General features: G+C 42.0%; 2 protein-coding genes across 10 annotated transcripts; one reads left to right on the top strand and one right to left on the bottom strand.

The window, feature by feature from the left end:
• Window positions 1–37,557: 37,557 nt before the first annotated feature.
• LOC143267142 (uncharacterized) lies at window positions 37,558–39,075 on the top strand. The gene is made up of 2 exons (XM_076544049.1): window positions 37,558–38,749; window positions 38,852–39,075. Exons 1-2 carry the CDS (start codon window positions 38,410–38,412, stop codon window positions 38,938–38,940), a joined length of 429 nt encoding a protein of 142 aa, XP_076400164.1. The 5' UTR covers window positions 37,558–38,409; the 3' UTR covers window positions 38,941–39,075.
• A 16,761-nt stretch (window positions 39,076–55,836) lies between these two features.
• Window positions 55,837–125,287, bottom strand: Wapl (WAPL cohesin release factor). 9 transcript variants are annotated; one of them, XM_076544413.1, is made up of 20 exons: window positions 125,238–125,287; window positions 121,343–121,851; window positions 100,543–101,586; window positions 97,061–97,179; window positions 83,982–84,077; window positions 82,176–82,328; window positions 81,781–81,917; window positions 80,823–80,934; window positions 77,998–78,225; window positions 73,621–73,732; window positions 72,896–72,993; window positions 70,153–70,229; window positions 67,241–67,416; window positions 66,694–66,809; window positions 65,646–65,810; window positions 64,410–64,617; window positions 61,855–61,943; window positions 58,598–58,693; window positions 58,090–58,175; window positions 55,837–55,967 (listed from the first exon to the last, which is right to left on the bottom strand). In XM_076544413.1, exons 2-19 carry the CDS (start codon window positions 121,827–121,829, stop codon window positions 58,110–58,112), a joined length of 3,579 nt encoding a protein of 1,192 aa, XP_076400528.1. In that variant the 5' UTR covers window positions 121,830–121,851; window positions 125,238–125,287; the 3' UTR covers window positions 55,837–55,967; window positions 58,090–58,109. The 9 variants fall into 9 exon arrangements, with proteins under 9 accessions (XP_076400528.1, XP_076400531.1, XP_076400530.1 ...); XM_076544416.1 differs by having other exon boundaries at window positions 97,061–97,161; window positions 125,238–125,280; XM_076544415.1 differs by lacking the exon at window positions 125,238–125,287 and adding an exon at window positions 124,828–124,960 and having other exon boundaries at window positions 97,061–97,161.
• Window positions 125,288–144,179: the final 18,892 nt, after the last annotated feature.

Here is a 144,179-nt window from a genome sequence, read left to right as displayed (position 1 = left end):
AGGCCCAGACCATGAGCAGCTTAGTGTGGCCCACAGGGCCCAAGCCTGGGGACAAACTCTAGCTCCCTGGAAGACTCAATCCCACATCAGTCCAGGCTGCAGATGCCCCAAGCATCAGCCACCTGAGCACTTTTATGGAGACCAGAAAATAGATCTCAAAGCAGGGAGCATCTCTCAGTGAGGAGCCCCCATTGGACAGACCTACACCACTTCCCCTTAGCCTAGGGGGAGGGCCACAAGAAGAAGGGAGACAGGAGCCAGCAGGAGAAACCCCTGGGCCTAGCCACCAGGTGACCGGTGTGTCTGAGACCAGCTGCGGAACATTTGCCCTGCTTCCCATATCCATGTGTCAAGCCACCCCACCCTATTTCTCTCAAGACATAAAACCCTGATTGTTTTCTGTTCAGAAAAGCCTGTTTCCATGTTGGCTTTAGTTTGGTGCATGTAGAAAAGAACATCCCTATAGACTATAACACCATAGCCATGACTGTCCTTCCTCCAGGGGTGGCCCTGTGAGTCTTTCTGAGCCATGACATGTTGGCCAAAGCTCAGTCCATGAAGAATAAAAGGTGGGCACTTAGGCCGGGCGGTGGTGGTGCACACCTTTAATCCCAGCACTCGGGAGGCAGAGTCAGGCGGATCTCTGTGAGTTTGAGGCCAGCCTGGGCTACCAAGTGAGTCCCAGGAAAGTCGCAAGGCTACACTGAGAAACCCTGTCTCGAAAAACCAAAAAAAAAAAAAAAAAAAAAAAGGTGGGCACTTGAGGGACGGATGTCTGTACCCTGAGAAACCCTGTCTCGAAAAACCAAAAAAAAAAAAAAAAAAGGTGGGCACTTGAGGGACGGATGTCTGTACCCTGACTTCTCTCTTCTCCCTGCCTGGAACAAGACAGGCAATGGTCATGTCAGGGCCTTAAGGGGCCACACATGAAGGATCCTGAGCTAGCCCAGCAGCTTGCTGCCTCATGAGTCCCAGCTCCAGGGCCAGCTGATGTAGTGGGTAGCCATTCCAGCTTGGATCTGGAAGTTCCAACCCCCATTGAGACTCTGGCAACTGTCACGCCTAGGAGGCGGGGCGAGGGGAGGCGCTGGAAACCCGAGAGCTGGATGGGCCAGCACGCTCTCTGTGCGCGCTCTCTGTGCCTGGACCCTGGACGGTGAAGGTTGACCGAGCAGAGCTCCAGAGAACACTGCTGGATTGCGATATACCTTCCCCAGACCCCCGCAACCTATTCCTCCATTTGTAAGTCATCCACTAAATAAATCTTCCTTTTAACTACGTGGAGTGGCCTTTATAATTTCCCCAATAAGCTGAACCTCCTTGGGCATCAGTGATCATGCCTATATATACCTATATATGCATTTCAGTTGTAAGAGACCACTGACCTTCACTGATGCCACCAACTGGTGACTTGGTGATTCTTCTAGCTTGATTGTGTTGTAGTTGTTGCTGTTTCACTGAGGGTTTGGGGGTTGGTTGGGGTTTGGGGTTTTGTTTTTTTGTTTGTTTATGGAGGTTTTTTGTTTGTTTGTGGAGATTTGGGTTTTGTTTGTTTGTTTGTTTGTTTGAGTCATTATGTAGCCCAAGTTGGCTTCAAACTCAGGATCCTCCTGCTTCAGCCTCCCAAGTACTGGGCTTACAGGACTTTCCCACCATGGTGAGTGACCTGTCCCTTTTTGTGTTCATGGACAGAAACAAATTGAAGTGTCACTTACCGAATTTCAGGTTGTTTGATTTTTTTCACTTTTTTTCAATTGCATGACTCCCAATTCATAGCCAATCCAGTGGCAGAGCACTTGCCTAGCATGCACAAGACCCAGCACCACAACACCCAGTAAACCAGACAAAGGGGTTTACTTACCCTTTATTCCTAGTACCTAGAACAATAGTACTACCACATTCAGGGACTTTGACTCATGTTAATCAATTAACATTTTAATAAAGCTGTCCTGAAAATATGATTTTTAATAGCTGATCACATTGTGTCCCATGGGAACAAGCATACTTGATCTAACTGGTCACTTGTCACTGAACATTTTCTCACAATTTTCAACATTATAAACAACACTACTGTTAGATACCTATATACGCATTTTCTGCTCTTGTGCAATTGTTTTCTTAGGATAAATGCCCAGAACTGGAATTACTAAGTCCTTATAAATATAATTATTAAATATTTATTATGAAATAGTTAAGTGTTTTAACATATAATTCCCAAAGCGTCCTCCAAAACTGTTTTTTAAGCCGATATACACTTCCATGCACAATTAATGAAAGCTTCGTCTCTACACTGTCCCCAAGCCTGGGCATTATTCTTTTCCTTTTTGCATTCTGATTAAGTGAACTTGTATGTCTTGGAACTGTGGCGAAGCCTAGGACAAGAATCCTGGGAGTCCAGAAGATTTCAGGACCCTAATCACTAATGAAGACATCCTTCAGTGAGGCTGCGCCATTCCCCTGGTCACCTTAACAGTCATACTGAGTGGGACAGACGCACATCCTGGTGTTAGGGCCAGAGCTTAGGGGCGGAGTGACCTTGGGTAGGTACGGAAAGAGGACTCTTGTTGGAAGCAGGCAGGGTGGAGGGCAGCTGATGCCAGGTTCTAAGAGATCTACAAGATTATGATAGACTTCTGGGATGCCCCAGCGTGGATGAATAAAAAAGTCAGGAAAGACTTCCAGAAGAAAGACACCACATAAGCATAGACTGTGCCCCGTCGAGATGAGTTGTTCTTTAGGACTGCAAGCCAGACTTGACCTCAAATGGAAATGAGCGTCCTTAGAGGACAGTCTTAGCAGGGAGACTCGGTAGCCCGTGGGAGAGGCGGTGGCGGAGCACCAGGCACAGAAAAAGCCCCAGCCAGGATGGAGACAGCGGTGTCGGGCTTCTGACCTACTAGGCTCTCCACGACCTCAGTGGACAGTACAGGGAACCTACCGATGCAGTCGCCTGCTCACAGCAGTCGCCTGCTCGCGTCCCCAAACTGAACTAACTGGGCTGCCCAGAGGCAGCCGTGGTGCAATGCTGCTCTCTGCTGTCCATTGCTGGAAATACAGGGCTTTGAGGTACAAGAGGAAGAAACTCATCCTGGCGACCTTGGAACCTTGATCTTAATAAAAATAACGCCGCCACTCGCCACTTGGCTGTAAAGCCTGAGGACTACAGCAGGGACAGGCAGCCACGATAACCCCAATGATGAAACTGTGGCACTATAACCATCAACTGTAGTTGAACTTAAGGTCCACTCAATAGGAAGAAACTCATGCCTGGTACTGTGAACGTAGCCAAGTATCCATAGGTGAAGAAGTCATAGACTCTAGAGGAAAATCTACTGCCATTTTCCTAAATTAATACAGCATTTAACTGTATTCCAAATATTTATCCTTACACCCACAGATAAGTGTAGCTCTCCTGGTCAAAAAAGCTTCTTTCTGCAGCAGATGGAGCCTAGCACAGAGATCCCCAACTTGTCAAAATTCAGAAAACAAGCCAGGGTGGAGTACAATTGTGTCATTTGTATAGCTACAGTACCATTCGTGGCTGTGAATTACCTAAGATGAGCTGGGCCTGTTGGCAGATGTCTAACCCAAGCACTCAGGAGGCTGAGGCAGAAGGATCATGAGTTCAAGGATGGTCCATAAATTAAAACTATGCTGCATTTGGTGCCTGTGCTTCAGACTAGAGGTCAGACTCTTCAGTGTGAGCTCAAAGGTCTTCTCACCTTTGCATTCCCGTAACCCAACCTATCTCCAGAGACCCATTAACTGTGGCCCTGGAACTCTTGGTCAGTGGGAAATTCAAAACTGGACACACCAGAGTGAAACAGATGAAAACCACAGACTTGAAGAAATAGCACAAAAGCAGACGAAGAAGGAAGGGTGCCTTGGACAGACAGCTGACGTCTGCAGCACACAGAGGCAGGAGACAGAAGGATGGCAGCTTCAGTGAACCAAGAGAACTCCAGATGGAGGGGAAAATAGCTTCCAAGACAGAAGAAGAAACAGCGATTTTTTTTTTCAGGTAAACAAAAGCTTGGAGAGTTCATTTAGAAGTAAATATTCACTAAAGGAAATATTAACGGAGATATTTCAAGCAGAAAGAATGTGATCCCAGGTGAAGGGACCAACGCACACCAGTAGAGAAAAAATTCAGGATTGAAAAACAAGGTAATACTTTGCTGGCAATATGGGGAGAATACTGATTAACTGCAGAGGCTGGGAAATTGGGCGTGTAAAGGTTTGTTGGGGGAGAGGGGTTAAAATAGGGTCTTGAAGCCAGGCAGTGGTGGCCTACGCCTTTAATCCCAGCACTCTGGAGACGGAGGCAGGCCAATCTCTGTGAGTTCGAGGCCAGCCTGGTCTACAAATGGAGTTCCAGGACAGACTCCAAAGCTACACAGAGAAACCCTGTCTCAGGGAGGGGGGGGGTCTTGCTATGTAGCCCAAGCTGGCCTCAAACTTGACATCATCCTGTCCCATCTGTTGCGTATGGCCACAGACCCCCATGTCTGGCTAGTATACAGATCCTAACTTTAAGGGAATTAGAGGCCAATACAGAGAATGGCAGAGTAGCTTCCAAGAGAGATTGAATAATAAAATACTATATAGTTAAACCCAAGGAATTGAGACCAAAAGAGACCAGACCAGACTGGCAAATGGACAAACAAAAATAGTATTCTTTTTTTTTTCAACACCAGTGTGTGGTTAGGGCTGGAGAAATGACTCCACAGTTAAGGGCACTTGCTGCTCTTGCAAAGGACCCATGTTTCCCAGGTCCCACATGGTGGCTCACAATCTTCTGAAACCCTGGTCCCAGTGACTCTGATGCCCTCTTCTGGCCTCCAGGGACAGCAGACACACATGTGGTACACATCCATCAAGGAAGACAAAACACTAGTACACATACAGTAAGGAGCTGGAGAGATGACTCAGTGGTTAAGAGTACTTACTGATCTCACAGAGGACCTAGGTTTAGATCCCAGCACTCACATGGTGGCTCCCAACGGCCTATAACTCCAGTTCCAAGATATCTGATGCCCTCTTCTGACTTCCACGGGCTCCTGCACACATGTGGTGCATATACACACACTCAGATGCATACACACATATACATAAAGTAAATAAATAAATATTTAAAGTCAATAAATCTAAAAAAGTTTTAAAACACCAATGCATGAGCAAGCATATGAAATAGCAGAGAAGTAAATGCCTTAGTTAAATGACGAGTAACAGTGAATACAATGATTTCTTAATACAACTATGTGTTGCTTGCAAAACCAAATCTTAAATAAAGACAAAGATGGAGAGTAAACTGATCAAGAGGCCCTTTCTGCTTCCTGACTGCAGCCCGCCTCAGACTCCCCCTGCCATGCCTCCAACACCACAGTAGACTATAATCCCCTCAAACTATAAATATTTCTTCCCATCAGGTGCTTCTTGTGAAGTTTTTGTTCATAATGACAAGTTAAGCCACTAAAACATAGGAAAGGTACTGAGAAGTGGTGTCCTTCTGACGTCCTGGCCATGTGGCTCATGGCCCTTAAAGGCAACTCACACCAGGAATGTAGAAGAATTGGAAGCTTCATTTAGAAACATCCTTAAGATGCCACAAGCTGGGTGGGCGGTTTGGTGGAGCTTGGAAGACCAGAATGCTGACAAAACTGTACAACAAAGACCATGATTGTGAGGTTCAGGGGGGAAGAAGACTTTATTTGGAACACACTGGGGTCCATCCACGCTAATCTAGCTGCATTCTGCTCATGCCCTGAGGAACTGAGTGAGACTGAATATTTTTAATTTTTTTTAATTGTATATATGTATTCATATCTGAATGTGGGTCCATTCCTGCAGAGACCAGACATCAGATCCTTTGGAGCTAAAATTAGCCACCCAACATGGGTCCTCTACAAGAGTAGTCCATACTTTTAACTGCAGAACCCATCTCTCTAGCCCCAAATTCTAAAGTAATGGACTCATTTGATGAAAAAAAATTTCAAGGCAGAATAACATTCATGTTGTGGTGTGGCTATCATTATTGTTATCATGTTATTGTTTATCATGTGTGATTATTGTTCACTGTATTTACCCGGACTTACAGTAAGAGAGAACAGAAAGGAAGGCAAAAAAGTGTGAGAATTTCAACTTGCTTATACACTTGAGGCTTTAAAATGACCATGGGCCCTGAGGAGCAGCATGGAATATTATGGTTGGCAACCTACAGAATGGGAAAATATCTTCACCAACCCCCACATCTGACAGATGGCTGATCTCCCAAATAAAGAACTCGAGAAACTAGACATCAAAATACCTAATAATCCAATTAAAAATGGGGTACAGATCTAATCAGAGAATTCTCAACAAAAGAATCTCAAATGGCCAAAAGACATTTAAAGAATTGCTCAGCATCCTTAGTCATCAGGGAAATGCAAATTAAAATGACTCTGAGATACCGTCTTACACCTGTCAGAATGGCTAAGATCAAAACCACTGACAACTTATGTTGGAGAGGATGTGGAGCAAGGGGAACACTCCTCCACTGCTGGTGGGAATGTAAGCTTGCACAGCTACTTTGGAAATCAATATGATTGTTTCTCAGAAATTTGGGAATCAGTTTACCTCAAGACCCAACAATACCACTCTTGGGCATATAACCAAAGGATGCTCAATCAAACCAAAAGGACACTTGCTCAACTATGTTTATTGCAGCTTTATTCACAATAGCCAGAAACTGGAGACAACCTAGATGTCCCTCAACCAAAAAGGTGGATAAAGAAAATGTGCTACATTTACACAATGGAGTATTAATCAGCTGTTTTTTTTTTTAATGGCAGGAAATTCACTGGCAAATGAATTCAACTAGAAAAGCTCATTCTGGCCGGGCGATGGTGGCGCACGCCTTTAATCCCAGCACTCGGGAGGCAGAGCCAGGCGGATCTCTGTGAGTTCGAGGCCAGCCTGGGCTACCAAGTGAGCTCCAGGAAAGGCGCAAAGCTACACAGAGAAACCCTGTCTCAAAAAAAAAAACAAAAAACAAAAAACAAAAAACAAAAAAAAAAAAAAAAAAAAAAAAAAGAAAAGCTCATTCTGAGTGAAGTAATGTAGCAGGAATCTTAAACGTTCTTATTAATAAAATCAAACCCGAGGCCAGTTATTGGGGTCAATGCTGGTAGATCAGAGAGACAGAACAAGCCACAGCTATCTCACCTTGCCAGTTCCTCAGCTGGTCCTATTTCCTCAGACTGGAAGCTTCTATGTCCTCATCCCAATGGCTCTCAGCTGAACTGCTGCTAGAAGCCTGAATGCTTAACCAGCCAAAATCTTCTAGTTTCTGGTCCTCACGCCTTATATATCTTTTTGGTTTCTACCACCACTCCCTGGGATTAAAGGCTGGCTTTCTGGGATTAAAGGTGTGTGTCACCATGCTTGGCTATTTCCAATGTGGCCTTGAACTCACAGAGATCCAGAGGGATTTCTGTCTCTGGAATGCTAGGATTAAAGGCGTGTGCTATCACTGACTAACTAGTGGCTTGTCTGTTCTCTGACCCCAGGTAAGTTTATTAAGGTACACAATATTTTGGTGACACAATACCACCACATCTCCTCTCTTTTTGTCTAAAATTTAAAAAGCTTATAACTAATACAAGAAAAACTAATAAGTATATACAATATATACAGCCAAAATTACATTAATGATGTCTAGTCCATTAACATTTTTCAGATAAAAACTCCATTATATATATTAACAATGTCCAGTCCAGTAACATCTGATAAACTCAGACCAAAAAATTTTCATTACTTATCTTATTTAAAACAAGTAGTTCCTTTTTAAAAGTAGATTCCGTAATCTCCCTTTTTATCTTATCATATCCATATTTTCTCTTTTTTCTTTTCATAATAGATTCAGTAGTCTACCTTTTGTCATTTTTGTATCTTCCCCTTTTCTTCAGTGTAGATTCAATGATCTACCTATTTATCCTATTATTTCTTTATCTTTTTTCTCAGAGTAGATTCAATGATCTATCTCATATCTATATTCTCTTTTTCTTTTTGCTTTCTAGGGGTGAAGATATCTTTAGGGAATCTTGAAAAGAAAATTTTGGGGTTAATCATCAAGTCCTGTATCGTTTGTCTACTCTCTGGATAACAGGAAAGTTCAGGGCTTGTTTCAAGTCCTTGTTTGAGTAGTCTGTCAGGCTGGATCATCTCAACTAGTCCTCTCGAAATTGTTGGGACCAGTTTATAGTCCAAAGTCGATTTTTCCATGGTGTTAATCGGTTTAATGGCTTTATCATAGTCCATGTGGAATCATCATTGTAGGATCCTGTCATCTTTTTGAAGATTTCAAAGTCACTGTTAGGCATGGTCATGGTTTCCTGCAGCCTCTTTTTTTTTTTTTTTTTTTTTTTTTTTTGCCTCCTCTGTGGTTTGGAGCAATCACAGTCTGATAAATATCTGTCTCTCGGAACCATGAACATTCTTCCCTAGAACATAAAATCTTCACAACAATTTCTCCCCACCATTTGTCTTGCCAAACTTTTCCAAACTGACCTTTGCCGATGCTTTCTTGTAACATGATGGTCCTGGCAATTCTTCTTTGAACCAGCAGCAGTAAACCTTTCGTCCCAGGTAGCAGCATCACCGCAGTCACCAACACGATGAGAAGGAGCTGGCAACGTGGAGCAGTAGCCACTGTTTCCATGGTCCCACCACTGTTTGTGGTTCAGTCCGGGCCAAAGCTTCTCCCAAGCCTCCTAGGCTGGCCTCAAACTCGGGATCCTACTGCCTCTGTCTCCTTCAGCAAATCCTACCAGCGTGTGCCACCACAACGGGCTGAGTGTAGCTTGGGCCTGAGCTGGGGCTCACAAGGCCACAGGCCAACAGCTTTTTCATGGATTCGTAACACGAACGTTGGGCGCCAGATGTAGCATGAATTCTTAAAAGTTCTTATTAATTAAATCAAACCCGAGGCCAGTTATTGGGGTCAATGCTGGTAGATCAGAGAGACAGAACAAGCCACAGCTATCTCACCTTGCCAGTTCCTCAGCTGGTCCTATTTCCTCAGACTGGAAGCTTCTATGTCCTCATCCCAATGGCTCTCAGCTGAACTGCTGCTAGAAGCCTGAATGCTTAACCAGCCAAAATCTTCTAGTTTCTGGTCCTCACGCCTTATATATCTTTTTGGTTTCTACCACCACTCCCTGGGATTAAAGGCTGGCTTTCTGGGATTAAAGGTGTGTGTCACCATGCTTGGCTATTTCCAATGTGGCCTTGAACTCACAGAGATTCAGAGGGATTTCTGTCTCTGGAATGCTAGGATTAAAGGCGTGTGCTATCACTGACTAACTAGTGGCTTGTCTGTTCTCTGACCCCAGGTAAGTTTATTAAGGTACACAATATTTTGGTGACACAATACCACCACAAAGTAACCTAGACCCAGAAAGACAAATACATATATATTCACTTCTAAGTGGACATTAGCTGTTAAGTAAATGATAATCAAGCTACAATCCACAGACCCTGAGAGTTAGGTCAAAAGGAGTGCTCTTGGGGTAATGCATGGATTGCCCTGAGAAGGGGAATTAGAACAGATTTTTCAGGTAGACTGTGGTCAGGTGGGGACAGGAATGATCAGGTGTGGGACAGAAGAATGGAGGGAAAGAGTGAGTGGAGAGATGGCTCAAATTGGGAGGCACTAGAGGGAGTGTGGAAACCTAGTGCAGTAGAGACTTCCTGGAATCTATGAGCGTGACCCTAGTAAGGACTCCTAGTAATGGAGAATATGGAGTCTGCACTGGCCACCTTTTGTAACCAGGCAAGTCTTCCAGTGATGGGACTGGGTTGCACTCAGATGAGTTGTTGGCCAAGGACATCCCATGGAGATCCCCAAACAACCCAGGCTGAATGACAGAGAGTCATTCTCCAAAAATTGACAGTGGGGCCCCATTGCTGAGGACAATATCCACACAGCTCATTGAACATACAGAAGTCAAGCAGGTGCCAGCATGGAGCTTTCACCCCTACTTTCTAGTGTCTATGGTGTGGGAAGGTGCTCTGCAGGCCACCAAAGGAGAAATGTGGACGCCAACCCAACCACAAAACCCTTGACCTAAAGTCTGTCCTGCCCACAAGATGTGTGTGGGCAATGGTGGCACAGAACTTGTGGGGGTGGCCAACCAATACTGTTTTTAATTGAGGCCCGCTCCACAAGAGGTGTCCCGTGCCCTGCACTGGCTGCCTGGCCAGGAACCAGAGACTGGACAGCCCAGAGACCCAGGGTAGAACCAAACACAACTGGCAAAAAAAAATTCAATAAAATTATTCCTAATGATATTCTGCTATACGCATAGGAATTATTAGGAATAATTTTACTGATGTCTAGTTGGCATCAGAGAGGCCTCCTCTGGCAGCAGATAAGAGCAGGTCAGAGACCCACAGCCAGACACTATGACAGAGAAAGAGTCTAAATTGAAGGTCTCCATTGCGTCCCTCCCTTCAGAGATCTGGGAACCCTGAAGAAGAGAGGGAGGAAAGATTGTAGAGTCAGAGGGGATGGAGGGCACCAGGAGAACATGGCCCACTGAATCAACTAAGCAGGGCTCACAGAGATTGAAGGGGAAAAGCATGGGGCCTGCATGGGTCTGCATCAGGTCCTCTGCATATACGTTACGGTTGTTAGCTTGGTGTTTTTGTGGAACTCCTAACAATGGAAGCAGGTCTATCTCTGACTCTTTTGCCTGATCTTGGGACTCTTCCTCTGATTGGGTTGGCTTGCCAAATCTCGATATAAGAGCTTTCTCATTGTCTTATTGTATCTTATTTTGTCCTGTTTGGCTGTCATCTCTTGGAGGCCTGCTTTTTTCTGAAGGGAAACAGAGGGGGAGTAGATCTGGGGGAAAGGGGAGGTGGGGGGACGGGGAAAGCTGGAAGAAGTGGAGGGAGGGAAAACTGGTCGGGGCGTACTGCATGAGAGAATAATCCAGTTCAATTTTTACAAAAGTGATGTGTTTGGGGATTGCAACGGTGTAGTGGTTCAAATGAGAGGTGTTCCCTATGCGCTCACGTTTCTGAACACTTGGGGCTCTGTTGTAGGCACTATCTGGGTGGTGATGGACCATTTAAGGCTTGCAGGAGGACGTTTGTCTTTGAGGGCCACATCCTTGATCCACTTCCAGTTTGCTGTCTCTGATTCCTAGACGCACTTGAAGATGTATTCTCTCGGCTTCCTGGTTGGCACAGTGGAAGACTATGCAGCCAGGAAGTGAACAAGCTAAACTGAAGGAAACAGCGTTGAAAGCAGAGAGAAGACAAAACATAGAATGGGGCTCAAATGAAAGTAAGTTACTTTTTTTTCTCTGCGCCAGGGCTGGATTGAACCCATGGTTTGGAGCATGCTAGGTACAAGTAGAGACTGAGCTATACCTCCAGCCCTCGGGTGCAGTTAAACAATAGCCCGAACAGCTTAGGAATGGGTTTAGGTGGTAACACTGTGTACGGTAGGTTTTGTTGTTGTTGTTTGATTTTTCTTTTTTAAACAGTCTCAAAAAAAAAAAACAAATCAGAGCCAACTGGTGGTAGCAGAGGCAGGTGGATCTCTGAGTTCGAGGCCAGCCTGGTCTACAAATTGAGTTCCACAGTAGCCAAGACTACATAGAAAGACCCTGTCTCCAAGAAAACACAAAAGAAAAGAGAACTAGTTGCACTCTGTGCCCCAAACTGGTCTTGAATCATCAATCCCATGTTCTGGGGACTCTAGGGATGTGCCTCCATGCTAGTCTCTTTATAAAATTTGGATGAGTTTTATGCTGAGTGTGATGGTGGAGTTTTGTTTTGTTTTGTTTTGTTTTGTTTTGTTTTGTTTTGTTTTGTTTTGTTTTGTTTTGTTTTGTTTTGTTTTATGAGATAGTCTTGCTATGTGACCCAGGCTATCCTTGGACGTTTTATATAGCCAAGGCTGGCCTCAGATTTGAAAATCTATTGTAGCCTCCCAAGTACTGAAATCATAAGCACACACCACATCCTAGAGGCTAAAACTGCTTTTTTCAATGTTATCAGAAGAGTCAGAATGCAGACCCAGCTCAGGTGGGTAGGAAGGATTGGGACTGAAGAGGGTGCTGGGCAGAGTCTCGCGATGCTCTTTGATGCTGGCCTCTTTGAGAGGGAACCTGGGTGACGGCTGCATAATTACCTATTGTATCATAAAATTGTACGTGTGCTTCCCATGGTTTTTGACAAATGCGTGACAGTTCAACAAGCTTAAGGGAAGGAAGCCTTTCTCTTAGCTCCTCTCTCGCTGCACCTGCATGCCCACAGCCTGCCTCTGCGCTTGTTCCATGCCCATGTTCCTGGAAAGTCACACTCCTCCCCCATTGGACCCTCTTCCTGCAGCTCTCTGCATCTGTATCACCTGAATCTGTACCCCCACTGCCTCCAACTACTCCACACCCTCTCTCTCCAGCAGGTACGTCCAACCTGAGCCCACGCGCCCTAGGACCCTATGAATGCGGTCCAACGCAACATTTGTAAACTTTCTTAAGATATTATATACGTGCTTTTTTTTTTTCAATCAGTTGTACAGTATTCAAGTGTGACTTCTGTGGAGAACAAAGCTGTGTCACAGAATCAAAAGGTTAGACGTGCCTGCAAATGTCCAGCAGCTAAAGGTTTGTTCAGACCTACTATGTACAGACATTCCCTCTCTATGAGGAATTCACGCCACCCTTCACTGCTCTGTCAGGGTCCCCAACAACCTCCACATGACTAAATCTAAGGCGATCTGTCGACCCTCCCCTTACCCTAGCAGCCAATGGAGGGCAGCTGGCTACCCACTCCTCTCTGTTAATAGTGCAGTCCCATGATGCAGGCCCTAAGAAGGCAGAGGCAGGGGGATCGCAGTGGAATACAGCCTGGACTACCCTACCTCAAAAAAAAACAAACCCCCCCCCCCGTGGTTGACTTTGGGAACTCCACACCTGACTCCCTGACTGCCCAGGCTCAGTCCCCACCACAGACACTTCCCTGAACCCCCTCCTCTACCAGCTTCTCTCTTGCAATTCTGACACAGTTAAGACGCCATCACAACCTCCATGACCCTCCAATTCTAATGTCCAGCCTCGGCCTCGGCCAACTTTGGTCTCCTCTGTCTAATCAATGTCTACCCAGCACCACCAACCTGGAGGTCAGCCCATTACAAACCCGCTTCTCTGCCTTCTCCAGCTGAGGCAACTCCGTCCTTTCTGGGGTGTTAAACACCTGAGAGCTGCACTGTCTGGTGGTGCATGCCTGTATCCTAGCAACATGTGTGTTCAGGATGGTGCCTGTGAGTGCAGGCTAGCCTGGTGGGTTTTAGGCTACCTTCTGTGACTGTGGTTGTCTGTGACTGAGGTCCCGTGTGACTGAAGTCCCGTGTGACTGAGGTCCCGTGTGACGACTGAGGTCCCATGTGACTGAGGTCCCGTGTGACTGAGGTCCCGTGTGACTGTGGTCCCGTGTGACTGGGGTCCTGTGTGACTGAAGTCCTCTCTTACTGAGGTCCTGTGTGACTGAGGTCCTGCTTCCTTACACAATAAAAACTAAGAGACATCTTTGATCCTTTCTTTCCTCAAATATCACATCCAACCCAAGAGAAAGCCCAGCTCTCTATATTCAGCCCAGCCCCAAGACCCAGCCCCTCCTCACTCCTCACCCTCCCCCGTACTATGTGCAATACTCCTAACTGGTCACAGGGTCCCACCCCTGCCCCCCGACTCTGACTGCACCAGCCTCTAGAGGAACTTGCTGTAGAGGCTCCTCCCCCCACCCCATGCATCTCCATGGGTCTTTGGTTTTTTCAGTGCTGGGGCTGGAACCCAGCACCTCACTTATGCTAGGAAAGCTCTCCACCATGGAGACACACCCCCAGCCTCTATGATCTTTCCTTAGGCTACTTATTAACTCCTCCAACCAGACTTCAAGCTTCTACGACTTTCCCTTCACCAGGGCATTGGAATCATGCTCAGCCATGGAAAGGGTCAGCCACAATGGCAAGGCCAGGGGCCTTTGCAGGGCCTCTTCTCTCCGGGTCTGGACCACCCCAGGCTTCTGCAGGTCCTCTAGTAGGACCAGAAGCCACGATGGCTTCAACTGCTGAGGCCAGGAGGTAACAGAGCCTTGGACAGAGCCTGGGAGCCAAAGCCCAGAATGCCTGAGCGCTCCCCTGCCCTAAACTCTTTCCCCTAGGTAACACAAAGGCCCCTGAGGCTGCAAGCACAGGGCTGTCAGCATGTGTGACCCGAGACCCAGGTGGACCTGCAGCCTCAGGGTGGAGGGACCTTGGACTTTTGACTGTGGATCGCCATCCAGGCAAAGACTGAAAAGATTCCCGGCTGCAGTGTGGGAGGCCGAACTGAAGGCGTGGAACTTTCCGCAAAGTGCTGATATTTTTGCTTGTCAGCAAAGCAGCAAGGTCCTGTTTGTCTTTTAAGCACCTTCCTCTTGGACAACGAGCTTGAACCTGGAACAGCCGGAAGGCACTGTGTTCTAGAAGAGGGCGGGGTGGAGATGAGTGAGTATTTTCAGGGGTTAGACTTGGTAAGGTGTGAGCATTAATTCACTGGCTGCCCTGGAGGAGGGCTGCTACCTCGGAAAGATGGGGTGAGGGGGAACGACACGACATTCTTAGTTACCTGTGAGAGGAGCTCCAGCCTGATTTGATGCTTACAGAAGAATTGCCAAGGGATGTTGCCACTAGCAGATCTTACTCCCGTGGCGTGGTGACAGATGACCCTCTCTGCTGGTGCTGGGCCTGGATAAAATGTCCCTGCCAGCCTCCATCCTACCGCAGATATTAAAGGCACCTGGAGCTGGGTGCGGCGGCACACCCAGGGATCTCCCAGAGGTCCGTCTGGTCTACACATAAGTTCCAGGCCAGCCAGGACGACATAGGGAGACCCTGTCTCAGCTGCAGATAAGACTGTCCAATGTGTCTACCCCCGTCCCTGTTTGCAGTGTACACACTCAGAGGAGAGGCCCCTGCCTGTCGCTGTCCCCTGTGAAAGCAGCAGGCCTGGCTGCAGCTGGCACTGTGGTTGGTTGGGTCTCCAGGGTCCAGTTTGTACTCTCAGCTCCACCGCTAGATATAGCCACTTTATACACACTTCCTCTTCTGTAAAATGGGAATCCTACTACGGAGCCGTATGCCTATGATAAGGCCCTCACCCATCTTGAGTGACTCGGGATATGGTTAGGGAAAGCTGCAAGCCGTCAGCCGCCGCGGTTTATTTCATAAGCTAGTTTTTGTTTATGTTGTTGACTTTTTTAGGTGCTAAGCACTGACGCTTGGGTATGCTAGGCAAATGCTCTCCCACTGAGCTACAGAGCCAGCCCTCGGATTTTCGAGACCATTCTGTAACCCAGGCTGGTCTCCCCTTAGGATCCTCCTCCCCCTTCGCCTGCCCCTTGAGCCGCCCTAGTGCCTTTTAGAGCAGCTCCCTTTTCTCACGCCAGGTGGAGCTGTCGCACTGGCCGCAGAAGCGCATCCCTGCGGGAGGGAGATGCTCCTTTCTGACAGGTGAAGTCCTCGCTCTGAGGTCCGGCTCTGCCTTCAGGTCGACTAAAACCACCTGGAGCTTTGAGACCCTACTATTGAGGCCGTCCCTCCCCGGTCGCAGGACCTGATGGGCCTCTGCATCAGCATTTCCAGCTTCTTTAATGATTCCGGCTACAAGTGTTTAGACTTTCTGGACCGGGAGAGAGGCGGGCAAGAGCTCGGCCATGGGGAGAAGGATGGGGTTGCAGTTTTAGAGGCCAGGCTCAGGAAGAGGAGGGCACTGAAACCGACAGCGCCCCCCCCCCTCCCGACACCTCATTGGAGCAAAACGCTAAGCGGGTCCCAGGCTGTCGGAGAAGAGACCGGGTGAAACGGCCAAGTCGGGGTCTGGGGTGCCTACTCCGGTCCCAGCCGGCCTCAGCACACTGGATGCCTGGCGGAGAAGGACACAGAATCTACACCAGCTAGATTAGAAGGGGAGCGAGTGTAGACAACTACAGCGGGTGGCTTAGGCAGGAGGCGGTTTAGAGAGAAGCGAAGTTCGATTTCATCTCCTTCGCGGGGACTGCGCTTCATGGACATGTTGGAATCCGGGGAAGCGTGGAGGAGAGGGAAAGGAGAGGCCCTGAGGACCAGAGGATACCCTGAGCAGGAAGTAGAAGAGGCTCCCAGTAGCCTTGTGCCCTCCTTATACCAGTGTGGAAAGCAGGAGTCAGGGCGTCAGGGCCTCAAAGATTGCCATCACCTGGGAGGGGGGAAATAAACGCATCAAAGGAACAGACTCCACTGTCCGTGGGCCAAGCTTGGGGACAGAGGAAATGGCAGCTGAGGGCTGCAGAGGGGGACCAGACCCGTGCCAGAGAATCAGCAGGGAGTGAATGAGCCCGGCCCATCTCTCTACTTCTCTCTCCAACAGAAGACTTAGGGAACAGCATATCAAACCTGGTATGTGAAAGGAATGAGGGATTTTGTCTTAAAGCCTCTTTACCTGGGGCTGGAGAGATGGCTTTGCGGTTAAGAGCACTTGCCTGTTCTTCCAGAGGACCCAGATTCAATTCCTAACACCCACGGGGCAGCTCACAACTGTCCCTAACTCCAGTTCCAGGGAATCTGATGCCCTCCTCTGGCCCCCATGGACACTACTCACACATGGTATGCAGAAATACATGAAGGCAAAACACCATCAAATAAAAATACACATAACAGGAAATTAAATAATCTCTACCCGAGCTTTACAAGAGAAGAGGCTGGTTGCTGAACTGACCTTTAGTAATCCAGAACAGCACCCACGTTCATAAACGCCTGTTATCGCCCTTACCACATGTTGCTTTTAACATTTATCATAGGTGATAAGTGACTTTCAACTTAGCTGTTTTCAGTACACACACACACACACACACACACACACACACACACACACACACCACATCCCACATGCACATACACCCCACATGCATACACACCCCACACATACACATCACACATACACATACACACACATCACACATACACTCACACCCCACATGTGTGTGCGCGCACACTCACCGCACATGCACAATGCATACACACCATATTTGCACGCACACCTGACACTCACATTATTCTGGATTAGGAATATGAAAAGGTCATGATGGAGAAGTAGAACTGTTTAAAATCATAACTATAATTCCTCTTAGATTGTCAAAAAGTTGACTACATGGGGAATCCAAGGCATAATAAGATTGATTACTTTGTTTTCTTAAAGGCAAGTTAAATTTAAACAGCTGAGAACCCGGTGTGTAAACAGAGTGGTACATGGTTTTAAGTGATCTCAAAGCATAGAATTAACTTGGTTTATAAGCTCGGGTAAAAGTTCAGTCTGTGAAGGCGGGTTACAAGAGGTACTCACCAGAAATCATTCCTACACAGTTCTTGATATTTCCCTATTAAATATTTTACAGCTTTGCTTCCCATCTAGAAATTACTCTTTAATCTTTCTGAAAACCTCCCCAGAGCCACAGCTTGGGCCACATGCTAAGGGCTTTGAGTTACAGCATTACCCTCAAGTTTAGCTTTATGTGCTTTCTGATACCCACTGTGGTTTCTTCTGTGATGCCTATGTTAATTTGAAATATGCTTTTTAGTTCTTATTAACAGTTGCATGGTGCCATGCTACCAACCCTTTGGGTGGGATGTGTTGACCCTTGGTGGACTAGAATGTGATGAATCTTTGTGTTTCATGTGACTTACAAATCACATTTGTATTTTGTAACCCACACTTAAATTTTTAATATGCTCACTTAGCAAGATTGAAATTTTCACCAGGATTTGTTCCTGCCACACGGTACAAACAGTGAAGAGAAACTTAGCTTTAGTCCTCTCGGTCGTCTCCCACATTTCATGCTGGCGCTCATTCGCTACACACACACACACACACACACACACACACACACACACACACACACACACGTCTATGGTTGTCATTTGCTCTTATCGATGGCAACAAAAGGATTGTTTGGACTCATCGGCATGCTTGCTCATTTCCCTCCAACTCACTTCTCCTTTCTGGATTTAACTGGCTTCTTCCTTGAGTCTACCCTTCTGTGTTCTCAGGGAGAACCTTGGAGGAGCAAACTCTCAGCCATCATTCCTGACGTGATGATATATTCACTTTATTCTTACCCCCAGCAGTGGTTTAGGATGAAATTAATCCGGGTCATTTCTGGGTTTAAACCTAGGTGCTCTGAAGACACTGCTCCACGTGTCCTGATACTTGCTCTTCTCTGTCTGTCTCCTCATCATGTAGCACAGGATGGTTTCTAACTCTTCTTATATTTGTTTGCTTGCTTGTTTGTGACAGAGCCTCAAGTAACCAGGCTGACCTCTGCTGTAGGATAATGCTCTTATATATTAGTTTAATAAAACATTGATTGGCCAGTAACCAGGCAGAAAGTATAGACAGGGCAAGCAGACCAGGGGAATTCTGAGAAAAGGAAGGGCGGAATCAGGAGTCACCAGACAGACACAGAGGAAGCAAGATGACAAGGTAGAACTGAGAAAAGATACCAAGCCATGTGGCTAAACATGAATAAGAAGTATGGGTTAATTTAAGTGTAAGAGCTAGTCAGTAATAAGCCTGAGCTAATGGCCGGGCAGTTATAATATAAGCTTCTGGGTGATTATTTTATAAGCAGGTTGTAGGACCATGGGGCCTGGCAGGACTGGAGAAAACTTCCAACTATGGATCTTGAACTCCTTAACCTTGAACTCCTGATCCTCCTGCCTCCACCTTCTAGCTTCTGGGATTGCAGGTCTGCACTGCCACACCCAGTCAGCCTCCAGCCAGTGATCCTGTTGCCTCAACTCAGGTATTGAGATGACAAAACACACATCACCTCCTTGGAATGTCGTCTTCTGTTTATGTGAATCATGTGGCTTTCTGTCCCCACCTCCACCCCGTTCTGGTCAGATTTCCATTTGTCTTTAGCATTCTGAAGTGCACCCCTATGCTCAGTGCCATGGTTTGGGTTTGGTATGTCAGCCACATGTCCACATGTGGGGAGCTTGCTCTTTGTACAGCAGTGAGGTCTAGAACCTTTGAAGTACAGGGCCTGTGGAAGGCCATGAAGCCTGTCCTGAGAGGCTCTTGTTGGTCACATGACTTGGTGCTCCAGAGACAGTGAGTGGTCAAAAGGCCAGGCTTGCTGCTGAATGCTCCCTGCTTCCTGCCTCACATAACCTCTTCTTCATATACTGCTACTGTAACACCGTCTGCCATGAGACCTTCACTGGAACCAAGCAGAATGTAGCAGGATGTAGTAGACTGTAGCAGAATGCAGCTGTAGTGATGTATTGTGTCTCCCAATATACTATGTCTCCCAATAAAATTTACCTGAGGATCAGAGGAAAAAGCCAGCCACTGTATAAAAGTCAGGCAATGGTAACACATGCCTTTAATCCTATCACTTGGGAGGCAGAGATCTGTCTGAATCTCTGTGAGTTCAAGGCCACACTGGGGACAGAGCCAGGCATGGTGGCACATGCCTTAAATTCCAACACTAGTTAACCATGGAGGTCCGGATGTCTGTACAGATAGACAGCAAGTGATGTAGCTGAATGGAGAGAGGAAGTGATGTAGCTGGACAGAGAGAGCACTTTAGATGGCAGAACTGCAAGGCATATGGGCACGGGCAGAGAGGAAGTAGCTTGCTTTTGGAAGCTGCGGAGTTGGTGAGGTGAGGTTAGCTGTGGCTTTTCCTATTCCTCTGATCTGTCTCAGGCTTTAACCCCAATTTCTGGCTCCGAGTTTGTTATTTAATAAGACCGTTAAGCAATTTGTCTACATGTAGCAAACTGTAGCGGCTACCTCTTGAACCTCCAGAACAGTGAACTAAGCAAATGCCTTCTCTTTATATATCACTCAGCTTGGGGTATTTTGTTCCAGTTACACAAACTGGACCAAGTCAAGGTCGGAGTTTATCTTTGTGATCCCTGTGCCACTGAATGTCCACATGGGAACCACTTTTAAAGATTGCCTCGTGACTATTACTTCCATTTTCTCATTTTACATTTTCAATATATATTAGAAGCTTTTCCTGTCCTACACACTTCTTCTTGATTGTATTCGATTTCTTATTTTCCGTCACTCTCTAGAGGATCTGATTCACGAATGTTCTCCTTCCTTGTGGGTAGGGCAGAGTGAGGTTTAAGACAGGGTCTCTCTCTGTAACCTTAATTGGCCTAGAACTGCTGTGTTGAACAGGCTGGCCTGGAACTCCCAGAGATCTGCCTCCCAAGTGCTGGCATTGCAGGTTTGTGCTACCGTACCTGGCTTTAAAAAATTTACTATATTAATCTACTCTTTAATCACATGTTGAAGTTCTAATTTCAATGGCATGATATTTTAGTTCCACTATTTTTATCCTTTTGGTTTGTTTTTCTAATTTTCCTGGTTTTGTTTTTGTTTTTGAGAGAGTCTTATATATCCAAGGCTGGCCTCAAACTTGATATATAACCAAAATGACCTTACACTCCTGATCCATCTGCCTCTACCTCCTGGGTGCTAAGGTTACAGGCCTGGGCCACTCAGCTGGGTTTATTTGGTGCTGTTGCTAGGTAATTCCACCAGAGAACACACGGACACTCTTAAAGCCAAGTAGAAGGTCTGTATTGCCAGCCAGCAGCTGTAAGGGAGCTTGTCCAAATCAAGCAGCCTCAAGCCTCACTATTTTTTGTCTTTTATGTACAAAAACCGTATCCTGGTTGGCACACTTCAGTCAGCAAGAGCAGTTAATGAGAGGCAAAACTTCACAAGCCAAAAGTCAAGGTTAGTGCCTTTAGGGACCTTCCTGGATCCTGGAGCTATGAGTTGGGTCTTTGATGGATTGGATCTGTTTCCATTTGGCTGATGTTGGGATCTAAGGTCAGAACCGTGCCTCTTACATGATGTCGGTTGTGCTAAGGTCTCAGGTCTGGTTGCACCCCCCCCCCCACTGGTTCAATGGGCATGAGTCCAATCATGAACTCATCTTGGGGCAAGGAGTTATAGTGTCCTCTCAGCGCTGATCCCTTAGCAGAATTTATTTTTTGTTTTACATAATTAAGTACACAATTGAGCAAGCAGAGTCCTATAGTGAGGGCTGGGAGCAAAAGATTAATGGCCCAGCCAAGGCTGTAAGTAGAGTAATTAACCAGGGAGAGCAGGACAAGGATCGGTACCAGTTATCAGATTTTTATGCCCCCCCAAGGTTATTTTTGGTTAAACTTTCTCTAATTATCCCTGACTGGTTGTCACAGAAGCAACAAGTTTCTCCCATTCAGAGACCTCCTTGTTTCATGAAGAGGTCCAGAGCTCTTTGGTTCTGAAGAGCAACCTCTGCTAACAAGTATACCTGGGCTTCCAGATGGACAGAATTTTTTTTAGATAGCCTAGGTTTACTTGAGCACTGAGGGGTTTGTTGTTGTTGTTGTTGTTGTTGTTGTTGTTGTTGTTTGAAGCTTTTAGTCTCCCACAATTAGGGCTGAAGTCACAACTGTAGCAGAGCCCACAATGCCTGCCCCCACCAATGGGCAGCTCTCCTCACACAGGGAAGCCCAGAACCTAGATTTAGGTGTGCCTGTCCTTTTTTTTTCTATTATAGAGGAACACCGTGGTATAACATGCAAGTAAGTGGGGTCTCCTTTAGGGCGAACGATCAGAAGATGGACATTTGATTAAGCCAATAGTACAAGCAAGTCACACAGTCTCTAGGGCCTGGAAATACACCTGAACGCCATTCCTGGGGTTAACCTCCTGTGTATGGCTACAGGAATCTGCATGGGGAACTCTCTAGGGAGTATCTGGGTGACATTAAGCAGAAACTCTACCCTTGGAGGCCCCCCAGAGTGAGCTTAGGTTAGTCTCATCATTTATAGCTGTTAAGGTTGGAAGTGGAGCAAATTGCTTGATTAGTTCCAATCTCAATATAATATGGGTGTTTGGGGTCCAGGCACAGGCAGCTGTCCTGACCTGTGCTGGACCAAGTGTGGTTCAGGAACTGATGAACTCCTTCCAGCATCCTGAACACTGAGGGGCTGGTTTCTGCCGCCCCCTTGACTTTCATCCCCTTAGTAACCAAAATAATTCTTGGAAAAATTGGAGTCTGGGGGCTTTCCACCTCTAGGGGCCTCATATTTTGAGGGTACCAAGATGGGCCAGTTTGGGCCACTGTGCCAGATGACCCTAGGTGGGGGGTGGGAGTATGGGGGGTTGGGAAGTTGGGTGGGGGTGGGGAATAGTTAATAAGCTGTCTGGGTCTGGACTGTTCACATGTAACTTGACCCTCCAGGTTTTGTCAGTTTCCCAATAATGACCTTCAGTTTCCTGGCAGGCCCTAACCTTTATAGATAGGGGATTGCATCGCCCGAGATGAGCATAATAACAGGTATATTGTGATGATTTTCTCTCCAGGACTATGAAGGCGTCAGCGTGCCTCCAGGAGGGATCGATTTCGCAACCCCACTGAGCACAGTGGTATTTCCCAGCTCTTGACAGCTGAGAGGCTGTCAGCAGGGCAGATAGAGGACTCGGTAGATAAGAGTTTCTTCACTCGTGGACCCACAATCCCAGGAGCATTCTCCCTTGTGGCCTCTTTTATCTTTAGCCTCTGGGTGTAATATTTTACCGAGTCCACCTGGAAGGTGGGTTGAGTCTCAGTGGATAGATTAGCTATAAGTTCCTCAAGTCATTTTTAATTTGTATACCCAGGGCCTTGGCTCCTGGGGTTTATGGGCCTTTTCTACGGGGAGACAAGGACGGCATGCTGAGGGCCTTCTGTCTTTGTCCTCTGTAGCCTCCTTCAGCTGGATATGGTGGGTCAATGGGGTAACGTAAGTGATCCCCACTGCTGCAGGGGTGCTGAGAACCATAGGGTATGAGCCTTTCCACGCTGGCTCCAGGCCCCAGGTCGGGTTGCCAGGCTGGAACTTGTGGGTGAGCTCAGACACGGGTAAGGGCACGGCCGGCATCTTGAATCCTCTGATGAATAGCCCTCTGGGCTTGTTGCAGGGCCTGTAAGGATTTGAGGGAATGGTTAGTAATTTCTGCCTCGTGAACATCTTTTAGCTTGGGGGGTGGGCTCCCACACATAATTGCAAATGGGGTGAAACCCTCTCAACATGGGGTGTAGCTGGCCCTTAGAAGGGTAAATGGTAGGAGGTTGACCCAATTTTTGCTGGTCTTAAATACACATTTAGTTAATTTCTTAAGGTCTTGTTTATCTGTTCTGAGCTCTGCAACCTAGGCACAATGTACTTTTCAACCAGTGTCTAGGACCTTTGTCAGATTTGGGGAAACTGGTCAAAGGTCAAGCCATTGACAGACCCCAGGGAGAGAGGTAATTCAAATCTGGGAATTAACTCTTGGAGGACTTTCTTGGTGACTACTGAACTGTCTCTGTCTGGATGGGAGAGGCTTCCACCCATCCAGAGATGATCTCTTCTAACAAATCCTTATACCCAAGAACTGTGGGTTTTATCTCCGTAAAGTCCACTTTTCGGTGTTTTCTAGGATGTTTTCTCTGGTGAAGATTCCTCTTAGGGCTTTTTTTTTCCCCTTTGGAGTTTATGTGTGTACAAGTGGTACATCTGGACACATGTTTTTGACAAGATTGTCTAGTTGGGAGATGTAATTTCTGGGCTGAGTAACTCAGCAGTTTTGGGTGTCCCCAGGTGGGTGCTCTGGTAGAGTTTGGGGGCTATTTGTCTTCTGAGAGTAGCAGGGAATATGAGTCTCCCATCTGGCAAGAATCTTCCATTTGTGTCCTGTTCGACATCTTCCTTTTTGTCCATTGGTTTCTTTCTGCATGTAGTTTTGGAGCAGTTCAGGTTTGGGCAGGGTAACCAAGATCTAGAGAGGCCCCATGTTTCCAGGGCTGCCTCCTGGGTGGCCAAGTCAGTGGCCCTCTTTGCTTGGGCCCCTGGGGAATCCCCTTCTGCAATGGACAATGGCCACCTCTTTGGGCAGCCATATGGCCCCTAGCAGTGACAGGATTTATGTTTTGCTTTTTAATCTTCTTTTCCGCTGAGGTGAGGAGCCCCCTCTTCCTGTAGAGGTCCCCATAGATACAGACTGTGGCAAGTGCATACTGACTGTCTGTGTACCTAGTGGTGGCCTTGCCCTTCCCCCAGCAAAGCACCTGGCTTAGCAAGAGAGCGCAGCCCTTCAGGCTGACTTTCATTGGCTGAGAGACTAGGACCACACTGTCCTGCCCAAGGTAACAACTACGGCCCCGGCGTACCTAATTCCATTCTCCACAGAGCACAGTACCTCTCCCACGTCTCGAAGCCAGACATCTGTTAGACCGGGTCTGATGGACTGGACCTCATTAGTCACCTCAGGCAATCGTGGAGAAGCTCTGTCTGCTGGGTTATCACCTGGCAGCCGGATGACTGGGTTCATGGCCAAGTTTTACAAAATCAGATATGGGCTGGTCTAGGAGAAGGGTTTGATAATGGGTTATTTGAGCATTGGACATTTGCCTCTCTGGGGTGCCCCTCGGGAGGGCCTCTACAGAGAGCAGGGTGCCTAGGAACAGTTTTCTGACCCATATCCATTTGCCAGCTTTTCCCCCCAGCATTGCCATAGTGGCAACTGCCCAAAAATAAGCTAGCCAACCAGCAGAAAAAAGACTGAATCTGGGCAAAGACCGCTGTTGTGATACTTCAGGCCTCACTCATGAGTACAAGTGGAGGCATCTGGGAGGGTTAGGGCTGGGGCAGAGATGAAGGCCTTCTTCAAGGCCTCAGAAGCTTTCTGGAGTCAGTCCCCTGTAGCGACTAGGTGTTGCCAGTACTAGTATAACGGCTTAGCCAGCTCCACATACCCAGGTATACATAGGCAGCGATACCCGACTGCCTCTGGGAATTCTGTTCCCGTTTCTTTGTCTTAGGCATGGAGATCCACATGATGGCTGAGATTTGCCTCTGGAACAGTGTTCACTCGTCCTCTTCCAAGTTGTGCGCCGGTAGACGGGCCCAGCAGCAGCCCGCTGAGGTAGACGGGCCCAGCGGCGGCAGCCGGCAGAGACATTCAGGCCCAGCGGCGGCCCACAGAGGTAGACAGGCCCAGCGGCAGAGACAAGCAGACGCAGGTAGGCCTGCGGCGGCGGCCCGCGGAGGTAGACGGGCCCAGCAGCAGCCCGCTGAGGTAGACGGGCCCAGCGGCGGCAGCCGACAGGGATATTCAGACCCAGCAGCAGCCAGCAGAGACATTCAGGCCCAGCGGCGGCCCGCTGAGGTAAACGGGCCCGGCGGCAGCGGCCGACAGGGACATTCAGCCCCGGCGGCAGCCGGCAGAGACATTCAGGCCCAGCGGCGGCCCATAGAGGTAGACAGGCCCGGCGGCAGAGACAAGCAGACGCAGGTAGGCCTGCAGCGGCGGCCCACGGAGGTAGACGTGCCCAGCGGCGACAGCCTACAGGGATATTCAGGCCCGGAGGCAGCCGGCAGAGACATTCAGTCCCAGCGGCGGCCCACAGAGGTAGACAGGCCCGGCGGCAGAGACAAGCAGACGCAGGTAGGCCTGCGGCGGCGGCCTGTGGAGGAAGACGGGCCCAGCGGCAGCCCGCTGAGGTAGACGTGCAGCGGCCGACAGGGACATACAGGCCCGGTGGCGGCCCCCAGAGGCAGACAGGCCCAGGGACGGAGACAAGCAGACACAGCTTGGAACAGGGACGCCCCTAACCCCAACATCTGGGGAAGAAGCTATCTCCGTGGGTCAGAACCAGAACGAATCTGAACACTCCGTCTGAGGACAACCCAGGGCCCAGCTGCTGATCCTGTGAAACCCAACAACTTGGAGGTGTTGGTGAGACTACCCTGCTCAGCTGAAACCCATCTGGGAGAGGATTCAGATGCCTACAGTTTAAAGTCTGAAGAAACAAGATCAGCTGAGGAGTTGACAAATGAACAAAAAGTGACCTGAGAACACAGAAGAAGGCGCTACCCAGACACCAAACCAGATCACCAGAATCATAAGTATATAATTCACCGATCGAAATCAGCTGCCCCTGAAGAAATAGCCCAAAAGCACCAATTTAACCAAGAACCCCTACTAAACCAAGACTAAAAATTAGAACAAGAGAGGCACTCTCAGACACAGACACCACCTGCACCTCACAGAGGAAGAGATGAGTAGGCGCCAGTGCAAAAATACAGGCAACAACATAAAGACCTATATGGCAACATCAGAACCTAGTGATTCTACACCTGCAAGACCTAAACATACCATGACAGAAGAAACAGAAGAAATCAACCCTAAAAATGACATTAAGAAGATGATAGAGGCCCTTAAAGAAGAAATAAAACATTCCCTCAATGAGGAAATAAAAACTTTCCTTAAAGAGGAATTGAAAAACTACCTTAAAGAGGAAATAAAAACTTTCCTTAAAGAGGAATTGAAAAACTACCTTAAAGAGGAAATAAAAACTTTCCTTAAAGAGGAAATAAAAAACTCCCTTAAAGAGGAAATAAAAACTTCCCTTAAAGAGGAAATGAAAAACTCCATTAAAGAGGAAATAAAAAACTCCCTTAAAGAAATGGAAGGAAAAACGAACAAAAAATGGGAAGAAATTAAAGAAAGCCAAGAAAAAGCAATTAAACAGATGAAAGAAACATTCCAAGATCTGAAAAATGAATTTGAGACAATAAAGAAAACACATGCTGAGGGAATGCTGGAAATAGAAATCCTGACAAAACGAACAGGAACTACAGAAACAAGCATAACCAACTGATTGCAAGAGATGGAACAGAGAATCTCTGACACTGAAGACACGATAGAGAAAATAGATTCGTCAGTCAAAGAAAACAATAAAGACAAAAAAGTCCTAACACAAAACGTCCAGGAAATTTGGGACACCATGAAAAGACCAAACCTAAGAATAATAGGGATAGAAGAAGGAGAAGAATACCAACTCAAAGGCACAGAAAATATATTCAACAAAATCATAGAAGAAAACTTTCCTAACCTAAAGAAAGAAATACCTATGAAGATACAAGAAGCTTACAGAACACCAAATAGGCTGGATCCAAAAAAAAAGTCCCCTCGCCACATAATAATCAAAACACTAAACACACAGAATAAAGAAAAAATATTAAGAGCTGCAAAGGAAAAGGACCAAGTAACATATAAAGGCAAACCCATCAGAATAACACCAGACTACTCAATAGAGACTATGAAAGATAGAAGATCATGGACAAACCTCATGCAGACACTAAGAGACCATGGATGCCAACCCAGACTATTATACCCAGCAAAACTCTTAATCACCATAGGCGGAGTAAACAAAATATTCCAGGATAAAACCAGATTTAATCAATACCTGTCCACAAACCCAGCCCTACAGAAAGCACTAGAAGGGAAAATTCAACCCAAAGAAGCTAAACACATCCATGAAAAAATCAAGCAATAGATAATCCTACACCAACATACACCACAGAAGGACAACACAACACAACCAAAAAAATAACAGGAATTAGCAATCACTGGTCATTAATATCCATCAATATCAATGGTCTCAACTCACCTATAAAAAGACACAGGCTAACAGAATGGATTAGAAAACAGGACCCATCCATATGCTGCATACAAGAAACACACCTTAACTCCAAAGACAGACACTACCTCCGAGTAAAGGGCTGGGAAAAGGTTTTCCAAGCAAATGGACCTAAGAAACAAGCTGGTGTAGCTATCCTAATATCTAATAAAATAGACTTCAAACTAAAATCAATCAAAAGAGACCAGGATGGACATTACATATTCATCACAGGAAAAATCCACCAAGATGAAGTCTCAATTCTAAACATTTATGCTCCAAATACAAAAGCACCCACATTCATAAAAGAAACACTACTAAAGTTTAAAACGCACATCAAACCCCACACATTAGTAGTGGGAGATTTTAACACACCACTCTCACCAAAAGATAGATCTACCAGACTGAAACTTAACAAAGAAATAAAGGACCTAGCAGATGTTATGACTCAAATGGACCTAATAGATATCTACAGAATATTCCATCCTAACACAAAAGAATATACCTTCTTCTCAGCACCCCATGGAACCTTCTCAAAAATTGACCACATGCTTGGACACAAAACAAATCTCAACAGATACAAAAAAATTGGAATAACCTCCTGTATTTTATCAGACCACCATGCCTTAAAGTTAGAACTCAATAACAACAAAAATTATAGAAAACCCACAAACTCATGGAAACTGAATAATACCCACCTGAAACATCAATGGGTCAAGGAAGAAATAAAGACAGAAATTAAAGAGTTCCTAGAATTCAATGAAAATGAAAGTACAACATACCCAAACTTATGGGACACTATGAAAGCAGTGCTAAGAGGAAAATTCATAGCTCTAAATGCACACATAAAGAAGATGGAGCAATCCCATACCAATGAATTAACAGCACAACTGAAAGCTCTAGAACAAAAAGAAACAAACTCACCCAGGAGAAATAGACGCCAGGAAATAATCAAATTGAGGGCTGAAATCAACGAAATAGAAAACAAGAGAACAATACAAAAAATCAATGAAACAAAGAGTTGGTTCTTTGAAAAAATCAACAAGATAGACAAACCACTAGCCAAATTAACCAAAAGGCAAAGAGAGAACACCCAAATTCACAAAATCAGAAATGAAAAGGGAGACATAACAACAGACAATGAGGAAATCCAGAGAATCATCAGATCATACTTCAAAAACCTGTACTCCACAAAAATGGAAAACCAGGAAGAAATGGACAATTTTCTGGATAAATACCAAATACCAAAATTAAATCAAGACCAGATAAACCATTTAAATAGACCAATAACCCCTAAAGAAATAGAAACAGTCATCAAAAGTCTCCCAACTAAAAAAAAGCCCAGGACCGGATGGTTTCAGTGCAGAATTCTACCTGACTTTCAAAGAAGAACTAATACCAATCCTCTTCAAAGTGTTCCACACAATAGAAACAGAAGGAACACTACCAAACTCTTTTTATGAGGCTACAATTACCCTGATACCCAAGCCACACAAAGATGCAACAAAGAAAGAGAACTACAGACCAATCTCCCTCATGAACATTGATGCAAAAATACTCAACAAAATATTGGCAAACCGAATCCAAGAATACATCAAAACAATCATCCATCACGACCAAGTAGGATTCATCCCAGGGATGCAAGGATGGTTCAACATACGGAAATCAGTCAATGTAATACACCATATAAACAAACTGAAAGAAAAAAACCACATGATCATCTCCCTAGATGCTGAAAAAGCCTTTGACAAAATCCAACACCCCTTCATGATAAAGGTCTTAGAAAGAATAGGAATACAAGGAACATTTCTAAACATAATAAAAGCAATTTATAGCAAGCCAACAGCAAACATCAAATTAAATGGAGAGAAACTCAAAGCGATACCACTAAATTCAGGAACAAGACAAGGCTGTCCACTCTCCCCATATTTATTCAATATAGTACTAGAAGTTCTAGCTAGAGCAATAAGACAACAAAAGGAGATCAAAGGGATACAAATTGGCAAGGAAGAAGTCAAACTTTCACTATTTGCAGATGATATGATAGTATACATAAGTGACCCCAAAAACTCTACCAGGGAACTTCTACAGCTGATAAACTCCTTCAGTAAAGTGGCAGGATACAAGATCAACTCAAAAAAATCAGTAGCCCTCCTATACACAAATGATAAAAGGGCTGAGAAAGAAGTCAGAGAAACATCACCCTTTACAATAGCCACAAATAATATAAAATACCTTGGGATAACACTAACTAAACAAGTGAAAGACCTTTTTGATAAGAACTTTAAATCTCTAAAGAAAGAAATTGAAGAAGATATCAGAAAATGGAAGGATCTCCCATGCTCATGGATAGGTAGGATTAACATAGTAAAAATGGCAATCTTACCAAAAGCAATCTACAGATTCAATGCAATCCCCATCAAAATCCCAACACAATTCTTCACAGACTTGGAAAGAAAAATACTCAACTTTATATGGAAAAACAAAAGACCCAGGATAGCTAAAAGAATCCTATACGATAAAGCAACCCTTGGAGGCATCACCATCCCGGACCTCAAACTCTACTATAGAGCTATAGTAATAAAAACAGCTTGGTACTGGTATAAAAACCGACATACGGACCAATGGAATCGAATTGAAGACCCTGACATTAATCCATGCACATATGAACACCTGGTTTTTGACAAAGGAGCCAAAACTATACAATGGAACAAAGAAAGTATCTTCAACAAATGGTGCTGGCATAACTGGATGTCAATATGTAAAAGATTACAAATAGATCCATATCTGTCACCATGCACAAAACTCAAGTCCAAGTGGATCAAAGACCTAAACATAAATCCAGTTACACTAAACTTAATAGAAAAGAAGATAGGAAGCACTCTTGAACGCACTGGCACTGGAGACCATTTCCTAAATAAAACACCGACAGCACAGACCCTGAGCACAACCATTAATAAATGGGACCTCTCAAAACTGAGAAGCTTTTGCAGGGCAAAAGACACAGTCAATAAGACAAAAAGACAGCCAACAGACTGGGAAAAGATCTTCACCAACCCCACATCTGACAGAGGATTGATCTCCACAATATATAAAGAACTCAAGAAACTAGACATCAAAGCACTGAACAGTCCAATTAAAAAATGGGCTAAAGAGCTAAACAGAGAATTCACAAAACAAGAACTACAAATGGCTGAAAGACATTTAAAGAAATGCTCAACATCCTTAATCATCAGAGAAATGCAAATCAAAACGACTCTGAGATACCACCTTACACCTGTTAGAATGGCTAAGATCAAAAACACCAATGACAACCAATGTTGGAGAGGATGTGGAGCAAAGGGAACACTCCTCCACTGTTGGTGGGAATGTAAACTTGTACAACCACTATGGAAATCAGTATGGCGGTTTCTCAGAAAATTAGGAATCGAACTACCTCAAGACCCAGCCATCCCACTCTTGGGCATATACCCAAAGAATGCTGATACATACCATAAAGATACATGCTCAGCTATGTTCATAGCAGCACTATTTGTAATAGCCAGAACCTGGAAACAACCTAGATGCCCATCAACGGAAGAATGGATGAAAAAAATGTGGTGCATATACACAATGGAGTACTACTCAGCAGAGAAAAACAATGAAAGCATGAAATTTGCAGGCAAATGGATGGAACTAGAAAAAATCATCCTGAGTGAGGTAACCCAAACCCAGAAAGACAGTTATGGTATGTACTCACTCATTGGTGGATTCTAGATATAAAATGAACAATCAGACCAAGTTGTGCGCCAGGAAGGTGACACGGGGTACACACAGTTGGGCCTTCTTATACTCCTGTTTCTGAAGCTATAGGAGCTCATCCACATCCTGAAAGAGGGTGCTCTCCAGATACTCTTGCCTCATCAAAGAGTGTGGGAGAGTTTTTGAACCCTTGTAGCAACCTAGTCCCAGTCAGGTGGCCTTTCCTCCCTCAAGATTCTCCATTCAAAGGCAAAATGGGTTGTCGTACAGGTGCCCATGGGAGGCAAACGCGGCATCTTCTAAGTCCAGAAGTGTAAACACTTGTTTCTCTGGTGGCAGGAGGCTCAGGAGGGTGCAGAGGTTAGGCACTATGGGATGAGTAGTAGTTACCCTTTTGTTAACCTCCCTGAGATCCTTCACTGGTTGGTAGTCCGGGGTGCCCAGTTTTTGGACCAGGAACAGGGAGTGCTCCCTGGGGATGGCAAGGGACGAGGATCCCTGCTTCTGGTCCTGTTAATGTGCTGAACGACCCCCGCTTGGCTTCCTGGCTCACAGGGTAGGTACTGTTTGGCCATACTAGGATAGCAGTATTAGTAACTAAATGGCAGCGGGTGCCCAGTGAGTGCCGAGTCCTGGCGGGTTATTCTCAGCCACTGTTGCAAATCCTGCAGGTATCCTGAAGTTCGAGTGTCATTTTCAGGTACTGGACTTGGTTGGAGGAAGTATTCCTTCAACAGGGGGCCGGTCACGGGAATTCTGGGTAGAGACTGAGTAGGATTCAAAGATGGGCAGTGGCCTCCTCAAAGGATATGGTTGCCCATAGTTTTTGTAATAGGTCTCTCCCAGTTACGGGGATAGAGGCAGTCTGGCATGTCTAAGGAGGAGGGGGTCACAGCACCTTGTCCCAAGTCCACCGTCTCGGAGGTCATCCCGAGAAAGAGATCAGTCTGTCCAATAGCCCCTCGGACAGTCATCTGGTGAGACGCACTGATCTGACACAGTCTGTCAGGACTGAGTGGGATCAAGAATTTAGCAAATTTGCCCCCTACTTTTCATGTTACCCTGGGCTCCTGGGGGCTCAGTGGTTTGGAGCCTTGGCCCCGACACTTCTCACCTAAATGAAGGACCGTGTCCTTCACGCCTCTTCCCATTTGGACATTCGTTTTTCCAGTGTCCTTTTTGCTTGCAACAAGCACACCAGTCCTTCTCTGGCCTCTCTGTTTCCCAGCATTCCTGGCTTCTCCCTCTGAGATCTCTCTTAGAAGCTTCCCTGAGCACTGATGCTACTGCCCAGGTCAATCTTTTATTTTGTTTTTTACAGAGTCACAATTATTATAAACTTTTGAGCAGTCTCCAATAATTATTCACACCCTCAAACTATTTTAACTTTTGAGGTTTTTTTCTAATATCTGGGGCCAACTACATAACAAAAGCAATATCAGTTGCTTGCTGGTTTTCTGGTGTGTTTGGGTCTGTGGGGGCCGTGAGGACCCCACAAGCCTCCCAGAGGCACTCCAGGACCCCAGTGGGTGATTCTCAGGGCCTGAAGTAGAAGAAACCACCCCCACCCCCCCAGCACAGTGGTGGGAACTATTCACCCCTCCCCTCCCCAACCATGCTGGGACATGCGGGAGAATGTCAGCTTCCTCCTGCAGGACAAAGAGAACAGACACAAATTTGGATTTCTCTAGGTGAACTGGCCAATCCAAAATAATTCAAGCCCCAGAGAGAGGGCATAGCTCTTAAGCCAAGGGGGTGGGTCTTGCACCACAGAAAGCCACTGGTCAATGTAAAGAAGTTGGTCAAGGTGGCCAGGGTCTCCAATCACTACACTGCAGACGGTCTGAACTGGAGGAACGGAGATTTGTCCCTGAGTCACCCAACCAGGAGGGACAATCTAATTCACAGGGCATCCAGAGTTTCTCCAGAGAGATGGAGACCACACCAGACCTCTTCCACAAAAGCTTCCTTGAAGTTTTTTAACATACACTTCAACGGTGTCTTGTCACCCCCTCACCCATGGCAGCTTCTGATGAACCAGCCCGCCGCCATCATGGGTTTGAAAGCCATCTTATACTAAAGACAGACTAGGTTCATTCCTGTTTATGATTAGGTCTGTTTCTCAATTATGACTAGGTGGGACATGATTGGGCTGTCCCACCTGTAACCTGAACTACAAAGGGTTCTGTACTGCCTGTCAGGAACTGACAACCTTGTTCCAAAAGGTTACTATGACCCCCTAGTGTTACGACCACCATGTTATGACCACCTTGCAACTCAGTCTTTGTTTCACAGAAGGTCATTCTGACCAACTTGTTATGCTGTGCTCAGTTTCTTTAAACCCCCCATTTGAAAGCCCCACCCCTGAGCTACTTTTTATCTTCTCCACAGCCAATGCTGACCTCTTGAACCCTGCCTTAGGGGAGGCAGCCTATGTACATGAATTTTAAAAGCTTGCTTTAATTAATTTGGCCATGACGATTTGGGTCCATGGTCTTTCTCCTCGAATCTTTGGGGTTAACACTCCCTTTCCTCCAACCAGCAGAACCGACAAACACACACAGAGATGCACAGACAGACATCTACACAGCCACCACACAGACCTAAAGCCAGGGGTCCAGGGACTTCTCATCTGGGTCACCATGGCCTCAGGTAGCAGCTCAGGCCGCTCAGATCAGTCCCAGGTGGTGGCCCAGACCACAGACATCCATATGGCCACAGGTGGTAATACTGGCCATGGACATCAACACAGACCCCGGCTGCAGTAGAGCCCTGGGACAGCACAAGCCCGGACATCACATGATCTCAGGGACCGCCCAGGCCCTCACATCAGCCTGCTCCTCACCGCCATCATATCTCCCGTTCTGCTTCCTCCAGTCTCTCCCCCACATACTTGCTCTTTGTAGTGGTGCCCAGCAGCAGGTCAGGCCTGTGGCCTCCGGCTGGCTGTCTTCCTTGTTTTTGTTTTTAATCAGAAAAGAACACTAACTTCTTTTCACATGCATATCCCATAGAGATAATCATACCAAATTCTCTTAAATATAATTTCCGTCATTTTCCCCAAGGTACAAAGACTTCAATTATCACCTTAATTAAAATAAGGTGGCCGATCCCCACCACGCTTCCTCGATTTCATTTTCTTCATCACAATTATCACCATCTGATACTAGTGAGACTTCTTAAGGTTTCTGGTTTGTTTAGTTTTTTTTTTAACTACTGTATCCTTGGTGACTAACACATCTGCCTTCTGTTGCACCAACTCTTCTCTGGAGCCTGGAACAGTGGGAGGGAGAAGGCCATGTTCATGCATGGCAACATGGTTTCTAAGACCCAGAGTTCTGTCTGTGAATTATTTTATGTTGTGAGTGCTAATTGTCAACCGACAGAATCTAGACTCATCTGGGAGATGGACCTCTGGGCATGGCTGTAGGGGCTTGTCTTGCTTGCATTGTTAGTTGAGGAGGGAAGACCCATCCACTGTGGGCGGAAACGCGCTCTGGCTGGATCTCTACAGCCGAGAAAGGGCGCTAAGCAATACGCAAGCCTTTGCTGCACTCTGCTCCTGAACGCCCTGTGACCAGCTCCCTCAGGTGCCGCCACTGTGACTTACCCTCAGTGATAGATTGTAACCTGGAGCTGTAAGTCCAAATAGATCCTTTCTCCCTCAGCTTGCCTGTGTTAGGCATTTTTTAATGTTTTTGGAATTTTTTGTGTATATGGTGTTATTTTCACATCCGTGCACCATATGGGTGCAGTACCTGCAGAGGCCAGAAGAGGGCGTCTAGTTCCTGGAACTAGTAGTGTTACAGAGGACTGCAAACCACTATGTGGGTGCTGGGATAGGACCCGGGTACCCTGCAGGAGCAGCCAGTGCTCTTAAGCGCTGGACCATGTCTCCAGTCCCTTGTTAAGGCATCGAATCATAGTAACAGGAAAAGAAACTAAGACACTCACCCATTCCTCAGAGAGGAAATAGACCTCTCCCTGCAGGATGGCGTTTCTCCGTGTAGTTGGGTTTTGTTTTGTTTGGGGGTGGGGGTTAAGAGTGAGGGAGTGGTTCTTTGTTTGTTCCATTGTTCTGTATAGTTCTTTGTATAGCTTGAACTCTCTCCTTGCACGCACACATCAGGAGGAGGTCAGGAGTCATCTGCATGGGTTCTTTCCAGCTTTTCCCGAAGATCTTGGTTCCACATTTTGGTAGAGAGTGCTGCTTTGCCAGCCTGCAGTTCCAGCACAGCCGGCAACCTCTTTCCCACTGCATGCTCCCTTCCTTTGCCAATCCCCCACCAAGTTCTGCAGTTCAGAGTGCAACCTCCTTCCTCGTTGAGTGAAGAGTAGACGCTATGTGGTTTTGTTAGGAGATCTTGAGATTAGAGAGGGTTAATCTTGTTCCCCCATAAGTCAGGAATACTCCAAAGCCTTATGGGAGCCTACACTGACTCTTGCATGGAGCATTGTCTGTGGGACTCGGCCCACCCAGTTAACAGCAGTACATCAGCACGCGATTTGCTTCTGCGGGCTACTGCAGGAACACCGCCTTAACAGGAGTCTAGGCATTTACTGTAATAAATAATACAGTACAACAGACACTTACTGTAATAAAATGCCTGAGACAATCAACATGAAATGAGAAAAGGTGGCCGGTTGTTGGTGGCGCACGCCTTTAATCCCAGCACTCGGGAGGCAGAGCCAGGCAGATCTTTGTGAGTTCGAGGACAGCCTGGGCTACAGAGTGAGTTCCAGGAAAGGCGCAAAGCTACACAGAGAAACCCTGTCTCGAAAAACCAAAAAAAAAAAAAAAAAAGAGAGAGAGAGAGAGAGAGAGAGAAAAAAAAAAGGTTTATTTTGAGAGGTTTCAGTCTGTGGTCAGCTGGTCCCATTGTTTTTGGCTCTGGGGTGAGATAGTATAAGATGGTGGGTGTGCATGCTGGAGGAAGCTGTCCACCTCATGGTCACAGAAACACTACCTATACTCATCTCAGCTGTTTTAGAACCCAGTCCTTGATCCCAAACTCACCCCTCCCTACAAAACCCAAACAATGAAACTTCTTTGATATTTAATAATAATAATAATAATAATAATAATAATAATAATGTTCTCTAATGCACTTGGGGGGCACTGGATTGCTCAGGCTAGGTAGGCTGTTTATACCAAGCTACAATCCCAGCCCTTTGTAACCCACTTTATACTGAGACACAATCCACCTAGATACCTGCAGAGGTCAGAAGAGGGAGTGGGACCCCCTGGAAATGGAGTTCTGGGTGGCTGTGAGCTACCATGTAGATGCTGGCAACCGAACCCCAGTCCTCCGCAAGAGCATCTAGTGCCCTTAACCACCGAGCCATCTCTCCAGCCCCTGACTCATTGTCTATGAAAATGAAAGGACAACGGGGCAGCATTTGACTCTCTTGAAGAACAACTGTGTGCCCTGCCTTCCCTCTGTGAGCTGCTCCAGCAAACGGCCCCATCACAGGTGAGAGGTGTTGATGTACGAACTCTGTCCGGCTGGTTGAAAGGAAATCATGTCCCTAGAGCACCCCACCTCCTTTCCCCAACAAATGAGTGAATGTAAGCACTGAGCATGGGCTCCCCTAACATCTCTGCTGTGGTCTGTCCGGATGAGCGGTGGCTAGGCTGTGACCCCCTGGACAGCATTAAGAAGCATCAAGGTGTGAGGTGCCTAGAAGCGGATCCTGGGCCTTGTCTTTTTCTCCTTGCTTTTCTGGGACCACAGGTGGGCAGCTTCCTCCAGCATGTGCACCCACTGTCTTATGCACCCACCATCTTGTGAGCCCAGATTCCTCCAACATGTGCACCCCACCATCTTGTGAAAACAGCTTCCTCCAGCATGTGCACCCACCATCTCGTGCACCCAGCTTCCTTCAGCATGCACACCCACCGTCTTATACTATCTCACTCCAGAGCCAAAAACAATGGGACCAGCTGACCACAGACTGAAACTTCTCAAAATAAACCTTTTCTCTTTTCATGTTGATTGTCTCAGGCATTTTACTACAGTAACACAAAACTAACTCTTTCAAAAAATAGAGAAAAGCAAACAAGTGAGGTTACTAATGCAAGAGCATTCCACTTTCTAGGGTGTCACTGAAAACCCTGCACTTGAAGTCTGATGAAGCCAGATCAGGGCCAGCTTGCAGGAAACCCAAAGAAGAAAGGCATGGTTGGACTCAAATGCAGTCAGTGAAATCCAGACTGAAAATCTCACAGGTCAGCTTCTCTCACTGACATATGCTAAGAGAGAGGTGGAGAAGGGATCTACAGACATTCCTAAGGCAGTGACAAAGCAAGACTGGCCTGGCAGCGTCTATAAAGGCACACTTGGTGACAAACACTGAGGAACTCCGGGAGAACACGGCAGGTTTGAGGAGAGGCAGGAGATGGACGATTGCCCGGACTGGGTGGTGCTTACCAGGGGGTTCAGTTTGTAATGCAGTACGTTTTATACATGTGGTTTCCGGGATGTTGGAGACTTACATTTATTTTACTATTTTAAAAAGAAGTCCTGGAGAAGGGGTGTGCACCACAGCGCACATGTGGAGATCGGAACACAGCTTCGTGGAGCTGCTTCTCTCCTTCCAGAGATAGAAGTGGTCAGACTTGGCAACAAGCGCCTGTACCGGTCGAGCCATCTCGCAAACCTTTACATTGCGGAAATGGAATGCAAGCTAAGAACGTCTAACTCCGCCCGGCGGTGGTGGTGCACTCCTTTAATCCCAGCACTCAGGAAGCAGAGACAGGTGGATCTCTGAATTCGAGGCCAGCATGGTTCTACAAAGTGAGTTCCAGGATAGCCAGGGCTACACAGAGAAACCCTGTCTTGAAAGAGAAGGGGGGGGGGGGGTGCGGAAGAGAACTTTTAACTCTTAGACCCAAAGCAAAGCCCAGGGGGCAATCACCTGGGAGGAGGCTGCCTCTGGCTTCTGGCTGGCCGCCTGCGGGTGTCCTCCAGGCACAGAGAGGGCTGGAGTTGGAAAGGCTCGGCTAAGCCCGCACTGGCTGCAAGGCTGGTGCTGCTGCTCCTGGGTTGGCCTCCAAGAAAATCAGGGCGGGGAGTGCTGAGAAGCAGGGCCAGGATGGAGACCGGGGAGGTGGGACTAGGGTGGATGCACTTCCCTGGGCGCACGCGGAGCGTGGTGCATGCTCAGCCCCTCTCACCTTTGCTGACCACTCATCATGGGGAAACTGAGGCTGCCAGAGTAATAGAGCGCCTCCGAACACCCAGTCACAATCCAGCGGGTCACCTAGACACCTGCTCCATCCGGGGTGGGGTAAAGACGTGGGAGCTGTCGCTTGAGCGCCTGGAGGAGGGAGGAGGCGCCAAGTCCGGCGCCCTGCGGCCTGGATCCGCGTGGGTCCAGCAATCCAGCCGTGGAAGACGCGCGGGACCCAGAGTCCGGTGGGCACAGCATCCAGGTGAGCTCAGAGCCCCAGGAAATCCGCAGCTCACCCGCCCCGGGGCCTCCTCCCCTCCTTCCTCAGGACCCTGATCCCCCTCCTGCGTCCTTCTGTTCTCAGACACCTCCCACCACCGCCGCGAGGAGGCGCTGTGTGCGGCCAGCTGGAGGACGAACCTAGTTCCCCAAGGCAACCTTTTAAGGTCCTGATAGAAACTAGCACTTGGCAAGGGCTCTTGAGAACACGGACGGGCAGGGTGACATACCCCGAACGCCTCTGTCACAGGAGGAAAATAAAGGCTTTTCATTGTTTACCCGTTTTTACTTTGAGTATTGTGATCGTAATCATCCTATTGAAAATAATATTTTGAATGAAAATGTATTCCAAAATAAGCAGGCATGAATCATGCGGTGGGAGTAACATAAGACATGAAACATTTTGTAAGAGCAGATGTGTTGGGGTAGACAACTTTAAGTTCCGTACCCTGTCACAAAATAAAAAAGTTGATAAAACTTCCTGTGATCACAAGCCAAAAGACACTCGCTGTGCCAGAGGTGACAGTGGAGGACACTCATCACCTTGTGGACCACTCTCTTGCTTATACGACAGGGTCATTGCGCTCAACTCACAGAAGACATGCACTAGATTGGGCCTGGCCACTGTCCATCATAGATGGTGTGGGCGGGGCTCATGAAGCCTTCCGCCTCTCTAGGAGTTACAGGCAGTTAATGGTTACTGAAGGAAGGAGGTATTTTTAGGTGGTGATGCCGCTAGTAAGGTGCTCATGAGCCTGTAAATAAGTCCCCGCCCATGTTCATGGAAACAATCCGAATTAAACTCATTGAGTAAACAGAAACCGGAAAAAAAAAAAAAGCGGGGGAGTCCTGAAATAGGAGAAAAACTAGTTGGGAAGAGGAGGATCAGGGATGGGAGGGGGACAAAAGAGGGTCCTGGGGGTGAATATAACCAGAATACATTACACACGTGTATGAAAGAACATCAGAGCCGGGCCGTGGTGGCGCCACCTTTAACCCCAGCACCTGGGAGGCAGGTGGATCTCTGTGAGTTCCAGGCAGCTACACACCCAAGGCTACACAAAGAAACCCTATCTCAGGAAGAAAAAAAAGAAAGGAGGGGAGAGAAGGGGGGAGAAAGAAAGGAAATTAGAAATGTTGCTGGCCTGAGAATGGATGGGGATGAACTTCAGAGGTAGAATACTTACTTAGCATGTGCAAGGCCCTGGGTTCATCAATAGCACCACCAAGAGAAAATGAATTGTGTGTGTGTGTGTGTGTGTGTGTGTGTGTGTGTGTGTGTGTGTGTGTGATCAATACACAGCAGAGCAACTGAAAGAGGCAGGGAAAATCCTGGATGGGAATCGCTGAGAAGTGCAAGCACCTTCCAGAGCGTACAGCCTTCTCAGGCAGAGAGAGCATCATCACTCACGGACAAAGATGAAATAGGTGCTTATGTTCAAAAAAGATGGGTAGAGGAGTGTCCATGACATACTTATGCATAATAAATTCAAGCTGGAATCTGCCTAAATGTCACCAACTGGGTAAATAAATTGCGATGTAATAATTATGAAGAATAAATTGGTTGGGCGGTGGTGCATGCCTTTATTCCCAGCACTCCGGAGGCAGAGCCAGGAGGATCTCTGTGAGTTCAAGGCCAGCCTGGGCTACAGAGCGAGATCCAGGACAGGCACCAAAAAAAAAAAAGAGTTCATAGTGCTTTCGTGTTTCGTGGAGGACTAGAGTTCGGTTCCCAGCATCTCTGTCAGGTGAGGGCCAGGGTTCCAACTCCCTTTTCTGGACTCCAGGGGCACTTGTGAGTATGTGCATGAACACACACACACACACACACACACACACACACACGCACACACGCACGCACACACGCACTGAAAACTATAAAAACAAGTCTTTCTTTTTTTTTTTTATTGAAAAGCCCTAATATTCTCTTTTGTCCAGGTTTCCCATCACAGTATGCCTTGAGTAAGAATTCCAAAGGCCTGTGTTATCTACCAGCTTAGTGGGACCCTTTTCCTCTACCCAGACTGCGCATAGGCAAGAGACTCTTCAGGCGCTGGTCTTTGACCCCTGTCCTATCCCTCGGGGTTTCACAGTAGGAAGCAGCAGCAGGCAATGTCCTCTAGAGGTGTGGAGCAGGCCTTGCATCGTGGGATCCCTACTTCTGTGTTCCCGCTCTAGTGTAACACTAGAGTGGGACCCTTAGCCCTTGGCAGAAGCAGGCGTTGCAGGATTCCCAGGCCGCTGACTGGTCACTGTTTATAGCGCCCGGTCCTGGGAAGGCTGAGGTCCTTTGCCCTCTGCGTCTCCTTCTTCCTCAGGATTGTCGGCCACCAGTCCACGAGGGTGGAGGGAACAGAATCGGGGAACGGTGTTTGGACGGCTATGGATACAAAGGAGATAGTCCTCTGGGATATGATGACTTCAGTGAAACAACTCAACTTTGCTCCAGAGTCTATGGAATATATAGGTTTGGGGATGGTAGCGGGGGACCACCTAATTTGCATTAAACAGCAATCTCCTATTATATATAAAGCTTCGTATATGGCAGCAGAGTCCTATAGCAAAGCTCCTAGTACAAGTCTTAGGTACCATTTGGGCAGCAGGGGGAAGCGTCTAGCAGGGAACTATGCCAAGGGTCGAGCTAGAGATTAACCAGGCATCCAGGCCTGGAGATAGTTTCCAGATAAGGTCAGTCCTTCCTCAGGGCCTAGAGACATTCTCCAGACAAGGGCAGGTAGAGAGCAGGAGGTCCTCACTGGGGAGGGAGTCCCTCATGCTTGGAAAAAGCTGCCAGGCCACGGTCGACTGCAACCTCTGACCAGCAGGGCCTCCCAACATTGCCCAAAAGGTTTGAGAGTTCCTCTCAAAGTCCTCCAGGGACCAGGGCCTACGATTTCTCTTTTCTGGCTCTTTACAACCGTCTTTCTTCAGCCTTAGTTCTGAATCCTCTCTCTGCCACCCTAGTGTTCCTGCCCCGTCCATTCTCTTTTTTTTTTTTTTTTTTTTTTTTTGTAGCTGAAGATCAAACCCAGGGCCTTGCACTTGCTAGGCAAGCGCTCTACCACTGAGCTAAATCCCCAACCTCATTTTTTTTGGGGGGGCGGGGGCTTCGAAACAGGGTTTCCCTGTGTAGCTTTGCGCCTTTCCTGGGTCTCGCTCTGTAGCCCAGGCTGGCCTCGAACTCACAGAGATCCACCTGCCTCTGCCTCCCGAGTGCTGGGATTAAAGGCGTGCGCCGCCTACACCACCACCACCCGCCCCCGCCATTCTCTTAAAGCAGACCGCCTGGCTACGGGGCGGCCTGGCTGCGGGGCCGGCCTGGCTGCTCTTGCCCGTGGCCGGCCAACTGCTGAGCTGTTCCTGCTCTTTCACTGCAGCCTCGGCATTGCGGCCACTCTGCTGCGTTTTTCCTGTTACAGGCTCAGCCCACATTCTCCAAGGAAGGGCCACTCAAGAGAAGCCCTTTGTTAGGCCTAAAACTGCACCACCAGGAAAGGCGGCACGGGGACAGAGGGCGCTCCCATCCGAACCACCAAGTGAACTCAACTTCCAGTTTATTTATAGAGCCGGAGAAAGGCTGTTTTCACCCATCAGAACACACTTCACAGCAAACGAAGCTTACGTTTGTACGCCCAGTCAGCACAGCCCCTTCCTTGAGTAGCAGTCTCAGCAGCGCCTCTGCTGGTCTACCCAGGGAAGTACTTCGCCTCTCACGTGCCTTGGGGATGCTTACAGGGCCGTTTAGAGTTCACTGAGGCTTGTCATTGCAAAAAGTTGGTATAAAGGGAATCAGTCGTGGCTGGGGCAGCATCTCCAGGAGCCCAAAGCAATCAGCTGCAACTGCTGTGTATTTTTCTCAAGGGATCTGTGGAGAATTAAGAATGACCATCAGCTTTAGGGTAACTCAGCGGGCTATTAGAGTTCCTTTGCTCAGAGACAGCCAAGGTAACGAGAGAGAACCCAACAGCTGCCAATTAGGGAGCTAAATGAACCCATTCTCCAATGTCCTTGCTTGTTTACGGGAAAATAGACGTCAAGAATGCTTAAAGACGAAGAAATTGCCATTGCCATGGTGACTTGAGCAGATTTTAACAGTGCTTTAAGGGTGCTTCACACACAGAGGTGGGCTCACAGCTTATCTGTCTCACCTTCACATTTTTACCCTGGGAAAAGCCTCTTGACTCACGGTGAACAAACACAGCTTGAAATGACTCACACAGGAAACAAGAAAGCAGCTGGCAGAGTCGGGAAGAATGGATTTTGTGGACGGGCTGGAGATAAGTAAAACCAAAAAACCGGCTGCCTCTTGAGTTCGTTCATTCGTTGACGTGACAACTGCGTTTTGAATGTGTGCCATGTGCAAATGACCCTCCAGCCACAGGCTGACCCTTCTCTTCCTATTGACTCAGTTTCCCACTGCACTTGCCTCAACCCCGCCCCCCCTCTCCTGTGGCCCTCTTCTGACTCAGAGGTGTAGAAAACCACTTAGATTCCATTAATCCTGTTGTCTGCAGATCCTCCTAGCTTGGCATCTGTCTGGCTCAGTTACGGCTGGGTAACAAGGCATAGCAAAACTTGGTGGCTTAAAAACAACAGTCCTTTAGTCACGCATGATTCTGTGGGTCAGCCATCTGAATGGGGCTCAGTGGGCGTGGATTGTCCTACATGTGAGGTCATCTAGACTGGCTCAATCAATAAGGCCTGCTGGATCCAACAGGCCTCCCAGCCTATGGGGACCCATAATGCCTGTTGTCTACCAACTCTACCTCAGCTTTCAGGTGAGAGAAGAGAGAGGAGTCCAACCTGGCATGTGTGTTATATGTGTGTATATATGTACGTGTGTATATGCATATGTGTATGTATGTGTGCATGTTTGTGTGTTTTGTATGTGTGTGTATGAGTATTGTGTGTCTATGTATGTGTGTGTGTACGTGTATGTATAGGTATGTGTTTGCACTGGGGATAAAACCCAGAGTTTGAGCCTGCCAAGCACATGCTCTGGCACTGAGTTACATCTGCAGCAGCCTGCACCCTCATTTGAACAATGCCGCTCATTAGGATTGGTTTAGTTCACTCTTTTTTCATTGAGTGCTTACAGGATTTTAGATGGTGGCTGCCAGGGCTCTTCAAGTAACTCATTTGCTAACAAGGTGCAGGGCTGTGCATCAACATCAGGGTCCTCTTATCTGCAAGAAGTCATCCTTAAGGAAATGCATGGGTATTTTGTCCATTGGTCAGAGGACTAAGTTGATCTAAAAATAGTTTCTTTTTCTTTTTTTCCTGAGACAGGGTTTCTCTGTGTAGCTTTGGAGCCTGTCCTGGATCTCTCTCTGTAGACCAGGCTGGCCTCGAACTCACGGAGGTCCGCCTGCTTCTGCCTCCCAAAAGCTGGGATTAAAGGCGTGCGCCACCACTGCCCAGCTTAGTTTCTTTTTTTCCAGTAAGAAAAACGACTGGGAGTGTAGCTCAGCACTATAAGGTCTCGGGTTCCATCCCTGAAAGGAAGGAAGGGTAGATGAGAGAACAGAAGGGCAGGGTAAGAGGAGGAGAGGGTGTGGAGATCAGGAGACGGGAGATGTGCTTCACTTTGGGAAAACCCAGAGAAGACCGATCAGTTTCTTCTCTTGCCCCATTCTCCCGCTATGCCAGCTCCCTCCTGGATTTCCTGTTTAGTCTTCACCAGTTTTCACCAGTCTGTCTTCACCAGTCTTCAGCAGTCTTCAGTGGTCTTCACCAGTCTTTAGCAGTCTTCACCAGTCTTTAGCAGTCTTCACCAGTCTTCAGCAGTCTTTACCAGTCTTCACCAGTCTTCACCAGTCTGTCTTCAGCAGTCTTCACCATTCTTCACCAGTCTGTCTTCAGCAGTCTTCACCAGTCTAAGACTTCCATGCCAACATGGTGAAGGCAAACGGAGATGAAGGTCAAGGACTGCACTGTAGCACACATCAGTCTCTGCGTTGGCAGGTTGTTTGGGAGATACCCACAATGCCAGAGGGCCAATTCTGTGTGCCTTAGAGTTGGCAGCTGACAGATGCAAGGAGCAAGTATGGTTACAGCCCAGGCTCTGAGAACTGGGGAGGGGAGTGAAGTCTTCTTTAGCTATTGTCTGCTAGCTGTGACCCTTGGCCTCTGCAGGCTTCCACTCCCACAGCTGCAGAAGAGGGGCACAGTCTCAAGTACTGGGCGATATGGGAGTGGCATGGCCCTACAGACAGTCAATCCCATCCCACGCTTCATCAACTGAACCAAGCTCTCCTGGACCGCCCTCTCCCGGAGTTGCCCTTGGGAGACTCTGCACACCTGACATTCACCTGAAACCAATTACATCACTGAAGAGTCATTTTTGCCAGGGGCACAAAGAGGATCAGCATAAATGACATCAGAGTAATCTATTGTGCCTGAAAATCCAGTGTGCTACATTACAAAGAGCTCTAAACTCCACAAAGGCCCATAGTAAACCTGGGTGTGCTTTCGCACTGCATTGCCTTGAAAATTCAGGTAAGAGGTAGCTGGTTCTCACATTATGGGCTCTCAAGTGTAGACCTGGATGCCTAGAAGTGATACTCAAGCTGCTCTTCTGGAAGTACCTAAAAATCACACCCTGTACCAGGCTCACTGGTGCATATCTGTAATCCCAGCACTTGGGATATTCGGGCTGGAGGATCATGACTTCAAAATCAGCTCTCCATAATGAGTTCAGCTCACATAGTGAGGCTAACCTGGGCTGTACCAAGAGACTGTATGTCAAAAAAAAGGAAAAAAGTGAAGGGTGTGCCAGGTACATTACAAGAGCTGATGTAATGTTAGCAATCCACCTGGAACTATCCCTTGAAATGTGGTCCAAGGATGAGAGGCAGCATCATGTAGTAGCGTAGTTAGAAAATGGCCGGGACTTCGGTTGTGTGCTTTGTTCTCTTCCAGTCTGGTTTTTCTTCCGTGGAGTTTCATTGTGTCACTCTAACACCTAAAAATAAATGTCTTTACTATGAATCCGGGTATGCTATTTCTGTCTGGACATGCAGTAGCTCATGCTTGCCATTCAAGTGCTGTTCAGTGAGCCAAAGACTACACGCAGGATGTGGTTTGACCAAGTTGAGTATATATAGCAAGTGACCAGGACAAGTGAGCTATTTTTATGAAAACTGCTTAAGTTTTCATCCCAGATGACAGCAGTGTGAAAGCAGAAGAGGCTGGAGAAGTGGTGTGCACTCCTGCAGCATTCGATTCATGCTGTTGCATTTTCTGCAGGATGCCGAGCAGTTCTCTGCGATACTGTCCGCTGTAGCCTGGCAAGTTTATCTTCTACTGTCTTAGTTTAGCCACCATATACCGTCTGGAGCCTCACATGGCCGGTCATGCACAAGGTCACGCTCCAGTAGTTCAGAAACCTGCTCATGGTCTGAAGGTTCCGCTCAGGATGTGGGTTCCACCCCAAAGCCAGCCTCCACTGACGATAGCAAATGTCTGAACCTAAGTTTCGGAGAGGTGGTGGGGTTTTGTTTGTTTGTTTGTTTTTTAATTGTTGTTCATTTAGGTGGTAGGACGGACCCCAGGGCCTCACACATGTTAGCAAACTTTCTACCACTGACATACAGACCCCTCTACCCTTTTACTTTCTTTATTGCTCTTTCAGTTTTGAGACAAAGTCTTAATAACTTGCCTAGGTTGGCCTTGAACTCACTCTATAGTACAAACAGGCTCTGAGCTTGGCTTGGCCTCCTGGGTAGCTGAGATTACAGTTTCACGTCACCAGGCATGGCTACAAACTTCAGTTTTATGTGGGTCAAAGTAACATATGTGTCAGGGACGGTGACACACATTTATAACGAACCCTAGCACCAGGAGACTAGGGTGGGAAGGTAAGGGTTTTAGGCCAGCATGGACTACATAGCAAGACTCTGTCTCAAAAACAATTATTTTCCTTCAAAAGCCAAAAGTTTTACAATGAAAAGATGGGCCCAGTGATGCACATTTGTAATCCCAGCACTTGGGAAGCAGAGGACAGAGGGTTGGGAGTTCAAGGTTAGCCTCTGCTATGTAGGAGGTTGGTCTAAGCTACCTGAGACCCTCTGTCTATAAAGAAAAGAAAGAAGAAAAAAAAGAAAAAGATTTTCAGTGAAAAGATCCTTAGCAGTGTCCACCTGGTCTTCCAGCTGTTTCTTCTATATTTCTAAACATTATGCTTACCTGATTTTTCTACATTCTTCCACTGACTGTCCACCTCAGAAGATTATTTTAATGGCACCATTGTCCAGCGTTCTCTCTCTCAGCTGTGTAAATATTACCCGCTAAGTCATATCGATTTTCTTGTGCAATTTTTTACCTGTAAGTTAGTCATTTGCTTAGTGTTCTAACTATCTGTAACTCATCATGAAGATCAGCCTGACTTGCAAATTGCTTATCAGTCACTCACACCCTTGGGGTATCCTCTCAGATTTCATTTTTTCTTGACTACAGTCTTCCTAGAGGGTCAATGCTTCAAATTTCTGCTTCCTTAGGACTTCATTTTGTGTAATTATATCCGTCAGTGTTTCACTAATTTGCTCAGTCTGGCCTTGAATTCACAAGCCTCCAGAATCAGCCTCCCAAGTGCCGAGATTCTAGGTCTGCATCATCACACCCAGCTCCCTAGAACCTTCAATGGGTTTTTCCTTGCTAAGACAAACTAGAATTTATTTTAGCATCTGGTCAAATAAAGAAAAAGCTATTTTAAGTTACTCTTGTGGGATGTTGAGTATTGAACATGAACAAAACCAGTTTCCTGCTTTCAATAAACTCTGGATGGGGCAACCCATGACACAACAAGAAGAAATAATACTGTCAGAAGCATACTGGCTTGGGTACTGGAACTTGGCTTGGGCATCAGATAGCTATGGATTTAATCCTGGTTCTTTCTGCCCTTGTATGACTCTAACCGGGCTCACCCAGTCATGAATGCAAAGCTGGTCAGAGCAACCAGAAGAGGAGACTGACCTGCAGCAGCTGAGGACCACATCGGGCTCATTTCCAAGGCAGCATCCCTCCAACAGATGGTGCACAGGACCAGCTTTGGGTGGAGAATTCACATTATAATGATGATAATCATCTAAATTGCCCAAGGCTTCTTAAACTTTCTCCACTCTTGACCCCTTTACATCTGATAAATTATTTTTATTACCTTTATTTATTGTGTATGTGCACATGTATGCACATAGCATGACATGCATGTAGAGGTCCAATGCCATCTTGAGGCTGTCAGTTCTCTCCTCCCACCTTCTGGGTCAGGGACAGAACTCGAGTCATCAAGCTTGGCCACGAGCACTTTGCCCACTGAACACTCTCACCAGCCCAACACAGCTGAGACTCAGTTTTATTTGACCTTCATGTACAGTCATGTTAAAGTAGGTAGGCAAATCATTTGCAGGCAATACCTCACAGTTTTTCTTTTAATTCCATGGTACATGTATAATTTGACCATTTAGTAAAGACAAAAGAAAATGCGTACCCAAATGAGGTGGATGTGCTTGTTTACTTTTACATAAAGAATTAACATTGAGCCAGGCGGTGGTGGCGAACGCCTTTAATCCCAGCACTCAGGAGGCACAGCGAGGCGGATCTCTGTGAGTTCGAGACCAGCCTGGGCTACAGAGTGAGTTCCAGGAAAGGTGCAAAGCTACGCAGAGAAATCCTGTTCCTAAAAAAAAAAAAAAAGAATTAACATTGAAGGATGCGGAGCTTCTACAGACCCCAATTCCTATTTTACAATCATCTGTGTTGATGTTGCTTTGAATAAACACATAGTAATAGTATAAAATGGCAGAAGTGTGTTCACAGCCATTTCAGAAATTATCAGAAATTCTATCCTAATCACAAACCAAACTTCATTGAACCATTGAACAATTTTTGTGTGTGTCTCTGTGTATGTGTGTGTGTGTGTGTGTGTGTGTGTGTGTGTGTGTGTGTGTGGCAGGGGTGGGGGAGTGGTGGTGGTATGGGTGTGCCACAGAGGTGGGTGGGTGGGGTGAAACTTTTAGTAATCAGTTTTCTGCTTCCACCTTTACTTGGGTTCCAGAAATCAAACTCAAGCCATCTTGCTGGTCTCCCATTGAAAATTTTTTTTAACGAAACTCAAATCAGCCACTCAAGCAGTAGGGAGCTTTTTTTGTTGTTTGTTTTGAGACGGGATCTCTTATAACCCAGGCCAACAATGACCTCGAACTTCTGATCCTCCTACCTCTACCTTCCAAACGCTATAGCTAGCTAGGATTATAGGTGTATATCACTGTGCTCAGTTCTATGTGGTGCTGGGGTTGAACCCAGGCCATTTTTTTTTTTTTATTTAATGCTGAATGCTGTTTATTGAAGGAGGGAAAAGGTCTTAAATGCAGGCTTACAGCACAATGGGAGAACCCCAGAGGGCAGAAGTTTGCTTCCGATGTAACTATTGAATTAAATTTATCATGGAACCCAGGCCATTCTTGCTGGGCAAACACTCTCCCAACCCTCACATCCCCAGCCCTCAAACTGCAATTTTTAAAATTAAGCATTCTAGCATATTACAACCCAATTATATACTGATTTGATAATGATGTGCTGAAAATGATGAGAAATAGTAAAAGTATTTGTTATGTAATTAAGTTAGTTTCCATAAGAGCAGAAAATATTACATAACACAACCAGGGCAATTCGTATCTTACAATAGACTCCAATAGGAGCTGGGGTGTTTCAGGCAAGTTTTTGTTTTGTTTCTGAGGGGTTTGTGTTGTTTTTTGTTTGTGTTTGCCAATGCATGCACGAAGCATGGCCTGTGAAAAGTGTGCATGTTGTTTATTCAGAACCAAGACTGCAGTAAAGTCAACAGATACACCTGATCTGACATAGGGTGGCAGGAACTGTCAGGTCCCAGGGACCCAGAGAAACTCCCCTTGAAAGAATGTGTGCTCCCCTTCTGGGCAGGGCAACACCCTACCACTCTCTGTAATTTTTGGTCCTTGTAGAAGAGTTAGGAAGGTTTGGTATAAGCACAGTGAGGAGTCTTTGAAACAATCAGTCGGGGTGGGGGGGGGGAGAATCGCTTATCTACTGCCTTCTGTGTGTGCATGATAGGCGTGCATATGCTTAAAATTATGGAATGTATAACCCAAGCCAGAGCAACCATCCAAAGTTAGGTAGTAATCCAGCTGTCAATCAGGGTAAGAATCTACCAGTTCCTGATCCTAGGGATCAGCTCCACCCCTACACCTAAACTCCTAAGAAACACCCTGGATGTTAGCAGTCATTTAAAATGCTTCTTCCCCCATAAGCACCCCATGAACTCAATCCTGGTGGCAACTAGCAACTTCAAGCAGCATGCCCTCTATCCATCCTTCCAAGATGTTTGCTATAGCAGAAGAGAGCGCAGGCACATTGATGGGCACGTGGTGCCCTCCAAACCCAACAGTTGAGTTCAAGTCGGGCATCTATTCTCTGGGATATTTAGATTCAGAAGCTCACTGTTTCCTATAAGAAACCAGGAAACAACCCAGTGAAGAAAAATTGATTTTTTTCTTTCAGTTTGGTCAAAGTGAGGAGACACAGACTTATGATTCCTCTTCCTCTTCTATAGCAGGGTTACTGTCTCATAGACAGGCTGAAGCAAAGGCCTGGGGGTACACATGCATGTTACGTTGTTAGAACTGTGTGAAGCCTCTTCCCAGGAGGAAAGTCTCTTCTCTGGCGTCTCTGAAGCCAGGGATTTAAACCTTTTTCTTCTAGTATGAGAACTGAACTGAAGTTTCCTGGATGGGAAGGTGGGGTGGAGGACACTATATCTGTGCTAAACATTCTACCTGGCTGATTGATTAGAAGGTCCGTGATTGTGGGGAGTTGGAATGTTATAGGCTGGAGCCAAATTATCTTGAGATATCTTAATTCCCAAAATAGCCATTTAAGTCGTGTGTGTGTGTGTGTGTGTGTGTGTGTGTGTGTGTGTGTGTGTCTCCGAATGTCCTTGTGACCATTAGGCAAATTCTTGTGCAATGTAAGACCCTAGCTTCCACCAACTCAAATAATAAGAATGTCATGATACCTGAGACCTATAGCAAAGACTTGCCCCATTTTGCTGTACCCGCCTACCTGATGTTTCCACCAATATATTTTAACGTGTTTTGATACCAACAAGATGGCTCAGGGAGTAAATCGGCCTGCTGCTCAAGCCTTACATCTGAAGTTTGGTCCCTAGAACCCATGGAAAGGAGTCAGATGCAGTGGCACACATCTGAACCCATGGGAAGGAGTCAGATGCAGTGGCACACATCTGTAGCCCAGCACTCCAGTGAGACGGGAGGCAGAAACTGGAGAATCCCAGGCCAGCTAGCCCAAAGCAGCCAACTGGAGACACAGTTTGAAGTGACCTCATGCTCTAATTTTGAAGTCAAATTTTGTTAGATATTAGAGCATTTGCTTGGAGTCTCTTTTTCTTTTTATACTAAAATTACACATGTCTCTAATGGTCAGGTGCATTTCTTGGGGTTAACAAATAGATGAATCCTATTTAATCCAATCTAGCAGTCTATCTTTTGATATTGTTATTTTTTTTTACCATTCAGTATTTTCCTAAACCTCATTTGCTTAACTATTGTTCCTGCATTTTGTTTTGTTTTGTTTTTCTGTAGCCTCAATGATGAGTTTATCTTTCTCTTCACTCTGAAGGATTACTTCAAGTATCTTCTGTAGTGTTGGCTTAGTGGTTATGAATTTCTTTACCTTACTTTTATCATGAAAAGCTCTTGTCTTCTTCAGCTGATAGTTTTGCTGGGTATAGCAGTGAGTTGACAGTTATGTGTTCTAGAGCTTGAAATACATCATTCCAAGTCTTCCTGGCTTTCAAACTTTCTGTTGAGAGACAGGTGTTATTCCCACGAGTCCATCTTTACATTTGACTTGGTGCTTCTCTAAGCTTCCAATACTTTGTGTATTTAGTGTTTTCACTATGACATGGAAGGATGGTGTTAGAAATGCTTCCTGTACCTGAATGGGCATCTCTTTAGACTTGAAAAAACTTCAACAAAATTATATTACTGAAAATGTTTTCCATGCCATCAGCATGAAATTCTCATTTTTCTAGGTCCAGGATTTGTAGATTTGGACTTTTTATAGCATCTCATCTATCTTAGTGTACTGTATCTTTATCTGAGCATTTCACCTACATTGACTTCTATTCCCAGCACTCAGTCCTGTCTTTGATGATTCTATCGGTGGCTTTCTGAAACCTCTCAACTTACTGCTTTCCATGTGCAGTAGGTTTTCAGTCTTCCTAGCTCTATATATACTTCTTACATAACTCCTATCAACTTATTTCAGTCGGCCAACCATATTCTCTGTTGTTTGTGTACCTTCTTTTGACTTCGTTGAACGTACTTAGAATCACTCCAATTCTTTGTCTAGGATTTCATCTCTCACTGGATGACCTTTCTGTGGGATCAGTAACTTTAGGGTGGTGTTGCCTTGGTTTATCATGTTTGTTTTTGCCTTTATGCTCATGTGCGCGCGCGCACACACACACACACACACACACACACACACCCTTTATTTTTGGACAAGGTGTCATATAGCCATCTTGTTAAACATGACCTCTGACACTGACTCTTCTGCCTCCACCTCCCAAATGCTGTGATTTATACATGTATACCACAAACCATAGCCTCACCTTGCCAGTTTTCTAAAATTCTCAATTAACTTTGAAATTTAAATTTAAAGCTTATTTGTATCTTTGTAACATTATTTTGTTTTAAATATCCATATTCTTTTGAATATCCATAGGCTGTATATTTCATCTTTCATTCCTGATATTGGTAAATTTTTGTTTAGTCCTAAGGGCTTAACTTTAAAAAAATTTGGGGTTTTCAATTTTATTTATTTATTTTTTTATTAAACTGATGTCTGATCTGATTTTTCTTTTTTAAAAACTTACTTTGGGTTTTCTTTCATCTTTTTCATTTTAGGTCTGTATTACATGATATCCTTAATTTTAAGTATTGTTTTTGATGTGGGAAAAATACCTCTGATATGTTGTATTTTTATTGCCAGGAATTAGTTTTTATGATTCACTGACTGCCCCGTATGTCACACTGAAGTATATATTTTTTTGTTGTTGTTTTTTGTTTTTCGAGACAGAGTTTCTCTGTGTAGTTTTGGTGCCTGTCCTGGATCTTGCTCTGTAGATCAGGCTGGTCTCAAACCCAGAGATCCGCCTGGCTCTGCCTAAGTGCTGGGATTAAAAGTGTGCGCCACCACCGCCTGGCAGTATATTGTTTAATATCTGAATATTGTTTATAAAAGTTTGACTGCTGATTTACATGTATATCCTCTGTAAGTCATTTGAAATACATCAGAACCTGTTTTATGAGCCCTCAGATTATCTTGGTGAAATTTTCACGTGCAATAGAAAATCATATTAGATTAAAGCAATTCATCCACTCAGACTTTCTGTAGCTTCATACTTAATTTCATACTTATTGAGACATGTTATAGTCCAAGCAGGCCTCTAACTCCCAGGCTTATGTTACTCTCCTGACATGGCCTGAGTAGCTAGGATTATAGGTTTGTGTCACAGCCACCAGTTTATATTTAAAAACAAACAAAACAAACAAAAACCAAAAATCTGGCTGGAGAGATGGCTTAGAAGTTAAGAGCTCTGGCTGCTCTTCTAGAAGTCCTGAGTTTAATTTCCAGCAATTACATGGTAGCTCACAGCCATCTAAAATGGGGATCTGATACGCTCTTCTAGCATGCAGGCATATATGCAAAAAATATGTAATTGTTTAAAAAATCTATTAATTTAAGCTGTATTAAAATATGAAACTATGGTTGTGACTTCACCTACCTGTATGCTTGTTTTCATTAACACATACTTACAAAACTTCTCTAGTATTAGAAGTACTCTAAAACTACATAGAGGAACCATCCGGAAAAACCAAAAAAAAAAAAAAAAAAAAAAAAAAGGTACATTGTTTTCTCTTGTATAGGACCATGCCTCACGATTACAATATGTTCTTGGAGAAAATAAAACACTTATCTGCCTTAAAGTATGTCTTACAGGGAGGCAGAGGCAGGTGATCTCTGAGAGTTCTAGACCAGCCTGGTCTACAGAGAGTTCCAAGACAGGCTCCAAAACTACAAAGAAACCTTGTCTCAAAAGACAAAATATAAAGTATGTCTTACATCAATACTTAATTAATATTTGCATGGTATATCTTTTTTTTAAAACTTCCATGTTGTATTTAAATTGTCTCTTGGTTGTTCAGTTTTACCATCTCTACCTTTAACTGGAGTTTTTAGTATACCTATAGTTAATGAAGTTAACGATACCACTACATTTAGTGGATATTATTGGCACATTCCTCTTGCATGGAAGAACTACTTGCTATTTCTTTTTCTTTGGTCTTGTATGTCTTGTTTTCATTTACTTGTGAGCCCAAGGACAACTTGCATTGAGTCAATTCACTTCTTCCACCAGGTGGGAGATTGAACCTGTGTTGTAGGGCATGGAGACAAGCACCTTTACCCTCAACTGTCTGATGGTCCTGTTATGTATTTCTTGCTAGTTTTTTGTTACTCTTTTTCCTTCTCTGCTTCCCATGTAGTCCACCTTGATTATACTAGAAACTCCAACTGTATCTGGAGGTTTTGTGCTGGTTGCTCTAAGGATTATGATGTGTGTCTTCACCACAGCATACTCCGTACACTAAATCAACAAATCCTCTAACAGTGCAGTTTCGTTTAGTACCTCACAATCTGCCTTTAACTGAGTGTTTAGTGTGTTTACATTTAATAAAATTATCATTACCACTAGATTTTGTGGACATCTTTGGCATACTCTCTGTAAAAATGATTTTAGTCAAGAAGCAGATTCTTAAGAGAATGTAATATTTGGTAATATGAAAATGTGTTTTCCTATTTCTGTTCCTTAAGCCAGCAATTGGCATTGTGAGTATTCAAACTGTACATATACAGAGGTTAAGACAGAGAAATAGAGGTTTGACCAAAACACTCTGGAGAATTTATTCAAATTCTGTGTTCAAAGACATTCTACATGAACTTACTTAGCTATATATCCATCAGAAAGCCACCAACAGTGAGTCATTCAAACCTCTTTGGATCATTCTAATTTAAGAAAAAATCTGAACCATTTTAGGAAGCCCCAAAGTTTGTTTGATTTCCCTGTGCTTTATGTCACTGAGAAGAGATTAACAAAACCAAGTTTGGGAATAGTAATTTGGAGAGCCTGGCATTAAAAGCCAAAACCACCAATTCCAGTGATGTGAGGAAACAGCATCACAAGTGTCCTTAATTGACACAAATATTCTACTTCATTTTCAGAACATTTTCACTTTGACAGTGAAAATAGTAAAGAGAAAAAAATTGCCACTTACTAACATTAAATTTAGAACAGTATACTAATGTTTCACACACATTTAATCTTCACAACCATGAGGTAGGTACTATCTCCCACTTTTCAATTAAGCAAACCAAGTAAATGATAGTTTAAAGAATTTGCTCAAGTTAGAAGCAAGTGCCAGAGCTGGGAAACAAATTCCATGTGTGATTTAGGTCGTGCCAAGTCTAGAACCTGCATCTTTAGACCACTCTTATATGCTGTCGTGTGTGTGTGTGTGTGTGTGTGTGTGTGTGTGTGTGTGTGTGTGTGTAGAGTGGATGAGAAATCCAGAAATCTACTTTTGTGACTAAATCAATCAAGGGAAGGTTGAGCAATGTGAAAATCTTAAAAGGCTGACAAGAAAAATTTTAAGCTAAAGAGTGGCTATAAAAATCTCAAAAGCAAAGAAATTTGTAGCTATGATTAAAAAGCTAAAAGATTTAAAGCAACGTAGTAAGTATGCTAAGGATTTAACTATACACTCAGAAAACTACCACCCCTAGCCAGCCCAAGGTACTAAGTGTTTACATCCATTCAGACCAGTACTTAGAAGTACATAATAAACTATCTGAGAAAACGAAACACTTATGCTCAACTGACAGTGTTGGCCTTACCAAGTTTCTGCGACTTTTTCTTCCAAAACAGGTCAATAGACTTATGTTAAAGACAACATATGTATTTAAAGTAGCAATTTTATTTGAGTTAAAATTATTTACAAAAACCCAAAGACATACTTCATGAAACTGGTACAAACTATTTTTTTCCTGCCGTTGGCTTTTGCTCCAAAGATCACAGCTGAGAAATACTGTATAAAATAAAAATAGGATTGGATTCAGAAAAGTATCCTACTGTTCTAATATCCAACTGGTAGTATTTACAGAAATATTTACAATGGAAAAAAGGTTACCTTAAAACTTTAGTTAATTTGCAAGTCAGCCTCAAGTACCCTAAATGAGAGTTCTCCGAGGGTTAAAGACACACAAATGCACTGCAGGCGGTCAGGTGTATCTTCCTCACAACCCACCCCACCAGAAACCTGCATCTATCTATCAGTGCTTGACAATTAGTTATTATTTTTAAAACAAAACAAAACAAAAAACTGTTAAACACTGAGGTAAATCAATTATCAAATGATTACCAGTGTAACAGAAAAAATGTAATTCGCCCTGATTGATCTCATCCAACTGTTTACTGTTCCTTGCCATCTGCCACAACCAAAAATCTGTTCCCCAAATCCAATGATTAATAAATATCAATGTATTTTAAAATAATTAAAATATATGTAAATAAATTTGTGGACATTATTTACCAGTATGCTTTAAAAAAAAAAGTTTGCTAAATTAGTTTGGTAGACAGGGCAAATACAATCTCAATCTTTCCCATATTACACTGGCACACTGTGTTCTTAAAAAGTGATGGGGAGGGGCTGGGTGGGTAGAAGGAAGAAAACAATTTGCCTAGAGTCAGTTACTTCCTTATAGATTTCCCAACAATCTGCATTATCAAAAATAGGAAGACAATAGAAGGCAGCCACTGCATTTAAAAACATTACAGCTGGCACTGATACAAGAGCCCCGGTTTGTTACTTTATACAAGGAAATAACAAAGTCTAAAATGAGTCAAAATTAGACTTTTAGCTATTTTCCCAATACACACCAAACTAATATTTTTATGGCTTCAAGTTTTACAAATCCAATGAAGAAACATGATGTAACTATCTGAAAGGTAATTAAAAGTATTAATGAAACATCTCTGGAAAGCCTGTCCTCAGGCCAATCAATTAAAAAGGGGGAAAAAAAACCCAATAAAACATAACCAGTGGTCTGAACCAAACAAACAAAAAAACCTATGAAATTGAACCTATAAACCATGTTCTGTGTGTTCCACAACTGTTTTCTAAACAACTGCTCTATGAACAAAGAATCTGAATAAAAAGGGTCTTCTCTACACCAGCAATTTTAAGGCTTTGCGCTTATGCAATTGATCCTGTCACTCTATAGAAGAATATACACGCTATCTGGAAAAAACGAATTCCACATTGGTGTTTTAGCTTCCTTATATTTACTGTACTGAACATTAGAAAATATATCTAGAGAAGTTCTCTCAAAACTTAACAACGTTTCAAGAGCCTCTCTAGCATTAAGTGTAAACTACCCTGGGTTTGTCTATTTTTGCTTAATCCTTTAACAGGGCACATTATCTTATATAATATAATATTCCCTCAAACTGCTACTTGTTTTCTTGTGCCTATAGCTATGACACGTTATGGTATGATATTGAATATGGTCATGGTCTCAGAAGTGAAAAATAGTTCAACACCCAAACCTAATCAAGAATAAAAAAATATACTATTAATCCCTTGTGTCTTTGGATTCCATCTAATTTTAAATATAGACAGTAGTTCAGGGAACAACAACAAAAAAAATTCACAAAATTATTAAAAGCTTTATTTACGATTGGAATCATTCAACAAAAAGCAAAAGCAAATGAGCCTGAAAAAGGAACTAAGCTGTTGTCTCGAATGTCCTCGAACATTCACTACCTCAGTAGCTAAGCTGCCTTTGCACCTGACTGCCATGACAACAGTGGCTCCACATACACAGCAGTTGCACTAACAGCAGCAAGTTCCCCCTTTCAACCTTGCTAAGAAGAAGCAAGGAACCGAGGGGAGGTATAGACTCTGCCAAGTAAGTGTATTCAAATACTGCATGGGACTGTTAACAGCCTGAACCTTTCCCTCATTTTTGATAGCTGCAGATTGATGTAGTAACTGTCATTTAGCAAATGCAGAATGCATGATGATGAAGAAATCGGGTGGTCATAAAAATCCAAACACGAATGATACTGATGAATGTTCTTGGTATATCTTCAAGGACTTCTTTCATGACTTTTCTTTGTCTAAGGATAGCTCCAGCATTACCAAGCACCTGAAGCAAAGGTAAAGCAGCTAGCAATGTTCCAAATATTCAATCACTCTAGAGATAGACTTCTGGCCTGTTGTTCCAACAGCACACTGAAAGGGAAGGAAGAAGGAAATGATGGTTAGATACTAAAATCAATGTCTACCTTCTAAAGAAGCTACTCAAGTAAAGACTAGAAATCAGAGTACACTGAAATTGTATCACTGCCTTTACAATCTAGCATTTTGTCACAATAATTTGTGTTTATGGGTAATACCACCTCACAGGCTAGAAGCTCAGGTGGAATAAAAGGAGAAAGCAGAAACATAAGCATTCTCTATGGCCATTTTTATTTTAGTGTATTACATTTCAATTTAAAAACACATGCATTAGCCAGGTCCCACTATCCACACCTATTAATTTCAGCGCTTGAAAGGCTGAAGCAAGAAGATTGCCAGCCTGGGCGCCAATGTAAGATTTTGTCTGGATAATAAAAAACTCATATAAACTGCAAAATGCAATAAAAGTTACTTACAGTAAGATTCATGAAGCTTAAGAATTTTTTAAGCATTTCTGTCATTATTGAGAAATCTCCTTCTGGAAGGTATTCCCTCACTGTAGTTACATTGATCTGAGGAAACAGATTAAAAAGTCAGTCATCTGGCAGAAAAAGATACTATAACCCACCCAATGTTGTTGGCCTGCTATGTATCTTACGGTAAACACCTACAAGAAGCCCAGACCTCCTGAGTTACATCCATTCCACATTCACTTAACTATGTGCAGGCACCTTTGGGTCCACTCCCCACTCTACACCATCCTACCCACAGAAAGAAAGGGTAAAGTCAAGCTAGCAAAAGCTACAAAGGACTAACTGTAAAGAGAAAAGGCTGAAATAAACTGCACTGTTGAATGTGTAGACAGAATACTCACAGAGCTGTTTATAAAACAGATCAAAGAAAATTCTCCATGCTATAGAGGTAAATTAGAAGAATTAACTAAATCTTTAAATATATCATTTGTGATAAATTATGGGCCAATCCCAGAGGAGGTGAAGTTTCCCTTGATTATTAGCAAAAAGCAGCATATATATATATATATATATATATATATATATATATATATATATAATTTAATACACACACACACACACACACACACACCCTGGTAAGAGGAAACTATTACATGACCTGATTTAAAATTTCTATTTCATTATGTTTAAAAATGCTTAATTTAACTAGGCAATGGTGGCACACGCCTTTAATCCCAGCACTCAGGAGGCAGAGGCAGGCACATCCCTGAGTTTAAATTCTCAAATAGAGACTACAGAGAAGGCTCAGCAGTGAAGAAACTGGCTGCTTTTTCCAGAGAACCTGGGCTCGATTCCCAGCACCCACCATAGTGACTCCTAACTGTCTGTAACTGTCTGGCCTCCAAGCACCAGGCACATACATGATGCATGACATACATGCATATTGTGCTGGTTAGTTTTCTGTCAACTTTCCACAAACTAGAGTCATCTTGGAAGAGAACAGCAATTGAGGAATTGTGTCCATCAGACTGACCCGTAGACAAGTCTATGGGGCATTTTCTTGAATGATGACTGATGGGGTAGGGCCCAACCCAGAATGGGCAGCACTACCCCTAGGCCTTGAGTTATGTAAGAAAGAAAACTGAACAAGCCAGTCAGCAGCATTCCTTTATGGCTTCTGCTGACTGCCCTTCATGGAGGACTGTGAGCTGTAATGGTGTTTTACAATAATAGAAAAACTACAACACAGGCAAAATATCCACCCACATACTTTTTTTAATTAAAAAAAAAAAAACCCTGCTAAAATAATCATGTGCTACAAAAGTAGTATCAATCATTACATTTAAACAGCCTCCATAACAGTGGACGGGATAATGGCTGTGGTAACTCTGAAGGACTGCTCAATAAAAAAGTATACTTCCAATAATGAATAAATAGCTCCTACGATGTGGATAAAAGGCCTTCATTAGTTCAAATCCTTTATCAACACACTAAAGAACTAAACATTTATAGTGGCTGTAGGAAGGACAGTTACAACATTTATAGTACAGGAAGTACAAAAGGAAAAATATAGCATGGACTATTTGAGAAACTTAATACCTATACAAGAGGGATGCAGGGTTTGGGAACTAAAGAAGCAGGCTTAACTGTGTGATTTTAAACATGTAAGTAAATCCATCATTCACTCCATTGCTGCTGACAAGCCAGAGACAGAGAGGTTAGGTAATTAGCAAGAGCTCTCAAGAAAGCTAGATCTTGTGGCACTGCGCAAGAGTCAAAGAATACAGAGGCCAAGAACCTATGAGGGCAGTGAGGAGACTGACCACTGCAAACTGCCAGGTGCAAACTGGAAGAGTGGGCAACAGAATATGAGACCAGACTTTATTGGGCTTCCTAAGCACAGGGCCACACAGAACACATGCAATTCTGATTGCAGAGCGCTTCTACTTCCACAATGGGAAAGACCATTTATTTTATATTAGTGGTAGCATCTAGTTTTCTAATTATAAGGATCACCAAAGCAACATATACATCACCCTGTGATTCTAAGAATCCACAATATTGTCCACAAATTCAGAACCTTCTTTTTTAGGAACAAGAAAACTACAGACACCCATAATGATGGCCACCTATCAGACTAACAGAACTTCAAGATCTATATTTCAGTACAGTTATACAATACTGTATAACTGTATAAGAAATTAAGGTAACTACTGAGCTTTCACTTTACCCACCTGTGCCACCACATATTTCAAAGGGAGCACTCACGGTGACATAAGATCATATTTGTTTTTCCAATGGCAACAGACTGTCCAATAGCTATAACCTCCACTTTTGTGTGATAGTTTAATTATGTAGACACCTGTATTTCTCATAAGTAATCCCTGATGAACTTAATCTACTAATGGTAATCCCATTTTCCTGGCCTGAAATTGGTTCAGAGGGACTCGGCCAACTGAGCACAGGTTTCACACTAGCCCTTCTTTTACTCCTACTACAGGTAACAGCAGCAGCTCATTCATCCATACCAAGAACTTTCCTGTTATACCTAATGCATTCTTAGTTTAGAATGTATCTTGAAAAGTTCAACAACTATTTGAAAGTCTTTAACATCCCACAAACCTTCCTGGTTTTTGTTGTTGTTGTTTTGTTTTGTTTTTTTGTTTTTTCTTATGACATTAAAAGCATTCCTGTTAGGTTTTGTTTTTGTTTGTTTGTTTGTTCTGAGGCTCTAAGCTCCTGCTTTTATCTCCAAGTCCTGGGATTCCAGGCATACACTGCCATGAGCAGTTTAGGAAGCAGCACTAGGGGCTACACCAGGGCTTCATGTATACCAAGCGAGCACTTTAGTAATGGAGCTACACCATGAATCCACTAGCTTGCTTTTTAATATTTTCAACAGTTTGACTCTCATAGGTATATCAGTTTTTAAAAAAAGCGATGAAAACCAACAATTCACCCCATCTCAAATCTTACTATGAAAGCCTGTATTGGAAAGGAAATAAAGATAGTCAATGTATTAAAGAAACCACTAGAAAGTTAAGACATAGTCTTGACACTTTTTTTCCACAGGAAATTAAATAAAATTGTTTAAATAACCTCATGATTAGTCAAAAGCTCTTCTGAAATAAAAAGTATATATGAATGGGGAAAATTTTTAAAGTAAATAAATACATCAGGTAATGGCATGAAGCTGTTGCACAACAATCTCTTAAAGATACATTTAAATCTCTTAAAACATTTCTGAACTATTTACTTACGGGACTTTCCTGGCAGAGACACCCAAGAAGCAAGGCTGTGTAGGAGGCCACGATGCAATCCTCCATGTGTTTGCCAGCATGTTGAAGGGCTGAGAACAGTTAAATAAAGAGTTTTAACAGTGTATCAACTGATACAAACTCTGCACCTTCAATTATTCTGTTATTACCTTAAAAGCTACTAAATGTAATGCGCTGACAACCCAGTATCCCAAATTAATAAAAACTAACTCAATTGGGACCTAAATATAAGAACTAAACTGTAACATACTTAAAGATTGGTTTTTAAAAAGATACCACTAACAAAGTGGAAGTACACAATCCTTTATCTGATAAGATGTTCAGAATACATAAAGAAGGCTTTCAATTTAATGACAAGATGAATAACCAGATTAAAAAGTAGGCAAGAGATTTGAATACATCATTTCTTCAAAGACACAAAAAGACCATAAACAAATTAAAATGTTCCACATAATGTCTTTAAAGAGCTGCAAATGAAACAAAAACTTTTCTGTCAACCAAAATGTCTATGAAAAAACAACTTCAAGGTGTGAATTAAGCTGGAACCCTCACACATTGCTGATGGGCTGCTGCTACCACACTGGAAAACAGTATCACTGTACTAGCTAGAAAGTAGAAACAGCTCAAATGCTCAGCAATGGACAGATAAACAAAACCTAGTAAGACCATGCAATGAAATATGGTCTGACTATATAAATAAGGAATACAGTTCTACCAAATGCTAAAAACATGCATCTAACTGAAGTAAGTTCCTTAAAGAAAAAAAAATTGTATGTTTCTTTTTATATGAAATTCCCTAAACAGGTAAATGGTTGGAGAGAGTAAGTAGATCACTATTGGCAGTGGTGGGGGAGGATGAAATGGAGAAGCTGACTGCCGACTGATACATAGTTTCTTTAGGGCTAAAGAAAACAAGTTCAACATTAGACAATAGGAATGAATACATAATTCTGCGAATATACTAAGCTATTGGATTACTCACTTTAAAAGGGTAATTTTATAGTATATGAATTATATCTCAATAAGCAATCATTTTTTAATAAGACTGTCAAAACAAAACTATGATTATAATATGCACTAAACTATCAAAGCTTATCTGGTTTAAACCACAGGCCTCTGAGTAAAAGACTATGACAAACCTTAGTAGCTAAGTTTCTTAGGAGCAAAATTTTCATAGAGTATCAGAACTTAGGGGAGAAGTAGCCTAACTGTGGTGGTATTGTGTTGCCCAAAATATTGTGCACTCTAATAAACTTATCTGGGGTCAGAGACAGAACAGCCACAATATTAAACAAAGGTTAGGCAGTGGTAGTACACGCCTTTAATTCTAGCATTCCAGAGGCAGAAATCCCTCTGGATCTCTGTGAGTTCAAGGTCTCATTGGAAACAGCCAGGCATGGTGACACACCCCTTTAATCCCAGGAAGTGAGCCTTTAATCCCAGGGAGTGATGGCAAAAACAGAAAGATATATAAGGCGTGGAGACCAGAAACTAGAAGCATTTGGCTGGTTAAGCTTTCAGGCTTTGGAGCAGCAGTTCAGCTGAGATTCATTCTGGATGAGGACTCAGAGGCTTCTAGTCGGAGGAAACAGGATCAGCTGAGGAACTAGCAAGGTGAGGTTGGCTATAGCTTGTTCTGCTTCTGACCTTCCAGCATTCACCCCAACAACTGGCCCCAGGTTCATTCTTATTAATAAGACTCTTTAAGATTCCTGCTACACCTAACAGAAAGAGACGAAGCTCAACCTCAGTCTTCTAAGTGGAAAAGTTGAACACACTAAATTTCAAACCTTAGCTGGGAGGTAGTGGCACACGTCTTTGAATCCCAGCACTTAGGAGGTAGAGGTAGGCAGATCTCTGAGGCCATCCTGACTTACAGAGTGAGTTCCAGGACAGCCAAGGCTACAGAGAAACCCTGTCTGGAAAAACTAAACAACAGCAACAACAACAAAAAATAAAACATAAAAATAAAACCTTGGGGGCCTAGTTACAAATAGCTATTTTGTAGAATTTGTATATAAACCAAGTATCATAATTCCTGGAAACAATAGGTTGTCAATAATTCATTAGTAAAAATAGTGCCTCTAGCTAGGTATGTATTCCTCTTCTTTACCTAGCTGAGAACTACTACTGTAAAGTCTAACAAAATATGTCAGAGACTGAAAAAAAGAAATCTGAGAAATTCATCCTCTCCCCCTTAGAACTATGGTCTCATTATATAACCCAGGCTGGTTTCCAACCCACATTCTTTTGGCCTCAGCCTATCAACTGCTGGAATTACAGATGTGCACTATCATGTCCAGCTCAGCTGCTACTCCTTATAAAGGAGGGGAAGCACCAAGAAAGAAAAGTGATCTCTCAATGACACACACCATGCTCACTGATAGGAAGAATTACTTGTAAGTAATGAACTACCCAAGTTTAACTAGATAAACTATACAGACATTGTTAAATTATAACAATACATGAATCAAAATGTTCTGAAGAAAAAAATCTTCCTCTCACTGTGAATCTACCACTACTCAAGATAAACATGCCTTTATTGAGATCGAGTTCTTCATCCTCCTCCTCCTTCTTCTGCTTCTCCTCTGCACCATCAGTCCTTTCCGTTGACACCCACTGTATTTCTCCACTTGTTTCTTGCCACTCTCCACTCTTATCGTGCTGAGTGGTGGGAGCATCTTTGATCAATTCATCTGTCTTACTTTCTGCCAACTGTGCTGCTCGCTCTCGTTCGAGAAATAGCTGATAAAAATTGTTTTTGAAAATCATTAAAAGGCATCAATAAGTTAGTCAAACCTAAGATCAGCACTAAACACATACAAGCAATACTAAATAATTTCAAATGATTGTATTTATACACACACACACAACACACCCCAATTATAAAGAAGTGGGAGGCACTAGAGAAAGGAGAGGGATGGAAATCTATTAAAAAAAATTGATCAAATGCCAACATGTACATATTCTAATATTTTGCTTTAAATAAGAATATCTGATTTTTAAAAAAGCTTGTCTTACATTTTACCAAAAGCCAAAACTGAAATATAAATGTTGTTAAGATTTAAGGAATCTAGTAACAGTTTATGTACTGTTTCCAATAGTGAAAGTCTCCATAATTGTCCTTAATCCAGGTAATACTACCTAGAAAATTAAAGGAAAAAAAAAACAAACAAAAAAACTACCATTAAACAAACAAACAAACAAATCAACAAACCCATGCATATTGGATAAATTAACCAGTAGGAAAGGCAATAACTGAACTGCACGAGGTAAAGCAAAATAACATCTTTACAAAAAATTAAAGATATAAAAATATAAAAGGTCCCAGGAAGAACTAGATCATAACATTATTTGCAGTTTTATTATTTAAGTATAAGACTATTAATAGAGTTTCCTATTACGTATTCCATTCAGTCAAGAGAACCCACCAAATTCCTTGTCTTCAATTACTTTATTTTCCTTTTGTTGTTATTGTGTTCAACACAAAAAGCACTTAATATACCCATTCACACCATTTGAGAAATGAAACAAGTTATTAATGAAAAATACCATATCAATTACTAAGCAGACCTTCAAGATGTGCTAAATAAACAGATTTTGAAGACTGTATGTATAAGATAATAACCTAGAAAAAACAAATCAAGAATCCCAGAGGTCCTAGGGACTGTGCCAGCGAATCAAGACTGAAGGAGTCAGTTGACTTTTCATTTCTGAGTGAACAGTGGACCCTGTAGAATTTACATATATGTAATTATGTCACTGCTTCTCACCTGTACTAATGCCTGAACAGCATGAACTTGTCCAGCTAGCCTTAAACTCTGATCTCCTTCTCCACTAGAGAAAGAAGAATCAAAAGAACAGGATGTTTCCATGTTGACAAGGCAGTGTCGATTCCGGGCACTATACTCCACCAGATTTATCAGTAGACCCAATCCCTATAAAATATTAAAAAAATATAACTATCATAAACAAGAATTTAATGAATATAACATGTAATTTTTTAACTTTTATTGTCAAATGAAATGTTAAACAGCATTTTTTTCCATTTGTAAATCTGTTCAAAAACACTGTGCAAGGTACTGCTCTTTCCAAAAGATTCTTTCAGCTGGCTTGGGTAGGCAGCAGAGGAACTGTTTTGTTGATTTCTATAGTCCAGGATGGCCCTGACTCATGGCCATCCTCTTACTCCACCATTCAAAGTGCTAGGGTTATGGACATGAGCAACACTTAGCTCCTCAGTTATTAACTACCATTTTCAGTTTAAATCTTTATTTTTATAAAGGAGGCTTTGTAAGATAGAAAAATATGGAGAAGTATGTTCATAAGGATCCATCAAAACAACCCAGAATACACACATACACACACGCACACACACACACACTTTATATATATTTATTGTGTATACAGTATTCTATGTGCATGCTAGAAGAGGGCACCAGATCTCATCATAGATGGTTGTGAGCCATTATGTGGTTGCTAGGAATTGAACTCAGAACCTCTAGAAGAACAGCCAACTCTCCAGTCTAACCCAGAATATATTAAACAACTGATTCTTATTCTTATTCTTTTTATTTTTTTTATTTTTATTTTTTTTTTGTTTTTCGAGACAGGGTTTCTCTGGAGCTTTGGAGCCTGTCCTGGACTAGCTCTGTAGACCAGGCAGGCCTCGAACAGAGATCCACCTGCCTCTGCCTCCCGAGTGCTGGGATTACAGGTGTGCGCCACCAGCTCCCGGGACAACTGATTCTTAAATCCAAACTAAAATGAAGTTTCCTCCTCTAAAGATAAAATAAAACACCAAGTAACACTTGGCCTCACCAGCACTCGAATATCGAATCTCTGCTCCTGAGGTAGGTACTTGGGAACCTGAAGGACACAGTTCATGGCTGTGCCTATAAGTCCATCTTGTTCTCCTGTCTTCGTGCTGCCCCACTCTGAAATAAGAAAATCTTCCTATGACACCAATCACCACATTTAAAATCATTTTCTTTTGTCGGTTTTTGTCTTCTTTTCCCGAGACCTGCTTGACCTGGTACCTGCTCTGTAGCCCAAGCTGGCCTCAACCTCTGGCCCTCCTCTTGCCTTAGCCTCCCCAAGTGCTAGGACTGTAGGTCTGCCCACCATACCCAGCTACAAAAATAAGTATTAATTTTAAACTGACTAATTATTCCTTTACTAAAATATGTGGTTTTGATATTTCAAGGCTTATTTACTAGGCAGCTCTAAGAATCAATTCCTAAAAGTAGCTTTTGACTATAGGAGTAAGTCAATTATGTAATGGAATACTGTAAATCATTATATCATAAACAGAATAGCTTATTCCCATGTGCAATCTATAATTTTTCAATAAAAAAATATTACGTACCATTATCATTAGTTAAATTGAGCAATACCCCAATGATAGCCCGCATGCAGTCCTCCACTGCTTTGCCCACGTGGTTAGTTACATTCTGGTAAGGCAGAGGTCTACTGTCTGCTATGCATATGCTGTTCTCAGCACGGTTATACTGCTGGATTAGTTCTTCACAATGCTGTAATGCTCTTGAGAGAAAATAAAATAGTATAATAAAAGTTATACAGTAAGTTTCTATTTACCAGGGCCTAAATAAAAACAGTCAGGGTTTTTTGGTTTTGTGGTTTTTCCGTTTTGAAAGTTACAATGTTTAATGTCTAATAAATGTATCACAGATGCCTGATAATCTCACTAGTTGTTAAAGTTTGATGAACTTGATCATTCTTAAATTTTCTCTGAAGAAAGTTAAAAGTTCATTCATTCATGCTGAGTATGGTGGTTCATGTCTATAGTTCCCACTACAGAGGAGGCTGAGGCAAGAAGATTGCTTTAGCCCAGGAGTTTACTAGCTGGGACAAAAGAGTGAGATCCCATCTCAAATCAAACTACTACCACAACAACCAAAACAACCCCTCACAAAACAAACTCCTGTTACTTTTGCAGGAGCTGTCATACGTTATACATATCTCACACACAAAATATATCACAATGCATCCCCACCTGCACACACAAAAGCCTTTAAGAAACAATGACAGGCCCTTTTCAGTTTTACTTAGTTGTTTTTCATTTAGCAAATGAAGAGAATGTTTTCTTAGCAGGTAGAGCATCATATTTAAAATAAATCACCTGGTAAAGGTGAGTATTAAATGCTTGACATACAATAAGGCAAATCATTATTTTTAATTGTAGATCATTTAAGTAACAGGTCTTCTGGCAGCTATACCCAATGAATGATTCCCAAGACTTGAAACATGAATACATATGCAGTCTATTTCTGAAGACTATTTGTAATTTTTATGTTTATTATTACTATGTTTGTATGATTGGGGTTGGGGGTACGGAAGGTGCCACATCACCCATGCAGGAATCAAAACAAAACTTTGTGGAGTTGATGTGCCCCTTCATTTCTGCACGGGTTCTGGGAGCTGAACAAAGGGTCAAGTCTATACTCTCAAGAATCTTTACCTGCTAAGTCATTGCTCCAGCCCCCCCAGGCATCTTTAAACCTCAAATCCGTTAGGATTTTCCCCCAAGTGTGACACAGATCAAGTAAACTGTCAATTTTATTTTTCATGAACTGCATACCACACAAAACCCTTAAAGAAAAATATAGCATTTTTAATCTATTCCTAGTTTCTTATTAATATATAATAAGGAAATTCTATATATAAAACTCTTAAATAGTCTACAATTCTTTGGTTAAGATGTTCTTATAAGGTCAAACCCAAATAATTTATTCTTCTGATGTTTGAGGATGTTGACAGATTTCCCTGTGGTTATTAGTAAATAACTAAACTGACTGTCTTAAGTATTACTGAGTATCTATGATGTTTTCTTGAAAAGCTCCAGGTGAGTGCTATTTCCCAAACTTCAATTCTGACTTTTATCATCACTTCTAAAAACATTTCACCAGAAAATCCTATGCAAGAGATGGAAACTGTCACACTAAACACTTATGAAGGCAATTCTCAGGGATTAAGAAGTATAAGAAAGAAAGGACTTTTAAAATCAGAAATATACCTTTTGTTAATTAAAAAAAATGCAGGGACTTGGACTGAATGATAGAGTACTTGCCAGGTGTATCTGAAACCACAGGTTCAATCCCTACTGCTATCAAAAACAACAACAAACCCATCAATCAACCACAACTACCGCCCACCACCACCACCCCCCCAAAAAAAAGGAATCAGAAACAGACAACTTGGGAAGAAAATCCTTGAGAAGGAAAGATTACATGCATTAAGGATAATAATGTCCTATGAAATCCACCAAAGGAACACAAAACAGGAAATGGAGATGATATAACACTTGGATTTGCTTCAAAATAACACATAAGGATGAGGTGATAGAAACAGAACTCGCCTAGATAGTATTCAAGCTGAATAATAAGAGTTGATCATACCATTCTGTCTACATTTCTCTAAGTCTGAAATTCTCCAAATAAGAGGTTAAAACACAGATAAGCTAGACCATTTGCACTGAAACATTTGTTCCTTTCATACAAAGACAATAAAGAATTGCAATACAGAATTGCAATTTAAGATGAGTTTTTCAAAGCAGAGACCCAGAGAAAGTTAAATCCCAGTGGCATAATGCCAGCTAAGATAAAGGCCAGAGAACTAGGGCAGAGATAGCAAAAAACGAGGACAGCGATACCAAGAAGAAGCGGCTGTAATAAGACAGAACCAGGACTGGAGACACAGAGGCAGAGGTGACAGCATTAGCCTAATTGTGATGAAGGCTAGACAAGGAGAGATACTACACAAAGATCTGGAAAAGGAGATATAAATAAAGGGCAGAAATGGAGTTACAACCCACTTCAAATAAAAGGACTAATATATTTACCATTCACTAAGCAATGCTATACTAGACCTTAAAAATAGAACTTAACTCATTAACATACGTTGTATATATACCTTAAAAAGTTTTAACAAACGTTTGAAATCTAAACATGTATTATATACATTGTAGAAATGTATCTGATATATGTGAAGATATTTAGTGATTGCAAAACTACCCTAGCAGCAGCAAGGCACAATTCTTGTCTTCCCTAAAGACCTTGCAACAACACAGTGACTTGTCAGGGTTAGAGCTAACATGAAGAAGCTGAATTCTCACCAAAGCTCAAGAATCTGTACTACTCACTTTTGCTCTACAGTGTACTTATTCACAAATCTCAACAGCAACACATTTTAAGAAGGAACAGAATACAACTTTATTTCCTTAGTTTTAAAAAAATAATGAGAAGGTTTATTAAAACTTACTTAGCTGATGAAATAATGAGTTGTGAATCTTTATAGGCTATCAAGTAGCTTTGATTTTCTGGATTATGCACTGTTACCTAAAAGGAAAGGATATAAAAATGACTGTGACAATCCATAATTTTCATTATAAATAACAGCACATTTTACCTGATGCCTTAAAATACAAAAATTAAACAGACCTTGCCATCTAAGGATACAACTTCGTGGGGTTTTTTTGGGAGCCTTTCCTGGAACTCGCTTTGTAGACCAGGCTGGCCTTGAACTCACAGAGATCCGCCTACCTCTGCCTCCCGAGTGCTGGGATTAAAGGCATGCACCACCATCACCTGGCAGGATACAACTTTTTTTTTTTTTTTAAAGATTTATTTATTTATTATGTATGCAGAAGAGGGTGCCAGATCTCATTACAGATGGTTGTGAGCCACCATGTGGGTGCTGGGAATTGAACTCAGGACCTCTGGAAGAGCAGTCAGTGCTCTTAACCTCTGAGCCATCTCTCCAGCCCAGGATACAACTTCTTAAACTCAAGTTGTGACCCACAGAGTTGCAATTAAATGTGGGGTTGCAAAGATTGGCAACATAGAAAATTTCTCAAGTACCAAAAATTAATTCAAAAGTCAAATGCAGAATGAATCCAAAGTGTTTCTAGTAATGCTCACGCTCCTTTCATGAATTCACTTGGTTCTAACACACAACACGAACATTTTGCATCATGCCTGTTGTCATGCCACACACCAACAAATGTTTCTTAAAGAGCTAAGAAACAAGTCTGCTTTATGCTACAAAATACAATATACATAAGATTTTCTGGTCTCTAACAGTCATTTGCTTAAATATAGCATAATCTTTTAAGGGTTTCCTTGCTGTATATCAAACTGCTGTATACCTTTGGATTGTGTATTTGTTGGAATGACTGACTTTAAAAATTGCTGTTTTAATAGAAGGACATAGTGATACACACCTTTAATCCTAGCACTCAGGAGGCAGAGGCAGGAGGATCTCTGTGGGTTTGAGGCCAGCCTGGTGCTTTATAGCAAGTTTTAGGGCAGTCAGGACTACATACAGAGACCCTGTCTCAAAAACACAAACAAACAAAAACAAAATGCTGTTTAAGATTCTGTCTTGGCTTTAATTTTAAAAATTTTCACACTATGTATCTATTTAATATTGCTAATATATTGAGGTTCACCAGTTAAAATTTACTGGGCAAAAATGGGTGCTGAGCGGCAGAGTTTATGAAACCCTAACACAGGGAATTAACCCCTACAACCTATAGGTGCAACCTATAAGGTCAATATTTAAAATAAGAGAACTACTACTCAGAATGCAGCACACATCCTTAAATTTAGCACTCAGGAGGAAGAGGCAGGCTTGTCTAAGTCCAAGGCCATCCTGGTCTACAGAAGTGACCATTCAGGTCAGCTAAAGTTACATAATGAGATCCCAACTAAAAACTACTGATTTATCATAAAATTAAGGCACCACTGTCATAATTACTCATAATTAATGTAGTTATCACTATTTATTTGCTATGCTTATTTGCCAAGTACTTTGAAACAGGCAGAAAAATCTCCAACATACAAACTTGATACTTTAAAACTCATTAAAAATAAATTTCAAATATTTTAAATTTTATGTCTTTTTTTATTTAGTGTATGTATATATTTTTTTCTATCTTTCTTTTTGAAACAGGGTCTCTCTACGTAGCCTTGGCCATCCTGAAACTCATTATGAAGCTCAGATTGACCCTTAACTCACAGAAATCTGCCTGCTTCTGCTTCCCAAGTGTTGGGATTAAAGGTGTGTACCACCATACTCAGCCATTTTAAATTTTTTAAATAAATAATGTGATACCTAGTTAACAGCAACCTAAAAGAAAGAAGGAACAATTTCAATTTTATATATGCCAAAAGCTCCTCCATGTTTTTAAAAGTACTTAGCCGGGATGGAGAGATGACTCAGAGGTTAAAAGCACCGACTGCTCTTCCAGAGGTCCTGAGTTCAATTCTCAGCACCCACATGGTGGTTCACAACAGTCTGTAATGAGATCTAGCACCCTCTTCTGTGTACATAATAAATGAATCTTTAAACAAAAAAAAAGTACCTAGCCAAAATACTTAATTAGTAATTATACATTCTAAAATTCACTGGCAGTAAAATTGTAGCCTACATTGAACTAGGCTAAGTCATTCATAACCACCAAAGATACTCAGTGTCACCCAACAGTATTATTTTCGGAAGTCAAATACTTTCAGCTGTGCTTACTATCTGACTCAAAAGCTAAATAAACAAAAGCATATTAACTAAAACAAAAACAAGGCTGTGTCTGCTGCTTTCTACAAACAAGTTAGTATATTTACCGGAAACAGAATTCTGTATTAAGAAAACTATTAAGTCAGGTACATATGAACAAACCTGTATGCACCTTTCATTTGAAGCAATAATATACAAATAGAGGCTTTTTGTTTTGAGACAAGTTTTTAATCTATGTAGCTCATGCTGGCCTTTAACTCATAATCCTTCCTCCCGAGTCTCCCAATTTTAGGAGCACAGCGTATATCACCATGTCCAGCAACACAACACATCCTTAAAATGGTAAGATGCTCACTTACTGACAAATGGTTGTGAAAGAACCCTTTCAGAGCAACAAAGATAAAACTCCCTGGTATAAAAAACATCAGGTGGTTATAAGCATATACAATCACAACTAGATATAATTCCCTCATGAAGTTCCCATACTTACACTCTCTAAAACTCGTAAACATCTCTCTGCTCCCCATAAAGAGGCTACTAGTTTCTCTTCATCCTCATCTCTACTTAAATGATCCACACACTCTTTTACTAGGCAAAAAGAAATGGACAAAAGTTAGTATATAAAACTTCAATAATCATTCCTTAGCTTACACCAAAAGTCACCCACACACGTGCTACGAAGATGCTGGAATGTGAACATCACTTTATGCTCAATACTAAGTGCAGCGGTTTGAATGAGAATGGCTCCCATGGGCTCCACTATTGGGATGCTTGGTCAGCAGTTGTTTAGGAAGAATTAGGAGCTTTGGGTTTGTCAGAGGAGGCCTATATGTGCTTTGAGGTTTCAAAATACTCAGGCCATTCCCAGTTAGTTCCTCTCTCCTTGCTTGTCTAAACTCGGTGCTTATATGTCAAGATGTGAACTCTAGCTACTGCCCTGGCACCTCATCTGTCTGCCTCCATGCTCCCTGCCATGATGGTCATGGACTCACTCTCTAAACCGTAAGCCCTCAATAAACTTCCTCTATAAGCTGCCTTGGTCACCGTGTCTCCTGTTGTTGTTGTTTCCCGAGACAGGGTTTCTCCTGTGTAGCCCTGGCTGTCCTAGAACTTGCTCTGTAGACCAGGCTGGTCTTCAACTCAGAGATCGGCCTGCCAAGTGTTGGGACTAGACGTGTGTGTGTGTGTGTGTGTGTGTGCGCGTTGCATACAGACCTTTATCTACAATATGATCCAGACCACCCAGAAGCCGGAGCTCTTCTTTAAACCAGTCTCCTGCTCGTTTGGAAGTAAGGGACAACAATGTCTCCATAGCTAAATGACCAGTCTAAAAAATCAGAAATACGTTAATGAATATTGAGGTGTACAATTTTTTTTCCATTTTTTCATTTAAAAAAAAAAAAACCAGGGTTTCTTCTCCATGGAACTCTGGCTGTCCCAGAACTCATAGAGATGTGCCTGTCCATGTCTTCCACATGCTAGGATTAAAGGTGTGTGCCATCACCCCCTGGCTAGAATAATTCTGAAACATTAAATTTAGGAATTTGTCTTTATTAAAATGTAGTAAGTCAAAAACAGAACAGTAAATGCTTTCATAGGTGAATTAATGTCTAATTTTATCAGAATAGTGTATACTGAAGAAACTGTGCCTCAACTATATGGCTTGCTTTTATGGAAAAAGTTTATTAAAAGTAATCTATTTCTTGTTAGTTTCAGTAATACATAATGCCAATATAGAGGCTCAGATGTGGCATTACTGAATCAAATAATATATTCTTTATTATAAATAAATATATTGGATTAACCTACCAAAAAGAATGTAATGAGATACATTTCAAGGAGGCAAGTGTGGGAATGTCAGTGGCCCTAAATGTTCAAATTCAGTGGTCATTAATTTAAACAGCCTGAAGGTACAAAGTAATAACACTTTGGTTTATAGTTTTTTTGAATACAGTAAACACAAGCATTTTTCCACGCATTTATCAGTGAACCACATTTTTTTCTTCAAGTTCTCTGCTCATTACTTTTTATTTTCCTACAAAGTTGTCTTGAACTTTGTACTATAGGATTCTTTAGCAACGAGAAGATTCCTTGTAGTCACAACAATATACATCCAGAACCACCACTAGATGGTGCACAAATAAGACCACATTTATAACTAACTAGGTTAGCATTTTTCTTCATGAACCTATGGATTTAGAGCCTATGGATCTAAAGCCACTTCCCAACAGAGTAATCTAGTTGTTGGTGTAATACAGTTTAGCCTAAGAGAAGAAATAATCAGCAGGGTTGGAGGAACTGATTTAATTACTGTTCAGTCTGCTAACCCCTTGCAACGTAGCAATGAACTACTCCTTTAAAAAAGGGGGGTGGTTGGGGGAATAATTAGCAAAGACCGGAAAGACGTTTCTGTCTGACCTCTAACCACAATCTGAACTTACACACTTCAAAAAGGAAATTTTTCACCTCGGTATATATTACATTTGAAACTGAATATACATTACACAAAATAAAACAAGTTTTACCAATGAGAATCTCAGTATTAAAAAATTAAGAAGGATCTAAATATTTTAATAAGTTCTTCAAAAACAAAGAAAAATTTTGCTAGGGTAAATAGAGAATTAGAATCCAATACAAGAAAATTATTGAATTAGGTTCATTTCTCATTCTAGGTCCTGCAAAGAGTAATTTAATTAACAAATTAATCACCTCATGAGTCTTAACAGCAAAGCTGAGGCCTAATGTTGTATCTTTAAGACTATAAAAATTTTATATTAGTAAAAAACCCTGTATTTTAGACTATATTTATCATATCATAAGCTACCATTCAAAAACAACCTATTTTAAGCATTTTTATTTGAAAACTAAAATAATTCTCTAAAGCAAAATCACTAATAAGACTATTCTGTTAACTGTTAACATTCAGTTATCCATTGTTTTATTGTTTTGTTTTGTTTTTTTTTTTGGTTTTTCGAGACAGGGTTTCTCTGTGTAGCTTTGCGCCTTTCCTGGAACTCACTTGGTAGTTCAGGCTGGCCTCGAACTCACAGAGATCCGCCTACCTCTGCCTCCCGAGTGCTGGGATTAAAGGCGTGCGCCACCACCGCCCAGCTCAGTCATCCATTGTTTAAAACTCTATACTATTATTATCTTTATGTCTTATCAACAGAACAAGTATATTCAAAAGAAGTTAAAGCATTTTTTATTTTTATTTATTTTTTTGGGGAGACAGGGTTTCTCTGTGTTGTCCTTGCTGTCCTGGAACCTGCTTTGTAGACCAGGCTCGCTTTGAGCTCAGAGATCTGACTGCCTCTGCCTCTGCCTCCCGAGTGCTGAGATTAAAATTGTGTACTACCACACCTGGCTATAAATTGATTATTTAAAAAACAGAATAGAAAAACTTTAAAATAGCCAGGCAGTGGTGGTGCACGCCTTTAATACCAACAATCAGGAGGCAGAGACAGGTGAATCTCTGTGAGTTTAAGGACAGCCTGGTCTAGAGAAGGAGCTCCAGAACAACCAGGACAGTGATTACACATAGAAACCCTGTCTCAAAACAACAAAACAAAACAAACAAAAAAACTTTAAAATATACAAAAACATCATACAACAAAAATAAGCCACACCCAAATATAACAAAACCAATGTGTGCAGCTATTCTTTAAACAAAGCAACTTCTAAGCCTACTGTACAATTTAGAAACAACCATATTTAACAACAGCTGACAATGAATTGAAGGAGAAGCACCCTAACACAGTCCCGTGCTCTGGCTTTAACTATGTAAGTAAATTATTTAATAAACTGTCACAATATGTTTCATGCTGATAGTTACTTACCCTAACAAGTAACAAAAGAAGTCAAATTCATTTAAAAAAAATTATCATTTAACAGCAAATATTTCAAACTCTAATGCTGAATACGAGTAACAAAAAAGAAATATTTATTCAATTATACAGCAAATAAAAATTATAGGCTCAATTTAATTTTTAAGCACTAAAAATTAACCTTTCCTTTATGGACGACTAAAATTCCACATTGATATATAGACCACATTTTTATTTATTCATCTGTTCCTGGAGATCTAGGTTAGGTCCATTTCTTAGCTATCTTCAGCAGTGCAGGAATAAACAGACAAGCAAATATTTCTGGGGTTGGCTGAGAGTGGTAACTGAGTTATTGGACAGGGGAGAACACTGGGAAAGATGTCCCAATAAAAACAAAGAATGGAAGAAAATGCCACAATGAAACCTACACTTTGAATGTAAATTTAATAATTATTTTTAAAAGGTAGATGCAAAAATGCTGAGTGAATGAAAATTACTAGTTTTAAATGTAGTATAATACTGCCCCTGCCCCACTTCCAAATCAACCTAAAGGTATTACACAGACTGTGGTGATTTTCCAGTTCTAGAAAGCAGAGAACACATTTGAGTTTTGAACCTGACAATGTGCTTAAAGCTGGCTGGCTTTGCTCCCATTTACTATCTTTTTCAGAATCCATGAACCCCTTAGTAAGTCTAGTATAATTAAACAGTGACAGCCTTCAGTTACTGTGACTAGTATAACCGTCTGTCAACGTTTGTGGCAAATGTTGCAGGCCTCTCAGTTAAGCAGGCAAGAGAAAAAAGTTTTATCTCACAAAATCAAGTTATACAACAATCTTTTCTCCTCTCCTCAAAACCATGGGTCAATTATCTTATTAGCCTTGTAACCATTAGATTATCATCATCTGTTGGGGGAACTGTGCTCAGAATAAAGGTAAACACCTGCCATAATCCTACAATGAATAGGGACATTGCTCCAAAAAAGGCAAGTGACTAGGAATTTCTTTTAGCTTCCAGATACCCTGAGATAGTCTAGAATAAGCCAATGCTTGCTTACAAATCCTTTACAAATCCTGATTTCTGAAATGGAGAAAAATAAAAATCCCAGTTGCTAACAGCTTAACTGCAGAGGGAAGAAAGGAAGGAAAAGAAAAAGTTTAAGTAAAATGTAACAAGAAAAACAGTTGTTTACTAGCAAAACCAAAACCAGGAAAGGCTCAAATACAGATGAGCTAGTTTACAGATTTCAGGAGTAGGCTCGCTAATGTTATATCAACTTGACACAAGCTAGAGTTACCTGAAAGGAGGGAATCTCAATTGAGAAAAGATCTGGCTTTTTCTTAATTAGTGACTGATGGGGGAAGGCCCAGTCCACTGTGGTAGTCCTGGGTTCTCTAAGAAAGCAGGCCGAGGAAGCCATAAGAAGCAAGCCAGTAAGCAGCATTCCTCCATGGCCTCTGCAGCAGCTCCTGCCTCCAGGTTCCTGCCCTGACTTCCCTCAGGATGAACTATTACCTGGAAGTGTAAGCTGAAATAAACCCTTTCCTCCCCAAGTTGCGTTGGTCATGGTGTTTCATCATAGCAACAGTTACCCTAACTAGGACAGGAAATGATGTTCAGAGCTAAATCTTACTAGAAAACTGTCAAAGAAGGCTGTAAACAAGGCTAATGAATAAAGGTAAAATGATTTGTCAAAACCCACATAGTCACTGTGACTAATCAGACTTCTGAGTGTAATCTTCATTTGTTATAGAAGGAAACAACCCACCGTTATATTTTCTAGATCAAGATGCTTATTGTGCACAGTTTCACAGAGTCTTCGGATTTTTTCTTTGATCTTGTTCATATCTTTTTCATTCAGTAGCTTAGCTGAAGAAGCATCTTGTTCCAGTTCCAAGAGTCGAATCATGAGATCTAGGCTGGCCCTATCAAGATCCATGTTCAAACGATCTCTACTCAATATGTACATGAGAGCAGCTGTACAGAGGGACAGATTCTTCAACAGATCCCAAAAGAGAAATATTCATGAAAGCAATTACTAACAACTTTAGAAAACAAGGACATTACTGACATTTATAAGTTAAAATATCTAAAATTCCTACTGCTGGTTTTGTTGGGAGACCCTAAAAATGCTTGATTCACTGTTCTTCCAAAATATCCTAGGAAAATATATCTATCTGATCAATAAAACACTGATTAAAAATTGTTTTTTTTTTTTTTTTTTGCTGGGCAGTGGTGGCACATACCTTTGATCCAACTTGGGAGGCAGAGGCAGGTGGTTCTATGAGTTCAAGGCCAGCCTGGACTACAAATCTAGTTCTAGGCCAGCCAGCCAGGACTGTTACACAGAGGAACCCTGTCTCAAAAAAAAAGAGAAAAAGGAAAAAAAAAAAGTTGTTTTTTTTCCTCTCCATCATCCTTCTCTAATGAATGTTCAACTAGAATATAGTCAACTACCTATTTCTTTGAACTTTTCCTAAATGAGGAGTTTGTATTATACAGTATTTTTTACAATATACCTTTAATGTTCTTTCTAACTTAAAGATATGCCAATTTTTGATTAAAAAATAGTAACATAAATGTTTATAATTTGTATCAAAACACATTCTCCCTCTGTAGAGAGTACAGACAACTGAGTTTCTATCAGTATACAAGGGACTGAAATAAATACAACTAGGGGGCTGAAGAGATGACTTAGCAATTAAGAGCAAGCACTAGTTGCTCTCCCTGGGTATCTGGGCTCCATTCCCAGTACCCATATGGTAGCTCACTACTATCTGGAACTCTAGTTCTAGGGGATCCAATGCCAACTTCTGGCCTCTGCCAGCACCAGGCACACACCTGGTGCACAGACGAACAAGCAAGCAAAACACTCAAAAACTAGTAATTTGTTTGTTTTTTCTGAGACAGGGTTTCTCTGTGTACCCTTGGCTGTCCTGGAACTCACTCTGTAGACCAGGCTGGCCTAGAATGCAGAGATCCGCCTGCCTCTGCCTCTCTGGGATTAGAGGTGTGTATTGTCACCGCCGCCAGGCTAAGAAAACACTGTTTTATAGGAAACAAATGTAACTGGATTAATTTCTTTTTAAAATGTTATAATCCAGCAACTTCTTTTTTAAAAAAGATCCAGTCTCATTATGTAGTCCTAGTTGGCCTGGAACTCACTATGGAGACCAAGCTAGCCTGGAGACCCACTGCCCTTTGCCTCCTGAGTGCAGGAGCCAAACATAAGCACCACTGGGACTGACAACAGTCAGTTTGTTGGGTTTCTGGTTTTGTTTTTTGAGACACGGTCTCACCATGTATCCCTGGAACTCACTACGTAGACCAGGTAGATCAGGGTAGCCTTGAACACATAGGGGTAAGCCTGATTCTGCCTTCTGAGTGCTAGGATTAAAGGCATGCACCAGTCTTGTTTTATTTTATTGATAAGATCTCATGTAACCCAGGCAGGCCCTGAACTCATTGTATAGTTGAGGATAATGAACTTTTGGTCCTCCTGTCTCTCCTTCCCTAAATGCCAGGATTACAGGCCTGTATAATACCTGGTTTATGCAGTGCTAAGGATCAGACCCAGGGCCTCGTGCTTGCTAAGCAAGCATGCTAGCAACTGAGCTACATTCCTAGCCCCTAGTAACTGTTTTTAATAAAGCATTAACAAAATGTGCTCTTAAAATACTCAAGGTGGTATGTTTTAGAATAATGTTAACTGAGTCAGCCTTTGGTAGACAAATGCCCTTAAGAATACAAGGATGGAAACCAAACTCAGATCCTTTACTACTGAGCCATCTCTTTAGTTCCCTTGATTAAATCTTTACAAAGCATTTTTGAAAATTAGGATGCCACAATAAAAGCCTGAGGGACCCACTAAGGAAAGATGGTCTTAAGTCTATGTGAAGTCTAACTGGGCGATGAAGCAAACTATGCATTTCTTGTCTTTCTGTCCTTGTTACTCTTTGCTGAGTACAACCTGGGTACAGAGGAATGCTCACACACTTTAACTACATTACTTTGGGTTTTAGAAGAATCAGTATTAATTCTGTGTCACTCAATTTGTAATTTCCTTTCACACAAGGCCACCTCAATATATTACTGGTAAGTTTGGTAGTGACTATTTTTCCCTAACTTTTGATGACACTGGAGCTAACTTTGGTTAGGTAACCTTTATTATTTGTTCCTTTTCACAATGCAGCTATTTTCCAGATCCAACAATGAACCAAATATTTTAAAATCATGACCATATTTCAAAACCCTTTTCATGCCATTAATATCAAACAATATTTAAAGATTCTTCTAAATAGAGGAAATAATTCTTACATTATAAAATATTCAGTATAGTATGCTGACAAATGAGTAAGATTTTAATAATATAAACTTTTATATTATAAATATAACAAAAACTTTTCTTAAGAAAAATGTCTCCAGAAAACACGATTTATGAAGCAAAAATGTATAGTTATCATCTCTACTCATCAAGCAAATAAACTCAAACTTTAATTCATTTATATGAATATCCAATGAAGGTATTTTCTGATATAGTCAAAGACTACAATTTTTCAGTAATACCTCTCAACCTCAGAAACTTAAAAATACCTGATGGTGCTGAGAATCATCCAAGGTTTTAAAGACCATTGCAACCATCCCATGTGCTCTCAGGTGCATTCGAAAACTGGGCATGGCACATTTAGTAGCCAAGCTAATAACACTAAAAAGAAACAGATTATGTTAGGACAGCTAAAAATTGCTAGGACATTAGCTGTAGTTTGCATAATTCCAAACAAGCAAATGAGAAAGAAGCAGAAGGCTTAAAGTACTGACAACACAAAGATAAAAACCATGGGTAAACCATCATTTTCAAACATGTACCAAGGCTTTGAGTGTGACTGGGCACATACTATATTTATAAAAATGAATAGCATGATGTCTGTAGTATATTCCTCAAGTCACTACAACCATTAAAATCATTATCTTTCATAATGCTGCTATTATATGAAAACTAGAAGTGGTTATATTTGATTGGATATACTCCAACTCACTATAAATAATACAACCAGGTCTAGGTATTCAATCTATTACATTTACGTAAAAGATGACCCATGTCTCTGCTCAAATCAATTTATCACTTGATGTCTGTAATTTTGAGATAATTGGGGGAAAAAAAAAACCCACCCTCACGCTGGGCGATGGTTGCGCACACCTTTAATCCCAGCACTCAGGAGGCAGAGGCAGGCGGATCTGTGAGTTCAAGGCCAGCCTGGTCTACAGAGTGAGTTCCAGGACAGCCAGGGCTGTTACACAGAGAAACCCTGTCTCGAAAAAACAACAACAACAAAAAAAAAACCACCCTCAGATTCCTGAGTATACTATTTATTCTTTTAGCATCTGGAAACTGAAGCCTATACTAAAGAAAAAAGGAAACATTTAACATATCACTGATTATCGACACAAAATTTTTTAAATTAGCTTTACTAACAAATTTAAAGCCATCTAATTGAAAAACTTTAATGACAGAGCATGCACAACATTATAAAATGTAAAATTAAGATCTTACCTAAGGCAACGTGTGTTTAGAGGCTGAGTACTCTTTAAGCCACTTAACAAGTATTCAATGTCATCGGTGAACTCTTGATTTTCACCAAATTCCACCACATCATTGAAGTGCTTCACGTGCTGAACAACAGTATATAACTGCCAAGAAAAAAATAAGCCCACCTCTTTGGTAACTAAGAACTAGCATATCTAAATCGCTGTCTTTAATAAAAAGCCTATACAATCATTCATTAGATGTCAACAAAATGTTTTTAAATCACTAGTACTAGTAGGACAAGGTACATCTGTGGTTCAAATATGTGGCTATCGGTGTAGTGATATCTGTTTAAGACAAAAGGCTAAATGTTACACATAGAAATCTATCCACGTGCAGTAAAACTGGATATGGCCGCTTACTTCTTTGTCTTCTTTTCTGCATTTCAGTGCAGTAACTATATCTTGGTAGGGCTGAGTAGGTATTGTCACAGTTTTTATCACTTTGAGTGGTGGTGCAGGAGCCTTAAAAACTCCATCATCTTTTTGATTTGGTTCCTTTGAAGACAGCCTCACCTATTAATAAAGGTATTAAATTAGTTGTTCTAAGCAAATATTTTAAAAGGTAACATCTTGTCTATGTGACAAATTTAGCTTTTAAAAAGTAAATGAAGTTTTTGTTTTTTGTTTTTTTGAAGGGAGAAGAGGGAGGCTGCTGAAAGGTCCTAAGAGATAATTCAAATTCCATGCACTACTAAGATTTAAATGTTTCAAACACAAAAGAACCACTTGAGAAATACTTTTAGCTTTTTTAAACGTCACATTTCATATCATTTGTTTGCTTCCAGGACTGTTAAGAGAATAAAGAACCACAATTGCATGCATGAGTAGCATTGATAAGCAGTTAGACAGGGCTTCAGAAAAACTACAGCAAAGGAATCATAAAAGCATAGGAAACTAAAAGCAATAAAGGATAAAAATAAGTTGTAACAAGAACAAAGCATGTTTCAGCATCACAAATAATATACATATACAAGCATATATGACAGGGACATCATAATCAATTTAAGGGAAAACCTTATACTATAGTTCTGTTCTTGGAACTGAGGATGAGCAGTTGTCTATGTATGAGGCCCTTGACTTCACTCTACCCCCAAATTTTTGTTAATGTTATAACAACTCATTCCTTTGGAAGTTTCACTATTAAAATACTCTTACACATAAAATAAAATAAAATAATTACTGAAAAGACAGAGGCACCAAACTTGAAGTGATTCTCTACCTCAGCCTTCAAGTGCTGTGATTACAGGTATGGACCATCATGCCTAGCTCTATTGTAAGTTCTGAGATCAACAGGCTGGGAGAACGAACGCTCAGTTGGTGAAGTGCCTGCCACGCAAGCATGAGGACCGAGTCTGGACCCTCAGCATATATACATAAAAATAAATGAAAAAAATAACCGGGCACAGCAGTAAAGCAAGACAACACATCAGCAGTTGGGGGTGAAGATTAGTGCATCTTCGAAGCTCACTAGTCAAGCTGAACTAGCCAAAATCAATGAGACCCTTTCTCAAAATGAGGCAGAGAGGGCCAGTGAGATTGCTGATCAAGTAGAGGTGCTTGCCAAGCAAGCCTGACAACCTGAGCTTGAGCCCCAGAACCCACATGATGGAAGAAAAGAAACTTTTTTTTTTTTTTTTGCATTGATGTTTTGCCTACAGGTATGTCTGTGTGAGGGTGTCAGAACTTGGAATTACAGACAGTTGTTAGCTGCCATGTAGGTCCTGGGAATTGAACCTGGGTCCTCTAGAAGAGCAGTCAGTGCTCTTAACTGCTGAGCCATCTCTCCAGCCGAAATTACTCTTGAAAGTTGTCCTCTATTGCATACACACACAGCTGCACACACACCCACACAAATACATACATAATACCACACACACAAAGAATCAGTACAAATACTTTATATAAGGAATAATTTTTCTTAAACCCTAAATACTATAAATTCTATGAAATGTGAATCATGGTTAAATGCTCTGGTTTGGTCTTTTGTTGTTGTTTTGTTTCTGAAATAGTCTCAGTATGAAGTCCAGGTTGGCCTTGAACTCCTACAAAGTTTTTATTTGCAAAGCTTTTCAATTATAACCTTGAAAGAATAAAAATTAAGATAGTACCGATCTAGATTAACTTATAAATTATTTTAAAAGAGGAAAAATAAAACGTTTTACTTACTGTGACATTCTGAGGTTTTACTACTGGTGGTCCAGGCAGTTCTTCTGAGTCTGGATGGTTCCAATGCCTGGCATTATATACAGCTTTTGTAGGTGACTAGTAAAATGAGAAAAAGATCAACTGCTTCCATCTCGTTTTTGTATCCCTTACACAAAGGTGTCATTTATATAGAATAACTGAAATGCATAAACATACATCTTAGACCAAACAAGAGGCTTTTGCTAGCCTAAGTCAGATGGAATTGCTTTGGTATTTAGCACAGAATTGGCAACTGCTCTTCTGTGCAACAAGTCAACCAGAAGAAAGCACTTGAAACTGCTAACAAGCACACAGATTATATAGCAGTTGTCTAAGAGGAACGAACATAAAGAACAGAGAGCTAGTTTATGTTTCATCTATCCCATGCATATGTGTGTGACCCAGAAAATCTGATTGGGTCATTCCATGAGTTCATAAATTACTCTGATATAATAATGAGCAATCACTTAATGCAAATCTACTCCCTAAAAGTAATGGGAATGGGAAATTTTGGTATTAGATACTGTTTTCTGTATAAAGTACTTTATTGGGGATGAAGAAATAGCTCACTTAGTACAAGTTCTAGCAGTACCAGGATGACAGGTGGAGTGGTCTCGGAATCCACATATAGAGCTGCATGTAGCAAGCAAGCATCTGGAGTCCTAGCACTTCTACAATCAGAAGAACTGCCCAGAAGCTTGAGAACCAGCTAGCCTAGAGTATGTGGCATAACAGTAGCAGGAACAAGACCTGGTTCAACAAGGTAGAAAGCAAGAACCAACTCCTAAAAGTTGTCCCATGACCTGCACATAACATATCTTTGTATGTATGTGCCTACACTCTCTCACACATTCACACACAGAAAAGATAAGTAAATGAATATTTTTTTAAAGTAAATGTTTTGAAAGTCTATTATTTAATATATTTAACATGTTCATTAGCAAAACTTTATTCCTCATACTAGTCATTCTTGCTTCATAATTCTCTAACAATGGGAATCAAGCAGTTTGTGAGAGGCGGGAAGAAGTTCCATACTCATTTAAGTGATGCCGCTGGAGCCAAATGTACACCATACATTAAAAATTGTTGAAATGTTACAAAGGTAGCTGTGTACTACCTCACAAGACACAATAGTCTCAAGAAGTTCAGTGTACTAGCAATTGGGAATTCTGTAGCAAAAATACAAAAACATTAAATGTTCATAAAGATATAAATTGTCAAGCCGGGCGGTGGTGGCGCACGCCTTTAATCCCAGCACTCGGGAGGCAGAGCCAGGCAGATCTCTGCGAGTTCGAGGCCAGCCTGGGCTACCAAGTGAGCTCCAGGAAAGGCGCAAAGCTACGCAGAGAAACCCTGTCTCAAAAAACCAAAAAAAAAAAAAAAAAAGAAAGAAAGAAAAAGATATAAATTGTCTTAAATACAGGCTGTTGTCCTGCTAAATCATTTATTTAAAATGAGAAAAGTCTCGGGGTTGGGGATTTAGCTCAGTAGTAGAATCCAGCGCTCCGCCCTGGATTCGGTCCTCAGCTCTGGGGGGAAAGAAAAGTCTCTTATTTTGAACATTCTGAATTTCAGAACCACAAATAATGAAACCTGTAAATTCAAACCCAAAAGATTAAATTTGTATAGAAGGAATAAAACCTTTATTTACAAAAGGAAACTGATTAAACAAAGAATGACAAGCCAAACATACCATTTTACCTTCCAAGAACACCTGATACTGAATTTTGTCATTTTAAACCTCAAATCTCTGATCTAATGATTCTGTTTATAACTGCAATTTTTCTGTTTTAGTGCAACACACACAAAATAAAGAGCATTTGTACAAAAACCTAGCCCAATAATGGCCAAATACCGCTGTTGCCATTACTCTTATGAACTAGATTTGCATTAAGTAATGATTCATTATCACATCTAAATAAGTTATGAACTCACATAAGGACTTGATCAGATTTTCTGGGTCTTATGTGCACAGAGTGGATTTAACATAAATTCTAAAAACTAGCTCTCTGTTCATGTTCATCTTAGACAACCACTATACAAGCTGTGTGCCTGTTACCTATTAAATCCTTGATTCAAGGAACCTCTAGGACTTCAAGTACACTCAAGGCCCAGGCTCTAAGTACAGGCTTTTGGTATAAATCTGTCCTGGGTTGGAACTGTGCTGGTAGTGCACCTGCCTAGCATGCACAAGGCCCCTGGTTCCATTTACACCAGTGCAAAAAAGTCAAAGACAGAGAAAAGTGCTTGAACATGCAAACATTCTACTGATTTTTATTTGTTTTTTAAATTTTTTTTGTTTATTTAAAATTGTTTATTTTACAAGCACTGGTGTTTTGCCTGCTTATAGATCTGGGTACCACAACTGTGAGTTACAAACAGTTCTGAGGTGTCATGTGAGTGCTGGGAATTGAACCCAGGTCCTCTGAGGAGTAGTCAGTGCTCTTAACCACTAAGCCATCTTTCCAGGACCCCATTCTATTTCTTTTAAGAATGTACTGACTCTAGGTAATAATCTCAGGAATAAAAGTATATTGCTATTTTCCACTGAGTTGGCTTCTAAAAGTGTGTGTGTAGGGGAGAAGGGTGTCACCCTTTTTATGCCATGATTTTTATTTTAACAAGACCAAATTCATGAGTTTTAAATAAGACTATAGTAAAGACAAAAACAGTAAGCTGGCTATACTTCACCCAGACTTATTCACAAAGATTTCATGAACACAGCAATGTATTCCCACCAATCATCATAAGTCTGTCTAAATGAATGTTCAAAGTGCTGCAATATATAACTGTGTCTGTCTGGACATAGTGCCTTACTAGCAAAGAAAAGAAGAGAAAGAAGAGAGGAAGAAAAACAAAAGGCCAACAGACACTGGGGAGTCAAAGAAAAACTACATATACAAAATAGTAGGGGGGTGATGAAGAGATGGCTCAAGGGTAAAGAGCACCCTGGCTGCTCTTCCTGAAGACGCAGGTTTGATTTCCCAGCACCTACAAAGCAGCTCACAGCAGCCTGCAACTCCAGTTCCAGGAGTCCAATGCCTTCTTCTGGCCTCAATGGGAACTAGGCTTACACACAGTGCACAGATATACACACAGGCAAAACAACCATAAACATAAAATATAAATTTAAAAAAAAATTGTTTAAAAGGAAGTAATTTAAATATAAATACTCAGTATATGAAAGAATGCAACTAAAGTAAAAAAAGCAATCTAAAGCCAAGTTCTTACATTATTACTACTCTGAAGAATTAGCCAATACTAAGTGATTTCCAAGAGATATTACTAAGCAAAATAAGCAAAGCACAAAAAAAAAATCTCTTCTAAGTCAGGCATGGTGACACCCACCCTTTAATCCCAACACTCTGAGGCCAAGACAGACAGATCTCTGAGTCAAGGTCAATATGGTCTAGACAGCAAGCTCCAGGGCAACCAAGTCTACCTAGTAAGACCCTGTCTCAAAAACAACCGGGGCAACCAAGTCTACCTAGTAAGACTCTGTCTCAAAAACAAAACACCAACAACAGAAAGCCCATATAAGTAGGGTGTGGTCGTATAGGCCTATAATATTAGCTCTCAGGAGATTGAGGCCAGAGGATTTGGGGATACACAGTAAGTTCCAGGTCAGACCAGGACACAGTAAGACCCTTTTATTATTAAAACAAACAAAAAAACAAAAAACCCTCAAACAAAAAACAAATTTTACTTTTTATCAAGGAAAGTGAGTAAGAAAAAGTCAGGTGATTTTTATAAAAAGGAAAACAGACAATAAAAGGTTCCTTACAAGTGGTGAGAAGTGTGAACACATCTCAAATGAAGTGACCCTTAACTAAATTAACTTTTTTAAAAATAGATTTTACTTTTGGAAAATTGTTAATGTTGTGTATACCATTCACTAAGAATGGAAAGAACATGAAAAAAAAAAAAAAACCTAAAATTTAAAGCAAACCAGAACCAAGAAACCTACTCATATTTCAAATAAATGAGGAAGGATAGACCAACTGACCAAGAGACAGACTAACCTCAAGTACTATGTGAAAATAGCAAGTGACTTTACACCTTTAATCTTAGTGGGCAACGCAAGTGTAACCTGTAAACAAATTCTGGATAACTTGCGTCTTCATGCAGTATATATATGTGTGCCTCGGTGTGCAAGCCTGTAGAGACCATAAATCAATGTCAGGCGTCCTCCTCTATTGCTCTTCCAAAGGACTTGTATTCCATTCCCAGAACCCACATGGTGGCTCAAGGCCATTTGTAACTCCAGTTCCAGAGGATCTAGCACTCCCTCTGCCTCTGTGGGCACCAGGCATGCACAAAATGACTTAAAACAAAAAACAACAACAACAACAACAAAAAAAACCCACTCATGTACACTTTAAAAAAAAAAAGCACTCGAATGAAGGAAAATTAAAAGTAGTAGTATTTTAGTAGCATTTAAAAAAATTAAAGAAAAAGGGATTATACAGAAAAATTATTTTAAATTTCCTCAGTATTTTTACTTCATTACTTATATAGATCAACAGTTGAGAATGCCTAGTTTGGTATTCAAACACTATTTCTATAAAAGAAAGATAATGCTAAAACTATTTAAAATGCCAGTTTGGAAAAACAGTCCAGCAAATGTTCAAAGACATTCTTTTTCTTTCTTCTGGTATCCCCAAACAGCTAGCACTGAGAAGATCATACATGGAATAAAGAGACAAGGAAGAAGAGCCAATCAGGATGACTTTCTTCCACATCCAGAGTCAACCAGGACCCACTTTAAACTTCTCTGGATTGTCAATCTAAACTGTAAATAGATGGTCATAACTTAACTTCTTCCTTTTTTTTTCTTTTGAAACAGGATTTCTTTGTGTAGCCCTGGCTGTCCTGGAACTCACTCTGTAGACTGGCTGGTCTCAAACTCAGAACTCTGCCTCCTGAGTGCTGGGATTAAAGGCATGTGCCACCACACCTGGATAGCTTTTAACTTTATACTCTGCAAAATTCCCAACCATCACACCAGCTCTAGTCTATCTTTTATTTTATTGGTTTTTTGAGACAGGATTTCTCTGTGTTGCTTTGCGCCTTTCCTGGAACTCGCTTTGGAGACCAGGCTGGCCTCGAACTCACAGAAATCCACATGCCTCTGCCTCCCGAGTGCTGGGATTAAAGGCGTGCGCCGCCGCCGCCGCCGCCGCCGCCGCCGCCGCCGCCGCCGCCGCCGCCGCCGCCGCCACCACCACCCAGCTAGTCTATTTTTTATTCAGGCTTCATATGCATTAACATCTCAGTTTCTAGTTTTTAGAAATCACTACCACCTAGATGTCGGAATTCTCAAATGGTAGGTAAATCCTCAAATATAGGACAAAAGCAACACTCAGTAAATACACTGGACAAAAAAAAAAAAAAAAGCTGTTTTGGGAAAGTGAGTTCTAACTGCTAAAACAAGCACCGTGTGAAGGAACATTTGTTCTTGGGTGAGATGTGGGAGTACTTGTCCTTTAAAATCTCTTCAGTTACAGGATTCTGTTTTTAAATTGAGAACTTATATAAATTAATTAATTTCAGCAAACAAAAGAATTTATAAAATATAAAGCTATACACAACTTTAAACTTGCAGCCTTATACAATTGCAACTTTCTAATACAAATTAGTATGTACTCATGGTTTATAATGAGAAGTAAATTTTAATCCAATTGCCAGAAGCTTACTATCTAGTGTCATATTGAATAACAGAAGGAAAGTAAAAATTTAAGTCCAAAATGTTCCTTAGAAAGTCAGACAAAAGATAGGGCCAGATGGGCCCAGTTTTAAACTACAGAGAAACACTGAAAAGCAGTGGTAGAAATATTTGAAAATTGAAACCACAACTGATCTTATATTAGTTTCAAAGATCCAGAAGTAGTCTTAGTTGTAAAACAAGATGGCCAACATCCCAGGAAAAATGCCACCTTCCAAGCACTAAAGGTGATTCTGGCTGATTATAAAAACATTGCCTCAGAAGTCAGACAGGAGTGAGTAGAAGTTGAATTTAAAGTGGGCAGAGCAAGCAGAAGAAATGATCTCTGTAAATCAGCACATGTATGACAGCCGCAAATAAGGGAGGCAGGAAAATGGTAGCCAGAAATCAGAAACTGGTTAACATTTCATAAACAAAAAAGCACCAGAATTTCCAAACAATCAACCACTAAGACCTAACCAAGGTTACTTAAATACAGTTATGTTCAAGTCTAATTCCTAAAGTTCCTTTATTTTCCTAACCAGAAAATGACTCTTAGTCTTTTCTTTTTCATTTGTTTTTGAACATGTGTATGACTGTTTTGCATCCATGAATGTATATGTACCACATGCATGTCTGAAGCCTACAGAGGTCAGAAGAGGGTGTCAGATGCTGAAATGAATGGTATGAACCATCATGTGGGTCCTGGGGAAACAAACCTGGGTCCTCTGGAAAAGCATGAATGCTCTGAACAACCAAGCCAATTCTCAAATCCAGCAAATGACTTTTTAAAGCCATTATTTCAACCGTTTTTTTTAACCAGTTTTCTTCACCCTTCTCATTTTTCTATAGCATGTAACCTCCAGCCAACATTCAATCCTAACATAACAACTCCTGCCTACATTCTTGGTAAGGTGAAAACTGTACAGATGACATACTTAATAAAGTTAATGCAGGGCTGGAGAAGATGGGTCAGCAGCTGAGTGCATTTGCAGAGGACCTAGATTTGGTTCCCAGTAACCACATGGCAGTTCACAGCCATCTATAACTCAAGTACCAGGGAATCTGACAAATTCTTCTGACCTTGGGCAACCAGGCATACATGTGGGTGCACATACATACATGTAGACTTTTAAACATAAAATAAGTATCTAAAAAAAAATTTTTTTTAAAAAAAGAAAGTTAATGTTTATGAGAAGGCAGAGAAAAGGAAACTCTTAGCTAGCTAGCATATGTCTGTATTATTAAGGTGAGAAGATGACTTAAATGATCAAGAAACCATTCACAAATATTAAGACCCAATAAATGGTCAAGCATACTAAAGATAATGACACTAGATTTCTCACTCTAGACAAAGACAAGTAAAATATAAAATCATGAAGGCCAGAATAAACCTGGTGCTGGCCCAGAAGTGAAAGCACCACATGAACTCTAGGTTCTACAAAACTAGGTATGCAATCATATGTAAAAACACAGCATGAGGGGTAGAGATATATAGGTCAGAAGTAGAGGATTGCCTGGCATATGCAAGACCCTAACTAAGTATAAGGCACTGGGTTTAAGTCCGTAGTCTTTACAACAAGAAGAATGTATACGTTTTACATGTTTCAGAGCTGTGTACTTAACAGGGTTTTGAAGCAATGAGAACACAGTATCTCCTCTAGTGTTCCTACCAAGAACATGGCAACTACATTGAGTCAGAGGAAGTACTAGACAAATCCAAGTTGAGGCCATTCTACAGCTACTGAGAACATTTCCTAAATCCACTCACACCCCTTCTCTCTTATGGTATCTGAAAGATAATCTACATAAAAATTCCTTGGAGAATTTAGTTTTCTGCGAATCCTAATTACTCACACAAAAGGAGGGAATATTTAAGTCTCTTCAGGGAATAAAATACTAAAACTACTACTATATTACAACAAGGCTTTACCCACATTACATCTTTCAAATGTGTTCAATCCCATAGCAAGTTTAAAAAAAATCAGAAGTAATTTCCTTAATTTTCTTGGCACTATAATATCGTGTCCATCAAGACAGTAGCAAATAGGTCTGCTGCAAACTTGTTTTCATGACCTGATTTATTTTAGGCCAGATAAATTACACCAAAATCAGGTCAAGTGCATGTACAATCTTAATTTTTTAAGTTGTGTGAATAGCAAAGCAAAATCCCTCAATATTAAGTTGAAAACTAAATTTAAAAACTTAACATAGGGCTGCGGGTATAGCTCAGTGGTAGAGTGCTTGCCTAGGATGTATGAGGCCTTGGTTTAGATAACTAACATGGCAAAACAAAACACTCCAAAAATTAAATACAAATAAGAGGGGAAAAGATGATTAAGATTTTTTTTTTTAAAGAATTGTTTTATTGTGAGAACTCTCTGCACACCAGCTAGCCTTGAACTAACAGAGATCTATCCCCCGGCTTCCGCTGGGATGAAAGGCCTGTGGCACCCTGCCTGCTATGTAGCCCAGTCTGACTTCAAATTCATGGCAAGTTTCCTCTATCAAGCTTCCCAAGTGCCAGCTAGTTATTACAGGTGTGTGCCACCATGCCCAGCTTCTGACCAGTCATCCTCAGTAAAATACTAACAGCAAAAAGAGCTGCAAAGCTCAAAAATCACTATTTACTATCCCAGTAATTATCATTAGTGACATTATAAGGTGGTTATCTGTGCACAGGATGGAACAGTAAACCAAATACAAAATTCTGTCACATCAGGACTCACAAAATGGCTCAGCAAGTAAAAGCCCTTGCTATAAACATCTAATAAACTGAGTTCAATCCCTGGATTACATAATAAAAAACTCCAGAGGTTTGCCCTCTGACCTCCTTACAAGTACTATGGCATGTAAATGGCCTCTCCCCCAACCCACTAATAATAAATACATTTTTTAATTCTGCTTTGCTAAATTTAAAGTAAAGCTATCCATATAAACTTATAGCTTATTTTTTCTAGCTGTCTGATGACAGGGCCTATAGGCAATGAACATAGTTAGCACTCAAGTATTCTAAGTATTTAGGCTGTACAAAAAGAACTAAGAATCCTAAGAGAAATGAATTCTTTAACTGAAAAAAGAAAAGTATATGATGAATCTAGGTCACTTTACTGTGCAGAAAACAAAGAAGTGCTCAAAGACGTTGGGTTTACATAAAAGAGAAGCAAGAGAGCTAGAAACGGTTCCATTCCCACTAGCCAAATCTAAAACAACTAGGGCATACAAAGAAAAGTCAAAACCTATCATATTACATTTAATAAGTTAAAAAAGTTCATTATACATTATTATACCTTAAGGAATACAAAATGTTTTGATAAACATGAAAACAATGAAATGATTAATACAAGTTAAGAATGTATCCATCCCTTCCTTAAATATTTTTTTGCAGTGTGGTAAAAGGACCTAAAATCTACTCATTTAGCAAATTTTTGATATACAATATTAACATTAACTGTATTTCTGTTATATATTGGACTTTAGATTTACTAATTCTACTCCACTGTACCTCTTGGATGACTATTCCAACATCTGCCCACTTCCTTTGCCTCAGTGCTATTATTCTATTTCTCAACACTTTGCCTCTTTTAGATTTGCCATAAAAGTGATGTCACTCATGGCTTACTATATTATGAACAATGCGAATAAGTAATAAATTTAATCTGTCAATGGTGTGAGAGACTATTTACACTATTCCTTACACTATTTACTACTATTCTTCTAAAAGTACAAGCAGTAATCTGAAGGTTTTTCACCAGTCTGCGACTGTCAGTCTAACAAAAGACAGTGGTAGGGTTTATGATGGTTTGAATAAGAACAGTGTCCACAGCTTCATATATTTGAATATGCTGAATCACAGGAACAGCGTGGTTTAGGAAGAAGTAGGAGGTATGGCCTTCTAAAAGGTGTATAACTGGGAGTGGGCTTTGAAGTTTCAAGTGTGCATGTCTCCCTCCCCGCAGCCCCCTTTCAGCCTGCAACTTGTGGATCAGATGTGAGATCTCAGCTCCTTCCCCAGCACCATTCCTGCCCACCTGCTGCCACTCTCCCTGCCGCAATAATGAACTAACCCTTGAAACTGTAAGCAAGCTCACAATGCAATGCTTCCTTCTATAAGCTGTCTTGGTCAAGGTGTCTCTTCACAATAATAAACAGTAACTAAGACAAGGTTCAATACTAGATGCAAGCAACAATGAGTTAAATGATATAATGCAGAATAAGATATTCACATGGTGTCAGAAGAGACCTAATAAAATTAAAAAAAGGAAAATGTGCCTTTGTTTTAAACAAAGCTCATGATCACAGCCTTTGTTAGTTGTTCAAACAGTATTAAAGGCCAAGAATACATATACAAGGCCCTAGATTCAATCCCCCATACTGTAGAAAGTAGGTGGAGGTATAAATGAAGATATATTAAGAGTGGAATAACCAGAAATTATAGGGCTTCAAAGGTAAAGAAACACACACAATTATAACCAATGAAGTCCTGCAAAAAGAAAAAAAAGTTTAACTAAAATCTAATCCAGGATATAATTTATTATATAGTTATTATGTTATATAATAAATATATATTTATTAATTTACAGCTTCCTACACCAATAGTGAAGCAAATTAAAAACCAAGGGGATTATAGATAACTTCTAAGTGTGGAGCAGTCTCAAAGACAAATATCACAGCCTCCTAATAAAAATAAGTGAAAGGGATTATTTTAAATAAGAATCTATTTAAATAAGGTATTTGTGAGGACAAAATATACCAAACTGCTACAAGATTCTGGTTGGAAGGTCTGGGGAAGGTAACTGAAAGACATCCTGAGGATTTCTGATGAAAACAGAGTATGAATTAGGCATTAATTTAAGATTATATGACCTCAGCTAATATTATACATTCTAATCTAAGTTCATTCATTTTCCTACAAATTTATTACATTTTTCTTATACAGCTGAAGAGTATTCCATTTTATATTTATATATATATATGTACATATACATATATATACACACATATATATATGTATATATATATACACACACATACATATACATTCATCTTTTCATGGACAACCAGGCTGATTCCAAATCCTTTGCTACAGTGAATAAAGCAGAATATGGGGATATAATTATCTGCATAGCAGGGTATGGAGTTCTCTGTGTATATTCCCAAGAGTGAGACAGTTGGGTCATGTGGTAGTTTTACTTTTAATTTTTTGAGAAATATACTGAGCCGGGCGGTGGTGACGCACGCCTTTAATCCCAGCACTTGGAAGGCAGAGGCAGGTGGATCTTTGTGAGTTCAAGGCCAGCCTGGTCTACAGAGTGAGATCCAGGAAAAGCGCAAAGCTACATAGAGAAAGCCTGTCTCGAAAAACCAGAGAGAGAGAGAGAGAGAGAGAGAGAGAGAGAGAGAGAGAGAGAGAGAGAGGAGAGAGGAGAGAGAAGAGAGAAGAGAGAAGAGAGAGAGGAGAGAGAGAGAGAGGAGAGAGAGAGAGAGAAAAATACTGAACTCCTACAACTAAACAGTAAAAAAAAAAAAAAACTTAATTTTTTTTAAAAAAAGAGCAAAAGACTCAATTAGACATTTCTCAAAACACGGACAAATGGAGCTAGGGAGCTAGCTCAGTCAGAAAAGCACTTGCCATACAAGCGTGTCCACCTCAGTTCAATTCCAGCACCTACATAAAAGCAGGCACAGCAGCACACGCTTGTAATCCCAGAGTTGGAAAGGCAGAGAAAGGAGGATCCCTGGGCCTTGCTGGACAGTAGAAGTCTAGCTGAATCTGTGAACTCCAGATTGAGTGAGACACTGTCTCAAAACAGTAAGACAGGGAACACTAGAGAAGACCTAATTCAATCTTCTGGCATCAACAGGTACATGCAGACACACTCATGAAAACATAAATACACGATATATGTACACACAAATGACAAGTACGTATAGGAAAATAGTTTCTAATTCAGTAGTCATTATAGAAATGAAGATCAAAGCATAACTATTCCATACCTTCAAGGTAGCTTTTTTTGAAAACAGAATCTCACTATATATCCTTGGCTGGCCTTCAACTCACTACTTAGACCAGGCCGGCCTCAAAATCAGAGATTTGCCAGCCTCTGCCCTTCTCAGCTTAAAGGCATATACCACCATACCTAGCCTACAGTAGCTTTTGTTTAAAGTAAATGTTGGCAAGGATGGGGGGGGGGGGTTTATACAACCTATATTGCTAATGAGAATATAAAATGAAATGCAAAATAGTTTGCAGCTACTGAAAAAGCTGGACAGTGGTATGACTGTAGGTATTTATCTAAAAAAACTGGGAAAAGCCAGGTGGTGGTGGTGGTGGTGGTGGTGGTGGTGGTGGTGGTGGTGGTGGTGGTGGTGCATGCCTTTAATCCTAGCACTCAGGAGGCAGAGTCAGGTGGATTTCTGTGAGTTCGAGGCCAGTCTGGTCTACAGAGCGAGATCCCGGACAGGTTCCAAAGCTCCACAGAGAAACCCTGTCTGGAAACCACCCTCCCCCTCCAAAAAAAAAATTGGGAAAAGAGAAAGAAAGCAACTAGAATTTAGTAGAAACTGTATTTTGAATGTTGGTCCTATCTGGACAATATGTGATAGAAGACTATTATTACAAGGCAGACCAGCAACAAGCCTTAGTTCCCACCAGCCTCTTGACTGTAAGCTTCAACAATCAATATTCTAGAGCATGGAAAAGTAATTTATAATTCTATATATCCCTATATAGATATACACAACTTCTCATAAAATGGTGTATTTAAAAAAAAAAAGAAAAAGAAAAAGAAAAAGATTTACAGGTATCTTGTGAGAAACATTGCCAAGATGGGTGCTGGTAACGTCCCAATAAAAAATTAAGTTGAGCTGTGGTAATTTGAAAGAAAATGGCCCCCAAAGGCAGTAGCATGTGCCCCACCTCAGCCCCATCCCAAGAGACAGTGTTTCTCTATGCATAGCCCTGGCTGGCCTCGAACTCAGAGATCCACCTGCCTCTGCCTCCTGAGTGCATGTGCCACCACCTGGCTTTAGGAGGTGTGGCTTTGTTGGAGTAGGTGTGTCACTGTGGGGGCAGGCTTTGAGGTCTCATATATGTTCAAGCCACACACAGTGAGTGTCTCAGACCACTTCCTGTTGCCTGCAGAAGATGTAGAGCTCTCTTCTACCTCTCCAGCACTACGTCTGCCTGTACACCACCATGACCCACCATGATGACAACAGACTGAACCTCTCAACTGTAAATTAGCCCCAATTAAATGTTGTCATGGTATCTCTTCACAGTAATAGAAAACTAACTAAAACATGAAACCTTTAATGATAAATAATAAAATAACCACCAATATAGTGTTTTACTTACCCGTTTGGGGCCACTAAAAATCTTTCTGGTATTTTCCTTGGATTTATCTCCTTGTTTATTTATGGGCTTCTTCACACTCTCAGGCACACCAGGCAAGTCCTCTGTAAAATCCAAGTTTTCTGAAACGGTAATCAAAACTAGCCAGCTTTCTAATATTTCAAATTATCAGAAAACTAAGGCCATTTCTAAGCATAGTGTTGGGGATGGATGAATGAATGAATGACAAAAAGTAGTAATGGCTGAAAAAGCACTCTAACCCTCACCCTCTACTATAAAACCTGGCTGGTACACGTGTTCTACTTTTAATTTTGTTAACAGAAAAACCAAATATTTTCTCTTTTACTGAGAATGGGTCTATGCAGCTAGCCCAGGCTGGCCTGGAATTCATTAGATATCCCAAATTGGCTCCAAACTCATGGCAATCCCCCTGCTTCAGCCTCCCAAATACTAAAATTACAGATGCAACACCCATACCTGACTTAAATTTTTTTTCCAAAATTACAGATGCAACACCCATACCTGACTTAAATTTTTTTTCCAAAATAAAAATTGAACTTCATAGATCATATAACTGCCAGATATATACAGATGCTAGATATATAAAATTTACACAAATTCATATAAATATCAAATGATACCTAAGTTTCACATTTTCTAGATTTTAAGTTCATGAAATCATGTTGCATTAAAAGAATACTTGCTGGAAGCCAGTTAGGAAGAGCTGATGTAGCAGAGCCAGAATCCAAAGCCAGGTAGTCTGGTGTCAACACTATATGCTTCCAGTACCCACTGAATGCATTTGTGCTAGCCTGGGTATAGAGTGCTTTAATGTAAGATAAGTAGCTTTTGGTGTGGCTTTCAAAGGTCAGAGACATTGTTCAAGCTGTATAAGAGGCTGCTGGCTTCTACAAAGATAACCACTTAAAAAAAAATATTTAGCCAGTGGCAGTGGTACAAGCCTTTAATCCCAGCACTCGGGAGGCAGAGAAAGGCAAATCTCTGTGAGTTCAAGGCCAGCCTGGTCTACAGAGTCAAATCCAGGACAGGAACCCCTCTCCCCCCAAAAAAAACTACACAGAGAAACCCTGTTTCGAAAAACCAAAAAAAAAAAAAAAAAAAAAAAAGTTTAGAATTATTTTACGCGTGAGTGTTTTGCCTATATGTATGCATGTGAACCACATGCCTGCCTGGGAACCTGAAGAAATGAAAAGGCATCAGATCCCCTAGAACTCAAGTTACCAATGGTCGTGAACAACAGTGCTGGGGAATTGAAACCAGGCCCTTTGCAAGAACAACAAACATGCTTAACTGTTGAGCCATCTCTCCAGCCCCATAAAGGACTAAATTTCAAAATGCAAAACCTCTGGGTGTGGTGGCAGAAGCCATAATCCCAGCACTTGGGAGGCCGAGTCAGGAGGAAAACAAAATAACAGGGTTTTTTTGGCTAGTACAATGCAGTTCAATGACTCATGAGCCTTCACATAAAACTACTGAAGGATTAAGTTACTTCCTAAATGGTTACAAACATTTTCTTTTAACACATAAGAAGAAAGGGAAGACCTTTCTCTACCTCAACTTTTAAAAATGATTACTGGTTCGCACATTATATCAAGACTCAATTGCAACTTGGTGTTTCTCATCCAAGTGGTCTCTAGTTTTCAAATGTTCAATGTCAACTTTATTTCTCAAAGTGAGTCTATTTTTCACATTTCAGAATTAAAGTTCTATTATTCCAAGATATAAAAACAGATTTGAAATCGCAGATGAGAATAATAACTTACTAGACAAATGAGACTAAAAGTCAAATACCCTGCAGCAGGACAAAAAAAAAAGTGCAGGTCCTGACAGCATTAGGTGCCAGATCTCAAGTCTAGTAAGGGCTGCTGCAAACTGCATCTCCCAGAAGAGGCTGATGATGACAACGGTGGATCAATGTTAACTATACTTTTTTAGGGGGTGAAGAAGCTCTAGAAGCTTCTGCTTTAATTCCAGTTTAAAACAGGAAGAATCATCAGGGCTGAGGGTGTAACAACTCAGTGGTAGAGCACCTCTCTCCTGTACAAATCACCCCCAACACCAGAAATAAATTCTAATCAAGCAAATATTTTTTAGGTCCAAAACAGCTAGGTAGCAGGTAGTATCAAGTATGATATACTCTATTTGAGAATCTAAATTCACAAATACAATGGAAATTCTAATTCACAATTACAAACTTCTACAATCTTAGCAGGACAAAAGCTTTTTTAAACAATTAAACCAATATAGAAAAGCTGTATTTGGCTGAAAAGACCCTTTATTCTAGTAGTTTTCACAAATTCTTCCTCACTTAACAGTGAATCCTCTACACATAGCCCTTGTTACGGCTAATTATAGCAGAGCTACCTATTTTATTTGTATCTATCTCTCACTAGAGATTCAATTCCTAGGAGAACCTTATCACTGGGCCTACAATCTTAAAAGACAAATTTTCATTATTAAAAGAGAATACTTACCTAGTACTTTTCAATCCTTTGTTTTGTTTTCCTCAGACAGGATTTCTTTGTGTAGCCCTGACTGACCTGGAACTCACTCTGTAGACCAGACTGGCCTTGAACTCACATATTCACCTGCCCAGCGTACTTTTCAATCTTATGAAACCATAATTTAAGAGGGTTTGAGAATGTTGCAAAAAAAAAAAAAAATTTTTTTTTTGTTTTGTGCTACTTACAAAGGGTTTAATTAATTTCTTTTGAGTATTTCCCTCATTAAGACCATCTGTTATCAGTACAGTACTAAATGTCCAAAATCTATCCTTATGTCTTCATTGCATTTGGATTTTCAAAGCTAAAACAAGATGTTTGGTATCTCTGTCTCAAAGACTGAATAGTTTAAAATTCTCACATAAATTCACAGATGCTAGCCTAGGGTTATATTTCAGTGGGAGAGCTTGCTTATTACGTGTGAGGCCCTGGTTTGGAATTCAACCCAAAACTAAAAATCTTAAATGCTAGTCACTGGTTTAAAACATGTAAGACTCCCAGTCTACCATAACTTAAGACCTAAAAATTTATATGTAAAATACTATACCTTTGCATAAGGTAATACATAGGTTCTAAATAGATGCTTCTACTAAAGTGTAATATAACAAAGTAAGGCTAGAGAGAAAGCTCAGTAGTTTAGAAAATTTGCTGCTCTCCCAAAGGATCAGAGTTCAGTTTTCAGCACCCATGTCAGACAGCTTACAACTCTAACTCCAGCTCTAGGGGACCTAATGCCTCTGGCTTCAGAAGGTAATTGTATTCACATGCATATACCCACATGCAGGCACACATACCTACATATAATTAAAATTATATATATATATATATATATATATATATATATATATATATATATATAACTAAAACTAAGTATCTAGAAAAGAGTCTAGCCTTTGATTGAAGCCTGAAAAACAAATCATATATTAAATACATATTATTATATATACATCTTAAAATTCTTACCTGCACTATTAGTACTAGGCTGACTATCCTGGGAATTGTCATTGCTTTCAGGGGGAGGCTGCAGGGAAGGTGATGGAGCTGTTTTAGTTCTTTTTTTGTTTGTCTTTCTTTCCACTTGACAGTCATCATCATCATCTTCTTCACTTTCACTGAGGTCGTCAAAGCCAAAATATTTAATTTTGTAATTAGAACTTCCAGAACCCCCTTCATCACCTCCTGTCTCATCATGATCTTCAAAACCAAAAAATTCAAGTTTAACATCCTTTTTGGATTTAGTATTACTAGGTCGAAATCTAGTAGTGGTCTTGGAAGTTGCAATATCTGCCTTTTTCCTGAGCCGGCCAGCCTCTCCTAAATCTGCAGGAGTGGATGCCGTGAACTCATCCATACTCCGTTCCATTGTATCCTGGATGGTAACATTACAAACTGACAAGCAAGATGGATGTAAAACAGTGTAATCTCTAGTCCGTCCAACTGTTCCTCTAAAAGTGGTCCCACAACTTACACCACCTTTCTTTGCCTGATTCAGGCCATCTTTACTTGATTCACTGTTTGCTTTGGCTAAGGCCTGACTGGTGCCATCCATTAGCTTATCGAAATTTGATGCTCCCTGTGAGGATTTCGCTTTATTGGCCCTACAGTACGTCCTACAGTTGCTTGGCCTAAGAACACTTTGTATAATATCTTCTTCAATGGCTTCATTTAGATTTTCCAATCGGTTTTTTAAATTCTCATCCTTCATCTCCAAAAGAGAATCACTATTCAAATTCAGAATACAGTCTTCTGTTCTGATATCTTCAAAATCATTATCCCACTCATATAAACCAGTTCTTACAGGTCCTTTGCTTGGACAACTTTCAGAAGGAGACTCTGATCTTTTCCCAGACTGGGCATTCCAAGTATCATTTGTTTCCTTAATTTCGTCAGCTTTATATTCAGAATCCACTATGGTTTCTGTACTGTGTTTCTTAGTACTATCTTCAGCATTTTTATGGAAATGGTGACTATTTTTTTCATGTTCTTCACTAAAAATCTCCACTTTATCTATAAAAATGAAAAATATAACAGGTTAAAATCATTAATGTCATTAGTATGCAAATTAATGAACAGCAGGGCTCAGAACAGTAGTGCAGAACAATTTTGAAATAGCTGCAATAACCTCAAATCGTAAAAAAAAAAAAATGTTTACACATTTGACATTTGCTCTCCTACTCTGTATGTATAGCTGCATAACCTGTAACTTGTTCATGAACACCCAAGGCTCTTAAAACTGTCATGCTGAACTCAGAAGAAATTCTAGCATTATTAAGAAACTGAATCAAGTGAAGATGACATTAGATGCCATTTAAGCTTTCAAGTAACTATGCTTAAATTAGAAGGTATTTAGTAGAACTTACACTCATGTAACAACGAATGAAGGCCTTTCAGAGGCATTTGTACTTAGGGGCAATAGGGCTGTATATACAGTATATTAGTTTTGTCTAGAAACCTGCTTGCAGGAAGCTTCTCTAGTTCTTTCTGTAGTTCTTCTAATACTAAAAGCCACATAATATCATGTATTTTTGTTTTGTTTTGTTTTGTTTTTCGAGACAGGGTTTCTCTGTGTAGCTTTGCGCCTTTCCTGGAACTCACTTGGTAGCCCAGGCTGGCCTCAAACTCACAGAGATCCGCCTGGCTCTGCCTCCCGAGTGCTGGGATTAAAGGCGTGCGCCACCACTGCCCGGCTCATGTAATTTTTTAACATGGTTCTGTATCTATGTGGCTATAGTGCCTTTCTTTTTTTAAAATTTATTTATTTTATGAGTGCTCTATGTGCATATACGACTTTATGCCAGAAGAGGGCATCAGATCCCACTATAGATGACTGTGAGCCACCATGTGGTTACTAGGAATTGAACTCAGAACCTCTGGGAGAGCAGCCAGTGTTCTTAACCACTGAGCCATCTCTCCAGCCCTTAATATGACTATTTTATATGTAGGGAATTAATTTTTGTTGCCTTAAATTTTTATCATCAGAAAAATTTTTTTACCTTTCAAGTAAAAGATGGCAATATGATTCAAACTTGATTTGAATATGGTATGATTCGATTCATCATTCCCTGAGCATTTATTAATAGGTAAACACTGGTGAATATTTACTCTATGCCAAACAATAAAACTGCCTCAAGAAAAATCATCTACATTTAAGAAAAACTATTTACAAATCTTTTGTTTCAACAGGGTCTCACTATGCAGCTCTGGCTGTCTTGGAACTCATAATGTAGACCAGGCTGGCCTCAAACTCAAGAGATCCACCTGCCTCTGCCTCCCAAGTGCTGGGATTAAAGGCATGCACCAGGACACTCAGTTTATTTACAAATCTTAATAAACACACTTTCAAAAACAGTCAAAAGGAATGTTTTCCATGGATGAATTCACTATATAATTGATACTACTTAATGAGTTTAAATATAATTTAACTATCACAGGCCTAATCCCAGCAGAGTATTCCAAGCCTGGTAAATTTAAGACACTGGCTCAAAAATAAAAAGTAAAATGATAAAGTGTACTGATTTAACTCAGTGATAAGAGTACTTGCCTAACATGCATGAGGCCCTAAGTTCAATCGCCAACAAGATTTGTATTTGTTTACCTTTAGGAGACATCTAATAAATAAACAAGGTACTTATTTTTTACATACTTTTCTCACTAGGGGTAATGAACTATAGTTTTCTTAAGTGTCAGATATACCAATCAGTAATCCTTAAAAAAATAAATAAATAACAAACTAAAAACAAAAGGTGATATATAGCACTTTGGAAGGGTCGTTATAAGCAAAGTCAAGTATAAAAGTAAAGCTACTGTTTCTATAATGAAAAGAGCACTGGTAACTGAGTCTAGGAGTGTGACACCAAGGTGAAGCTGGTTCTATAGCTCTCCTGCAAGAGTCCTATCTTCTAGAGCTTTCCTGAGAGCTCCAACTTCCTCCTGTGTTCAACGGGAACCACGTGGCTTATCTACTTCAGCGTACCTAAATGAATTACTCAAATAAATGTTTCTGTTCAGTAAATCTCTAATATGCTCAAACTACATAAATGTCTATAAGATGTAACTAAGTTAAACTACCTCATTTTTACTGATTTGTGTATGTGTGGGTACACATGTGCCATGATGCAGTGAGCCATCTCTCCAGCCCTCATCATCTCATTTTTTTTTTCTGAGACAGGGTTTCTCTGTGTAGTTTTGTGCCTTTCCTGGAACTTGCTTTGTAGACCAGGCTGGCCTTGAACTCACAGAGATCTGCCTGCCTCTACCTCCCAGTGCTGGGATTAAAGGTGTGGTGCGCCACCACCGCCCAGGCCTCATCTCATTTTTGTTTTGTTTTGTTTTGTTTTGTTTTTTCGAGACAGGGTTTCTCTGTGTAGCTTTGCACCTTTCCTGGAACTCACTTGGTAGCCCAGGCTGGCCTCGAACTCACAGATATCCGCCTGCCTCTGCCTCCCAAGTGCTGGGATTAACTCATCTCATTTTTATAGCTGTAGAGTATTCCACTATGGGGACTTTGTGGAGGTGGTTAATGGGTTGTATTATGTTTTGGTTTTGAGACAGGCTCTCACTATGTAGCACTGGCTGGCCTAGAACTTTCTGTGTAGATCAGATTAGGCTGGCCTCAAAATCAGAGATCCACCTGCCTTTGCTGAGATTAAAGGCATGTGTTATCACACTCAGCTTGTTTTTGTATTTTGAGAAAGGATCTCCTCCTTTGGAGCCCAAAATGGCCTCAAACTAGTGATCTTCCTGATTCATGTGCACAATACCTCACTTCTAATATCTTATCTCAAAAATGAAGATTTTCTATTTTAAGTGTAAACATCCTTTGACTTAAAGACAGATATGAAAATAAGCTTTTATTAGTTTTTAAAACATTACTATTTTATCATTTCTCCTATACTCCAGTGTATGAGCTGTGTTATGCATTTCAGAAGTTGCCTTTTATTTGACTTAAAGAGTATTGCTGCTAGCCTATCCTTGTAAACTTGTTAGAAGGAAGAGTGATAAGGAGTTCCGTAAGGAAGTTCTCAGTATTCAGTAAGGAAACAGTATTTAAGTATCAGTCAGTAGTAAACAATCCACACACTATAGCAAAAGCAACAATGAATTATTACTCTAGTACATGATTTTTAACTTCTAAAACATTACATAGTAGGCAAAAGCTAATTTAACTAACAGAGTTCTACAAAGGAAAACTGCCCAAGTTCTTGACAACAGTATTTTAGCATATAAAATGTGTCCTTTCATTTAACTTCCCAACAATAACAAAATCTTAACTTGCTTTTGAATGGTTATCACCATCTTATCCAAAACTACAGATTGCAACTACTTTTAACTGGCCTCCCACATCAAAACCAGCTTCCTAACAGATAAACCCATTTGTAAGGAATATCTATGTACCAAGTGTATGTGTGTGTGTTGGGGGGAGGGGGGGACGGACGGAATTGGACAACACAGAACAATGGCTAGTTGCTTTCTGTTTTGTTTTGTTTTTTATTCTTCTCTCATATAATACATCCCGACAGCAGTTTTCCCTCCATTCCTCCCACCTCCCCTCTCCCCTAGAAAAGAGAGGGCCTCCCAAGAACATCAACTGAACATGGCACAACAAGACACAATAAGACCAGGCACAAACCCTCACATCAAGACTAGGTGAGGCAACTCAGTGGGAGGAAAAGGGTCCCAAAAGCAGGCAAGAGAGTCAGAGACACCCCAATCCCACTGTCAGGATTCCCCCCAAAAACACCAAAGTAACAGCCGTAATACATATGCAGAGGACATAGCACTGACACATGCAGGTTCTGCAATTGCTGCTCAAGTCTCTGTGAACCCCCAGGAACCCTGCTTAGTTCATTCCGTGGGCTGTGCTCTCCCAGTGTCCTCGACCCATCTGGCTCCCACAATTATTCCTCCTCCACCCTCTTCTATGGGTTCCCTGAGCTCCAAGGGAGGGACCTGATGGAGACCACAACTTGGGTTCTCTGTCTGGAAAACTAACTACTTTTGTATGTTGACTTGATACAAGTTATAGTCATCTGAAAGGAAGAAACCTCGATTGAGAAAATACCTCCCTAAGACTGGGCTGTAAGCAAGCCTATAGAACACTTTTTAATTAGTGGCTGATATGGGAGGGCCCAGCCATTTTTGAGTGGGGACACCCCGGGGCTGGTGATTCTGGGTTCTATAAGAAAGCAGGCTGAGCAAGTCAGTAAGAAGCATCATTCCATGGCCTCTACCTCCAGGTTCCTGCCCTGACTTCCTGATAGACTAAGATGTGAAAGTGTAATCGAAGTAACTCCTTTCCTTCCAAAGTTGTTTATAGTCATAGTGTTTCAACATAGCAATGAAAACCCTAACTAAAACAAGCAAGATCTGCCCACTAGTAAAGCTAGCACCCTAGAGACTGAAGCTGGAAGATCAAAAGTTGTATCTTTTTTTTTTTTTTTTTTTTTGGAGTTGAGGATCGAACGGAGGGCCTTGCTGAGCTAAATCCCCAACCCAGAAGATCAAAAGTTTGAGGCCAGTCTGAACTACAAAGTCAGACCCTCTCTCTGCCAAAGGAGACAAAAGGAGGCAGGGGGGGACACAGAGAGAAGATAGTGAGAACAAAATAAAAGATGAATTTTCACAGAAAGGCAAGGTATTACTGTTTTATAAACTGTTCATTTAAATAAAAATTATCTCTAACAAAGACAACAGGTTAGGGACTTGAGTTCCAGCTCTGTTACTCTGTTACTTATTGGATAGATGATGCCTTTAAGCAAGTCACCTTAAGGATAGTTTCTCCTAAGAAAATGAACTAATAAAATCTGCCTCAAAATCAGGATAAATGTGTAACATATATATATATATTTCTTTTTTGGTTTTTGAAGAAGGGTCTCACTACGTAGCTATGGCTGTCCTGGAATTCACTATGTAGACCAGGCTGGCCTCAAACTCAAAGATCTGCCAGCCTCTGACACCCAAGTGCTGGGGTTAAAGGTGTATACCACCACCACTCAGCAAGATTAATATTCTTTTTTTTTTTTTTTTTTTTTCCTTTTTGGTTTTTTTCAAGACAGGGTTTCTCTGTGTAGCTTTGGAGCCTGTCCTGGAACTCACTCTGTAGACCAGGCTGGCCTCAAACTCAGAGAGATCAGCCTGCCTCTGCCTCCCAAGTGCTGGGATTAAAGACATGCACAACCACTGCCCGGCAAGACAATACTCTTAAGGATAGTTTACAGATCACAAATTACCATAGCTATTAAAAACTATGCCACAGTATAGGACTCTTCTGTAATTACCTTTCCTATGCAAGTATGCTCCCAGTGAGTGAACCTAGGGCCTTGTGGATACTCGGCAGATGTTCTATAAGTGAGTTGTATCCCTGGTCTTACTTTTTAATAAAATTCTTAGCAGAATCTTAACCTGAAAGTTCATCAACATTCCCTCTTTATCCTATATACCAGAGTTTCATGCAAGGAATCCAAAAACCACAATCTAGGGTCTGCTATTCTTATACAGGCTGAAGCAATAAGACTATGTGTAGAATTCTCTCAGTATATGGCAGCTCTCGAGTAATGGAATATTCAGTGACTGCATTCATTTTCCCATCACTGTCTGCTCTGAGCATTCTTTGTACCCCTTAAGACATCCTTATTTTATATTCTGAGACAAGGTTCCGTGCAGCTCAGACTGGCCTTCAGCTCCTGACCCTCTTGCCTCCACCACTCAAGTGAGAGAATTACAGGTGTTCCCCCAATGACCAGATCATCTTTTACTGTTTCCTTCTCAACTCCAGGCCTTTCTTTTAACCATCATAATGCATAATGAGTTCTACAGGCCAGTAAGTTTAGAGGAAAATTATTATTTAGTAAAAATATAAAATAAATAATCAACATTTTAGGGCTTTCCCCCTTTTGCAATTATGTAAAACATAGAAAAACCTAAAAAAGCAGAATTTTTAGTAGAGATAATTTTTGTTAAAATCATGTTTTAGAGGCAGTTAATTTAGTGTAGAAAGTCCATTTCTGACATCTTTTTTCAAGTAGTTTCTGTTTTTATCCTAAACTCCTCTTTAATCTACAGTAAGTTATTTGAAATAGATTCCCAAGGCCTAACATAATCAAGTCAGCCACAATAAAATTCAAGGAAACAGACAAAAAGTGCAATAGGCCCCTACCATCTACATCAGATACTTAGTATCTTTTAATTTTAGTTTTTCAGTATCTCTGTACTGCCTCTCCAATGGTAAAATAATGCCTAGCATTCATAAGATCCTGGGTTCAATTCCCAGACCCCCATATAAACCAGTAAGCAGCCTTAAATAAAAAATACAGGCCAGCAAGATAGCTCAGTAATTAACAGCACTTGTTGCCAAGCTTGAAGACTTCCCTGTGACCTATGTGATAGAATGGGAACTCCCAAAAGTTAACCTTTGACCTCCATGTATGAACAAGTATACACACACACACACACACACACACACACACAATTTTTAAATCCTTCTGCCTTTTCAAAGTCAGTTAAATGATGACATCAAGTGTGAGGGCACAAGCCTATTAATCCAGGATTATAAATTCAAAGCCAGTATGTTACATAATGACTGTCTCAACTTATATCCTCTAAGAAAGATTAAATGGCCATTTTTTTCTTGAAGGATTCTTAATTTTATGTGTGTGGGTGGGTGGGGGGTTATCGTAAAAATAAAAACAAGAAGCCAGTGGTGTTAGCTCATGTCTTTAATTCTAGTACTCAGGAGGCAGAGGCAAGTGAATCTCTGACTTTCAGTTTGAGGCCAGCCTGGTCTACAAAAAAGTTCCAGGATAGCCAGAGCTGTTACACAGAGAAACTCTGTCTTGAAAAAAAAAAATGATAGATAGATAGATAGATAGATAGATAGATAGATAGATAGATAGACAGACAGATGGATGTAAAAACAAGAGTATCAGTATTCGTTAACCTGTAGCTCTATAAAAAAACAGATTATAAACATAAGTGACAATATTTGAGTAAAGTGAAATTTCTCAATAAAATTTAAAAATTAGTGGAGTTTCATGGTTTTGTAAATCTTATAAAATTGTAATTTAAAACATGTGTACACACATGGAGAGAAAGGTATGTGATTTTAGGAAGTTGCCAAACAAAACAAAACAAAACAAAACAAAAACAAAAATAGGTGGTAGTGGTGCATGCCTTTGATTCCAGCACTCAGGAGGCAGGCGCAGGAGGATCTCTTGAGTTCGAGGCCAGCCTGATGGTCTACAGAGAGAGTTCCAGGACAGCCGGAGATACACAAAGAAACCTTATATGGGGGAGAGGGGGTGTGAAAAAAGACAAGGGAAGAAATGAACTATACACACAAAAATCAATGTATATAAATTGTGGGATTTCAAATTTTTTCCAGATAATTTATTCCAATAATGAGTGCTAAAACATGAGGAAAAAAGAAAATATACTCTGTACGTGGGGCCTACAAGATGACCCAGCAGGTAATGTCACTTGTTGCCAAGCCTGACAACCTGAATTTGGTCCCCAGAAACCATGTAGCAGAAGAAGAAAAATCAACTCCCACCAAGTTGTCCTGACTTTATACACACCTGCTATGGCACATGTCTACACACATGTACATACATAATAAATAAGTTGTGGTTTTTTTTTAAGACCTAAACATGGAAAACAAAAGAGATACATAAAATAAAATAAAGCAGAATTTTGAAAAACATTTTATTCCAGAATGGACAAGCCTTTTCTCATATTTAAAATTCACAATCCAGTCATCTATATAAAATACAAAATTTAAGTATGACAAAATGTTATTATATAAAGTGGAAAGAATTAATAAAAGATGAAAAGTCTTTTCTAGGGAGAAAAGAAGGCCAATTTCCTTAATTTGAAGAGCTTGTGTAGGGCATGGCGGGCATGCCCAGCTCTCTGAAGACTGAGAAAAATTGGTATTCTGAGGCCAGCTGGGCAACAGAATCAGACCTATCTCACAAAATAAAACCAAAAACAGGCAAGCAAAAGGAACATTCAAAGGAGATGAAGATGAAAATTGTACAACTTTTAAAATGTAACAATCTAACCTGGCTGTGGTGGCGCACGCCTTTAATCCCAGCACTCAGAAGGCAGAGCCAGGCGGATCTCTGTGAGTTCGAGGCCAGCCTGGGCTACAGAGCGAGATCCAGGACAGGCTACAAAACAACACAGAGAAACTGTCTCGAAAAAACGAAGTGGGGGGAGGAGGGGAATCTATACGCCTCAGACAGAGAAAATTTTCATTTTGGTTACTTTTTTGTAGTTGCTATTGGTGAGATCTTGCTTACACAATCACATCTGGCCTAGAGCTCAGAACAGACTCCAGGATGCCTCAAACTCTCTTCCTAGGCACTGGGACTACAGGCATACACCACTATACCCACCTGAGAAGGATTTCTTAAATACAAAAGGCATTGCCCATAAGGAAAACAAACAAATTTAAATTTATCAAGACTTTATCTGGGCTGGGGACACAGCTCAACAATAGAGCTTTGCCCATTATGCACAAAACCCTCTGTTCAAACTCCAGCACCTCCAAATACCAAAGGAAAAAAGGCTTGGCAAGGAAGCCCATCTGTATGTAATCCCAGCACCTGAAAGGTGGAGGCAGAAGATTTCTTCGTTAGCTACACAGAATTTAAGGTTAGCTTGGACTACAGGAGACCCTGTCTCTAAACAAATCATCCATCAGGAGAAGAAAATAGTTGCTGGGCATGGTGACACCCAAACAATTGAAAGGTAAAGGCAGGAAGATTCGGAGTTCATGGTCATCCTTGGCTATATATCTAACTCCAGAGCATTCTTGGCCTACGTAAGACCCTGTCTCCTAAACCATAAAAAAGTTAAGTAAATAAACAGAACCAGATAGAAAGGCACAAGGGGAAGGGTACAGCATCCTCCAGGAAGCCTCACGATCAGTTATCTGGAAGTTCTCCAAAACCTGTCCTTTAGGATTTTCATGATGGCTCTTTTGCTACAAGTCCTCAACCTAACCTTTGGGCTCTCTCCCCTTCCTTAAGAAGTCTCAACCCTCTAATCCTGGTTTCATCTACCTAGTGAACAAACACTATTCACCCTAAAGCTCCCTAAAAACTGTCAACCATGAGTTCATTTTAAGATGACACCACTTAAAAACATATTTCAGAATGTAAGTGCACAGTATAACCCAAAAAGCTACACTTAACAATATACTGCCATCCTAGGGAGAGTGTGGTAGCTGGCTGAGTAAAGGGCGAAGTAGGAAAATTCTTTTTGTTGTTTTTTTGTTTTTGAGACAGGGTTTCTCTGTGTAGCTTTGCGCCTTTCCTGGAACTCACTCTGTAGCCCAGGCTGGCCTTGAACTCACAAAGATCAGCCTGTCTCTGCCTCCCGAGTGCTGGGATTACAGACGTGCACCACCACCGCCCAGCAGGAAAATTCTACCAATACCATTATAAACAAAGTACAAGTAAAAATGTGTAAAAAGATATTACAGACTCTAAAGTAAAAACAAGCCCAACATAAAAAATAAGCAGCTATTTTTCTACCTTTCACCTAGGTAAAGTTTTTGACAGCAAGAGGATAACACCAACTTTGGGAAAGTTAGAGTGCATACTATTAGCAGGGAATCTGGCACTGTCAATTTAAATTTAGAATGTATATACCCGGGGCTCGAGAAATGGCCCAGTGTAAGAGCACTCGGGTGGCTCACAAGCATCCGTAACTTCAGCTCTAAGGGATCAATGCCTTTGGCCTCCTAAGCACCTGCACTCACGTGCACATACCCAAATGCAGGCACATAAACCTACACATAATTTAAAACAGTAAAAAATAAATCTTTAAAATGTATGTGCCATTTCAAAACCACTTTTAGAAATAACTCCCACCATTATACTAACACAGGTAACATGGTGCTCAAAATCTTTTTTTTTTTTCTTTCTTTTTCGAGATAGGGTTTCTCTGTGTAGCTTTTGGAACCTATCCTGGAACTCGCTCTGTACATCAGGCTGGCCTCAAACTTAACATTTACTTGCAACAAAGATCAAAAACCTTAGAAAAGGCAGCTTAAGTACACATACACAATAAGAAAGTGTGAGGCTACTAAAAAAAAAAGGAGTATCTACAAATACTGATTGACATACATCTTAAAGTTACCCCTTAAATGGACTAAAAGCATAATATACCATACATACACATATACCCCAATATTTTATATCTCACATTGTATGTATGTGCTGCTTTGAAACAAGACCTCACTGTGTGTAATCAAGGCTGGCCTGGAACTATGTAACCTGGGCTACTTTCAAATTAGAGATTACCCTGCCCTGCTGTCCTAAATACTGGGATTATAATTATGTTAGTACACTTTGCCAAGTGTGCTTGGGTTTTTAGGGTCACATACAGTATATAAACTGGTTAGGGGAAAGGCAAGTTGGGGGTACAGCTCAATGATAGAATGTATGATCATATACTCCAAGTCTTGTGTTCTAGCACCCAAAAAAGAAATAGAAAGTATTCAGTGAAGGAAAGCAACTTTTCACTGTCAAAAGAACAAGTAGATATTAATCACTGGCACCTAAAAAAAAAACACAGAATGAACCATTAATGAACCAGGAGCTCTGGATGAAGCTTGGTTGACAGACCTATTGCCTAGCATGTACTAGACTCTGCCCTGGGTTCAATTTCAAGCACTGAATAAAGCCAGGCAGGCAGAATGGTGCATGAGTGTAAACACTAGCACTGGGGAGGGGGAGAAAGAAGGATCAGAAATTCAAGGTCATTTTCTGTTGCAGAAGGAGTCTGAGGCCAGCTTAGCTTAGAGACTGTCTCAAACAAATTAAAAAAAGGGCGTTGGAGAGATGGCTCAGTAGTTAAGAGCACTGGCTACTCTTCCAGAGGTCCTGAGTTCAATTCCCAGCAACCACACGGTTGCTCAGAACCATCTATAGTGGGATTTGATGTCCTCTTCTAGAATAAAGGCATACATGCAGACAGAGCACTCATACACATAATTTTTTTAAATACAATTAAAAATAAATTTTAAAAATGAGAAAAGCTCCCAATTTCCTCAGTAAATCAATTTTACATTAGAATTTGAAAGGTAAAATAATAAAACACAAGATTACATCATTCTAAAGATAATATAGTAAATAAATGAGGGTTGGGGGATGTAGTTCAATGTACAGTGCTTATCTACAGGCTCTAGGTTCAATACTTAGTACCAAAAGAAAAAAAATATAACAACAAAACAGTAAACTAAAAACCATTTCAAAAATACTACTCAAAAACTGAGCACAGTGTGGCATACCTATAATCCCAGCACCTGGAAGCCGAAGATGATCAGCCAGATCTTGTATAACAATGAGAAGCAAAGAAACAGCAGCACCAGCACCAGCACTAGTACTTAGCAGGCCCACTACACAAAACAGCCAAAATGAAATCAACTCCCTTATTGCCATCAGTGAAACAGCCCTTATCCTTAGGCTTCTACCCTTATCCACAGAAACTACACATAAGGAGCTGCTGCTCCCAAGACATCAGAATTAGGTTAAAGCTGAACTTCGTGTGTCCATACCCTCAACAGGATACTGCTCCTCTTAAAATAGACCTCTTCTACACAGCTCAGGTATCTCCTAATCCATCTGGGTCAGGGTGATAACAGCTTCACTGTAAAGAACCAAGGCTGGGGCCCTACCCCTGTGATTTTCCTACATCCCTCCTACAATTGTTTCCAGCCGTCCTAGTTCTCATTAAAACATCTATGAATTTTCTCAATCCTTAGCCCACAACCACTCTGTGAAATCCTCATTTAGTAAACTTTCGTATCAGCAATCCAACTCCATTCAGTTGAGCCTTTCACGAAACCTGCAACATATTACCGGCTACATTTCCTTCAGTAGCTGTGGCTGTTTCATATTAGCTTTCTTTCTTTTTCAGTTTCTTCTTTTTCTCTCCACCCTTTAAATATAGGGATTTCTTCACAGCTCAATTCAAATACTTAATGACTTCATGTAATTCTGCATTTTCAAATATTTATATACTTAATTTCACATTTATTATCTCTAATCAAGGTTACTTATTTAAGTGCAATCCTAGATCTCCCTTCCAAAACCCAATATAACCAGGTATGACGATTCACGCCTTTAAAATGACTCTTCAGTTCTAAGGGTAGACAATATATGCAGGGGAAAATGTTCTGTGAAGTACTATAAAAATATATCTTGGAGATGGAGAAATGGCTTAGAGGTTAAAAACACTGGCTGCTCTTTCAGTGGACCCAAGTTTAATTGCCAGCACCCACATGGCAGCTCACAACTGTCTATACAGGACAGTATGTTTACAGTTTTCATTTATTACCAGAGCTGATAAGCTCCCAGATCTGAGGGGAAACTTGTTACTGGCCTACTGCACTCTTATTAACTCTTAACTCAAGAGTAAAAAAGTTAACAAAAGTGTAATGGCATATGCTGAAACTCTTGCACTTGGGAGGTGGAAGCAGGATCATTTCAGCCATATCTTGAATGGGAGGACAGCCTGTGCTATAATCTCCAGACAGAAAGAGATCAAAATCTACTTAATAAATGAAGGCTGGGGATGTGATAAGATGTACAAGGCCCTGCATTCAATTCCCAGCAACTGCAAAAACTAACAACAACAACAACAAAAAGCACTTAAAAATCTGTCTCAAGATGGGTGATGGTAGCACATACCTTAATCCCAGCACGAGGGAAGCAGAGGCAGGCGGATCTCTGTGAGTTCGAAGCCAGCCTGGTCTACAGAGTGAGTTCCAGGAAAGGCGCCAAAGCTACACAGAGAAACCCTGTCTCCAAAAAAAAAAGAGAGAGAGAGAAATCTGTCTCAAAATTTGCATATTGTTGAGTTTTTGTTTCTATACAACACAAAAAAAAAATACAAAGATATTTAAATATAAGGTCCACTTTTGCCAAAAAGGAAATTATTTAAAAAGAAACAAAGGGAATTTGAAATGTTTCAACATCAAGATAAAACTAATCTTATGACAGCTATTTTAATGCTACGATCATATATCAATTATTTATTAAGTTCATTCCTACCAGATTACAACAATATCATATGAAAAGAATACTTTGGATGTTTCACAGCTACTCCACTTAATTCAAGTTATCCAACTTGGTTGTCCTGGAACTTGCTCTGCAGACCAGGCTGGCCTCAAACCCACAGAGATCTGCCTGCCTCTACCTCCAGAATGCTGAACTAAAGATATACACCACCACTACCCAGCTGTTATCCAACTTCTGAATGATGCTTTATCCTTTATATATTGGGAATTAAGCCAGTTTTACAAGGTTATGACTGATATATAAAGAGCTTAGCACAAAATAGAAATGGAAAAAAATATTTATATACTTAATTTTTTAATAGATTTCTTACCCACTTTTCCTGAAACTTGAGATGTCATGTTTTATACAAAAACACATTCACTATCTAAATGCAAATAACTTCTCAATACTAATTAAGTTAGGATTATCTAACAATCTTCATTAATTTATTTATTAATTTATTTATCGGTTTTTCCAGACAGGGTTTCTCTGTAGCTTTGGAGCCTGTCCTGAACTAGCTCTGTAGACCAGGCTGGCCTCAAACTCACAGAGATGCACCTGCCTCTGCCTCCCAAGGCTGGGATGAAAGGCGTGTGCCACCACCGCCCGGCTATTATTCTTTATTCCATAAATAGACAATATCATCTCAGATAAGTTTCTAACCCACTTTTTTAAAAAAAGTTACTTTCTTTTTAAATATGTTCGTGTGTGTGTGTGTGTGTGTGTGTGTGTGTGTGCGCGCGCGTGCAAGTGCAAGAGTGCAAGTGCTCTCAAAGGTCAGAGTTATTGGAACTCCTGGAATTGTAGTTACTGGTAGGTGCTGGGAACCACTCAGGTCTTCTGCAAGAGTCATACACATTTTTTTTTTTTTTTTTTTGAGCTGAGGGTTGAACCCAGGGCCTTGCAAGCACTCTACCACTGAGCTAAATCCCCAACCCGAGTCATATTCATTCTTAACCACTGAGCAATCTCTCCAGCACCTGTTTGTAGCCCACTTTAAACTGTCAAGAGTAGAACTATGCATTTCCCTTTCTGAAAAATCACCTTTAATGCTAAAATCAAAGCTCATAATGTCCTGATAATACCTCTCAATAAGCTCACACAGTCAATACAGCTTTAAGCAAATGGAAAAAATGTACTGGCTATGAAACCAGTCATGCAAATTAAGAGCCTATGCTATAGTTATCTCAATATTTGGCAGAATATGTAGACTGAATCCCAGCTGGCTGGCATGGAAAGTGTGCCAAACAGAAATTAAGTCTCTATATATTTTTTTTCAAGAGTCCAGACTAACAAAGAGAAAAAAAATGGAAGTAACCCCACATAAAAAGCACAAGCAACCTTTTTAAAAAGTCTTGTGGGGGGCAGGGGAGGGTTGAAGAGATGGCTCAGTGGTTAAGAGCACTAGCTGCTCTTCCAATTCCCAGGACCCACATGGCAGTTCACAGCTGTCTAACTCCAGTTCCAGGGGGTCCAACACCCTCACACAGACAAACATGCAGGTAAAACACACCAATGCATATTTTAAAAAAAGGAGATAACCCACTCTACAAAGTTGCCCTCTGCCTTCTACATGTGCACTGTATCATGTAACGCACACATTATGCACTTGAAGGAGGGAAGGAGGGAGAGAGGGAGGAAGAGAAGAAAGGAGGGAAGGAGGAATGAACGAACGAAGGAAAGGAACCAACCAACCAACCAACCTGCTCTTCCAGAGGACCCAACTCCCACCTGGTGGCTCATAACTGACAAACTCCAGTCCCAGGAGATCTAACATCCTATTTTGGTCTCTACAGACACTGCACATACAGTGCATAGATTACACATGCAGGTAAAACACCCATACATACAAAAATAAATGTGGTTTTTTTTTTGTTGTTGTTGTTTGTTTGTTTGTTTGTTTGGGGTTTCCGTTTCAAGACAGGATCTCTTTATGTAGCACTCGACATCCTAGGACTAGCTCTGTAGACCAGGCTGGCCTAGAACCTCATAGAGATCTGTCAGCCTCTGCCTCCGGACTGTTGGAATTAAAGACATGAGCCACCTCTTTTATGCACAGTCCTGGATTCCAAACTTTAAAGAACAGTGGACAGGTATTGGTGGAGTGCTTGTCTGGCATGCAAAAGGCCTTAGGTTCAATCTCCAATACCAAGTAAACCAGGTGTGGTATCAAATGCCTACAATTCTTGCATTCATGAAGTAGAGGCTGGAGAAGCCAAAGTTCAAGGTCATCTTTGTCCATACAGTGACCTCAAGATACACAAGATGATGTTCCCACAAAACAAAAGCCCCACAAAGTGGGTGAGATGGGTTAGCTGGTAAAAGTGCTTGTCATACAAGCCTGACAGTGAGCTCATTTACTGGACCCATGGTAAGAAGACAGAACTGACTCCAAAATATTGTTCAATGACCCTCACATTCCAACCATGCTCATGCACACACATACACACAATAAGTTTCTTGGATTTAAAAAAAAAAAAAAGAGTCTGGAGATGTGGCCCTTTGGTTAAGAGTAAATAAATACTACTACTCCCCCAGAGAACCTGAGTTCAGTTAGCTCACATGTCAGATAGCTCACAACGGACTATAACTCAAGCTCCGATGGATTCAATGCCTCTGGCATCTGCATCCATGTGCACATAACGCACATATATACACATATTGAAGATAAATCTTTTTTCTTTTCTTTTGTTTGTTTTTTTTTTTGAGACAAGATTTCTCTGTGTAGCCCTGGCTGTCTTGGAACTCACTCTGTAGATAGACCAGGCTGGCCTCGAACTTGGAGATCTATCTGCTTCAGACTCCTGAAGATTAAAAGCAAGTGCCACAACTGCCCAGTTTAAAGATAAATCTTAAACTTAAAATGGAGGTGCATGCCTTTAACTCCAACACTCAGAAGGCAGAGGCCATCCTTGATCTACACAGTGAGTTCTAGGACAGCCAAGGTACAGAGTGAGACAAAGGTCAAGTAAAATGATTCTTAATAGACTAGTACTGATGTCTTAGAAAGATGAACCCTATCTTCTGCTCAAAGTCATTTTAGTGCCACACCTGTCTAAGAATTGACTAGTTTTAAAAGCCAAATAAAATCAGAATGTTTTGTTTATAAAACTAAAGATAAAGAATTTGAAAATGAAAACAAAACTACTGAATTTATTTGAAAATAAATATACAATGGAAAGTAGGAATAGTGGTATGTAGGAAAAAGTGACACACAATATGCATACATTGAGCTAAGGTGAGTTCAGCGGTAGACGACTGCCTAGCATACATAAAGCCCTAGGTTCACAAGGGGAGAAAAGATGCCTTGCTATATATCAACTATTGAGTATCCAGGTTCTTTCACTATTCTTTGTTTAACTAGAAATTTTGTGATGCCGTTTTTTTGTTCTTTTCAATTAAAGACTAGGGTCTTTTATCAACTCAACCTTTCCCTAGAGTTCTTAGGCATAGTCTCTAATTCTTTCTGCTCTTTTCTGTATCTAGTAGGCATCTGTTTACAAAATTATTCCCTTCTATTTATTTTTGTGTATGAGTATGTACCCATGTATGGGGGCACACAGCCATGGTGCGCATGAGCGTACAGAGGCCAGAAGACAACTGACAGGAGTCAGCTCTCTCCTTCCACTATGTGGTTCCCAGAGATCAAACTCAGGTCTTTAGGCTTCACCCACTAGGCCATCTCACCAGCCCAACTATTCTGTTTTATCATGACTTTATCTTGAATTTCCTTCCATAATTTTCAAAAGTACTACTCATTAAAAAAGTATTTAAAACAAAGAATTATAATATCATCAAAAACTTAATCACATAGTTCTCTATAGACAAAAAGATGCACTTAACATGTACTATTAGAAAAAATAATAAAACCCGGGCAGTGGTGGCGCATGCCTTTAATCCCAGCACTTGGGAGGCAGAGGCAAGCGGAACTCTGTGGGTTCGAGGCCAGCCTGGTCTACAGACCAAGATCCAGGACAGGCACCAAAACTATACAGAGAAACCCTGTCTCGAAAAAACAAAAGGAAAAAAGAAAAAAATAATAAAACTCTAAGAATGGATAAGCTTTTCTCACTGGTGTGAAATACTTCCACAGCAGAAACTGGTGTGACTGAACAGCTCTCACTGAGAGATACTATGGAACCTAAACCTTCGCACTTTGAACAAGTTGTTGATAAAAAAACGTTTAATAGCTTTCTGGGTGAAAGTAAAGGCACTGACAATATGACAAGCAGATGCAAAAAAAAAAAAAACCAGGAAATTCCAAAAGTTTAGACAAAGGGACAATGCAAAGAAAATCTATAAGGCTCAAAAGCATTCTCTACTACAGAAGCAATTCATAAATGCATGAACGTGGTTTGTAAAAATAACTGATTTACACATGTAAGCTAGGTTAAGACTACTACAAAAACTAAAAACACTTCCTCAAAGTTTGCTCCTACCCTACAGGACTTGCCAGAGTTTGCAGCTTCAGAAAGTTAATGAAAAAAAGAAAAACTCATACTGCTATATTATTCCCTTCCCACTAAATGTGCTTTTTGGTTTGCTTGTTTTTTGTTTTTGTGTTTGTTTTTCAAGACAAGGTTTCTGTTTAACAGTCCTGGCTGCCCTGGAACTTGTTTTGTAGACCAGGTTGGCCTTGAAGGCATGTGCCATACCACACTGCCCAGCTAAGTATGCCTTTATAACAAGGGAAACAAAACAAGGCGTTTTCTCTTGAATACCTGTTTATCTGTATTTTAGGATATATTTTCTCCTCAAAATTCATTATAATGGAGTGTGAATTCAGGGTCAATCCAAGTACTGGCATCAGAACTACAACTTAGCTATACTGGAGTGGGAAGATATCTCAATCCACAGAAGACTGTACTTTCAGTTTCTAGCAATTTCCAACAGCAATTTAGACATATGTAATGACACATCATCACCAAAGGGACATAAGCAATTAATTACCTCCTACAAATGCTCCTATCCCCCTTATTAAACATTTATCTTTTTCTCAACTCTCTGCCTCCAAGGCCTCTTCCTACCAATGGTGCCCCATATCCCTTGGTCCTCCATGACATCTTTAAAGTGAACAGTATGCTCAGAGCCCAGGCCAAAGCTGAACAAACAGTAGGCTCAACAGCACCTAGACAATCAATAAATCTCAGTCAGCAGTTAAGAGCACTGGCTGCTCTTCAGGAGGACCTGGGTTCAATTCCCAGCACCCACATGGTGGCTCCCAACTGTCTGTAACTCCAGTCCTAGGGGATCAGATGCCCTCTTCTGGCCTTGGTGGGCAACAGGAATGCATGTGGTATACATACATACATACAAACAAAACCATATAAAATAATAAATAACAAATATTTTAAAAATCTCATTCCAATTTTGGCACTAGCTTATCTTAGAAAAATTTTAGAAGCGAACCTGGAAACAGTTTTAGCTGCTTTTGTCTTATTTTATTTTATTTTATTTTTTAATGAAAATCTAAGCTTAAAACTTAAGAACAATGCTTCAGGAAAAATATGAACAAAGCAACAACCAAATGAGTATCCCAGAGATCAGGGGAATGACAACAGCTGGCTCATCAAAGGTGATACAAGAGTGAAAAAAATGCTAGGCATTTTTAGCATAACTATGCAAGCCACCCTCCATTAATGTGCCTTATATAAGTCTACAACAGACAAATTCCTTGTAGACCACAGTACTAACATTCTATTCACTTCCTTTCAAAATATTAGATCTATGGGGCCATCATTAAAATTTGTTGAAACAATAGACCTGATGACAATTTTTAACTGTAATAACCATCTTTAACCTATTGTTGACAGGATGCCTGCACAATTCAAATCATATCCAAACTTTCTCTAAATCTTAAATATATATTCTTTTAGTCAACTCCATCTACATCATTGAGTCTCAAACATCTCACAGAAGACCTATGTAGCACTGGCCCAAATACCTTAAGCTAATCTCAGTTTATGTAACACTCCATGTCTCTACTCAGTATTTTTTAACTACTTTTACAGAAAACACTAATTAATCTTCAATGTAAATTACCATCTTGTCATTATCAGTAGCCAACTAATCTACAGTAATATAAAACACTATCCAACAAATACAAGGTAAGAAAAGCTGTTCCCAAAATAAACCAAGTAACAAGTCTCTAAGAAGTTATTTGAATTTAAAATCTTTATAAAGGGGCTGGCCAGAAGGTTCAGTAGTTAAGAGCACTGGCTGCTCTTCCAGAGGACCTGAGTTCAGTTCCCAGCACATACATGGTAGCTAACTCCAGTGGCTCCTCTTCTATCCTCTGAGGACACCAGGCATGCACAGTACAGATATATAGGCAGGCAAAACATCCATACACATAAAATAAAAATAAATTAAAGGAAAACTTATCAATAGCCCCTACTAATTATAAATGAAGGGGAGAAAAAACAAGTAACAAAACTTGAGTGTACACACACACACACACACACACACACACCTTCTAAGGTGCCAGTGAAATGTCTCAGCAGGGGTGCTTACAATGTAAGCCTGGTAACCTGACCTTGATCTCTGGAACCCACGAAAACATGGAAAGAAAAAAAACAACTATACAAAGTTGTCCTCTAATTCCCAAACACATAAATAATAAATTAAAATTTCATATCACATAAATGGTTTACAAAAAGCTCTCTTGGCTTATCGCAAAGAATATCCAAACTTACCTGAAGTTATTAATTTAGCACAACTACTTTTGTTTGCATTGTCTTCTGAGATTCTATGTGTGCTCTTTTCCTTCCCAATCAAAGCATCCTCCATAAGTAAGCATTTATCAGAGGCCAAACTGTCTTCACCCACCACATGACTAAATGTGCTATTAGCTTCAAGTACAGACGTGGCTTCTTCGGGCTGAGCAGCTTCACTAGATGAACCCTTACCCTGGGCTAAATTTTTTGAAGAAACAGGTAGAGACTCATCATCACTATCAAAACCAAAAGGATCTCCAGTATCTTCTTCTTCTACTTTAGGTTTCTTCGGAATTTCTTGGATATCTGGTTTGAAATTGGGCCTCTTTTGCCCTAATTTAGCCATAAATGTGGTCTCTCCCCATTTTGTACTAAGAGTAGTCCGTTTGTTGGAAAAAACTTCATCAAATTTTGAACTGCCATTTCCTCCTTTCCTACTGTAAGTTTTTCCAAATCTGGATGTCATTTTGACACCTGTTTCATATTCCCTGTGGAAAGAAATTTAAGAAAAATAAAATCACCAATCTTTTAACAAGTTTTAAGCATTCTATAAAAATAAGATCCTAGGACTTCTTATATAGTTTTCAACATTGAGCGTACACACTTTTAAACTAGTTTAAATAAATGAGTTGAAGAGGCTTGTTTTCCATCCAATACTTCCAACCATCAGGTTTGGTGGTGTTTTGGTTTGTTTTACAGTAAGTATATACTCATATGAAACTTACAAAATAAAAAAAGCTTACTACTAACCAACTTGTAATGCAATACCTACAAATCTAACAAGACATTTCTCAAGTTCCAAATGAACTATTCTCAGACACAATTTAACCAGAAAAAAATAATCTAAATAGACTAAATACCCAAATACAAATCTTAACACAATATATTAAGTTGACTAAATTTAGTTCTTTGAAATTTTACTGCTCTTTATATAAAGGGTCAGAAAAACTGTTATTTTCTCATATACTACAACTGGTAGCTTCTACCTAACCTTAAAGATTCTTATTTTTCGACTAAAGTAATCTGAACTGACTTTAAAAAAAGTTCCTTGCCGGGCGGCAATGGCGCACACCTTTAATCCCAGCACTCAGGAGGCAGAGGCAGAGGCAGAGGCAGAGGCAGAGGCAGAGGCAGGAGGATCTCTGTGAGTTGGAGGCCAGCCTGGGCTACCAAGTGAGTTCCAGGAAAGGCACAAAGCTACACAGAAAAACCCTGTCTCGAAAAACAACAAAAAAGTTCCTTCAGTAGTCATCTCCCTAAATTCAAGAAATCATTCTCCTAATCTTCCTTATCTCTGTAGTGCTGTGTTCATTTGCTGAGTGACATTTTTCTGAAGTTGAAAAACTTCATTTTACCAAGGTACATGGTTTATTATTATAATAATAGAAATAAGCTGGGTGATGGTGGCACACCCTTTAATCCCAGCACTTGGGAGGCAAGCGGATCTCTGAACTGAAGGCCAGCCTGGTCTACAAATGAATTCTAGGATAGCCAGGGCTACACAGAGGGACCCTTGTCTCACAAAACCAAAATAAATAAATAAAATGAATAAAAATAGAAATACATAGCCTTTATTTTCTTCCTCAATTTACAAACAAATCCATCTACCTAATTTACCTAAAAATATACTGGAAAAAAATTTTCCAAGGGAAGTCAGTCAAAGGGCAAACATTTAAAGCTACAAGTTATAGTACTTTTACAGCGCAATCAAATCGTATCCATTTCTTAACACTTTGACCTTCTGCAGTTTAAAAGTCAATTTATCAATTTTGGGGGTGTGGGGGGGGGATAAGCAATTGCCTAAGGGCTTGAAAAAATCTTCATTACTTTAAATCTTACAATGGGAATAATATTTAACTTATGCTTTCAAATATTTTTGATCTACACTTTTAATAATTTTATTAAGTTCCTACAACTTAATGAATCACTATCCGATGTAGTTCAGCAAATATTCAGTAGAGGACTCATCCTCCCTCCTCTACTAATGTTTGAAAGGAAACCAATTCTGACTGGACAAAATAATAATTTAGTCATCATACACATTTGTGCTAAGAGGAAATTTAGCTTTCCTCAGAGTTTCTGTTTTGTAGTTTTAAACACTAACAAGCTTTATTGTCTTTCTTGTTAAGTATAACAAGAAAACAAAAACAAAACAAAGTATAATAATTGGGCAGCTACCAAAGACAAGAAAATAATTTCTTTAAGCTGTGATCTGCAGACCTACATTTAGGAATGTTTTGGACACACATATATGGCAATCATCTAAAAATGCTGACTAAAGGCCAAACCAAAAATCTAGACTTGATCTCCTTTATGCCAACATCTGAAAAACTCTTCGTAAAAACAGTCAAAACCACAAAGCATTCAGTGCTGAAAGTTTAAGGTCTGCAAATGAATATTTGATACTGAGTTAAGTGATAAGAATTTATTTTTTAAGAGATCATTTCTCACAAATACACGCTGATGTATTAATAGTATCATTAATACTGATGAAATAACATTAGTGATTTTTTAATATTAAGCAATGGGGAACATGCAGATGAGATAAATGTGGTTGAGTTATTATCTACTGACTCCAGTAGCTATGAATATAAGAGAGTTCATTGTATGATTGTTTTTATTGTTTTCCATAACGTCCATTTAAAAAAAAAATCAGCAGACTACTGAGATGGCATTATCTAAGCAAAGCATTCGTACAAATTCAAAAGTGAGCATACATATCTGGCATGACATTTTTACATACATTTCAGACACACTAACCTCGTTCAGGCTTCAAACTTCACCAACTGTCCTAACCAAAAAGGAAAGGAGGGTTCACAACTAAGTGTTTTTCGATCTTTGGGCCTTTGCCTCAGTCCAAAGCCCGGTCGACTTTTGAGGGAAGTGCACAGGGATTTAAATTAGGGAAGGGGAAGGGGGAGTCCTCACCGCTTAAACTGCCTAGAAACCTAGGCTCTCCCAAGCCCCCAAGGTGCATCAGGGGCTTCAATTAAAAGAGGGACATGGAAGAGGCAAACAGACGCGAGCAGATTCTCACCTGGGGCTGCGAGTGCGCCAGGAGGCTGGAGCAGAGACACCCCTCCGGCTGGACGCTCACGCAACTTTTCTCCTCCCAACCCCCACCGCCCAGCAAAGGGACGTCGCTTCGGACGCCCCGGAAGCTTCTGCCACTGAGTCCCTGCAGCAAGGCCTCGGTGACGGCTAGAGGCGGCGGAAAACTACGGGGGAAAGGATTCAGGACTGAAATCAAGCGGACCGGGTTTGGAAGCGAGAAGTCAGTCAGCGAGCCGCCCCGAGAAGAACTCAAAAGGGAAATCAGAGGTGGGGAGGGAAAGAGTTCTTCAGATCGCTCGGTGCCCAACTTCCTGAGAAGCCAGGTGAGCAACGAGACTCGCACCGCCCCTGCCTCCTCCACCCACCCCGGCTCGCTCCGGGCCTAGGCAGCCGCCCGAGACCTCACTTACCCTCGGCGCCTGGCGGGTGCTCTGGCCTCGGGCCGCCTCCGCCTCCCCCGCTCCCAACGGCCCGCGGGCGGGCGCGGGAGCCCCGCGCGGGAGAACAGTGCCGACCGGTGCGCCCGGAGAGGCGAGGGGCTCTGCTGCCGTCACAGCCCGCGGCTCCGCTTCGGTAAATAGGAAGCCCGGTCGAGCGGGGGGAGGAGCGGCGGCTCCGCAACTTCCCTCCCCACCTCGGGCGCGCCGGCCGGGCAGAGCCTAGGCCTCCCTGGCGGGCGCCGCCGGTGCCGAGCCCGCTACGTGCCCCCGCTGGGCCGCCGCCGCCGTCTGCGCCGCCGCCTCCGCCGGTGAATGGTCAGCGCTGGAGTTTGAACAGGGCCCTGAACCATCTCAACGCCATTTGCGCTCCCGGCCCCCACCTCCTTCCTCCAACAGCCGCTCGCTCCGTCACTCCGCTTCCCACAGGCCCCGCGCGGCCGCCCGACCCCGCAGCCAATCGTACGGCCGCTTACTCAAACCGCCGCGCAGGCGCCGCGCCCCGCACGCGCCGGCTACCACCATTGGTCGGGCCGCGACGCCCGACGGGAGTTGTAGTTCTCTTCCGCGAGGTCCTAGTGTCCAAAGCCGGGTTCCGGAACGCAGATGGACGGCCTGAGTTCTGGCGGCGGGCCTGCTGGACCTCGCCGGCTCGGGAGCCAGTCCGAGTTCCTGGCCACGCGACGAGACGCAGGTGCGCCGCGGGAAGGCACGGGGCACGGTGCAGGCAGCTGTGTCAATCGTTTCCCCTCCAGGGACCCTCCGGCGTCTGGGGACAGTGGCTTGTGCAGCTGCGCCGAGCCTGCTGGGCCACCGCCCGGACCGTGGAGGCGGGGAGCTTGGGGCCGCCCTTGACCCGGTCTGACGGTGTGAACGGGCCAATGCAGGTAACGAGGACCAAAACCAGGAGTCGGGTTCGGGTCTTCTCACAGCCGCGATCCGCTTCAGCCCGGCCCTTCATCCTCTTCCCCCACTACTCGTCAGTCCCCACTCCGGAGTTTGGTCTTCTGTCCCCCACCTGTTAGCAGTGACCCCCCCCCGCCCTCCGCCCCTGGAGTATTGTATGTTACTAAGGAATTATCGTCGTCTTTATTGAATGTGCTTACGGTAATGTGGCTTTAAATAAAAAGGCATATTGAAGTGTTGACAGGTAACATGATCCGATGTGTTTATTTTGCCTGTGAAAACTGGAAAAGGGGAATAAATAAACCGAGGATGTTCTTCGTTGTTGGAGCTGCGGGTTGTGTACACACACGCTATCCTAACAGTGTTTATATCTAAAATTGTTCATAATAAAGTTGTTCTTTTGTTTTTTGGTGGGGGGGTTGTTTGTTGTTTTTAACTAACTAATTGGGGCAGGAAGGTAGTGGATGACTGACAGAAGTAGTATTTTAAATTTTCCTCTCTACAGAGACTTTTTTTTCCCCGTGTCAATGTATTACCTAATTGAGAAATCTGGAGAGGTTTTATTTTAAGCCTTCAATAGGAACACAGCTTTCTAAAGACTAGCACAGTCAGTTTCCCCTAGGAGAGCTGTGGGTCTGAGTCATCAGACTTGGTGTCTGGTAGGCAGTTAATGGAGACTCACCTGAGAAATTAGAAAGCTACTAAATGCTTTTGTGAGAAGACCCCCTCTTCTGCAGATTTAATTCTAAAGTACTCTCAATCTCAAGCCCCCTCCAACGTAATCAGGAAAGTCCTAAAGAGGAAAAATAAAAACTTCAGGCTGGGGGGGATAAGTAGTAGAGTGCTTCTCCAGCATGGCACTCCTGTCTGCCACCCCCTCAGGGGAAGGGGAAAAAAAACAAAAACTGTGCCCCAGTAGGAATTTAAGGTGGATTTTTAAACACACTTGAATTGTTTTCTTTTTGATGCCAAGTCTCATAATTAACATTCTTGAGTTTGCAGTTTCCCTGATACTGTGCATTTATATATTTATATTCTCATACTTGTTTCAAAGTAAGCCACCTGTTCCTTAACTTGTGCTAAGGAACCTGTTAACAAGTCTTGCACTCTATATGGTATACATATATGACTTATTTGGGTCAATTTTTTCTTCGTTTTTTTTTTTAATCAGCAGCTTGGGATCTTGTTTTATCGTGTGTTTGAAGATGGCTGGCAGTGGTGCAGACCGCCTTTAGTTTAATTATTTAGATGACATGGTGGTGGGTGCTAATTAAAGGGTAATTATCATCAGAGGCAAAAGGTAAGATCAAAAAGCCAAAAGAGGTAGTGAGAGGCAGTTGCAAGGTCTTCCTGGAGGAGTCTCCGAGAGCAAGGGAATTATCCTTCTGGCCTAGCCCTGCTGGTATTGGGCATTTGGCAGGCTTTGATGCTAAAAGAAGCTAAAGTGGAAAGGTTAACTATTTAAAGAAGTAGTCTTTGGCACCCTTTTATGGGGTTTTGTGTGTCCTTGTATTAAGTGATGGAACTTAGTTGTGTTGAATTCCTGCTACTGAAAGAATGACCCAGCATCTAGGCATAACCCTTGACCTTGTTGGGAAAGGATAATTCCTGTCCTCATCCCAACCCTAGACATCAGAATCTGCAGGTTAGTGGGATTCCCCCGGGGAATTGGTTCACACATCAAAGTTTGACAGGCACTGGTTTATAATATAGCCACAACATTTGACCACAATTTTTTTATAATCAACCGAGTTTGGGTGAGGAAGGGAATTATAGGGTGTGCACCTATAATTCCAATCCTGAGGCTGAGGCAGGAACGTTGAGCATGTCAGGCTAGTCCAGACTGAGATACTGAAGGGAAAATGGGGCTTGGCATATAGCTTGGTGATAGAGCATTTGCCTGTCATATGCAAACCCTGGGTTCTCTTCCCAGCACAAAAGAGTAGAGAACCTAATACATATGAAGAATGAGGCTAGGGTTTTTAGAGGACTGTTAGTACTCTAGACTGTTCTCCCTAGTGTCCAGGAAAGGAAATAGGAAGGCTGGCACTTGCTTAAGGTACTGCAACTAACAAAGGGATATCAACTTTATTGGATGTGTGTGGATATTCTTAACGGTTGCAGAAAGTTATACATGAAACTAGGTATGTTTGCACACACCTATGGCGCCTGCATTAAGGCTGAAGAAGAGGGTCATGAGTTTCAGATAAGCCTGGGCTTTGGGGAAGTGGGGAAAGAAGTAGTACATGATTTTGTTTTGTTTTGTTTTGTTTTTCAAGACAGGGTTTTGCTGTGTAGCTCTGGCTGGCCTGGAACTCACTTGGTAGACCAGGCTGGCCTTGAACTCACAGAGATCCGCCTGCCTCTGCCTCCTGAGTGCTGGGATTAAAAACATGTGCTACCTCTGCCCAGCAGTGATACATGATTTGTGCACTGAAGTAGCCTGGATCTGTGGAGGTTAGACACATGAATACCCAGCCATAATGTGCTAGCACTCCCTACCTTCCTAGGCTCTGTATCATGACTGATAGAGATCGTGCCACCTCTAGGGCTTATCTTGAGGGGAGTTGAGACTCTTCTGGCCCCCAAAGACTGTACCACAACCTTAACCCTTAACCTCTTTAGTTCTGTGAAAGGCAAATGCTTTGCAGGGACTCTTGCCGTGGTCCTGAGTGCCACACCAGAAGGGGATAATAGATGGCATACAGGCCAGAAGCTTTTTGTTGTGTTTGCTCAAGTCCTGACCTATTTCTTGATTATTTGATTGGTTGCTTTTGAGACAGGGTCCCACAGTACTCAGTATGGCCTTGGACTCTTGGACCTTTTGCCCCTACTCCCAAGTTCTGGAATTACAGATGTGTATATACTGCTATACCCTGCTAAGGTTTGTCTGAGAAACAACTCCTTTCTCCCCCACAGTCCTCAGCCTTGATGCCATGTGATTCTTACCTGATCAAAAAACAAGGCAAAAAACTAATGCTCTGTCTCCCCTCGTATGTCTAAGGGTTTCCCAACAACGTCATAGTTATGTAACAAACTGGGATCCTGGGTGTGATCCCAGTCTGTGCCCTTTGATGCTACAGGCTGCCCTTCTGTGTGCTGTCTAGGGAAGGCAAGACCCCCACTACCTTGGGACTCCACCTGAGTGGGCTTATACTCTCTCCTGTAAAGAAAACTAGCAGGATGCATTTCCTCTGCTGTTTCTGTGCCCTTGTTCTAGCTCTGGCATGGGCTGTAAAAGAACCAGCTTTACAAAATAGACCCTCAGTCCTTTTCCGAAAAATGTGTCATAACGTATAACTTAAAGAGTCCAGTTCAAGCACTCAGGAGACAGAGGCAGGCGGATCTCTGTGAGTTCCAGGCCAGCCTGGTCAACAGAGTTCCAGGACAGCCAGAGCTGTTACACAGAGAAACCCTGTCTCGAAAAAACAAAACCAAAACCAAACAGAAAAGAAGTCCAATACTTTGAAACCAGAAGTGACCACATGAGCAACCTTTTTTTCCTTTTTACTAAGATGGGGGGAGGGATTATAGAATTGTATGTTTGCATATTGTAGTGGTTGGGTTCCAAAGCACCACAATATGTGTGCTAGACCCTGCCCTTACCTGTTGACAAAACAGCTCCTCTCTAGCCAGTCTGCACCACCTCTGCTGGTCTACCTGCTCCCTCCCCAATATGAGAGAGCAGGAACCTTGTTTTAGCAAATCTTGTTTTCTGCTCCATCCCTGTAGAAGAGTACCTACACACAGTAGGCACTCAGTAAATAGCTAAAGCTCCTCCTTGTTTCCTTCTTTCGTGTAGCTTGAAAGTGACTAGACACTAACAGTGGTTTCAGATAAATTAGTGGCCCCATAAATTGTTAAGGTTCCGCTGTGGAAGGGAGACTGAGCTATCTGGAGTTACCTTTTGTCCTTGTGGTTTTCACTGTGAGAACTGAGAAGATGAATACTATCATAATTCCAATTACCTTGTTTTCCAAGATAATTGGAATATGTTCTCTGGAGATGGTGATGTCCCTTGGGGAATAAACTACCCTCTAGGTAGTTAAAAGACAAAGCAAAGGGAATTGCCTGCACTGTGTTGTCTAGCAAGGCTTGGTACCTGGCAGCCTCTAAGAGAGCTTGATTTCTGACTTTTGTCCCTGGAAACAGCATCACCACTAAAGCTGCATGATACCTTTTCAAAAAAATCTAAGTGCTTCCCCAACTAAGACTAAACCTCCCAAATCCTTATCACGGCCCAAAGGTCCTGCACGGTGGGCCCTGCCTACTTCCCATCCTTCCCACGTTGCCAAGCCTACCTTCTGTCTACTGTGAACCAGCTTTTGCTTCAGGCCTTTGTGCTGACTGTAACCCCTGCAACTCTTCTAGACATGAATATGACCCGCTCCTTCAACTACTAGCCCTTCCTCACCTCCCACCCAGCGTTCTGTAATTCCCTTCCTGTTGCCTTTCTCCATAATTCTCACTGTGTTTTTCTTACATACTCACTTAGAATGTTTTCTCCCACTACAACATAAACTGTATGAGGAAGACACAGACACAGTGCCACACACCCAGAAAATGAGCTGTAAATATTTGCCAGCCAAGCACTAGCATTAAATTACTTTAAATTCTGTCCAGCTTCTATAGACTAATTTTTTTTTGGCCTGTTTGGTCAATCAATAATTGCAGACGATGCATTAAAATCGTTAGCTTAGAATGTTTTTCAAACCATCCTGTTAGTTCTGGTTTTGCTTTAATTTTCTGAGGTAATCTTGTTGGACACATGGAAGTTTAACATTTCTTATGTGTGTGGCACTAGAGATCCATCCAGCCTGAGCCTTATGTGTGCCAGGCAAGCACTCCACCTCTGAGCTGACATGCCCAGCCCGGGTCTAGGGTTTTCACAGCTGGGGGAGTTAAAAGCTTGTTTTACATAACCGAAGCGATTAACAGCCAATATTGCCTAAGTTTGTTGACCGGTTCTGTTGTCACACTTTGGATGTGACTTACCGTTCCTCTGAGAATCTAGGCGGGCCCTGTAAGTTCCCTTAGTCAAAACAAAGGGGCAGAAGTGATTGATACATTTCACACTGGAGGCTTAAGAAGCCTAAAGCTTTCACATTGGCTTTTGGATCTGCTGCCTCTGCCCAGAGAACAGGTCCAGGCTCGCTTGTTAGATGGTGAGAAGCCACATGGAAAAGAGCTGAAGTCATCCTATTTCAGTCACCAGACAGCGGGCCCCAGAGCTGACCTACAGAGCACTGATCTGACCTGCAGCTGTCCTGGCACCTGCAGGAGCCCACCTGGGACTGACACTGCCCCACTGGCCTGCAGGCTCAGGAGCGATAATGACTACTTGTGCTAAGCTGAGTTTGAGAGTGGCTTGTTACCTAGCATTAGTGTGATCCAGCAGAGATTCCCCCACATTTAATTTGAAGTCTCTGCATCCACAGGGCTTTCTGGATTACTCATCCAGTCTTACGCTGCCTTCAGATCTCTGACAGGATTCACATCTGCTTTTCTTAATAAAACTCTCCAACAGTATTTGATTACTTCTTTCTTCTTTGTCTCCCACACTAGAATGTCACTAGATGAGGAGAGATTCCTGTCCACTTTGATCTCTGCCATGTCCCCAGCACCCAGCACACAGCTGCATCCCTGTTGTCCAGTGTGACAGACACAAGCTCTGTCTACTGAGTATTGAACATGTGTCTAGTCTACCCTGAGGTGTGCTGGATGTCAAGGGCTTGGTACCAAAAGATACATAATCGTTTAAATTTGCTCCCTGGTTAAATGTTAAACCAGTGTTTATGCATTGGGAGGAATAGAGTATGCTGCTAAAGTTAATTTCACATTTATTCATTTATTTCATTTTTTTGAGGTGTGCTGTCATAAATTTGAGGCCAGCCTAGACTAGATAGAAAAGCCCTGGCTAAATCGGAAAGCTATGAACGGATATAGCAGAACCTTAAATGCAACCAGCTAAGTGCAAGAACCTAAAGGCTTGGTACTTTATGCTTCTAGTGGAATGACATGTAGAAAAGGCAAAAACTACAGAGACAGAATTTTTAAAAAATCAGGCAGCAAGTGAGAGCGCAGAGGCAGGATGAGTACACGTTACCCTGGAGACTGAGGAGGGGACATTTTGCTACAGTGCTGTAGCAGTTACATGTGTCAGCTGTGGTGCCACACAGAGTGACGCTAGTGTTCACTATAGTGTTGACATTGCTTCATTAAAAACAAGCACACCACACTGGTGTGTTAATAATAGGAGCAGTTGGCATGGGATTAGGAGAGGGGTTTGTGGGGACTCTGTATACTATGTGCTTAATTTCTCTGTGCATCTAAGTTGTTACTGGGGACATCATAAGTGAAATATGCAAGGCACAGAAAGAAATCCCTCATGTTCTCATTCACGAGGAAGTTTAAAAAGTTGATTTCACAGGGCCGGAGATATGGCTCAATAGTAAGAGCAGAGATGACTCTTGTGAAGTTCAGTTCCCAGCACCCATGCTGGGTGGCTCAAAACCATCTGTAACTCCAGCTCGGGGGGTCCTAAGGCATCTGACCTCTGCAGGTACCTGCACTCAGATGTGCGCGCGCGCATGCGCGCGCACGCACACACACACACACACACACACACACACACACACACACACACTTAAAAATAATAAACACGAACCTTTTTTGAAAAACCATTGATTTCCTAGAATAGTGCTCATCCTAGGTGGGGGAGGGGAGAATAAGAGAAGACTGGATGCCAAGCTGATACCTACAGTTGATAAAATGAGCCTTGTGCTCTGAAGAATGTCTGACCATTGTTTCCAGTAATTTTTTTATAGAACTAGAAGAGAGAAGATTGAAATTTCCTAACACAAGTAAATTGTTAAATATTTGAGGAGAGTTGGAAATGTTAATTACCTTGGTTTAATCATTATATATTTCATACATGTATCAAATTGTCACACTGTGCTCTATAAGTCTGTCAGATTATTATTGTGTGTCAAAAAATAAATCTGTGAATATATATATATCCTTCCTATCTTCTCATGTGACTGATCATCACTGACCTGAAAAGAAGAGTGAAAGAAACTTTGAATGGAAAAATAAATAAATAAAGCAAATTAAACTCTTCTAAGAAAAGTCTTTTTTTTTTTCTTTTCCCCAACGGGGTCCTGCTGTATAGCCCTGGCTGATCTCAGACTTGCACTGATCCTTGTGACTCTGCCTGTTAGGTGCTGGGATTACAGGTGTGTGCCACCAGCCTGACTAAAAATAGCCTACTTTTTTAAAAAAAATGAATTCACCCTTCCTTAGCCCCCAGAATGATACTTCAAAGTCATACATTTGATAAATCACTTCCCTCTGCTTCCAAAACTTTAATGACTTTTGGCTGTGCCCAGAAATAACTCCATATGGTTGCTTGTTACCTTAAACACCTTCAGTTCCCTGCAGCAGACTCCAGCCAGTAAAACAGTCCTCAGGTATCGACTTCATGCTTGGATTCCTACAGTTCTCTCGGCCCGGAACATCATTCTCCCTCTGCACTTGTGATGCCTTTTCCTAGATCACACAGCCTACTCTATGAGAATCAATCATCCTGTAATCTTGTTCCCATATGGTCTCTATTTTAAAACCCAGGCACGTGGCATTACAGTCACGTATGGCTCTTTCTAGAAAGAGTTTGGGAAAATGAATATGATAGATACATGTATATACATAAGTCTTGGAAATGTTGAAGAAGGGATTAATACCCTTGAGGTGGCAACATTGGAAGCAGCGCAAGGCAACTGAAGGACCCCCAAGTTCTGCTTGGGTTCCCCAAGACTGGAAGCAGCAGGAGATCCCGCTTGGAGCAAGACCCCAGCAGTGAGGGTGTTAGCTGACTCCAGGTAGAGGCCACTGGGGTGCCACCTGTTCCAGAAGTCAATCTGCCTCTGCCTGCTGCCCACCTAAGCCTGGAGGCCAGGACCAGACAGTCTGGCAGTGGCAGAGACATTACGGTTTCTTCCATGCCACAGTAGAGCTTGAGAGAGCTTGTGAGAAGCCAGCCACTTACACTTGCACTGTTCTCATCAGGAGGGAAGACCCCCGTTGGTTGAGTTCTCTTGGCCCTGCTCTGTCACTAACACTGTCACCAGCATCTCATCTCCTTCTTAGGGCTTAGTGTATTGTCCTACCATTTCACTGAGGGGACACACAAAGAGCACTACACCAGGTACCCAACTTCCCCAAGGCCACCCAGCAAGTTAACAGGTAGGCAATAGAGCCAGACTTTTAAGCCACGTCTGTCTGTCTCCGGAGGTCAGAAGCATGAAGCCTGTTGTCCCAGGCCCTGAAGTTTAAGGCAGGAGAAGGAAGCCATCCTTCTGTTGCCCTTCCAAGCTGCAGGCTTGAGTTTGCACAGAGAAACAAGGATCAGGGTTGAGACTTTCCTGCTTGTTTAAAGAAAGAGGTCACAGCCTGGTCAATCCCTGGATCCACGTGGTGGAAGGAGATAACCAACTCACACAAGTTGTCCTCTGACCTCCACACACACAGTAAAGATTGAAGAGGTCAAGTTCAGTCTGGTTTGAAGGTCAGCCTATCTGTAGGCAACAAGGATAGGGAAACAGTCTACACAATGTTTCTCAACCTGTGGGTCGTGACCCATGGCTACTCATGGCGATCAAATGACCCTTTCACATAGGTCACATATCAGATATCCAGCATACCAGTTATTTATATTACGATTCATAACAGTAGCAAAATTACAGTTCTGAAGTAGCAATGAAAATAATTTTATGGTTGGGGGGGGATCATCACGACATGAAGAACTGGAGTAAACTGCATCAGGAAGGTTGAGAACCACTGGTCTACAAAGCCAGGCTTTTGAGTTTGAGGACACAGTTCCTTGTCTCAGCCAAGAAGAGAATACTGCCATCCCACCTGGTTTACGGAGTCCTCCAACAGCGCCCAGACAAATTAGTGCCGCTGGCTTCCCACCTTTACCAGTTCTCTCAGCTGCCCAGAGAGGCAGAGAAAAGAGAGGAACCGGGACTCTGAAAGGCTTATGAATATCCCGGTTTTTTGGGTTTCTTCCAATGAGTAACTCCAGCCTTTGGGTGGTAAGATTTAAAAAAAAAAAAAAAAAGCACCTCTCTAGGACCCCTTGCTTCTGTGTGCACACCGCCCCCACCCCACCCCCACTCCCACCCCCACCCCCCCAGCTCAAGCTGCCCTGTAGAGTTTCTGAGCCTCAGAGCTTCTCCCAGGAGAGCAGGAAAGAATTCCATCCTTTCTATCACTTACTTCATCGTGTATGGGGGTTGGCTGCACAGGGTGAAAAACGATCTTGCCTCCATTGGGTTTTCCCAGCTTGAGGCAAAAACTTTTGGAAGATAAGGGAGTGCTTTTGCTTGGAGAATTGAGCGGTTAGAGAACTCAGAAGTTGGAGAATTGTGGGGAACCTGGAAACGTTCCAGAACCAGGATGAAGCCTGGTCCTGTGCAGTCCTCCCCAACACCCAGAAACTCGGGGCCCTTGGGGGTCCATCTGCGAAATTCCGATCTCATATCCAACCAGGAAGTGTGCCCCAATTTACTCTCATCCCATGAGGCAAGTGAGGAACAAGTGTTAGACCGATTCTAGAAAGCAGCTAGACGCGACTTTCGTCTCCTGCAGAGTTAATCTCTTTGAAAGGGTTGGGACAGAGCTTGGCAGAGTGTCAGCGCTCCCAAGGTGTTCGCGGGTACAGTTACCATCGCCAGCAGCTGGGCTGGGCAAGGAATCCGACTTGATAATTTTTGGCAATAACTCGACAAACTATCGAATGTGGACAAAGAAACACATGCCAAGGAGGGAGGAAGGGAGGGGAAAGAAGGGAGGGAGGAGAGGGAGAGGGGGAAGGAGGGAGGGAGGGAGGGAGAGGGAGAGGGAGAGAGAGAGAGAGAGAGAGAGAGAGAGAGAGAGAGAGAGAGAGAGAGAGAGAGAGAGACGTTGTCACTTCTCTATTCCGCGCTGGGAGGCGGAACTCCATCTATCAGCACCTAGAATAGGCCGGCTACCTGGGCGGGACTTGAATTTGGATCACCCCATCCACCCTCCACCGGCGACCTGCTTCTGTCCTGCTGCACAGAGGCGGGAGACCAAATGGCCGCCTGTACGGGCTGGGGCGGTGGCAGGGATCGGTCCAAATAAGGGTCAATGGACTCGGAAAACTTCAACTTTGAAATCAGTGCACAAAGGAGACTTTAAAGCGAGTGGTCTGGCCTATGGGCTCTGCAATAATTTACCCTCATTTGTCTACAAACACCTGCCTTGCTCCTTTAGGTCAACTAATGTTTACCGCTTCCTGCCCAAGCCAACGGCGGCGTGTTCTTTAATCTCACCGAGGCTTTAGCCTACTTTCTAGAAGATGCACCCGGTCCGGGAGAAGAGAAACGATTCAAAATATTAGCATTTCAAATGAATGCACCCCAGGATACCGGAGTGGGCGGGGTGGGAGCCCGGTGCTTGGTTGCTTCTCCCTGGGGATTTGCTTTGCACAAGGGGCCTGACCTAGAATTTACAAGAAAAAGGTGCCAACTAGGGCCTCCTTTGTAGTGCCGATGACCTCCAGGAGACTTCCTGGTCAGATCAGAGGCCTAGCTGCTTTGTTGGGCTGTCCTGGCCTTGGCCAGAGCTGAGAAAGTGGGGCGGTGAGCAAAGGCAGGCGCGTTGGTTCAGTTCGCCGCCGACTCTGCCAACCAGACGGGGTCGGGAGCCGCCAGGGTCCAGCAAGCCGTGGCCAGATCAGCACTCCGGCCCCACCTGGGCTCTGATCGCCTGATCTGAGGGCCTTTGAATTCGAGAAGGGGTTAACGGAGGTGGGAGTCGCTCCACTCGGGAGGAAATGGGCGCTCGCTCAGCCACGCGGCGAGCGTTTGGTGGCCTCTGCGCGGTCTCTGCGCTCCCAATGAAACTGACCCACCCAGCAAACCCGACGCCCTTGGCCAGTGGCCTCTACTCCAACTCCCTCTTAGCGATCCGGGAAAACACTGAAGTGCAAAGTTATAGCAATCGCTGTTATGTGGCGGGACGTAGGGTTCTCTGAGTTTGCCTTTTCTTGGGGGCAGTATCCAGTGCTCCCGATCGGCTCCAAAGCCCAAGATATTTTAGTTGAATGGATGAACGTTTTCGTTCAGGGCCTTCCCCACCCGAACTCAGGCTGTGTACCCCCTTTATCTGACTATATTTAGTTTCTTCCAGAAAGCTTTGGATATTGTGTGGGGGGGGAAGAAATGGGGCGTCATGCTAGGCGATAAGGACAATTATAACAGATCTTTTCTCCACAAGGGCTTTTGGGGCACAAGTGAGTTAAGCGCCTGGAGACTTAGGGCAGAGTTGATAAGCTACAAGGTCTGATCCCAGGCAGCCAATGTATTATCTAGGGCTGCCAGAAGCTGAAGCGGTTCTCTTGACAGTCTCGACCTTCAGCAAACATGCATGCCTCTATTAGCTCTCTGTGTCTAGAAAAATGTTAAGAGCCTTCCAATTTTGCACTGTTTTAGACTCCATCATGAACGCTGACCAGGCCCAGCTTTAGAGAGGCTGGCTCATCAAACCAACTTCCCGGCTTGTTCTCCTCGCTCCTGTCAAGCTGGCCTCTCGCTGTCCTTCCTCAGCAAGCAGTACCTAGATTGTCCAGACGCGTTTTCACGAGGAGTGAGTCTGCACGGGAGTGCTCCTTTACTCTATCTTCCCGCTACCAATTTCTTCCCCTTCGGTCTCCCCCTCGCAGCCACAGCTTCCGCAACAACTCCGGGAGCCTTCTGTCTTCCCCACCCCCAACTGGTTTGTCTCAGTGCCCATGGCTGACACGATCTTTTCTGACCTTTTCCCTACTTCATTAGCTCAGATAATGAATCTATTCTCAGAATAGATTGCATTACATTGCTGATGAGGTGCTCAGGGGTGTGTGTGTGTGTGTGTGTGTGTGTGTGTGTGTGTGTGTGTGTGTGTGTGTGTGTTTTGCTTTCTTTTCACTTCCTTCCATCTCTTTCTTTCTTTCTATTTGGACATTTTGCTTTGTTTGGAGACAAACTCCATCCAAATAACCCAGGGATCCTCCTGCCTCTACCTCCTGAGTGCTGAAATTATGGGACTGTATCACCCCTCCTGGCCCAACCATTCCTTTGAATGACAGTGTCACCAAGTACAAAAATCAGAAATCTTCGGCACTCAGAACAAATGCTCCGAGTCCATAAACTTCACACGGGACAAGCAGCAGGGCTGGAGAATCTTTGGGCTGACCACACTGAGGGCTGTTCTATCTGGTGAGCTGTATGATGAAAGAACATAGGCTCTCACCTCTATGAGAACAAGAGTTCAGGGCAAAATATGAGTAACTATGACCCTGCAACACAGATTCAGTCTATCCCAAATAATATGTTCCAATGTGCTAACCATTTCATGGCCTTTTTGTTACAGAACAAAAGAAAGTCACAAACCAGGCTAGCAAGATGGCTTAGCAGCCTTGCTGCCAAGGCTAATGTCCTGAGTTTGATCCCACAAGACCCATACAGTGGAAAGAAAGAACTAACTTACGAAAGTACTCCCACGCAGGTACCCTCCACTATAAATACATTTAAAAAATTAAAATCAATCTCTGTGAGTTCCAGGCCAGCCTGGTCTACAAAGCAAGTTCCAGGAAAGGTGCAAAGCTACACAGAGAAACCCTGTCTCGAAAAACCAAAATAAAATAAAATAAAATCATAAACCAGGGTACTTTTCTTTTTTGGTTTGTTTGTTTGTTTGTTTGTTTGTTTTGTTTTTTTTGTTTATTTGTTTTTCAAGACAGAGTTTCACTGTGTAGCTTTGAGCCTTTCCTGGAACTCACTTTGGAGACCAGGCTGGCCTCGAACTCACAGAGATCTACCTGCCTCTGCCTCCCGAGTGCTAGGATTAAAGGCGTGCACCACCACCGCCCGGCTCCAGGGTGCTTTTCAAATATGCTGGTGGGTACATCAAGTAGATGGGTAACAACGAAATGGAGAAATCTCTGCCATTGGTTTTAGATGCTATCTGATAATATTCTTAATATGAGGGTTATTGGAAGCTAATGGTCTGTTAATACAACCCCCAAAACTTGATAGTCACCAAGATGTTTGGTCAGACACAAAGATAGGCAAAGAAAGCCCAAGATCATTTAGTCCCAGATCTCCAACATTCCAGCTCTCTAGGGTCTTGGAAGTTCTAATCCATCAGTCTTGTAATATCTTTAACAAAAGTATGACTTTTTTCCCCTAGGCTCTTCAGTTCATAGCTGCTCCACAGCAATGGAGTGAGATCCTCTCAGCTGGCTGCAAGTTGGGTGTTGAGGCTCCCAAAAGCCTGGCCTCTAAAACAAAGATAACATACCACCCCCAGGAGTACTTTCTTTGCTTCTGAGCTGCTCTTGGGCCTGCGCTTCTTTCAGCTCCTCCACACTCTTAGTGTCTCCTTTCTTTGTGTGGCTGTATTTTTTTTTTTATTTATTTATGGCTTTGAGCATTTAACATATTGTTTCATCAGTGCCTATGTGACCCAGCCTGGGGGTCAGTGTGACCACATCCAAAGAACAGGAAGAAAAGGACTAGAGAGTTTGGCATGTGCTTTGATGACGGAGTCTTGCAATGTAGCACAGGTTTGCCTTGAACTCGGTGATCTTCCTGCTCAGCCCCCTGAGCCAAATGCAGACATGACAGGTATGAGGCTCCAGGGCCCGACTGTGGGTTTGCATAACTGTTTGTTTCTGGTGCTGGGAATCAAATCCAGGGCTGTATACATGCATGGCAGCACTCTACCCTGAGCTACATGCCCAGCCCCCTTTTATTTTTACCAAAATATGAAGTTTTTACCCAGCTCAGATAAAGTTAAAAATTAAAAGTTTTAATTTTTCACGCTAAGTATATTGCTTACTCTCCTGGCTGGGACAGAACTCCTGACAAAGCCATCTGAAGGAGGAAGGGCTTTTCAGAGGCTCCAGCCCATGACGCCAAGGAAGCTCAGGCAGAGCAGTTCCATGGGCGGGGAATAGAGGTCAGGACCAGGAATCAGAGAGCTACACCAGAAACAGAGAGGGTTATAACCCTTCAACCTCCACCCCTAATAATCCATCTCCACTATCCAGGGGCCACCTCCTAAAAGGCCTCCAACCTACCCCAACACTACTATCAGCCTGGGACCAGCAGTTCAAATACATGACCCTTGGGCCGAGTAGTGGTGGACTTGGGAAGCAGAGGCAGGCAAATCTCTGTGAGTTCGAGGCCAGCCTGGTCTACAGAGAGAGTTTCTGGACAGCCAGGGCTACATCAAGAAACCCTGTCTCAAAAAACAGAACAGAAACAAACAAACAAATGAATAAAACAAAACATGAGTCTTGTGGGGATGTTTCAATTTCAAACCATAGTATACAGTAAAAGGGCAAACCTTTTATTAGAAGAATGGTCGATGCCAGGCCTGGCAGGAAATCGACAAGATAAGCCTGAAGCATCTTAAGGTACCAGAAAACAAGACATTGTTTAGACAAAACCAACAAACAAGCAACAACAAACAAAAAGAAACAGCAATGGAGAGATGTCAAAAAAGACACAGAAGTCCACCGTAAAAGAGCTTCCAGTCAGGCAAATGGATGGAACTAGAAAAAATCATCCTGAGTGAGGTAACCCAAACCCAGAAAGACAGTTATGGTATGTACTCACTCATTGGTGGATTCTAGATATAAAATGAACAATCAGACCACAATCCATAGAACCATAGAGGCTATATATATAGCATGGAGGTCCCTAGGACGACTGTGGCATATAATAAATTTCAGTTTTACTCAATTATTGAAAAAAATAGCCAAATGAATGGAAACACATGAACTATGAACCAAAGGCTGAGGGGCTCCCAGCTGGATCAGGCCCTCTGAATAGGTGAGACAGTTGATTGGCTTGATCAGTTTGGGAGGCATCTAGGCAGTGGGACCAAGTCCTGTGCTCATTCCATGAGTTGGCTGTTTGAAACCAGGAACTTATGCAGGGACACTTGGCTTAGTCTGGGAGGAAGGGACTGGACCTCCCTGGACTGAGTCTACCAAGCTGATCACAGTCCTCGGGGGAGGACTTGTCCTGGAGGAGGTGGGAATGGAGGGTGGGCTGGGGGTAAGGGGAGGGCGTGGGAGGGGGGAGAATAGGGGAACCCATGGCTGATATGTAGAACTGAATGGTATTGTAAAATAAAAAATATATATCCCAAAAAAAAAAAAAAAAAAAGAGCTCCCAGTCTCCAGAGCTAGGTCAGCCTGAGCAGCACAGTAAAGTGCTACTGAGTAAAAGTAAACTCTCATGGATGCGTACTGATATCAAGAAATGATGAACAAGTAAATGGGGAATGAAAGACAAATCTCCCACGCAGAAGAGTTCCAAATATTGACATAGAGAGTCGCTCCCTAGGGTGCCCTCAGTGGCCCCCTTCTGAGACCGTGTAGCAAGAGAAGAACCCCAGCAATGGACCCCAGTGCTCACATGAGGGCCAGATGACAATGAAAAGTCACACTGAGCGCTAAATACTCTTGATAGAATGTGAAGAGAAAAGGGGGTTTACCTCAGGGACCCTATTCCTAAGAATCCACAGGCCCTGCCTGTCCACGACAAAAATGAATTTCAATAGCGGAGCATTCAACAGAATACCTATTCTTTTTGAGGACCACAACAATTGTAAGCACTCCTTAAGACTGCTATAGTCATCAAAACAAGGAAAGTCAGAGGCATGAAGAGGAGCTAGAGAGGTGGATGAGTTCTTCTCTCGATACTGCGACCAGATGTCTGACAAAAACAATTTGAAAAGGACGGATTTGTTGATTTGGGGGCAGAGAAGGGGTGATGGAAGGAACAGGAGGTAGCTGGTCCGGTCGTGTTTGCAGGAACAGAGCAAAGATCGCTGCTGGCAGGCAGCTCACCTTCTTATCCTTTCCTTCCGACTGACACCAGATCCTCCGTCCACAAAACGGCATCACTCACATTCAAAGCGGGGCTTCCTAACTCAGCTACATTCCTCTAGAACCACCCGTACAGACAACACCCAGGTGTGTCTTCAAGGAAGTTTAAGCCAGTCAATAAGACGCTGAAGATTAATGAACACAGGAGATGTAATAATTAATGTAAAATGCTATCCTGGAACGGGGTGGGTTGCGGGGAACAGGCCTGTAGTCTTAGTCGGTAAGAGGCTTCAAGGTAGAGAGATTCCAAGTCTGAATTTGAGGTCAGCCTGGGCCATATAGTGAGTTTAGGCCAGCCTTGGTTACAAAGTGAAACCATGACTGAAATAAAAAAAAAATCCAAACCTAACCAAAACAAATAATAAAAAAAGAAAAAAAGAAGAAGAGGGCTGGGAGATGATATCCTGAGTGGGATCTTGCAACAGGAAAAAGACAGTAGGTAAAAATTAAGAAAATGTGAATAAAATATGGACTTTGGATAATGACACTGTATCATTATTGGTTCACTGATTTTTAAAAATGTACTATGGCTAGGCGGTGGTGGCGCACGCCTTTAATCCTAGCACTCCGGAGGCAGAGCCAGGTGGATCTCTGTGAGTTTGAGGCCAGCCTGGGCTACCAAGTGAGTTCAAGGAAAGGTGCAAAACTACGCAGAGAAACCCTGTCTCAAAAAAACAAAAAAAAAAAGTATTTTTGGATATGGAATGTCCCCAAAAGGCCCATATATTGGCACTATGAAGAGACAGTTGAAATAATAAAAAGTAGAATCCAGAGAGAAGTCTTGCAGTCACTGAGACACACACACACACACACACACACACACACACGCACACACACACACACACACACACACACACACACACACACACACACACACGTTTACTCTTTTATCTATTTGTTGGGGAGAGCACATGCCACACAGTTCATGTGTGGAAGTCAGAGGTCAGACTGAGTCTCTCCTTCAACCCCGTAGATTCTGGGGTTCTCAGGGTTGCCAGCAAGTGTCTTTATCCACAGTCATCTCACTGGCCCTGCTTGTGAGACTTCTCTGGACTACTGAGTCAGCTTTTCTGTAGGCCTAAAAATGTTCTTTAAAATGGTGTTACATTTTTGAAATGACATGGTTTAGCAAATGGCAAGAAGGAGATAGGCTAAGTAGGGCGTGGCAGGCTGGAACCTCAGAGATAACCCATCTTTGTTCTGTACTTAATACTCCTGTTTGAGAAACGTTCTTAGGAAAGAGACATACAGCTTCTCTCTCTCTCTCTCTCTCTCTCTCTCTCTCTCTCTCTCTCTCTCTCTCTCTCTCTCTCTCTCTCTCTCTCTCTCTCTTTTTGAGCTGAGGACCGAACCCAGGGCCTTGTGCTTGCTAGGCAAGTGCTCTACCACTGAGCCAAATCCACACCCACAGCCTCTCTTTAAATGACTGGCAGTTAGGATCGCTTTGTTCTGGGCATCCATAGACAAGCACACTCACACATATGGTTTGCAGTGATGAGAGCTGATCATGAGCTAAGCTGGGTTCATCCCTCAGTGGCGAAGGGGTGGAGGGGGCCCGTGGGGGAACTGGGAAAGTTTGGAATCTGCTGAGGAGAAAGCAGATGATCTCGCTCAGCTGATCATAGCCCTGGGGAGAAAGAACCCAGGGTGTCGTATCTTTCCGTATTTCAAAGAAACAATTCATCTAGATTTTCATGTGACATCTGATTTTAAAGTACCGCCAACTAATTCTAACTTCTTTGAAATGCTGACCTGTCTGTCTAAAACACTATACATTCAGCTTACTATATAAAATGCATATCTAAGGGAAAAAAAAAACCACATATCTAGTCTGAGTTATTCTAATCTGACTTACTCAAGGTCAGGGTAATCTTGGTTTATTTTTTATATGTTTCTATGTTTTATGTAATACATGTTTATATGCTATATCATTGGTGCTCTAAAATATATGCAGAATAAATGAAAAAGGCAGTACACTTGGGAACATGGGACACACACATGTTAGTAGTTGATGGCTCAGGAACTGAAGAGGAACGCTGCGATGGAACAGAGAAGTTGGTTTATGTTTAGAACTCTGGGGTGAGGAATTAGCTCTAGCTGGATGTCTAAACTCCATGGATCAAGGAGCTATTGTGAGAATTTGCCCGGTGGCTAAAAATAGCTCCTGAAGAGCAGGGGGATAATAACTACTGGAAAGATTTGGGTTATGTATCACTCAGTTTAGGCAGAGCTGTACAAATGACCCCAGTTTTCAGTGGCTTGTAACAGGCAGGGGTTCTTTTTCGTCTATCCTTCTAGGGTGCTTCCAGGTCTTCTCTGGGGGGTCGGGGGGTACCTGACCAAGCAAATGCATTTAGATGTTGCTTGGGAAATAAACAAGGCAGAGTACCTTGGCTCTTAAAATTCCTGCTCCCCTTCCCTCAGTCAGTGTGGATCAATCATACTTTGCATT

The sequence above is a fragment of the Peromyscus maniculatus genome, chromosome 9 (genome assembly GCF_049852395.1).
Source record: "Peromyscus maniculatus bairdii isolate BWxNUB_F1_BW_parent chromosome 9, HU_Pman_BW_mat_3.1, whole genome shotgun sequence".
Taxonomy (NCBI): Eukaryota; Metazoa; Chordata; class Mammalia; order Rodentia; family Cricetidae; genus Peromyscus; species Peromyscus maniculatus.
Note: the sequence above shows the minus strand (reverse complement) of the source record. Positions and strands in the feature narration are given on the sequence as shown.

Bases quoted from the DNA above. Each gene is read 5' to 3' on its own strand.
- LOC143267142 (XM_076544049.1), top strand. From the start codon at position 38,410: ATGGAGACCGGGGAGGTGGGACTAGGGTGGATGCACTTCCCTGGGCGC. The intron at 38,750-38,851 runs GTGAGCTCAGAG...TTCTGTTCTCAG, and splicing joins CCGGTGGGCACAGCATCCAG to ACACCTCCCACCACCGCCGC.
- Wapl (XM_076544413.1), bottom strand. From the start codon at position 121,829: ATGACATCCAGATTTGGAAAAACTTACAGTAGGAAAGGAGGAAATGGC. The intron at 80,935-81,780 runs GTAAGATCTTAA...GTTTCTTTTTAG, and splicing joins CTAAACACACGTTGCCTTAG to TGTTATTAGCTTGGCTACTA. The intron at 58,176-58,597 runs GTAAGTAACTTT...CTTCCCTTTCAG, and splicing joins TAAGCTTCATGAATCTTACT to TGTGCTGTTGGAACAACAGG.